Genomic DNA, 141,440 nt, shown 5'->3' on the forward strand with positions numbered 1-141,440 from the left:
GCCCTGTACAGTCCATTCTGAAAGTATTCAGACCCCTTAACCTTTTCCATATTTTGTTACGTTACAGTCTTATTCTAAAATTGATTTAATAGATTTTTTAAAGATTTTTTCCTCATCAACCTACACACAATACCCCATAATGACATAGCAAGAACATGTTTAGAGATTTTTACAAATGTATTACAAATAAAAAACAGAAATACCTTATTTAAGTATTAAGGCCCGTTGCTATGGGACTTAAACTTGAGCTCAGATATTTGTATTTGTTAAATTAGCTGCTGCCAAAACATTTAGACAGGTGCATCCTGTTTCCATTGATCATCCTTCAGATGTTTCTACAACTTGATTGGAGTCCACCTGTGGTAAATTCAATTGGACATGATTTGGAAAGGCACACACCTGTCTATATAAGGTCCCACAGTTGACAGTGCATGTCAGAGTAAAAACCAAGCCATGAGGTCGAAGGAATTGTCCGTAGAGCTCCGAACCAGGATTGTGTTGAGGCACAGATCTGGGGAAGGGTACCAAAACATGTCTGCAGCATTGAAGGTCCCCAAGAACACAGTGGCCTCCATCATTCTTAACAGAACCATTTCAAGATCTCCTCACGTTTGTGTCTGTAGGTATACAGAGGAGGCATACAAAGGTATGTCAAGTGTTGTTATGCTATACCTTGGTTTTTGTGGGGAATGAGAACACTTTTTGATAATGGTTTAAAAGGAAACCTGTTCAATCACCATGCACTGCAAAATCATTGGCTGGCTATGGAGACAGAGAACCTCAACACCAAGGCATACCTATACCTAATCAGTTGTTCTTTGTGGAATCCCTCAGGCTGTTATATGTTGCATCTTACTGTTTAATATTTGTTTTAAATTACTATGGGACTGCCATGATCGACATCCACGTCTTCGGTACTGGCCCTCTAACCACTAGGCTACCTGCTAGTTACTGGCCCAACGCTCTAACCACTAGGCTACCTGCTAGTTACTGGCCCAACGCTCTAACCACTAGGCTACCTGCTAGTTACTGGCCCAACGCTCTAACCACTAGGCTACCTGCTAGTTACTGGCCCAACGCTCTAACCACTAGGCTACCTGCTAGTTACTGGCCCAACGCTCTAACCACTAGGCTACCTGCTAGTTACTGGCCCAACGCTCTAACCACTAGGCTACCTGCTAGTTACTGGCCCAACGCTCTAACCACTAGGCTACCTGCTAGTTACTGGCCCAACGCTCTAACCACTAGGCTACCTGCTAGTTACTGGCCCAACGCTCTAACCACTAGGCTACCTGCTAGTTACTGGCCCAACGCTCTAACCACTAGGCTACCTGCTAGTTACTGGCCCTCTAACCACTAGGCTACCTGCTAGTTACTGGCCCTCTAACCACTAGGCTACCTGCTAGTTACTGGCCCAACGCTCTAACCACTAGGCTACCTGCTAGTTACTGGCCCAACGCTCTAACCACTAGGCTACCTGCTAGTTACTGGCCCAACGCTCTAACCACTAGGCTACCTGCTAGTTACTGGCCCAACGCTCTAACCACTAGGCTACCTGCTAGTTACTGGCCCAACGCTCTAACCACTAGGCTACCTGCTAGTTACTGGCCCAACGCTCTAACCACTAGGCTACCTGCTAGTTACTGGCCCAACGCTCTAACCACTAGGCTACCTGCTAGTTACTGGCCCTCTAACCACTAGGCTACCTGCTAGTTACTGGCCCAACGCTCTAACCACTAGGCTACCTGCTAGTTACTGGCCCAACGCTCTAACCACTAGGCTACCTGCTAGTTACTGGCCCTCTAACCACTAGGCTACCTGCTAGTTACTGGCCCTCTAACCACTAGGCTACCTGCTAGTTACTGGCCCTCTAACCACTAGGCTACCTGCTAGTTACTGGCCCAACGCTCTAACCACTAGGCTACCTGCTAGTTACTGGCCCTCTAACCACTAGGCTACCTGCCGCACCATTACACTTTGGGCTCTGCTGGGAGTTAACCTCATATTTTGATCTTCTAATTCTGCTTTGCCACTAAAATCATTATAAACACACACAACTAAAATATTGTGTAATTGTTATGCGTATATTATTCAAAAATTAAACCCAAAAGTTTATTCAAAAGGTTGGAAGATCCATTAAAAGTGGTTCTTCGAAGAATTTATAGCGGTTCCCCCACAGTTTCAATTTGAAGAACCCCCTAAAGGATACTCCAGGAACCGTTTTAATTTAATTTAATTTTTTATTTTACAATAATTAAAGGCGCTGCATTGTCAATCTGATGTCTGCATTGGCCGTGCAGCATTTACGGCAATACAGCCTATGCAGAGGTCAGGGCATTCATACTTCTTGTACTTCTGCTCAACAGCTCTGTGCTGTTCCGCGATCTGTTGTGAAGGGTAGGTTGGAAGATAGCGGCGACTGCAGACGAGATTTCAGCTTGCTCCGAGTAACCTTAACTTTTATCCCTCTCAAACTTACTTAAATGTAACGGAACTTGGCTTATAGTAAACAAAATAGAGAACGCTTAGTTGACCGCTAATTTGATTTGAAACTTTGGGAAATGGAAGAAAGAAATGTGCGAAAGAGCAAAGGGAGAAGTAGGCAGTTTCTAGCTGAGCACTCATTCATTGGAGAAAAACCGCCACCTGACTCATCGGGAGAAGAAATGGAGGATTCTGGACATTCGGTTGATTCTGAAAATGCAGTCAATAGTCATGCACCCAAAAAGACACAGATATAATTGTCTTTGCGCGAACTACAGGTCAACATAATCGATGCTGTCTCTGCAAAGATAAACGAAAGAGCCGATGGTCTGGAGAAAATCATACGCGTAAACACATCAAATAGTTGACCTCGAGATCTCTGAATCATGCATACAAGAGTATCGAAGCGCTTAAACTTGCAAACACTGCTACTTCTGATAAATGCACTGCACAGGAGAAGAACATCGCAGACATGCAAGAGCGCTTATCCGAAGCAGAGCGACACCGGAGAAGGTGGGAGCTTGGCTTTACGGTGTCCTGGAGGACCAGGATGAGAATGTGAAGCAAGAGACATCTGTAACCGTGTGGCACCGGACTTCCCCGATGGATATGTCTGTGGATGTCGCTCATCGTATTGGGATGAAACAAGATACCATCGTCAGCCGCTCGATCATCCAGTTTGCTTTTCGCACAGCAAGAGATGCAGTTTGGAAGAAAGCAAAGGAAAGCGCATTTCTAAAAGAGAATTTAGATTCGGTGAGGACCTAACTGCAGCGGACAAGGCAGCAACGGCAAAATTGTGGCCTCTTGTACAACGGGTCCGAAATCAAGGAAAGGGTGGATACTACTACAGGTGGATCAGAGCCATTTTCACCACGGAAATGACATACGACCTGGGTGATTTGTTCTGTCGGTAGGCTCCTTCCCCACTGCAAACTGAGCGTTCTAGTTTTGAAATATGGGTTTACTGTTTTACAAGTTAAGACTTCTGTTAATACATATATGAAGCAACGTTTTATAGAGACGGTAGAGTTGAGATTGCATAGGATTTTTCTTTCTATTCTATAGATATGAACTTGAAGTTTGTCAATCAATGCCAGAGGGATACGAAACCTGTCGAAGAGAAGCTTTTTCTTTTCTTTTTGTAAGGACTGCAACGCATATTGTATTTATTCAAGAAACACATTCATGCAAAGAGTACTATAATTATTGGAAAAATCAGTGGGGCAATGTCATTCTTTTTGGCCCATGGGACTAATCATTCAGCTGGGGTTGCAATTTTATCACACAATTTCAAAGGGACATTTTTGTTTACTCAAATGGACACCAATGGACATTGGGCTAGTAGCGGTCATCAACCACATGGACAGATTATTTGTGTTGTGTAATGTATGTGGATACTGTTCTAGTCCTCCAAATAACTTACTTCTAGAGGAAATTTTAAAAAGTCTTCTGAGAAAATATCCATCCAGTCAGATTGTAGTTGGAGATTTTAATATGGTTTATTCTAATGAGACTGATAGATTGCCCCATAGGCCTAACATTGGTGTAAACAAGTTGGTGAAGTTCTGCCAAAGCCTGGACTTAATTGACATATGGAGAGTTAAAAACCCTGGAGGGAAACAATACACATGGAGTAATAGATTGTTTGCTACAATCAATAATTGATTTGTGGGTGATAACCTCTAGTCTTGAGCCCAACACTGTAGAGGTAAAAATACTGCCTGCAGTCCTGACAGATCATAGTCATATGGTTGACTGTAAGAATGTGCAGTAAGGATGGTAAGAAATACTCTGGTGGTTATTGGAAATTAAACAACTCATTATTGCATGATTATTTTTTTATTAAGAATCTAATTTCTGTTTACTGGAGTTTAACTACATCTAATGCAGAATATGGGAAATATTGGGAACTGCTGAAATTTAAAATCTGCTCGGCCTGTATTACTTATGGAAAACGGCTTGCTTTAAGAAGGAGATGTGAGGTAGCTGAAGTCTCTAAGACAATTGCCGATATCACAGAGATTGAGCATCTTGATCTTAATGAGGAAGCTAAATTGAATGATTTACAGAATCGACTAGATACGTTGTATGAGGAAAAGGCTAGAGGAGCCTTCATAAGATCCAGAAAACAATGGCTTGAAAAAGGCGAAAAGGGCAGTAGCTACTTTTTTAATTTGGAAAAGAGTAGAGGGGAACTCGACACACTTCGGAAATGTAAGATTAATGGGGTTACCACTGAGGATAGAGAGTTGTTATCAGACTTTACCACTAAATTTTATGAGAATCTTTACTCCTTAGATAACAATTTGAGTGACTAAGGATTTTGTTGTGTTTTTGTTGATGCTATTAGAACTCTGTATAATGGTGACAATAGCTGTATCAATCTCTGTCATGGAACATCCTCAAGGTTTAACATTTACAAAGGAATACTACAAGGTTGTAGTAATTTGACCTTTTTTGTTTTGTTAGTATCTCAAATGTTATGCTCATTAGTTCATAAAAGTCCATTTGAAGGCATTACATTCCAGGCCAGAGATCAAGATGTCCTAACTGGCGAATGACACTTCACTTTTTTTGTCAAATGTGTCTCAAGCTAGATTAGCATTGTATATCGTGAAGCAGTTCTCCAGAATCTCAGGTTTGGCATTAAATCTTTCCAAATGTGAGATGTTTGTTTTGAAAGGAGCTGTCAATCCAGCAATCCACCTACCTCGGTGTAAAGATCATTCACGAGAGTGAAATCTAAGACATTTAGACCGCCATCAAACCCTGTTGGTGATAACATTTTTTTATCTATTGACATTCCCAAATCCACGTGCTGTACCTTAGATAGGCTTTTGTACAACTTTATATGCAAAAACAAGCCACATACGATAAAAATATGTTATCACCAACAGGGTTTGATGGCGGTCTAAATGTCTTAGATTTCACTCTCTTCAATCAAAGATCAACTGGATTAAAAAGGTATGTAAAACATCCTCATAGTTTCTGGAATATTATACCTCATTTTGTTTTTCAGAAGTTCTGAGGGCTTTATGTTTTACTACAATGTCCATATATTGTAGGTAAACTTCCTGTGAAACTGGTGGCTTTTCACAAGCAGGCTTTAATGTGCTGGGCTTTGTTGTATAAACACAACTTTTCACCTCAAATGTTTTATATGTAATATCGACCCATTGTTCCATAGAAACAAGATGTTATTTAACCATAAATGGTTCTTGAAAAACATTGTCCTTGTCAGTTAATATTAGTGGGAATCTATTTACACGGAGAGAATTTATGGAAAGATTGAGGTTTCACGCAAGGAATATGACACTTATTAAAGCTATACCTAGTGGGACAAAAACTTTACTTCAGAATAATGCATATTTTGAAATATCTCCGATTGCAAGCGATATTCAGGTGAATGGCATTGGTCTACTAGATACGAGATTCAACTCTTATTAAGGGATATTTTCTACAGGAAGTCTATTCCCTCTGCGATATTTTGTTGGGGCTTCATCGTTTGATGTAAACTGGCGCAGTGCTTGGCTCACTCCACACATTTATGGTGACCAATAAAGTAAAGATCTCATTTAAGATTATCTATAGATTCTATCTGTGTAATAGCTTGATTTCTAAGTATATACCTGATGTTACCAGTGAATGCAGTTTTTGTGAACTAGAGACTGAATCTATTGAACACGTATTCTGAAATTGTTTATATAGTGAAGTGTTCTGGACTGATGTAAAACTATATCTTGGCCTCAAATTGCATACAACCATTGAAATGTCTAAGTTTGACATTATTTTACAACACTGATTCCACAATTGAATGTGAGTATGTCATAAATATCTATATTTTATTAGAAACATTTTATACACAAATCAAAATTTATGAAGAAAAAGACCCTTCATTTTTTTTTTTATCTGATTTGGAAAACTTTTAGTCTTTAAATCCTATACAAAACAAAATGTCAAAAAAATGTATTTGCTATATGTCTGTATTTGATCTGATATGTGGATTAGTTGTATTTTGTGGAATTTCTTTGTGGAATCCCTCAGGCTGTTATGTTTGTTTTGTATGTTACTGTTTATTAAATTATTTTTAAAGATCTGTTGTGAAGGAAGTTGTCAAGGAAGTGAGTTTGTTTTATACAGGACCTCCCGCCCCCACTTACAGTGAGCCAATCATGTCAATGCAGCGCTATATGGAGCCCTCCGCGTTGTTACAACACTTCGGATGCACACAGCAATGCAGTACGGAGCTCAATTTTCACATCAGGCATAAATTGGCTCTTGTACTCTGATAAATTCTGCAGATATTGGGAGAACAGTGATACGTTGCATGCAGAGGGAACTGATTTAATTCTGATCTGAGTAGCCGAGTTCTTCTTGTCCAAGCGGACAAGTGTTAATAATGTCGAGCCCTGGTTATCATGTCCACCAGGAGGAGTTTGTGTGATGACTTCACATCTGAAAATGTTCAGGACTCCAAACTGTACAAGTGTAGACTTACCAAGTTTTCTGCTTTTATGAAACCGTGAATAATTCACCAAAAATTTGTCACAGATCAGCAGGACTATTTGTTGGGTAGCTAGGATGCAGTGTGGGAACACCTGCAGTGCTTACTATTTTCAGTAGATGGTGCTGTTCAACCAGTTAAAACACACCCGGTCAAATTGTGTAGTAGTGTACCACTGTAAGTGATGATGACAAAAAGACAAGTGCAAATTTGCACAGATTATATGACCTGTATAATATTGATGCGGTTCTTGAAATATTAAAGAGACTGTGCAGAGACTTTAACCATAGATTCACCTCCCTGAATAAAGTTTGCTTGTTTGCAGCACTCCTAAACGGTTGGTTTTGAGGGATGTCTGAATAGAAGACCGTTACAATACAACTGGATTGACCCTTCATGTATAAATGGACATTACGTCATCGCAGTTTAGTAAAGTACAACTCATGGCAAAGTATGGGAACTTTAACAAACAATATAATTACTGACTAGCAGTGAAAAGGGGTGACGCATATTCAGTAGACTCTTTTAGTCATCACTGTAACAATGTCACACGACTACCATCATTTTACACTAAGCATTTCTAAGCATGTTCTTAGCTTGCCCTTATGGATCATGCATTATACTGCAAAACAAATTATTGATACAAGTTCAGGATTTAATCGTCTTGGTGCTGTGTCACTGACTTCAGGAGTAAATGTAATAAACAATGCAGCGACAATTTTTTTGGTTATTTTAAACTTCAGTTATGATATATCGGTATGCTTTTCAGCACGTTATACTGTTAAAGTTGCACTATGATTGCTAAAATACGAATAGTTCACCTAATTTCAGTTTCTGTGACAAAACAAGCATAGTGTTGATAATCATTGTACCATCTAAACCGCTGTGAAATATATTTTCCATAAACAAAAATATTGTATTTTCAGCTGTTTGAAGCTGCTGTACAAAACTGAAAGTAAAAGACCCAAAAACTAAATTTAAGAATGGGATGCATAGAAATGGCACACACAAAACAGATGTAATGCTTCTTAGACTTGCTTTTAATGAGAATGACAGATCTATAACTCACATTTCTATGTGAATTTTGTTGGGTAGCCCTAAAAGTACATATTGCAGCTTTAAGCTAAATTATTGGTCCAAATTAGCTGAGACTGATGCAACTGTTTAGGGTCTTTACAAAAAGTGACTTACCTCTGGTCTATTCGGCGTCTTGGTGTTAGTTTTGAAGGAGAGTTCCTGTTCTGACATGGCAAGGTCAAGATTAGCACTGAAATTTAAACCAACAAAATGGGAAAAGTCCATATCAAGTTGATAAACAAAAGCAATATGTAAATTATCTGTAAACGACAAAAAAGGTAAAAATATTTAATCTCGTATATCCATTTACTCACCCAGGATCATAACCACCAGAATAACATTCAGAACACTGTAAATGAACAGAAGACAGTTCTCCCATGATGACCTGTAGCTGGATGTCTGGTTTGGATAGCTGGATGTCTGGTTTGTCTGATTGGGATAGTCAGCATAAACATCTGTGCAATAATGCATGTGGGAAAATCACTATATTAAATGTGCATGTAGTGATATCCACACAATGCCACTTTACAATTCAAGTACATTAAGTTGGTGTACAGTGCATCACACATGCAGCATTGGGACAACATACGCTTGAGTCTACATACTCAACATTGGATGTATTTCAATAAAGATGTATGTTATATTGAAAGGAATTCATCATTGACTAAAATGTGCACTTACCAGCGGTCATGAGTCTGGTACCATTGCTGAATATCAATCTACCCTCTTATTTTTTTGCACAGTAGAACACGCCACAATCATCTACTGTTACATTCTGTATGAACAATGGAGGCTGTGGTTGGTGCTGAATGTACCAGTATGCACAGTTTATGATTGTATTCTGTCCAAGTTCCACCAGTGTCTCTGTCAAGCAATCAGCTCCCCGACAGCATATAAAGAGACCTAGAAACAGATCAGGTCATACATTACATTACACATTTGATTTGTTTCTTAAGTTATTAAATACATGTAGTAACAAAATAATTGTCTTCCACAACAGATGTCCCACAACTCTCAGCATTGTCTCAAATGTGTGTTGTTGATTAGGTTGGTTTCCTGCTTGTGTAGCAGTGGTCTGTTAGAGCACTCTTTGCTGCTGTACAGACAAAGCACTTTCTTGTATATTTTTATGGGTGCTAAAGGTCTAAGTCAGATCAATCATCAGGGCCAGCCCTATGTTTTTTGGGGACCTAAATGAGATTTGGTTGCGGGCCAGTTTGTTTCTTGGACACAGATTAAGTGTAATCCTGGACTAAACACTTTCAATGGAGATTCTCCATTGAGCATCCTTTTGTGTCCAGGACAAGGCTCAATCTGTGACTGGGAAAGTTCAGATAAAGGCATTAGTTTTCATCATATCACATTCAATCATCAACTCCTTTCAGTGTTCATGAAGGAAAGGGGATGAGGAAAAGAGCTGGGATGAGGAAAAGAGCTGAGCTGAGGAAAGGAGAGAAGCAAAGGATACTTGGAAAGGAGTGAGGTGAGGAGGATAGTGGAAATCCAAGCCAATTGGCACACAGCCCTTGCATTTATTGTAATAGATGTTTTCTGAGTTTCAGAATAAGAGTGAGTGAGCAAGCAGACACAGAGAGCATGGGCTCCTGAGTTCTTCTGCAAAAAGATGGATTTACAGTTGGATAAACGTGGATAAACTTTTTTCACAGGGACTTCCAAGTCACAATTCCAAACCTAGAACCTTGATTTTGGACAAAATTACCTGAATGGACTATTGCTACCAAGGATTATCAATAAGGGAACTTCTAACAGACCAAGACCTGCAGAGGAAACACGGCAGAACATGGAAATACCATCCAGCACAAAACTGAGTCAGCAGTGTTCAGTCTGGACCTATTTGTGAAACCAAAAATGTAAGAACAATAATCTCTAGGTCATTTTGTTATATGAAGCTTAATAGAATGGGACTGTCAAGCTGCTAGGAAAGAAGCTGACTGAAATTAGCACTGAAGTGTGAAAACTCTTGAGCCTAAAAATGGCAGGAGAGTTTCACTCCACCCACCCAAATGCAGAGGCCTGGGATAGTCAGGCTATCCAGATGGCCAAAGTGATTTACTTTAAGTAGCAGTTCTCTCTCTGTCACTCTAACCCCAATAAGTTCTGGAAAATGGTTAAAGACCTGGAGGATAAACCCTCCTCCTCACATCTGCCCATGTCCCTTAATGTTGATGATGTGGTTGTTACTGACAAGGAGCACATGGCTGAGCTCTTTAATCACCTCTTCATTAAGTCAGGATTCCTATTTGACTCTGCCATGCCTCCTTGCCCGTCCAACATTTCCTCATCTCCCAGCCCTTCTAATGCGACTATCCCCGATGCTCTTTTCCCTTGCCCCGCTACAAACTTTCTCCCTGCAAAGTTGTCACTTAGTCTGAGGTGCTAAAGGAGCTCCTTAATTCAACTTGACTCCCAAAAAACAGCTGGGTCAGATGGTTTAGACCCTTTCTTCTTTTAAGGTTGCTGCACCTATCACCGCCAAGCCTATCTCTGACCTTTTTAACCTGTCTCTCCTCTCTGGGGAGGTTCCCATGGCTCTGATCTTTTTAACCTTTGTCTCCTCTCTGGGGAGGTTCCCATTGCTCTGACATTTTTAACCTGTGTCTCCTTTCTGGGGAGGTTCCCATTGCTCTGACCTTTTTAACCTGTGTCTCCTCTCTGGGGAGGTTCCCATTGCTCTGACCTTTTTAACCTGTGTCTCCTCTCTGGGGAGGTTCCCATTGCTCTGACCTTTTTAACCTGTGTCTCCTCTCTGGGGAGGTTCCCATTGCTCTGACCTTTTTAACCTGTGTCTCCTCTCTGGGGAGGTTCCCATTGCTCTGACTTTTTAACCTGTGTCTCCTCTCTGGGGAGGTTCCCATTGCTCTGACCTTTTTAACCTGTGTCTCCTCTCTGGGGAGGTTCCCATTGCTCTGACCTTTTTAACCTGTGTCTCCTCTCTGGGGAGGTTCCCATTGCTCTGACCTTTTAAACCTGTCTCTCCTCTCTGGGGAGGTTCCCATAGCTTGGAAGGCAGCCACGGTGCGTCCTTTATTTAAAGGGGAGATCAAGCTGATCCTGTTATAGGCCAATATTTTTTTCTTCTATTTTGCCCTGTTTATCAAAAGTGTTAAACTTGTCAATAATCAACTGATTGGCTTTCTTGATGTCTATAATATTCTCTCAGGTATGCAATCTGGTATTCGCTCAGGTTATGGATGTGTCACTGCAACCTTAAAACTTGTCAAACTAAGTATAGAATCAATCTTTACGATGTTTTTATGATACATCTTCAATAACGTTCCAACCGGAGAATTCCATTGTCTGTAGAAAAGCCATGGAACGCAGGTCGCTATATCATGTGAAATGCGCGTGACCAGGACCTGGCTCTCTGCCAAACCACTGCCTCAAACAGCTCCCATCCGGCCCCATATCACAGTAGAAGCCTCATTCAAGTTTCTAAAGACGGTTGACATCTTAGTGGAAGCCTTAGGAAGTGCAACAACCAATATCCCACTGTGTTTTCAATGGGGGCTGGGTTGAAAATCGACCAACCTCAGATTTCCCACTTCCTGTTTGGATTTCTTCTCAGGTTTTTGCCTGCCATATGAGTTCTGTTATACTCACAGACATCATTCAAACAGTTTTAGAAAGTACAGAGTGTTCTCTATCCAATACTAAAAATAATATGCATATATTAGCAACTGGGACTGAGGAGCAGGCCGTTTACTCTGGGCTCCTCTGGGCACCTTTCATCCAAGCTACTCAATACTGCCCCTGCAGCCATAAGAAGTTAAATAAAATGTAACAAAACATTTCTTTAAAAAATTTTAAAAACTGGGGAGTAAAAACATTGCAACACCAAACTTTGACTAAACATGATCTTGCCCAACCTCATCCCACCAGTCAAGGCCCTTTAGTGTTTACTTCAGAGTTAAACTGTAAGCTTTTGTCAAATACTATCTGTTGACTACATTGATGTCTCTCTCTGTCCAAAATCCTTATTCCCTAGATGGTGCACTACTTCTGACCAGAGCCAATAGGGGCGCACTACAACAAAAGTGCACTATACAGGGAATAAAGAGCCATTTCATTTAATATACAAATAAACCCTGTGTTCTTTACCCCACCATCTTCTTTATTCTGTCTTTTCTTTATATCTGAAATGGGTAAGGGGTATGAAACATGTAATACCACCTGAAGACCTAGTCATGCTTGCTTACGGCTCAGTGAAAACATGTCCCGGGTTTTGGACGATGCCCACTTGGGTAGCTACTACACTCTGTTTGCTTGATGCTCACCGGTCTCTTCTCTGCCCATGTTTTGCTCCAATAGTCCAACCATTTAGAGGAGAGCTGTTAATTGCACTCACCTAGTGTCCCAGGTCTGAATTAGTAGTGGTTCTTCACTCCAGGAAAGACATTGAACATTCCTGATTTAGATACAGATGTAGGATCTTAATTTGATTCAGTTTGCTACAGCAGGAAAAAAATCTTGAAGCAACAGGAAATGTGAATTATTATGTGGATTATAGCTAATGGACATTTTTGTAGGGCTTGATACATTTTTCTTCAGGGCAAATCAAGTCTGACATTTTAAAGTGGAAATTACAAACTTTAGCAACAAAAGCGTGATCAAATTAAGAACCTACATCTGTACTGTCTGCTGCTACTACAGTATTATAAATCAGCTGCCATGGATGTTTGATAGCAGGCTATCAATGTGCATAATACTTAACAATCGGAGAGGGTAGGAAAAAATAATTTGTCCCTCTGCATATTGAAAACACACACACTGATCCTGATCTGCTGCTTCCTTGGTTTATATTAAGGTGCAGGGAGATTATTAACCTAGGTATTGCCAACCTCTATTTAAGCATTTTAAAACATACATTTTTCCAATTACGAGTGCGCTATCATGCGATCCGTCTATCATCTGTCAATTACAGAAATGATTACATATACAGTAGGCTATGGCCAGATCAACATTTCAGACACATCCCCTGGGTTAGTCACTGTTTTTTTACAGTGCTGTTGCTCAGTTTAGCAACCTACTGGTTTTTAGGTCCCTGGTCAAAAGCAGTGCACTATTTAGTGAATAGGGTGGCATTTTGGATGTATTTTCTGCATCTCTGTGTTTCAGACAATAACTTCTGGCTGCGTCCAAAATGATGTGCATAGGTGGCCCTCGTCAAAACTAGTGGACTATGTAGGGAATAGCCTCTGTTTACTCTGTGTCTCTGTACCCTAGGTCGACATTGACATCAAACTGAGGTCCTGTCAAGGATCATGCAACAGGACCTTTGCTTTCCTTATCAACCACGACAGCTACCGGTCACAACAGGACCTGATGACCAAATTCAAACACTACCAAGCATCAGAAGAAGAACTCCCCTGTTAAAGACATCCTGAAGATCAAACTAAAACCAGTGAATGTCGATCCTCCACCGTTGTTCAGCTACAAAACCATCCCCATCGTCCACAAGGAACTCCTGGCTCAGTTTGAGGACCTAGAACAGAACCAGGTGGTTCTAGAACCATATTTTATTATGTTTGCAATTGCAACAAATAATCTGCTCAGACCCCAACCAAGGAACATCAAAAGTCGTGCTATAAATTCACAGACAACACAAAGATTCCTTGATGCCCTTCCAGACTCCCTCTGCCTACCCAAGGACGCCAGAGGACAAAAATCCGTTAACCACCTAACTGAGGATCTCAATTTAACCTTGCGCAATACCCTAGATGCAGTTGCACCCCTAAAAACTAAAAAAAATTCTCATAAGAAACTAGCTCCCTGGTACACAGAAAATACCCGAGCTCTGAAGCAAGCTTCCAGAAAATTGGAACGGAAATGGCGCCACACCAAACTGGAAGTCTTCCGACTAGCTTGGAAGGACGGTACCGTGCAGTACCGAAGAGCCCTTACTGCTGCTCGATCATCCTATTTTTCTAACTTAATTGAGGAAAATAAGAACAATCCGAAATTCCTTTTTGATACTGTCGCAAAGCTAACTAAAAAGCAGCATTCCCCAAGAGAGGATGACTTTCACTTTAGCAGTGATAAATTCATGAACTTCTTTGAGGAAAAGATTATGATTATTGGAAAGCAAATTACGGACTCTTCTTTAAACCTGCGTATTCCTCCAAACCTCAGTTGTCCTGAGTCTGCACAACTCTGCCAGGACCTAGGATCAAGAGAGACGCTCAAGTCTTTTAGTACTATATCTCTTGACACAATGATGAAAATAATCATGGCCTCTAAACCTTCAAGCTGCATACTGGACCCTATTCCAACTAAACTACTGAAAGAGCTGCTTCCTGTGCTTGGCCCTCCTATGTTGAACATAATAAACGGCTCTCTATCCACTGGATGTGTACCAAACTCACTAAAAGTGGCAGTAATAAAGCCTCTCTTGAAAAAGCCAAACCTTGACCCAGAAAATATAAAAAACTATCGGCCTATATCGAATCTTCCATTCCTCTCAAACATTTTAGAGAAGGCTGTTGCTCAGCAACTCACTGCCTTCCTGAAGACAAACAATGTATACGAAATGCTTCAGTCTGGTTTTAGACCCCATCATAGCACTGAGACGGCACTTGTGAAGGTGGTAAATGACATTTTAATGGCATCGGACCGAGGCTCTGCATCTGTCCTCGTGCTCCTAGACCTTAGTGCTGCTTTTGATACCATCGATCACCACATTCTTTTGGAGAGATTGGAAACCCAAATTGGTCTACACGGACATGTTCTGGCCTGGTTTAGATCTTATCTGTCGGAAAGATATCAGTTTGTCTCTGTGAATGGTTTGTCCTCTGACAAATCAACTGTAAATTTCGGTGTTCCTCAAGGTTCTGTTTTAGGACCACTATTGTTTTCACTATATATTTTACCTCTTGGGGATGTTATTCGAAAACATAATGTAAACTTTCACTGCTATGCGGATGACACACAGCTGTACATTTCAATGAAACATGGTGAAGCCCCAAAATTGCCCTCGCTAGAAGCATGTGTTTCAGACATAAGGAAGTGGATGGCTGCAAACTTTCTACTATTAAACTCGGACAAAACAGAGATGCTTGTTCTAGGTCCCAAGAAACAAAGAGATCTTCTGTTGAATCTGACAATTAATCTTAATGGTTGTACAGTCGTCTCAAATAAAACTGTGAAGGACCTCGGCGTTACTCTGGACCCTGATCTCTCTTTTGAAGAACATATCAAGACCATTTCGAGGACAGCTTTTTCCATCTACGTAACATTGCAAAAATCAGAAACTTTCTGTCCAAAAATGATGCAGAAAAATTAATCCATGCTTTTGTCACTTCTAGGTTAGACTACTGCAATGCTCTATTTTCCGGCTACCCCGGATAAAGCACTAAATAAACTTCAGTTAGTGCTAAATACGGCTGCTAGAATCCTGACTAGAACCAAAAAATTTGATCATATTACTCCAGTGCTAGCCTCTCTACACTGGCTTCCTGTCAAAGCAAGGGCTGATTTCAAGGTTTTACTGCTAACCTACAAAGCATTACATGGGCTTGCTCCTACCTATCTCTCTGATTTGGTCCTGCCGTACATACCTACACGTACGCTACGGTCACAAGACGCAGGCCTCCTAATTGTCCCTAGAATTTCTCAGCAAACAGCTGGAGGCAGGGCTTTCTCCTATAGAGCTCCATTTTTATGGAATGGTCTGCCTACCCATGTCAGAGACGCAAACTCGGTCTCAACCTTTAAGTCTTTACTGAAGACTCATCTCTTCAGTGGGTCATATGATTGAGTGTAGTCTGGCCCAGGAGTGGGAAGGTGAACGGAAAGGCTCTGGAGCAACGAATCGCCCTTGCTGTCTCTGCCTGGCCGGTTCCCCTCTTTCCACTGGGATTCTCTGCCTCTACCCTGTTACGGGGGCTGAGTCACTGGCTTACTGGGGCTCTCTCATGCCGTCCCTGGGGGGGGTGCGTCACCTGGGTGGGTTGATTCACTGTTGTGATCAGCCTGTCTGGGTTGGCCCCCCCCCCCCTTGGGTTGTGCCGTGGCGGAGATCTTTGTGGGCTATACTCGGCCTTGTCTCAGGATGGTAAGTTGGTGGTTGAAGATATCCCTCTAGTGGTGTGGGGGCTGTGCTTTGGCAAAGTGGGTGGGGTTATATCCTTCCTGTTTGGCCCTGTCCGGGGGTGTCCTCGGATGGGGCCACAGTGTCTCCTGACCCCTCCTGTCTCAGCCTCCAGTATTTATGCTGCAGTAGTTTATGTGTCGGGGGCTAGGGTCAGTTTGTTATATCTGGAGTACTTCTCCTGTCCTATTCGGTGTCCTGTGTGAATCTAAGTGTGCGTTCTCTAATTCTCTCCTTCTCTCTTTCTTTCTCTCTCTCGGAGGACCTGAGCCCTAGGACCATGCCCCAGGACTACCTGACATGATGACTCCTTGCTGTCCCCAGTCCACCTGGCCATGCTGCTGCTCCAGTTTCAACTGGTCTGGGCCCTAGGACCATGTCCCAGGACTACCTGACATGATGACTCCTTGCTGTCCCCAGTCCACCTGGCCATGCTGCTGCTCCAATTTCAACTGTTCTGCCTTACTATTATTCAACCATGCTGGTCATTTATGAACATTTGAACATCTTGGCCACGTTCTGTTATAATCTCCACCCGGCACAGCCAGAAGAGGACTGGCCACCCCACATATGCTCTCTCTAATTCTCTCTTTCTTTCTCTCTCTCGGAGGACCTGAGCCCTAGGACCGTGCCCCAGGACTACCTGACATGATGACTCCTTGCTGTCCCCAGTCCACCTGACTGTGCTGCTGCTCCAGTTTCAACTGTTCTGCCTTATTATTATTTGACCATGCTGGTCATTTATGAACATTTGAACATCTTGGTCATGTTCTGTTATAATCTCTACCCGGCACAGCCAGAAGAGGACTGGCCACCCCACATAGCCTGGTTCCTCTCTAGGTTTCTTCCTGGGTTTTGGTCTTTCTAGGGAGTTTTTCCTAGCCACCGTGCTTTTACACCTGCGTTGTTTGCTGTTTGGGGTTTTAGGCTGGGTTTCTGTACAGCACTTTGAGATATCAGCTGATGTACGAAGGGCTTTATAAATACATTTGATTTGATTTGATTAGAAGACGTTCTAGAAGAAACAGAATGTCTGGGTTCTGTAGGGGTGACAGCCTTTCAAGAATGTTAATAAACCAAGAGAGAACTCTCTTGCTGGATAACCAAAATATTATTTTGAATAGTATATTGTGTCATATTGTACCCTTATCACTTATATTAAAGGAATATTGTTTAACTACAATTACCTGTATGTATGATATAGAAAAAAATGTCTTCTCACTCTCAACTGCTTTTATTTTCAGCAAACTTAACATGTGTAAATATTTGTATGAACATAAGATTCAACAAGTGAGACATAAACTGAAGAAGTTCTATAGACATGTGACTAACAGAAATTGAATAATGTGTCCCTGAACAAAGGGGGGGTCAAAATCAAAAGTAACAGTCAGTATCTGGTGTGGCCACCAACTGCATTAAGTACTGCAGTGCATCTCCTCCTCATGGACTGCACCAGATTTGCCCATTCTTGCTGTGAGATGTTACCCCAATCTTCCACCAAGGCACCTGCAAGTTCCCGGACATTTCTGCGGGGAATGGCCCTAGCCCTCACCCTCCGATCCAACAGGTCCTTGAACAAGCATGGGAAACAGTGTTTAACCCCTTTACAGTGAAGTTATTTGGATTTTTACGAATTATCTTTGAAAGACAGGGTCCTGAAATAGGGACGTTTCTTTTTCTCTGAGTTTACATTGCATGATTATATTCACTAAACAGCAAAGCACTCCATTTTTAAAGCATTGTTTTTAAGCACTTTGAACTGCATTTTTGTAAGAAATGTTCTCTATAAATAAAATGTTGTTACATAGTAATGTAAGCCTATTAATGTATTTGTTGTGGAGTAACAGTCAGTCTCTGGACTGGTACAAGGGCCCTAGCTGGGCCCATATTCATAAAGTTCTCAGTAGGGGTGCTGATCTAGGATTAGTTGTAAGCTTTAGATCATAATGGACAGGATCACATGGACAGGGGGGACCTGATCCTAGGTCAGCACTCCTACTCTAAGACCGTGTATGAGGGCCTGAGAGGAGGATGTCACATGGGGTATTTAGAAGCCCTGTAGAGTCCCTGTAGATGGAGCCATTTCCCTGATATGTAGACCCAAGTCAATTCAAATTGTATTTGTCACATGCACCAAATATAGTTCCTCTATGCCAAAAGAGTCCATCATTGAAACCAGACCTTAGTCACTGTGTTGCCTAGGGTCAGTTTTCAAGACTATGTAGACTCATAACACCAGGCAGTGTCACACCTTACCCTGCCATAACACTGGGTAACTGAAGTGTCATCAAGGACAGACCATTTGAGGAGTTTAGTTAATATCAAATCAAATCAAATTGTATTGGTCACATACACATGGTTAGCAGATGTTAATGCGAGTGTAGCAAAATGCTTGTGCTTCTAGTTCCGACAGTGCAGTAATATTTAACAAGTAATCTGACAAATTCACAACAACTACCTTATACACACAAATGTAAAGGGATGAATAAGAATATGTACATGTAAATATGTTGATGAGTGATGGCCGTGCTGTAGTAAATGGTATAGAGTACAGTATATACAGTTGAAGTCAGAGGTTTACATACACTTAGGTTGGAGTCATTAAAACAACATTTTCAACCACTCCACAAATGTATTTTTAACAAACTATCGTTTTGGCAAGTCGGTAAGAACATCTACTTTGTCCATGACACAAGTCGTTTTTCCAACAATTGTTTACAGACAGATTGTTTAACTTATAATTCACTGAATCACAAATCCAGTGGGTCAGACGTTTACATACACTAAGTTGACTGTGGCTTGGAAAATTCCAGAAAATGATGTCAAGGCTTTAGAAGCTTCTGATAGGCTAATTGACATCATTTGAGTCAATTGGAGGTGTACCTGTGGATATATTTCAAGGCCTACCTTCAAACTCAGTGCCTCAATGCTTGACACCATGGGAAAATCAAAAAGAATCTGCCAAGACCTCAGAAAAAAAATTGTAGACCACAAGTTTGGCTTGAAGGTACCACGTTCATCTGTACAAACAATAGTACGGTAGTATGAACACCATGGGACCACACAGCCGTCATACCGCTCAGGAAGGAGATGCGTTCTGTCTCCAAGAGATTAACATACTTTGGTGCGAAAAGTGCTAATAAATCCCAGAACAACAGCAAAGGACCCTGTGAAGATGCTGGAGGAAACCGGTACAAAATGATCTATATCCATAGTAAAATGAGTCCTATATCAACATAACCTGAAAGGCCGCTCAGCAAGGAAGAAGCCAGTGCTCCTTAAACCGCCATAAAAAAAGCCAGACTACAGTTTGCAACTGCACATTGGGACAAAGATAGTACGTTTTGGAGAAATGTCCTCTGGTCTGATGAAACAAAAATAGAACTGTTTGGTCATAATGACCATCGTTATGTTTGGAGGAAAAAGGGGGAGCTTGCAAGCTGAAGAACACCATCCCAACCGCACGGGGGTGGCAGTATCCTGTTGTGGGGGTGCTTTGCTGCAGGAGGGACTGGTGCAATTCACAAAATAGGTGGTATCATGAGGTAGGAAAATGATGTGGATATATTGAAGCAACATCTCAAGACATCAGTCAGGAGGTTAAAGCTTGGTCTCAAATATTTCTTCCAAATGGACAATGACCCCAAGCATACTTCCAAAGTTGTGGCAAAATGGCTTAAGGACAACAGCGTCAAGGTATTGGAGTAGCCATCACAAAGTCTTAACCTCAAATCCTATAGAAAATTTGTGGGCAGAACTGAAAAAGCGTGTGAGCAAGGAGGCCTACAAACCGGACTCAGTTACACCAGCTCTGTCAGGAGGAATGGGCCAAAATTCACCCAACTTATTGTGGGAATCTTGTGGAAGCCTACCCGAAATGTTTGACCCAAGTTAAACAATTTAAAGGCAATGCTACCAAATACTAATTGAGCGTATATGTAAACTTCTGACCCACTGGGAATGTGATGAAAGAAATAAAAGCTGAAATAAATCATTCTCTCTGCTATTATTCTGACATTTCACATTTGTCAAATAAAGTGGTGATCCTAACTGACGTAAGACAGGGAATTCTTACTAGGATTACATGTCAGGAATTGTGAAAAACTGAGTTTAAATGTATTTGGCTACGGTGTATGTAAACGTCTGACTTCAACTATACATATGAGATGAGTAATGTAGGATATGTAGACATTATTAAAGTGGCGTTATTTAAAGTAACTAGTGAAGATTTGAGTCTGTATGTTGGCAGCAGCCTCTCTATGTTAGTGATGTCTGTTTAACATTCTGATGGCCTTGAGATAGAAGGTGTTTTTCAGTCTCTCGGTCCCAGTGTTGATGAACCTTTACTGACCTCAACTTCTGGATGATAACGGGTGAACAGGCAGTGGCTCGGATGGTTGTTGTCCTTGTTGGTAATCAAGCCTACCACACTAGTGTCCTCTGCAAACTTGATAATTGAGTTGGAGGCGTGCACGGCCACGCAGTCATGGGTGAACAGGGAGTACAGGAGAGGGCTGAGAACGCAACCTTGTGGGGCCACAGTGTTGAGGATCAGCGGAGTGGAGATGTTGTTTCCTACCCTCACCACCTGGGGGAGGCCCATCAGAAAGTCCAGGACCCATTTTCACAGGGCCGGGTCGAGACCCAGGTTCTCAAGCTCAATGATGAGTTTGGAGGGTATTATGGTGTTAAATGCTGAGCTGTAGTCAATGAACAGCATTCTTACATAGGTATTCCTCTTGTCCAGATGGGATAGGGCAGTGTGCAGTGTGATGACGATTGCGTCGTCTGTGGATCTATTGGGGCGGTAAGCAAATTGGAGTGGGTCTAGGGTATCAGGTAGGTTGGAGGTGATATGATTCTTCACTAGTCTCTCAAAGCACTTCATGATGACAGAAGTGAGTGGTAGTCATTTAGTTCAGTTACCTTAGCTTTCTTGGGAACAGGAACAATGGTGGCCATCTTGAAGCATGTAGGCACAGCAGACTGGGATAGGGATTGATTGAATATGTCCGTAAACACACCAGCCAGCTGGTCTGCACATGCTCTGAGGACGCGTCTAGGGATGCCATCTGGGCCGGCAGCCTTGCGAGGGTTAACACGTTTAAATGTTTTACTCACATTGGCCACGGTGAAGAAGAACCCGCAGGTTTTGGTAGCGGGCCGTGTCAGTGGCACTGTATTTTCCTCAAAGTGAGCAAAGAAGTTGTTTAATTTGTCTGGGAGCAAGACGTCGATGTCCGAGATAGGGATGGTTTTCTTTTTGTAATCCGTGATTGACTGTAGACCCTGCCACATGCGTCTCTTGTTTGAGCTGTTGAATTGCGACTCTACTTTGTCTCTATACTGATGCTTTACTTGCCTTGCGTAGGGAATAGCTACACTGTTTGTATTCGGTCATGTTTCCAGTCGTCTTGCCATGATTAAAAGCAGTGGTTCGCGCTTTCAGTTTTGCTCGAATGCTGCCATCAATTCACGGTTTCTGGTTGGGGAAGGTTTTAATAGTCACAGCGGGTACAACATCACCGATGCAGTTGCTAATTAACTCGCTCACAGAGTCAGCGTATACGTCAATGTTATTGCCTGAGGTTACCCGGAACATATCCCAGTTCACATGATTGAAGCACTCTTGAAGCTTGTAATCCAATTGGTCAGACCAGCTTTGGATAGACCTGAGCATGGGCGTTTCCGGTTTTATTTTCTGTCTATATGCTGGGAGCAATAAAATTAAGTCATGGTCAGATTTCCGAAGGGAGGGCAGGGGAGTGCTTTGTATGCATTGCGGAAGTTAGAGTAGCAATGGTCCAGAATGCTACCAGCCCATGTCGCGCTTTCGATATGCTGATAGAATTTACGAAGCCTTGTTCTCTGATTAGCTTTGTTAAAATCCCCAGCTTGTAACGGCGTTCTTCGTTTGTCGAAAGAGAGGACCGAAATGCAGCGTGGTCGTTACTCATGATCTTTAATGAAGGATCGCGATACATGAAATAACTGATACAAAATAACAAACGGAACGTGAAACCTAATTACAGCCTATCTGGTGAACACTACACAGAGACAGGAACAATCACCCACGAAATAAACAGTGAACCCAGGCTACCTAAATACGGTTCCCAATCGGAGACAACGAGAATCATCTGACTCTGATTGAGAACCGCCTCAGGCAGCCAAGCCTAACTAGACACACCCCTAATCATTCACAACCCCAATGCCTACAAAAACCCCAATACGACAATACAATAAACCCCTGTCACACCCTGGCCTGAACAAATAATTAAAGACAACACAAAATACTAAGACCAAGGCGTGACAGAACCCCCTCCCTAAGGTGCGGACTCCCGGACGCACCTCAAAACCATAGGGAGGGTCCGGGTGGGCGTCTGTCCATGGTGGCGGCTCCGGCTCGGGACGTGGACCCCACTTCCTTAATGTCCTAGTTCCTCCCCTTCGCGTCCTGGGATAATCCACCCTCGCCGCCGACCATGGCCTAATAGTCCTCACCCAGAACCCCACAGAACTGAGGAGCAGCTCGTGACTGAGGGGCATCTCGGGACTGAGGGGCAGCTCGGGACTGAGGGGCAGCTCGGGACTGAGGGGCAGCCCGGAACTGAGGGGCAGCCCGGAACTGAGGGGCAGCCCGGAACTGAGGGGAAGCCCAGTACTGAGAGGAAGCCCAGTACTGAGAGGAAGCCCAGTAATGAGAGGAAGCCCAGTAATGAGATGAAGCTCAGGCAGGTAGTAGGCTCCGGTAGATCCTGGCTGGCTGGCGGATCTGGAAGATTCTGGTTGACTAGCAGATCTGGAAGAGACTGGTTGACTGGCAGATCTGGAAGAGACTGGTTGACTGGCAGATCTGGAAGAGACTGGTTGACTGGCAGATCTGGAAGAGACTGGTTGACTGGCAGATCTGGAAGAATCTGGTTGACTGGCAGATCTAGAAGATCATGGCTGACTGGCGGATCTAGCTGCTCTATGCAGACTGACAGCTCTGACTGCTCCATGCAGGCTGACAGCACCCTGCAGACTGGCAGCTCCTTGCAGACTGACAGCTCCTTGCAGACTGGCAGCTCTTTACAGACTGGCAGCTCCTTGCAGACTGACAGCTCTGGCTGCTCTATGCAGACTGACAGCTCTGGCTGCTTCATGCAGACTGACAGCTCTGACTGCTCCATGCAGGCTGACAGCACCCTGCAGACTGGCAGCTCCTTGCAGACTGACAGCTCCTTGCAGACTGGCAGCTCCTTGCAGACTGGCAGCTCTTTGCAGACTGACAGCTCTGGCTGCTTCATGCAGACTGACAGCACCTTGCAGACTGACAGCTCTCTGCAGACTGGCAGCTCAGGCTGCTCCGAACAGGCAGGAGGCTCCGGCAGCGCTGTAGAGGAGGGAGGCTCTAGAAGCGCTGAACAGGCGGGAACCTCCGACAGCGCAGGAGAGGAGGAAAGCGCTGGCTGCGCTGAACAGGCGGGAGGCTCCGGCAGCACAGGAGAGGAGACAGGCTCTGGCTGCGCTGAACAGGCGGGAGGCTCCGACAGCGCTGTAGAGGAGGAAGGCTCTGGCTGCGCTAAACAGGCGGGAGACTCCAACAGCGCAGGAGAGGAGACAGGCTCTGGCTGCGCTGAACAGGCGGGAGACTCCGACAGCGTAGGAGGGAAGGAAGGCTCTGGCTGTGTTGAACAGGCGAGGCGCACAGAAGGCCTGGTGCGTGGTGCTGGAACTGGTGCTACAGGATCGAGGACACGCACAGGAAGCCTGGTGCGGGGAGCTGCTACCGGAGGACTGGTGTGTGGAGGTGGCTCTGGATAGACCGGACCGTGCAGGCGCACTGGAGCTCTTGAGCACCGAGCCTGCCCAAGCTTACCTGCCTCGATGCCCACTCTAGCCCGGCCAATACGAAGGGCTGGTATGAACCGCACCGGGCTATGCACCCGCACTGGAAACACCTTGCGCTCCATAGCATAACACGGTGTCTGCCCGGTCTCTCTAGCCCACCGGTAAGCACAGGGAGTTTGCGCAGGTCTCCTACCTGACATAGCCATACTCCCATTAAGCCCCCCCCCCAATAATTTTTTGGGGTTGCTTTTCGGGCTTCCTTGCCAACCATGTTCCCTCGTATTGTCGGCTCCTATCTCCTGCTGCCTCTGCTCTCCTAAGTGCCTCCACCTGTTCCCATGGGAGGCGATCTCTTCCGGCCAGTATCTCCTCCCAAGTGTAACAACCTTTGCCTTACAACACGTCTTCCCATGTCCATTTTCCGAACAATTCATCCTCCTTTTGCTGCTCCTGCTGTCGCTGCCTGTTACCACGCCACTCGGTCCGTGTGTGGTGGGTGATTCTGTAACGGCGTTCTTCATTTGTCGAAAGAGAGGACCGAAATGCAGCATGGTGGTTACTCATGATCTTTAATGAAGGATCGCGATACATGAAATAACTGATACAAGATAACAAACAGCCTATCTGGTGAACACTACACAGAGACAGGAACAATCACCCACGAAATAAACAGTGAACCCAGGCTACCTAAATACGGTTCCCAATCCGAGACAACGAGAATCACCTGACTCTGATTGAGAACCGCCTCAGGCAGCCAAGCCTAACTAGACCCACCCCTAATCATTCACACTCCCAATGCCTACAAAAACCCCAATACGACAATACAATAAACCCCTGTCACACCCTGGCCTGAACAAATAATTAAAGACAACACAAAATACTAAGACCAAGGCGTGACACAGCTACAATAAATGCATCCTCAGGATATATGGTTTCCAGTTTACATAGAGTCCAGTGAAGTTCTTTCAGGGTCGTCGAGGTATTTGCTTGGGAGGGGGGGTAATATTCTAGGAATTCTAGGTCAGGTGAACAAAAGGACTTAAGTTCTCGTATGTTGTTATGATCACACCATGAGTGGTTAATCATAAGGCATATACCCCTGCCCTTCTTCTTGCCAGGTAGTTGTTTGTTTCTGTCGGCGTGATGCATGAAGAACTCGGGTGGCTGTACCGACTCTGACAATATATCCCGAGTGAGCCAAGTTTCAGTGAAAAAGAGAATGTTACAATCTCTGATGTCTCTCTGGAAGGCAACTCGTGCCCCAATTTTGTCCACCTTGTTATCTAGAGATTGGGCATTAGCAAGTAATATGCTCAGAAGCGGTGTATGGTGTGCTCGCCTTCTAAGTCTGACAAGTCTGCTTCGGGAAAGTTGTATTCCTGGTCGTGATGTTGGTAAGTTGACGTCGCTTTTATATCCAATAGTTCTTCCCGGCTGTATGTAATAAGACTTGAGATTTTCAGAGCTAACAATGTAAGAAATAATACATAAAATAATACATGACTGCATAGTTTCCTAAGGACCTGAAGCGAGGCGACCATCTCTGTCGGCGTCATGTTTTTTTTTCCATTTTTTTTTCATTAATTGTCCAAAAACTATGGCTAAATCATTGTGCATGACTTACTCTACGCAGGAAACACATCTTATTGTGTTCTGGTTAAAGACAACTTTGTTAGGACAGGGTAATAGTTCCCGTGAAACCATTCATTATGATGTGTATTGCAACAGACCACCTTCTGCCAGACAAACTATTTCACAAGCATCACATAAACAACTACTGTTAGAATACTGGAAACAATCACCATTTACATGGTGCTATTTTTGCGTGTTGTGGTGTGTGGTATTTTCCACTGTGCAAGAGCTTTCTCATAACTAAAAGGCTCTACTTCAACTGATTGGGTCATGAGTCATACAAGTATTTTGTTCCTGTGATCCTTACTGCAATTTCATTGGCCATTTGCACAGAAGTCACAGATTTAGAACAAAAAGGAAGTTAAGCAGCTGATTACTGTAATCATGACATTTTACTAGAAGATAGTTACACTAATGGATTGACCATTCATGTATCCAATAACTCACTAGGACTACATCATACATGCATTTTAGTAAAGTACAAATAAATGTCAAAGTAGGGGGAAATGAAGAAACACATGTATTTATTAATTACTGACTAGCGGTAGGTAGAAAGGGGTGATAGGATACAGGCATATTCACAACAGTATTTTAGTAATATGTTCACTGTATCATTGTCACGACTTTGAAAAAACAAACAATGCAATTCATATTTTACAAAGACCATATCTACAGTCAAAAGTTATTAGTTAAGTTAATATTTTGTATGAGTTTCAGTATTTGATACTGTTTAAGTTTAATCAATTGGTGTGTGAGAATGCTGCAACTGTTCAGACACCAAACAAAAAGTATCTTACCTCTGGTCTGCATCTTGAGGTGGTCTTAGTTTTTAAAAGCAGCTTCTGTTCTGACATGCCAAAGTCATGATATGTACTGAAATATCAATATTACACAAGCAACATTCTCAGCATACAACATTAAAATGTTAACATTTTGATATCTAGTATTTCCATTCACTCACCCAGGATCATAAGCATCAGAATAACATTCAGAACACTGTAAATGAAGACAGTTCTCCCATGATGACCTGCAGTTGCAGGTCTGATTTAGTCAGTATAAACCTCTGGGGTAAACAAAACAGATTTACTGCACAGCCCATTTTGTACAGTGCATTCGGAAAGTATTCAGACCCCTTGACATTTTTCCACATTTTATTACGTTACAGCCTTATTCTAAAATGTATTAAATTGGGGGGGGGTTGTCTGTTTTTTTTCCATTGACCTTGTTTGGCTTGTTTTTTGCGGACATGCATTGTCAGCTGTGGGACCTTATATAGACAGTTGTGTGCCTTTCCAAATCATGTCCAATCAATGGAATTTACCACAGGTGGACTCCAATCAAGTTGTAGAAATGTCTCAAGGATGATCAATGGAAACAGGATGGACCTGAGTTCAATTTTGAGTCTCATAGCAAAGCTTTCAGCTTACATTACTAGTGGAAAACCTAACTGAAGTAATGAAGTTAAAACTTCAAAAAGTGATGAAAAAACCCCAACATAATGATGTGTAAGGTCATTGTTAACTTGCTTAAAGTTTCCACATGAAGCGCAGTCTGTGCAAAGAGGAAGTGGTGAGTGTCAATTGATCTCTTGCTTAGTGGCCATTTCTCATTATGCAGAAGGTCAAACGTTAAAAAATATATATACAGGGCAGGAAATTCTATTGAAAAAGTGCTTTTCAAAATATCCCTGGTATTAAAGCTAGAATCCTTAGTTGCTACATACATTTTTAAAACTTTTATATACTGAACAAAAATATAAATGTAACAAGTTACAGTTCATTGAAGGAAATCAGTCAATTTAAATACATTAACTAGGCCCTAACCTATGGATTTCACAGCCATGGGTAGGCCTGGGAGGTCTTAGGTCCACCCACAGGGGAGCCAGGCCCAGTCAATCAGAATGAGTTCTTCACACAAAAGGGCTTTATTACAGACAGAAATACTCCTCAGAAATACTGGAAACTGAACTCTGGAGTAAATAGTTGAGGCAATGTGGTCGGGCCTTGGTCCTCTTGGTGTGAGTACCAGCTGTATCACGTCATACTGAAAAACAATGTGGATGAGTGAAAACATCCCTCATAAAGATAAATATGATGTAATATTCATATACTGTAAATATATATCCATATTCCCACTACAGATACTGACCTGTAGACTGTCTGTCCTTTCAGGTGGTTCAGGGGTTGGAGGAGAGTCATGGTTCTTCTGGCAAGCAGCTCTCTTCCACAGCACTGAAATGGCTAAGATGACCCATACAGATGGAATTAGTATAGACTATTGTGATCACACTTCACTGAGTAACATCTTACAGTGTGTATTGGGTCTCCATGCAGTCAAAAGTACAGTAACAGATAGTCCTAACATTGCTTGTAAAGGCAGGAAAGGTTAGCCTGGTATCCAGTCTAAAGAAAAGTTTTAGTAAGATAAAAAATATAATAATATGCCATTTATCAGAACTGAACAGTTCAGTGTTGCATTGTGTCCAAGTTCTACTAGTGTCTCTGTCAAAGCATCAGTTCCAACACAGTCTTAAGACACCTAAGAACAGAAGAATCCATGAGACACTTCATTTATTGTAAAATGAATGTAAAATAAATAACATAAGAATAATAAATAGTCTTACAGAGCAGACAGGCAACAATCCTCAACATCCTCAGAGCTGTGATAAATATTTGAGACTGAACTGGCTTCCTCCTTCTAACAGACATCTGTCTGAACACACAATGCAACAACATGATCAAACCATAGTTTACAAAAAGCTAAAAGAAACACTCTTTAATATAGAGCATTGAGGAAGTGAATATGTTTCCTTTAAAAACACTGTGGTGTCAAAGTAAAATACTTTCTAATTGAAAGGTTGACTGAACTAATAAGCTTTTTACTGTGGAGCACATGTTCGATATCAACAAAACGTATGTCATTTGGTAGTACAATATTAATAACTGATCTGGAAATACTTCAATATCTTAGTAAGTAAAGCTGCATCTTGTTGACAGAAGGGACACATTGACTCAATTCTATTTCCAATTTGATTTAACAGATGGCCCTGGTTTTTAAAAACATTATGCCTTTAAATCAGAACAAATATTATATTAAAAGTGCATTACATTTAGTTCACAAAAGCAAAGCTAAAATGTGTTATAAGGTGAATGCACCAATTTGTAAGTCGCTCTGGATAAGAGCGTCTGCTAAATGACTTAAATGTAAATGTTTGGTATTTTACTAGGATCCCCATTAGGTGTTGCAGTGGTCCTATCAATAAACACTTTGGCTTCATTCAATTTGGAATAACTATTTTACTCACCTCTATGAAGGTGGTTCAAGCAAGATATATATTTGCAGTCACTTATTACATACATTAAAGAAAAAAAATAAGTATTTCAGCAGTTTAACCACTCAGAACTTGTCAACAGTCTCATAAGCAGTACAATGACCAATTTATGTGATGTACATCAAAGGAAATGGAGATCTGGACTGAGGAGGAGAAACAGGAAGAGGATGAGGTTCTGCCCTTTGATGCTCATGCTGCTGCTCTTTGGACCAACTTCAGGAGTTGGTTTCTCTGTAAAATACAGAGGGACATTTTTATAGTGTTATCATACTGTATCATCAACTTCTTAAAACTGTTAATGGAAATTACAATACTGTATAGATAAGAGGCTGTTACACTTGGTTGTAATGCAAACCTTGAACAGAAAGTTCCACTTGATGCAGAATGTTCACTCTTTGTATGAAACATGAATAACTCCCACTATCAGAGTCCTTGAGATCCGTCAGTAGGAGAGAGAAGTTGCCGTTTGCCCATTCCTCTGGGAAAATCCTGGTTCTGTCTCTGAACTGACGGTCTTGGTCTGTCAAGTCTGATTTTCCACTGACAATATTGTAGACATTACGGTCATCCTTGTATCGCCAAAATATGGTGACCTCTTCAGTAGGCATTCCATTGTACCTACATGGTAAAATAACCTTCCCTCTTGTAAAACCTTCAACTCTCTCCTGCGAAGAGTCTACAAAACAGACAAAATTAGCCTCCAATGAATCCATCTGAAACCAATATGGAATTTTGCATATGTAGAATAAGAACAAACAATATAAAGCATGACTGATATTAACACCTTGGAGTGCCAGCAACAGGATCACACAAACCGGCAACCAGCACCTGTGGAGTAGTGATAGAGCATGTTATGGTTGGGAACGAGACTAGCAGGGTTATAAACACAGTGGCCTGGCTGAATATGAAAGAAAAGCTGAGCAACCAATCATAATACTGATGTGAAAGGCCCATATTGGCACTGACATGTGGGTGCATTCAAAAGGGGTAGTCAACCTAAAGGACATGTTGCAACAGATGTGATGTTCCTCCCCATTGAGTATTTTCCTTAGGCCTAGTTCTTAATCTGCCTAAGGAACTGTTACTTTACTGTACTTGAAATGCCTTCAGACTAGACTGTATCCATATGTAAAGGTATGTGTAAATCAACAATGTAGTCTATGTACTAACTAGCCAAAACAAAAGACGCAGTGAAGTGTGTTTTATAGACTAACTTGTGAGTACAGGTAAAGAAACAGTAAGAGGTCTCTGTAGTACAGGTCTATCCACCTTATTTGAGATAACAGGGACTTTCCTCACTACCTAGATAGGTCTACTTGCTACATGTTGAACATTAGGCTACATTTGTTGAGTGGACTAACGTCGTGGGAGGGACAACAACGCATGTGCCTTTGTTGGGTTGGCAAGCGAGCTAATGATTAATCTTTGGTTAGCTATGATCCATCTCTGCCTTAACAGGCCAAGGTCAGGCTTCTCACAGCCATATGAACTAGTAGCTAGCTAGATAATTGGCCACGTTTAGGCTACTTCAGCTAGCTAGCTCCTGGCAATATAATTCGACATAGTTATGTTCTTATAGATAAGATCAGCTGGACAGTTAACATAGTTAGCCAATGCTAACTTACTGTTATTTGCTCAAGTAGCTAATTTACATATCATATTTCAAATAAAAGCAGGACTAATGATTTTGATAAGTTGTTAGCTAGCCTAGATCGAACACATCTGCAAAGCTATTTGTCTTGTAGCCAACGCGTTATAACGTTATCTAGCAACAGCATCTGTTTAACTGGTAGGTGACGTTAGCTAGCTACCTACGTTGTTAGTTCACAACACCAATCGTACAAATACATCTACCTTCTATCCATGTCTTCTTAACCTTATGTATACAACACGATATAGGTGCTAAACTAGCTAGCTAGCAGTTACTAATTGTGATAGCTATTTAATTAGGCTAGTCAGAAACGGAAGTCTTGCACAGCGCAATCGCATAACGTACGTCATTCTATTGAACGTATTCTCTTTGGTTGTCCAGTGTACACGTTTGCAATTCATTATCCACTTATATATATCACCAAACACCAGAGCTGTTTTATGGTTAATTGGCTTTGCCTACACTACACGCCACTTGTAGGCCTATAAATATACCAGACCTTTTTTTTCGCACCAAGAGCGCAAACAGATTGGGCGTGAACACGCGTTCACCAATTTCCCGTTACCACTGGAGTAGGTCATGTTTTTTTCTTCTTCTTCTTCTTCTTCTTTGGAATTTCGTTGGCGGATCGCATCCAACTTTTAGGTGCATACACCGTCACCTACTGTACTGGTGTGTGAGGCCTTTCACGGCCTACCTACATTATATTCTTTGATACAATAATACAACATTGGGGAAAAGTAAATTGCCCTATCACCCATTAGTCCTAAAAATCCACCACCCATTGCACTATTTAACCCTATCTAGCCCTACTCCAGACCAACGGCCTTAGAGGACATTTAACTACCACTCAACACCCCCTGCAGCTGCCACCACAAACTCAATGTTCTTTGACTTTCAATCCATTTCTACAGTACAATTAGTAACCATGGTTATAAATGTTAAAGATCCCACTTTACTGAAGCACATATTCTTCCAATCACTCTGATGATGTCTCTACCTACTCACATGAATCCTCTCAGGATTCTTCCTCTACCACTCTTAAACTTTAACGTCAAATATCTAAAAACATGTTCCAAAATATATACATATTTGCAGATGTTGTACCTTATTCCCTATTCCACATCATCTGAGTTTGTGTTGTGCCTGCCATCGGTTCAGACACAACATGCTCTTGAATACAGGGTGGGTGCTATTTCATTTGGTTGTTAGGTAGCCTAGCGGATAAAGCATTTGGCCTGCAACGGAAAGGGCGCTGGGTTGAATACCTGAACCAACAACTTGAAAAATCTGTAGATGTTTTCTTGAGCAAGGTACTTAACCCTAACTTGCTCCAAGGAGCACTGTTCTACTATGGCTGGACCTGTAAATCAACACATTTCACTTCACCTATCCAGTGTATTGAAATGTACTATCACAAAGATGACCGCCGGTCCATCCACTATTCAATATCAACTTAAATGCTAATGTATATTCTATCTATATTTCTATGATTTCAATAGGTGTCCTATGGAGGCTTGACAGTATCATTTAAAACAACAGATATTCCCATTCAAGTCACCGTTCTTTGATGTGTGGACCTCCAACCATCTTTGTGGTTCCATTTGATTTATATTTTAGTAGATTTATCATCCAAAACATGACACCCACCCTGTATTTAAGAGCCGATGGAAGGCACAACACCAAAACTTTAGATGATGTCAAATGCGGTGTAAGCTACAACATATGTGAATGTGAACATGAAAAGAATCAGAGTTCATTTACATTAAAGGATAAAATATTACATTTTTATTTCAAAAAAGTTTTATTATAGAAGAGTTTGACAACCCTGTTTCTCAGCTTTTAAATGATTTCTATCTCAACCGTTTATCTTTTCCAGTGATGAAGACCAGGTTTCATTCAAATCAAAAGTGGTAATGTCAAAAAAGATTGAATTGAAATGGTTTACCCATAGGCATAGCTGGCAAGTGTCCACTGTAACTAAAATACTTTCCAAGTCCCACCATCATGCGAATGAAACCTTTTGAGTTGGACATTATCGGTCACACACTCTCCACAAGTGTGTCCCAAATGGAACACTATTACCTATAATCAGTGTACCCATAGGGCTCTGCTCAAAAGCAGGACACTAAGGGGAATTGGGTGCCATTTGGGACTCATCCAAACTCTTCTCTAATTTAAACCTATCACTCTCAAGACACTTTAAAAGCTGTATCCTATGGGTTAATAGTTATGCTGAAACAACACTGTGTGTAATTTCAGACAAGCTGGTGCAATGGCTCCTCAAATGGAAAAAGGCCTGAACAGGTTGGCTCTCTGAATGGACACATCCCCAGAGCAGGGAAACAGAGGTATGTATAGACATGATCTGTACATGGCTCTGGTCCATAGCATTCATGCTGCTGAATTTAACAAACAGAATCAGCAAGTGACGCAATGTACTAGACCAGAGCTTATTTGGCCAGTGTTCAAAGACAATGTGCTGCTGGATTAAGAATGTCAATTATCTCTCCTAGATGATTTACCTCTTGACTCCCCTGTGAGTATAATGTGTCCACCTCTTTTCTGCGCTAGGGCTTTTGCCTCTTGCCAGGTTTCTGTTGGTTATTTTATTGGGTTGCCAGGATCAAATGTCGGAACACCTGCAGTGCTTACCACTTTCAGCAGATAGTGCTGTTCAACCAGTTAAAATGTAGCTGCTCACAATGTGTAGGACTGTGTGTGTCATTGAAAACTATGATGACACATAAGGACTAGAAAGTGCAGGTTATATTATACAGATCATATTACCATTATATTATATTGATGTGAACCTTGAGATGTCATAGAGACTTTGCTGAGATGTTTGTGTACACTGCCTCACCTCAAATCCCTGACTACAGTTTGTTTGTTTGCAGCACACCTAACTAGCCTGAGAGGATGTTGTCACAGGGGGTATTAGAAAGCACCGTAGTCCCTGTAGGCAGAGTCATTTCCCTGATATGTAGAACCCATAGCACTAGGCCCTGCAACCTGCCTCAACTAACACTGTCATAACACACACACCTTGCCCTGCCACAACTGGGAAAATGAAGTGTCATCAAGGACAGACACTCTGAAGAGTTTTGTGATTATTGCATCATTGGTCCAGAAGCTATGGCAAAATCATTATACATGATTTACTGGACATGTGTAGGCTATACCTTATCTAAAATATATCTCTATTTTTTTTAAAGACAACTTTATTAAGGCAGGGTAACAAGTCCTGTGAAGGAATTCATTATAAAAGTGTATGGCAACAGACAACCTCTTGCCAGACAAATTCTTTCACAAACATCACTGGAACAAATACTGTTATAAAACCACATCCTGTGACCATTTACATGAGCTGTTTGTGTGGTGGTGTGGTGTGTTACTTTCCACTGTGTAATATCTTTCTGACAACTGCTGCTCTACTTTACCTTCAACTGAGTGGGTCATGAGTCATACCTTTATTTTGTTCCTGTGATCCTTACTGCAATTTCCTTGAACATTTCCACAGAAGTCACAGCTTTATACCAAAAAGGAAGTTAAGCATTTGAACTGTAATCATGACATTTTACTAGAAGATCGTTATACTAATGGACCCAGGCAAGGAGTAGAATGATAGCTAAAGAGACTGGGAGCCAGGCAAGGAGTAGAATGATAGCTAAAGAGACTGGGACCCAGGCAAGGAGTAGAATGATAGCTAAAGAGACTGGGAGCCAGGCAAGGAGTAGAATGATAGCTAAAGAGACTGGTACCCAGGCAAGGAGTAGAATGATAACTAAAGAGACTGGTACCCAGGCAAGGAGTAGAATGATAGCTAAAGAGACTGGGACCCAGGCAAGGAGTAGAATGATAGCTAAAGAGACTGGGACCCAGGCAAGGAGTAGAATGATAGCTAAAGAGACTGGGACCCAGGCAAGGAGTAGAATGATAGCTAAAGAGACTGGTACACAGGCAAGGAGTAAAAGCCTCAGCTCCAACAGTTTTAAGACACCTAAGAACAGAAGAATCCATGAAACACTTAATTTAATATGTTAAATGAACAAGTCAATTTCACATAAAAAGTAATGATCTTACAGAACACACTGGCAACAATATGTAATTTCCTCAGAGCTGTGATCTTTGAGACAGAACTGACTTCCTCCTAAGGCAGACGTCTGAATGAACACACTGTGCAAGTGCTAACCACATGATCTAACCATTGATTATGGATGTGTAATGTGTGTGTCTGATTGACACTGGTGTGACCTGGGGGTGCATGGAGAATGAAGGAATGCAATGCCAGAGCTCTAGTGCTAAATACTTTAAAATACTTATATGAAACAATAAAGAACGACGGTGGGAGTTCAAAAAGTGTGGCACCAACAAATGCTTTAACAGTGGAACAATGCCATTTTCACATGCATGTACTGTAGCTTACATGATTCCTATGATACAGTGTATGTGTCACAGGAGGGATCTGAACCCTGGTCTCCAACGTCTTGACCATTAGACCAAGAGGAGGGCTCTCACATCACCAGAACTTGAGCCAGACTCATGTCTGATACAGATGTATTGCTCAAGGAATGATATTGCACTTCTTCTAAACATCTATGCAGACACAGAGTGCTCCTTTTGCTTTATTTTTCAGGGACATGTCACAGGTTAGAGTGTCAAATCCAATCAAATCAAAGATTATTTGTCATATGCACAGGATACAGCAGGCTGTAAACCATGATTAAAAAACTATCTATAAAGAAAATGTTGAAAAACGTTTTTACCATAGGTATTATTTACATAAGTAGGAAGAGGGATAAAGTGGGATAAGGGGAAGCTCGCATTCTGTCCAGACCTGGGCAGGAAATAGTTGTATTTGTAATTCATTTGAAAATACAAACTTTTCACTTGAGGTTAGAGTTTTTTTAAATGATTTTCTTTGATATTCAAATACAGGTCTCAGAAAACCAAACAATATTTTAATTTATTTTGAATACCTCTCAGAAGAATATTTGAAGTTATTTGAAAGCAAAAAAAATATTCATTTGATGAAGTTAGCTAGTTTCAAGTCCATATCAGATTAAAACAAAATCAGGCCTAATGTTTTTGATAATTAGCTAGCTAGCCTAGATCTAACACAAAGCTAGCTAGCTGCTAGCAACAACGTCTGTTTAACTGGTAGCTAATGGTACGTGGTTAGTTTAACACCAACGGTCGATTGCACAAATAAATCCAAATGTTATCAATTTCTTCTCAGCCTTTCGTATACAACACATTCTAGGTGCTAAATTGTCTAGTAGTTACTAAATGTGATAGAAAGCTATTTGTTGTAACGTTATTTACAGTAGATAGCTAGATACGGAAGTCTTGCACTGCGCAACCGTAGCATTACGCCGTCCCACTACTACTGTATTTGACTGCATTGTACACATTTGCAATTCATAAACTTATGTATCACCAGAGCGGATCCATAAATAATGATTTTGTGGCTTAATTGCCTTTGCCTACACATGACACACCAATGTCAGGTCTAGTAATAAACCGACCAGGCCTGTTCTGCGCTTTAAGAGTGCAAACAGGTTGCGCGTAAACATGCTTTCAACAATTTCCTGTTAACGCTAGAGGCGCCTCTGTTGTTGATAGCTTCTTGCTGCTAGATTGATGTAGCATTTTACTAGAAGCAGTCATCCATTGCTTGCTAGCCAATATGATAACATTTAATTGGTTGCAAATGACAACGTAATGGCGTCTTTACAATGCTTCTTGTTTTCGTTCGTTAGCCATCTTTCCGTCTGATTCAGAACCCTTGACAGTTAAGTAAGTTGGCTTGTTAGTTAACTTAGCTAGCTATGTTGGCTAACCAAAGGCTTTTCATATTACTGGATAACTGGCTAACTGTGTCACATCTTTCTGAACATAACCTGTGCATTGTTGTTAACTTGATTAGGAGGTGTTGGAAAATAGCTAGCTCTGGTCTAGTAACGTTAGTGGACGGATGCACACTAACGGCCTGGACCAGAGCTACAACATAGTTAGCTACAAGCAGGGCAGCGTAAATGGCACCTCCATAATACAGTAATTCTTCATTTCAGATGGCAGTCCCCTTCAAAATCCCCAAGAGAAAACAGCCATCAGAAGCTGACAACATGCACATGCAGTCCCCTCTCTCACGTCTCCGGGATACCTCCAGCCCATTCGAGGTATCCCATATAATTATCATTTGAAGTGGACATAGCCCCAATGAACTGCATTTTCACACGGTGACTCGTTATTTGTGAATAAATGTTGTGCTTATATTTTCTCATGGTGATAAGTGAGATCGGCATAGCTATAAGGTATACACTGGGTGTACAAAACATTAGGAACACTTGCTCTTTCCATGACAGACTGACCGTGTGAATCCAGTTGAAAGCTATAATCCCTTATTGATGTCACTTGTTAAATCCACTTCAGTGTAGATGAAAGCGATGAGACGGGTTAAAGAAGGATTTTTAAGCCTTGAGACAATTATGACATGGCTTGTGTGTGTGCCATTCGGAGGGTGAATGGGCAAGACAGAAGATTTAAGTGCCTTTGAATGGGGTATTGTGGTAGATGCCAGGCGCACTGGTTTGAGTGTCGAACTGCACCGCTGCTGGGTTTTTCAGTCTCAACAGTTTCCCGTGTGTATCAAGAATGGTGCAACAGTTTCCCGTGTGTATCAAGAATGGTGCAACAGTTTCCCGTGTGTATCAAGAATGGTGCAACAGTTTCCCGTGTGTATCAAGAATGGTGCAACAGTTTCCCGTGTGTATCAAGAATGGTGCAACAGTTTCCCGTGTGTATCAAGAATGGTGCAACCGTTTCCCGTGTGTATCAAGAATGGTGCAACAGTTTCCCGTGTGTATCAAGAATGGTGCAACAGTTTCCCGTGTGTATCAAGAATGGTGCAACAGTTTCCCGTGTGTATCAAGAATGGTGCAACCGTTTCCCGTGTGTATCAAGAATGGTGCAACAGTTTCCCGTGTGTATCAAGAATGGTGCAACAGTTTCCCGTGTGTATCAAGAATGGTGCAACAGTTTCCCGTGTGTATCAAGAATGGTGCAACAGTTTCCCGTGTCTATCAAGAATGGTGCAACCGTTTCCCGTGTGTATCAAGAATGGTGCAACAGTTTCCCGTGTGTATCAAGAATGGTGCAACAGTTTCCCGTGTGTATCAAGAATGGTGCAACAGTTTCCCGTGTGTATCAAGAATGGTGCAACAGTTTCCCGTGTGTATCAAGAATGGTGCAACAGTTTCCGTGTGTATCAAGAATGGTGCAACAGTTTCCCGTGTGTATCAAGAATGGTGCAACAGTTTCCCGTGTGTATCAAGAATGGTGCAACCGTTTCCCGTGTGTATCAAGAATGGTGCAACAGTTTCCCGTGTGTATCAAGAATGGTGCAACAGTTTCCCGTGTGTATCAAGAATGGTGCAACAGTTTCCCGTGTGTATCAAGAATGGTGCAACAGTTTCCCGTGTGTATCAAGAATGGTGCAACCGTTTCCCGTGTGTATCAAGAATGGTGCAACAGTTTCCCGTGTGTATCAAGAATGGTGCAACAGTTTCCGTGTGTATCAAGAATGGTGCAACAGTTTCCCGTGTGTATCAAGAATGGTGCAACAGTTTCCCGTGTGTATCAAGAATGGTGCAACAGTTTCCCGTGTGTATCAAGAATGGTGCAACAGTTTCCCATGTGTATCAAGAATGGTGCAACAGTTTCCCGTGTGTATCAAGAATGGTGCAACAGTTTCCCGTGTGTATCAAGAATGGTCCACCACCCAAAGGACATCCAGCCAACTTGACCCAGCTGTGGAAAGTATTGGAGTCAACATGGGCCAGCATTAGAGGTCGACCGATTTATGATTTTTCAATGCCGATACAGATTATTGGAGGACCAAAAAAGCAGATACCGATGAATCGGTCGATTGTTATTTGATTTTTTATTTGTAATAATGACTATTACAACAATACTGAATGAAGACTTATTTTAACTTAATATAATACATCAATTTAATCAATTTAGCCTCAAATAAATAAAGAAACATGTTCAATTTGGTTTAAATAATGCAAAAATGGCCTCCCGGGTGGCACAGTGGTTAAGGGCGCTGTACTGGGTTCGCACCCAGGCTATGTCGTAACCGGCCACGACCGGGAGGTCCGTGGGGCAACGCACAATTGGCCTAGCGTCATCCGGGTTAGGGAGGGTTTGGCCGGTAGGGATATCCTTGTCTCATCGCGCTCATCGTGGTGGGCCGGGCGCAGTGCACGCTAACCAAGGTTGCCAGGTGCGCGGTGTTTCCTCCAACACATTGGTGCGGCTGGTTTCTGGGTTGGATGCGCGCTGTGTTAAGAAGCAGTGCGGCTTGGTTGGGTTGTGTATCGGAGGACTCATGATTTTCAACCTACGACTCTCCCGAGCCCGTACGGGAGTTGTAGCGATGAGACAAGATAGTAGCTACTAACAATTGGATACCATGAAATTGGGGAGAAAAAAAGGGGTAACATTTTTTAAAAATAATAATGCAAAAACAAAGTGTTGGAGAAGAAAGTAAAAGTGCAATATGTGCAATGTAAGAAAACTAAAGTTTAAGTTCCTTGCTCAGAACATGAGAACATATGAAAACTGGTGGTTCCTTTTAACATGAGTCTTCAATATTCCCAGGTAAGAAGTTTTAGGTTGTAGTTATTATAGGACTATTTCCCTCTATACCATGTGTATTTCATTAACCTTTGACTATTGGAGGTTCTTATATGCACTTTAGTATTGCCAGTGTAAGAGTATAGCTTCCGTCCCTCTCCTCGCTCCTCCCTGGGCTCGAACCAGGAACACAACGACAACAGCCACTCTTGAAGCAGCGTTACCCATGCAGAGCAAGGGAAAAAAACACCCCAAGGCTCAGAGCGAGTGACGTTTGAAACACTATTAGCGCCCGCTAACTTGCCAGCCTTTTCACTTCGGTTACACCAGCCTCATCTCGGGAGTTGATAGGCTTGAAGTCATAAACAGCGCAATGCTTGACGCACAACGAAGAGCTGCTGGCAAAACGCATGAAAGTGCTTCGAATAAATGTTTACGCGCCTGCTTCTGCCTACCAGCGCTCAGTCAGATACTTGTATGCTCAGTCAGATTCTACGCAACGCAGGACACGCTAGATAATATTTAGTAATATCATCAACCATGTGTAGTTAACTAGTGAATATGATTGATTGATTGTTTTTTATAAGATAAGTTTAATGCTAGCTAGCAATTTACTTTGGCTTAACTGCATTGGCGTAACAGGCAGTCAGTCTCCTTGTGGATTGCAACGGTAGTTATTGCTTTGGACTAGTTAACTGTAAGGTTGCAAGATTGGGTCCTCCGAGCTGACAAGGTGAAAATCTGTCGTTCTGCCCCTGAACGAGGCAGTTAACCCACCGTTCCTAGGCCGGGATTGAAAATAAGAATGTTTTCTTAACTGACTTAAATAAATAAAGGTGTAAAAAATATTTAAAAAATTGGCAAAATTGGTGTCCAAAAATACAGATTTCCGATAGTTATGAAAACTTGAAATTGGCCCTAATTAATCAGCCATTCCGATTAATCGGTTGACCTCTAGCCAGCATCCCCGTGGAACACTTTTGACACCTTGTAGAGTCCATGCCTCAACAAATTGAGGCTGTTATGAGGGCAAAAGAGGGTGCAACTCAATATTAGGTGTTCCTAATAAAATATTATATAAGTCATGCTAATGAAACCTCCCAAAGTGCTGCCCAAATAATTCTACCTATATGTACATATTACCTTGACTAACCGGTGCCCCCGAACATTGACTCTGTACCGGTACCCCATGTATATAGTCTCACTATTGTTATTTTATTGCTGCTCTTTAATTACTTGTTCCTTTTTATTTCTTATTCATATTTTTTAAACTACATTGTTGGTTAGGTGCTTGTAAGTAAGCATTTCACTGTAAGGTCTACTACACCTATTGTATTCGGCGCATGTGACGAATAAAATTTGATTTGATTTTGAAATGGCACCCTATTTCCTATATAATCAATGCACTACTTTTGACCAAAACCCACAGGGTGGCTAGTGCACAACTGGGACAATGGCAGAGGAGGCTGGTGGGAGGAGCTATAGGAGGATGGGCTCATTTTAATGGCTGGAATGGAATTAATGGAATGGTATCAAACATGAGAACCACATTTGACACCGTTCTATTAATTCCATTCCAGCCATTGCAAGGAGCCCATCCTCCCATAGTGCCCCTTACCAGCCTCCTCTGGAATAGGGTGCCATTTGGGACGCAACCCAAGACTCTTCTCTAATTTAAACCTATCACTCTCAAGACACTTTAAAAGCTGTATCCTATGGGTTAATAGTTATGCTGAAACAACACTGTGTGTAATTTCAGACAAGCTGGTGCAATGGCTCCTCAAATGGAAAAAGGCCTGAACAGGTTGGCTCTCTGAATGGACACATCCCCAGAGCAGGGAAACAGAGGTATGTATAGACATGATCTGTACATGGCTCTGGTCCATAGCGTTCATGCTGCTGAGATTAATGAACAGCATCAACAAGTGACGTGACACACTGGACCAGAGCTTATTTGGACAGTGCTGCTGGATTAAGAATGTCAATTATCTCTCTTAGATGACTTACTTGACTCACCTCTTGACCCCGTTGGGAGCGTAACGTGTCAACCATGACACTCTCCACCACTTTTCTGCGCTTTCGCCTCGTACCTGGTTTCTGTTGGTTATTTTGTTGCCAGGATGCAGTGGTCATGGATATCTGCAGTGCTTACTGTTTTCAGTAGATGGTGCTCTTCAACCAGTTAAATGTACCTGGTCAAAATGTCTAGTACAGTGGAAATCATGATGACAAAAAAAGTGCAGGTTATATTACACAGATGATATTACCGTTACAGTTGAAGTCGGAAGTTTGCATACACCTTAGCCTAATACATTTAAACTCAGTTTTTCACAATTCCTGACATTTAATCCTAGTAAAAATGCCCTGTCTTAGGTCAGTTAGGGTCAAAACTTTATTTTAAGAATGTGTGATATCAGAATAATAGCAGAGATAATGATTTACTTCAGCTTTTATTTCTTTCATCACATTCCCAGTGGGTCAGAAGTTTACATATACTCAATTAGTATTTGGTAGCATTGCTTTAAATTGTTTAACTTGGGTCAAGCATTTCGGGTACATTTACATTTACATTTAAGTCATTTAGCAGACGCTCTTATCCAGAGCGACTTACAAATTGGGTAGCCTTCCACAAGCTTCCCACAATAAGTTGGGTGAATTATGTCCCATTCCTCCTGACAGACCTGGTGTAACTGAGTCCTGTTTGTAGGCCTCCATGCTCGCACATGCTTTTTCAGTTCTTCTCACAAGTTTTCTATTGGATTGAGGTCAGGGCTTTGTGATGACCACTCCAATACCTTGACTTTGTTGTCCTTAAGCCATTTTGTCACAACTTTGAAAGTATGCTTGGGGTCATTGTCCATTTGGAAGACCCATTTGCGACCAAGCTTCCTGACTGATGACTTGAGATGTTGCTTCAATATAGCCACATAATTTTCCTGCCTCGTGATGCCACCTATTTTGTGAAGTGCACCAGTCCCTCGTGCAGCAAAGCACCCCAAACATGATGCTGCCACCCACGTGCTTCACGTTTGGGATGGTGTTCTTCGGCTTGCAAGCCTCCCCCTTTTTCCTCCTAACATAACAATGGTCATTATGGCCAAACAGTTCTATTCTTGTTTCATCAGACCAGAGGACATTTCTCCAAAAAGTACAATCTTTGTCGCCATGTGCAGTTGAAAACCGTAGTCTGGCTTTTTTTATGGCGGTTTTGGAGCAGTGGTTTCTTCCTTGCTAAGCGGCCTTTCAGGTTATGTCGATATAGGACTCTTTTTTACTGTGGATATAGATACTTTTGTACCGGTTTCCTCCAGCATCTTCACAAGGTCTTTTGCTGCTGTTCTGGGATTGATTTGCACAGTTCATACAAAATTACGTTAATCTCTTGGAGACAGAACGCGCCTCCTTCCTGAGCGGTGTCACAGCTGCGTGGTCCCGTGGTGTTTATACTTGCGTACTATTGTTTGTACAGATGAACGTGGTACCTTCAGGTGTTTGGTAACTGCTCCCAAGGATCAACCAGACTTGTGGAGGTCTACACTTTTTTTTTCTTTTTTCTGAGGTCTTGGCTGATTTCTATTGATTTTCCCACAATGTCAAGCAAAGAGGCACTGAGTTTGAAGGTAGGCCTTGAAATACATCCACAGGTACACCCCCAATTGACTCAAATTATGTCAATTAGCCTATTAAAAGCTTCTAATGCCATGACATCATTTTCTGGAATTTTCCAAGCTGTTTAAAGGCACAGTCAACTAAATGTATGTAAACTTCTGACCCACTGGATTTGTGATTCAGTGAATTATAAGTTAAACAATCTGTCTGTAAACAATTGTTGGAAAAACTACTTGTGTCATGGACAAAGTAGATGTTCTTACCGGCTTGCCAAAACTAGAGATATTTGTGGAGTGGTTGAAAAATGAGTTTTAATGACTCCAACCTAAGTGTATGTAAACTTCCGACTTCAACTGTATATGGTATTGATGTAGTTCCTGAGATGTTAGATAGACTTTGCTGAGACTTTGATCATTGTTTGCAGCACTCCTAACCGGCTAGTTCTGAGGGATGTCTGTGAAGCGCGTCTTGGACCTGGACAATCAGACAAATGGACCTCCAGCCAGTCAACAGGCTTCCAGAGACCAGCTCAGACCCCAGAACACCATCCAGTTGCCAGCCAGAGAGGGAATTCTCCAGAGCACAGCAAATGGAGAGAGACCCACATGCCCAGCACACTGCGGAGATCACCCGCTCGCTGTCAGCTAGCAGTCAACGGAACACCTAGGAAGCAGACGGAGTCTCTGACTCATAAGAAGCCACCTCACATCCAATCAAGCCCTGTGACATCATCAACACACAAAGCTGAACAAAGACTCCCAGCAGCCTCTCCTCCCTGCTTCAAAAATGGGTATGTCATCAGGGCGGCATGTAGCCTAGTGGTTAAGAGCGTTGGACCAGTAATTGAAAGGTTGCGGTTTCGAATCCCAAAGCTGACTACGTGAAAAATCTGCCAATGTGCCCTTGAGCAAGGCACTTAACCCTAATTGCTCCTGTAAGTCGATATGGATACATGTCAAATAAAATTACAATATAATAGATTGATAACTAAAAAACGGATAACTTTAAGTCTAGGAATTAGAACGTAGTTGATTTTTAAAATGTGAATTGACGTCTGATTCTGCTTGTTCGGTTCACACTTGTTCTGGTATCTGTCAGTCTGTCAGAACTAGAAGTGACACCAACCATAGAAATCTATGCTTGGAATCATTTGAACTGATTGTACCGTTGTCCTCCACTAGATGGCGGCCTAAGAGGGCATCAGACACACTGTGCCGGGACAAGAATCAAGAGACTGGGTGTGTGTCGCCACTGCTCAAGACACGCCGTGCAGAGTTCAGTGGTCAGTGTCTTACACACACACACACACAGAGAGTTCATTGAGGTGAAATCCTAGCTTACCGTTCATTCTTTCACACACAGTCCAAAACAATTCCTAGACAATGTGCTCAGTTTAGGGAGGCCTGATGAAGAAAATCTACACTTGTGGATGCTACGCTATTTTTGTAAAAAATGTATTATTTGTCTAAAAACATTTGTCTTAAATCTCGGTGCTCAGTCTAGGCTGTAGATCCACAGCAGTTGGAGGTCGCTTATATCTACATTGTCTTAACCAATTAAGGGTCAAACATACTTGTGTAATCAAGGTTTTTCCTCGTTAAGTGTTTTGTTGGAGTTTCAAAGAAAATTTTATTGGTCACATACACATGGTTAGCAGATGTTAATGCGAGTGTAGCGAAATGATTGTGCTTCTAGTTCCAACAATGCAGTAATAACTAACAAGTAATCTAACAATTTCACAACAACTACCTTATACACACAAATGTAAAGGGATGAATAAGAATATGTACATATAAATATATGGATGAGCGATGGCCGAACGGCATATGCAAGTAGATGGCAGTAGATGGCATAGAGTACAGTATATACAATGAGTATATGAAATGAGTAATGTATATATGAAATGAGTAATGTAGGGCATGTAAACATTATATAAAGTGGCATTGTTTAAAGTGAATAGTGATACATTTATTACATCCAATTTTTAATTATTAAAGTGGCTAGAGATTTGAGTCAGTATGTTGGCAGCAGCCACTCAAATGTCACTCAATGTCTGATGGCCTTGAGATAGAAGCTGTTTTTCAGTCTCTCGGTCCCAGCTTTGATGCACCTGTACTGACCTCACCTTCTGGATGATAGCGGGGTGAACAGGCAGTGGCTCGGGTGGTTGTTGTCCTGGAGGGCAGGTAGTTTGCCCCCGGTGATGCGTTGTGCAGACCTCACTACCCTCTGGAGAGCCTTACGGTTGTGGGCAGAGCAGTTGCCGTACCAGGCGGTGATACAGGATGCTCTCGATTATGCATCTGTAAAAGTTTGAGTGTTTTTGGTGACAAGCCAAATTTCTTCAGCCTCCTGCGGTTGAAGAGGCACACTGTCTGAGTGGGTGGACCATTTCAGTTTGTCCGTGATGTGTACGCCGAGGAACTTCAAACTTTCCACCTTCTCCACTACTGTCCTGTTGATGTGGATGGGGGGTGCTCCCTCTGCTGTTTCCTAAAGTCCTCGATCATCTCCTTTGTTTTGTTGAGTGAGAAGTTATTTTCCTGACACCACACTCCGAGGGCCCTCACCTCCTCCCTATAGGCTGTCTCGTCGTTGTTGGTAATCAAGCCTGCCACTGTAGTGTCGTCTGCAAACTTGATGATTGAGTTGGATGCGTGCATGACCATGCAGTCATGGGTGAACAGGGAGTACAGGAGAGGGCTGAGAACGCACCCTTGTGGGGCCCCAGTGTTGAGGATCAGCGGAGTGGAGATGTTGTTTCCTACCCTCACCACCTGGGGGGCGGCCCATCAGAAAGTCCAGGACCCATTGGCACAGGGCCGGGTCGAGACCCAGGGTCTCAAGCTCAATGACGAGTTTGGAGGGTACTATGGTGTTAAATGCTGAGCTGTAGTCAATGAACAGCATTCTTACATAGGTATTCCTCTTGTCCAGATGGGTTAGGGCAGTGCGCAGTGTGATTGCGTCGTCTGTGGACCTGTTGGGGCGGTAAGCAAATTGGAGTGGGTCTAGGGTGTCAGGTACGGTGGAGTTGATCTGATCCTTCACTAGTCTCTCAAAGCACTTCATGATGACGGAAGTGAGTGCTACAGGGCGATAGCCGTTGAGCTCAGTTACCTTAGCTTTCTTGGGAACAGGAACAATGGTGGCCCTCTTGAAGCATGAGCAGTGGGGTTAACATTTAGCAGGTGTTGCTGTGTCTAACCAAACCTCCCCCTGCGTTTCCCTCTTCTTCTATATTGTGTTGGCAAGCCTGACCATTTTCCTGGTTGGATAAACAAATGCTTAACTTTATGGCCTTGTTAAAAATGCCTGCAGTAAACAATCTCTTGCCTTCAGACTGCTTTTCTTTTAACTCTTTCTCGTTCAGGAGACACAACATTTAGCTGTGTGCTTTAGCCAACTCCTGTGGCTATCGCTGTCATGTCATATATGTAGGCAACCAGGCTACTGTCTCTTCAACAAGGGTCAAAATGGAACTGTTTCGTTGTTTAGGTTCCCGCTGGGGCCACCCATACGAAAACGTTTATCAAAGTCACTTTGGATAAAAGTGTCTGCTAAAGAGCATATATTTTATTATTCCTTATCTGTTTTACATCTTCCTCAGGAGATTCCCAAATGTCTGTGAGATGCAGCCCAGTGGAGTCGGAGCAGGATTCTGCATCAGAACCATCTCCAGAAAGAGAGGTGGACAGTTCCTCAAAGACGGACGACAGGCTCTCTGTCTCCCCGGGAGACTCAACATGGAGGAGACGTGACTCTGGGATGAATGGATCTCCTCCACAAAACACAGAGGTAGGACTATAGCTGTGTCTCAAGTGGGACCCTCTTCCCTAGATCGTGCACTATAGTTAATAGGATGCTGTTTGGGACACATACAGTTGACTGGCCTCAGGATTCACATAAATATATGTCTAGTGGAAAACAATTGCTTATACTTACTAGTCTGGTACATAGTTATTGGTCGTAACCATACTTGTTAGCTAGCTAGGTTGAGCATTGGCTAGCTTTTTCAGGCATTGTTAGTGTTGGCTAACTCAGTGTTGCTAGGTCTATTCTTCCACCCTATACAGATAGTCCTGATTCAGCTGAGCTGGTAGCTCCATATCTTGCAACAGGATAACACCCCAGGGTAGCTTGGTCGATAGAATAGTATAGAGTCTTGTAAAGTGTGGCTGTTGAAAACAAACTGTAGCGAACTATATGAGAACAAACTGGTTCGTGTAGGTGCATTTGCAGGCTCATACGTTTTCGTTTATTGTACGTTTTCTAGTTGATTGTAATCATTTCTATGGGATTTTGTGTGAGGTTAACCCCTGTGACTAATAGTCCTACCTGGTGTGCTTTCAGAAGGAGGGGAAGGGAAGCTCAGGATCACTGCAGAACCAGATCAAGAGGACTAGTGGTTCACCAGGGACGGGCCCCAGGGGAAGTGTCCCTGTCCCAGCAGGCCACCGAAGCCAGAGCCCAGATAGTGACGACCCTCCCGACCGCCCCTTGATGTCATGGGCCAGAGGTGCATCCACAGGGTCCCCGAGACACCTCCTCTCCGCTGTGGCTTCAGTGACCCAGGCCACACAGGAGAAGCAGTTTTCCTTTAGCAGGCCTCCCCTCCGGGCTAACCTCACAGACAGAGAGAGGAGGCCTCCAACCAAGTGTCTCTCCCTCCATCTCAGGCTGAGGCGGCCCAAGCCCACTTCCACAGAACCTAGTAAGTTGACCCATTGTTTAACCCTTCATAGCATATGGATCAGAACATACCATATCACGCATAGACTGGCGGTATGATGTCACATACTACTCTGTAATATGAGTGTTGTTACGCTGAACCAACATTATAAACGAAGCAAAATGCCCTCCTCACCCAGTGGCGTCAGTAGAGAATATCATCCGGCCCCAATGGATGAACAGGCGAGGAAGCGGTTTCAGCTGTATGTCTTAGTGGGGTTCAGGGCCATTACATAACAGACTGGCTAGTATCACGATACTCGATACTAAAACAATACCACAACAACAACAGAAAGAAGGCGTATTAGACAAATTCCCAGAATGGCACTTGATCCAGACAGATAAACTCAGCTACAGTTTTGCAATCCGTTTGACTTTGTTTTTACTACTCTAAGTGCAAAACAACATAATGGTCATTTATTTGAATGGTAAATCTGCATTGATAAACCGGGTGAATCAAGATGTAGCCTAGGTCTATTCACAATACAGGTGAATGCATCATATTCAACAGGATTGTGTGCATTGAGCTTGTTGTAGCTGATATTATGGGGCTACAGATGATAAGCAATCCTTTCCATTTAGGACTTATTTTATTGCCAACTGTTAGAACATATTATTTTATTGTACTGATCAACATTTGCATAGAAGAAGCAATATCTTTTATCAAAATGTGTGGTGTCTCTTTAAGAAAGTAATGAGGTCATTTGCAAGGCAGAATGTGGCTGTGGAATCTGACTTTGTGGCTATGCAAACCAGACTGGAGGCGAGGGAGACTAGGGGTGCGTTGGTAAACTCACTCTGGCTAGAGCAGATGAAAAACGGATGAATTTACAAATGCACAACACCTGTTGAATATTACCGGTGTCAGTAAACCTCGGCAAAAAAACACAAGTAAATTGTTGCCAGAATCACAGTTAGTCACCAACGCTCTAGATAACATGAAAACAGCCTAACCAGCTCTGCTGGAGCGAGTAAAATGGTCAGAGTGAGGTGTTCTCTCATTTATCTCTGGAAGTAGCTAGCCAGCTACAGAACGCTCGGATCAACCTTTCTCCTCAGCCAGAGCGTCCAGTGTACACTCTGAACGCTCCCGAGAGCGAAACACTCTGAATTTACGAAAGACCCAGAGCACATTCTGACACACTGTAAGCAATTTACAGGGAAGCTCCCTCTGTTGGCATGGTGCACCACCACCGTGGCGTTAGAATGGATCCTCTGGAATGACCTAAGCTCCACCCCTATAACCGACACTAACCTTAACTTCTATGCAACTAAGCCACGCCCATAGCCACTGATTGGATCTGTGGTGAGCTGCATCCTTAGCGAGGACCTGTTCTAGCAGAGACCCATGGGCTTCCTCTCTCTAGCGGAGTCTTGGCCCTTCAAATCCACAGTGATTAGGTAGTAACGAGTACAGGAGCCTTCATAATGATGACGACATGGGGAGCTGGGGAGCCAAGAAGCGGTTGGAAAAGAGAGGAAACTCAAGCTTGGGTTTGTAATTTTTGGTACAGGCAATATTTGCCATTAAGATATATTTTTGTCAACATGGGGCTGGGGCATCACCAGGGGAATGACGAGGACACAACATCCGATGAGGATCCTCATCTGGTCTGCATTTGTTCTCTCTTCTCCTAATGGGTCCTAGTTAAAGCTTTACAAGCTCTTTGTGGTCAGAGATGTGTAGCCAGAGGCGGGCCTGGGAAACCATCAGCTGTCAGCGGTGCTGAGAGATTAATGCCTGGCTCCACCGCAGAGGGGTGGCTCACTTTTTTTGAGGTGTGTGTGTGTGTTTGTGTGTGTGTCTTCACATGCACTCAAAGTGCTGACAAGGAAAATACCATAGTTATAACGAGAGAAGACTTGGTTATTCTCAGTCCCCTTTGTCCCTCCATGTTAATGTACCTTGCATGGTGGAGGAGAGAGAGGAGGCAGGCAGGGAGAGAGCGAGCGAGAGAGAGAGAGGAGGCAGGCAGGGAGAGAGCGAGCGAGAGAGAGAGAGGAGGCAGGCAGGGAGAGAGCGAGAGAGAGAGAGGAGGCAGGCAGGGAGAGAGCGAGAGAGAGGAGGCAGGCAGGCAGGGAGAGAGCGAGAGAGAGAGAGGAGGCAGGCAGGCAGGGAGAGAGCGAGAGAGAGAGAGGAGGCAGGCAGGGAGAGAGAGAGAGAGAGGAGGCAGGCAGGGAGAGGAGAGAGAGAGAGAGAGAGAGAGAGAGAGAGAGAGAGAGAGAGGAGGCAGGCAGGGAGAGAGCGAGAGAGAGAGGAGACAGGCAGGGAGAGAGCGAGAGAGAGAGAGAGGAGGCAGGCAGGGAGAGAGCGAGAGAGAGAGGAGGCAGGCAGTGAGAGAGCGAGAGAGAGGAGGCAGGCAGGGAGAGAGCGAGAGAGAGAGGAGGCAGGGAGAGAGCGAGAGAGAGAGGAGGCAGGCAGGGAGAGAGCGAGAGAGAGAGAGAGGAGGCAGGCAGGGAGAGAGCGAGAGAGAGAGAGAGGAGGCAGGCAGGGAGAGAGCGAGAGAGAGAGAGAGGAGGCAGGCAGGGAGAGAGCGAGAGAGAGAGAGGAGGCAGGCAGGGAGAGAGAGAGCGAGCGAGAGAGAGAGAGAGGAGGCAGGCAGGGAGAGAGCGAGAGAGAGAGAGAGGAGGCAGGCAGGGAGAGAGCGAGCGAGAGAGAGAGAGAGAGGAGGCAGGCAGGGAGAGAGCGAGAGAGGAGGGAGGCAGGCAGGCAGGGAGGGAGGGAGGGAGGGAGAAGAAAAAAAATGGCGCTGCAACACCAGGGTTATGGGGAGGAGGGGGGGGAGAGACAAGTAGTTACCCAGATTACTGTGGCTAGCCAAAGCTTCCTATAAAGCCCATTAGTCCTGTGTCTGTCTACTGGCACTTGACCCACACTGACCCAATCTACTTCCCCCTCCGACTCTGGGTCCTTCCGCTGCTACCAGGAGCTTCTAGTCCCCCTTTAAATGAACCCATTGACTTTGTGTGAGCAGCTAACAACCATCTCCAGCTAGGTCTGTGATCCTATGTCAGGATTTATTAATCTGTATTTATGCCAAAGCTATTGGTGAACAACAGGATATAGGCTAATATTGCGTACTTCATCATAATCAATGTGATATATTAAAAGGGGAGGTGCATTTAAAAATGTGATTATTCTTAAAAAAAGGTGATGCTATTTTCACACTGTCTTAATATCACTGAAATTATGATAATGCCCTTTTTGTGTAAGAGATGTTAGAAAACAATGCCTTGAATTTCAGCTTGTTCTGATGGGATGGAACTTTTGGCCCACAGCATGACATCACAATGTGATCTGATTATAATAGACCAATGAATGTTCATCTGGGTAAGGGGATGGGCTCTAGACCATCCTATCAGCCAATCAGGGCTGTCTATGTAAATATCTCCACATTTGTTTCCTAACTCCCACACAATCAGACGGAGTGTTTGAAGGGCGAAAGGAGGCTCAGGGAAATGCACTCAGTTCCTGATGTTTGGTATACTCTGTGTAAATTATTAAAACATATATATGTTGGAGTTATTTTCATTAAATAAACAGACAGTGATTTATAAGACATACAGTGATTTACAAATAAAATTACCAAGACTGCTTGGGAGCTTTAAAAATCGCTCATCCTCCCTACAGTGTATTAGCTAATCATTCATCAAAGTAGTCATTTTGAATACAAATATATACCACTCCAATCCTCTTAAGTCCTTCAATGACTGTTAGTGTGCCAGCAACTGACACACTCATTAACACACTGACTTGAAAGTGACAGTCTCAGTCGTGGTAGAGCACGGAAAGGAGCTTCTGCTCTCAACTTCAGTGACAGTCAGTGTGCCAGCAGCTCCTTTGTGAAGCCACCCCATTGACACACTAACTAACGGTGTCAGTGTCACTTCAAGGTGCCAGTCCCAGTAGGTGGCACCATAGATATACAACAGTTATGGGTGGTACAGCAGGACAAGTTGCTCCAGTTCTGGCTAGCTGAGCGTCACAGTCCAGATTACTCCCCGGCAAGCCTATTACCCTGGGCCCACCAACCCCAGCTTTGGCATGGACCGGCCTCAGTGTGTGTAGGCACCTTACTATATACAGTACAATCCCCTCACCTACAGACTGGTGTCTCTCTCTGTCTCTCTCTCTCTCCCTTCCCTCATTTTGAGAGGAAGGCTAGTATATTCTGTAACTATCTTCCGCTTATCATTTAAGCCCAATGTTTTTACACCCAGCTGCTGCAACAGACCACTGGCCTGTAATATTATCACTTCCCCGTGTTTGTTTAACGACAGAGTATAATCACCATACTAAGTCGAGTGTCTCTGTGTGTCAGTTGTGCTTTCCAGTGAGGATGAGGAGGACATGGATGATGAAGAAGAGTGCCCCAGGCTGAAGACCCCACAACAGAGCCCCAGGCAAGGCCAACCCACCCCAGAGGAACATGTACCCAAACAGGTAGGAGGGATGGGGGGGGGGCATGGGTCTCTAATGATCATGTACATCATCACATGTCGGAGGCCTATTCACTTTAAGTGAGCAGAATTCTAATGATATGGTTCTAATTCCATGGTTGCCTGGACAAATAACATATTGTCTGGTTTTGAATAATATTAGAGCATTTGACAGTCAGAGAGCAACAAATCAAGCAAACAAATCAAGATGGACATGTTTATATGCAGTACTCAGAGAGGACAGTGCTCAGAGAAGCCAGCTATTTCAGACTTGGATTGAGAGGTCAGACTTGGAGAAGACAACATTGTAGCCTGTATCACGACTGAGGTGAGGTTTGCCAGCTCTTGTCAGCTAACTGCCTGTCTGTAACACATGTAGAGGTTTAGCTAGCTAGCAGACAGTGGGGATTGGGAATGTGTAAGTAATAAAAGAAACCAGTCTGGTGCTGTGAGATAATTAGTAGTAGAAAGCCTCCCCAGTGGATGTTTTAGAAGAAGCAGGTAACTCTGGTTAAGATCCAACATGTTTGTTATTGTGTTTCGGGACACTGTAGAGGAACAGATGTAACCCCTGTTGTTGAGCATCTTGAATAGAGCTTCCCATCTCTGTTCTAGGATTTCTATGTTGCTCAGTGCAGTGTCTCTTCTTTTACTGTAGCTGGAGGGACCTAGCTGAAGGGCCTCCACCTTAAACTCCATCCACTGTAACTTGTTGCACCTAAAAGACAAGACATCACCAATTGAAAACATTCTAGGAAATCGTGGTCGATTTAAAGCATTTGTTTCCAAGAGGGCCTTTGTTTCATGCCTGGGAAGAAATCTATTGAAGCAGTTGAGGTGGATATGAGGTGTTTTATGCAATGCTGTGAATTATTTCAATGTGTGCCGGTGCCTCTGTGTTGTGATTGACAGGCTGGAGAGAAGGTCACGGGGTCACAGAGCGTATCGGAGCACCAACCTGGCAGCACACAGCCACTGCCTCCTATCATGGAACTGTCCTTCTCTACACTGCACGCTGGGGTGGTCCGAGCGCAGGCCAATGGAAACCTGGTGGTAAGACACTTTGGCTAGTGGTGTGTGTGTGTAGGTCACTCTATCTTTGTGTACACATAGGCGCGTGCTTGTGCTCCACATTCAAAATTAGTTGAGCATAATACCTGTGAGTTCCAAATTTGTGTCTCAGTTGAAGCCTTTATGAATGTAAGACAGAAACAACCAGGTTCTTTCCTCACTGTCCTGATTTCACATCAATATTTGCCCAGCTTCTTTCTTTCTTTCCATGCTCTCTTCCAGATAGCTTCCCCCTTAATGTGATTGGCCCATCACTAGTTTTTGTTCCTGGTTTATATTTTAATAAAGGACATGTGTTGTCCAACGTCTTAATGGGCCAGTCCTCACAAAATAGGGCTTTACATATTACACTGATGGGACGGATGGAGAGAGCTGGAATAAAATAGAAGATCAAATATGTGTCGCTACTTTGAACACTTGGAACACAACCTTCACTGGCAGTCTCAAACACCCACATGCCAGTCTCTTACTGGAACAATAACATGATAAGCAACTCAAGACCCTAACTGGCAAAACATCGGCAGTTTATCACCAGGTGTTCTCCAAACTCCCATCAAATCCATTCAAGGGCCATAAAATCCTTTAACAAGCAATTAAGAAATAGTGTGGTGCTAATCCCGCGGTGAATTAAACCGTGGTCAGTGAGTCCGGAGCAGTTGCCTTGTGGTCAATAGATTACTGTGTCAAACTGTTGTTGTTTTCCACTGTGAGGTCAGCAAAACAACAGGGAAGTAAGTCCCCATTGCCTATTTTTTTATTTTATTTATTTATTTAGCTGCTTTTGTCATGTCTGGAAACTTTCCTTCCATTGTTGAACGAGGTCTTTTTTATTGACAACCATTTTAAACAGAATATGTATTATTCTGTTATGATTGGTATTGTTTCCATAGCAACCATGCTAAATATGTCCAATGTGATTACCTATTCAATCCTTTCAGATCTACACAAGTGCATCTGGTCTGGGCTAGGGGAATAAGGTTCTAAAGGTTGGTCAAGACTGAACATCAGGGTCAGGGGTCAGTCTACCCTCCTTAGTATATAAACCCAACAGGATGCTTTATAATATCCCACCACCTTCTCCTCCTTTACCTCTAATCAGCTATTTTATTCATCCTCCCTCTTATTACATACCGTAATGACAACATGTCAGCATTTTCCTCCTGCTAATATATTTCATCTCCCTCCTCTTTTTGTAGGTAACAGATGATGGCATCACTCTACCGCTGAAAGGTAATCACTGACAGCTTGACATTGCAGCTGTGTGTATGTGTGGTGGAGTATGACCTCGTCTAATGATCAGATGGGGGAAGGTAAAGTCACTGTGTGTTTTAGTCTTTACTGCAACACATGCAGGGTCCTTCCCTTCCCCAGGGGGATCAGATGGGCTCCATAGCCTCCCTGAGCCACCCTCTTCCTGCTGCCGTCATAGACTGCGACCTCAGTGTCTTTGTGATGAGACTTAGGTCAAGGTATTCAGATGAGGAGGGTAGCGGGCAGATGAGTGGCAGTCTGTTTGTGCCATCGTGCCAACTCCTTGGCCCTCATTTTCATGCTAAACATGTTTGGCTTGACAATAAGCAAATGAGTTGGCAAGAGCACAATCAGATCTGGAACCAGGCTAGTGAAGTCAGACTGGAAAACACACTTCTGTTCTGAAAGTGTAGTGCTGAAATCCATTGTCCAGGACTGAAAGGTAGTTGGCCAGTACGATGCAAAAAAACTGTAGTTAACGATTTACAGGTATTATATACATGTAGAAGGATCAGATCTGCCTATTCTATATTTAAGCAATAAGGCCCGGGGGGGTGTGGTATATGGCCAAAACAACTGTATACCCTGGCTAAGTGCTGTTCTTAAACATGACGCAAAGCGGAGTGCCTGTATACAGCCCTTAGCCGTGGTATATTGGCCATATACCACAACCCCCTGAGGTGCCTTATTGCTATTATATACTGGTTAACAATGTAATTAGAGCAGTAAAAATACATGTTTTGTTATACCCGTGGTATATGGTGAAATATACCACGGCTGTCAGCCAATCAGCATTCAGGTCTCGACTCACCCAGTTTGTAATATTAATTATGTGTAATGATTTAATTCCAGCCTGACTTTCTTTTAGATAACCCGTCTTTAATCCTTTATATAAATCTCATTACGGTTACTCTTGTTATTGTCCCATGGCTTACCCTGTTGTTTACTGTAGGTGAGCATGTAACGACCCTGGTCAACTGTCTGTGACCCTGTGAGGGTCACACACACGTGCCCCCATACACACACACACCTCTACACACGTACCTGTTTTTCTCTGGACTGGGTTAGGGTTAAGAAACTCAGCTTAGGGTTCTATTTACGTTTGGCGACGGTAGGCCATACTGGTCTGCACAACTTTTTCACCCCACTTGACTCCGGGTGCATCTGTGGATCTTACTAGTGTCCTAAGACGCTTATGTTGAGCAGGAGGTGGTCAGTTAGTGAGAGCATGGTGCTAGTAACTCCAGGGTCTTGGATTCTTAACCTCCGATAGTCAGTGTATTAGACAGTCTTTCTGCCTTCTCCAAAATACTGTAGAAGAACTTTAAATAAATGATAGAAATAATCTAACAAAAAAGACGTCCCTGTCATCAGATATCCACTATGATCAAAACAGAATTATTACACCCCCCCCTTCTCCAACAGATTCCAGGGTGTCATCCGAGGAGGAGGGGGGGGTGTCAGTGAGCCTGGTGGCGTCCCAGCTCAGAGGGTACGCGGTGTGGGACGGGGGTCTAGCCCAAGACGGGAGTCTCTTCCAGGGTTGTCCCGGCCGAGCGGCCCCCTCCCTGCTCTTCCTCTGGGTGTCTGAGGCCCAGGCCAACCTGGTACAGACAGAGCTCTCAGCCCTCCACCCCGTTACACTGCCTGGTAAGACTACTCTATCAACTGGGAGAATTAAGACAGAGAAATTCATTACAATGTTAGTTGAGCCCACGTAGCCCACATAGCCGGGTTCCTCTCTAGGTTTCTTCCTAGGTTTTGGCCTTTCTAGGGAGTTTTTCCTAGCCACCGTGCTTCTACACCTGCATTGCTTGCTGTTTGGGGTTTTAGGCTGGGTTTCTGTACAGCACTTTGAGATATCAGCTGATGTACGAAGGGCTATATAAATAAATTTGATTTGATTTGAGACTTGAGAGTCCATGTTAAAAAAGCAGCCTTGAAAAAGAGATGTCAATCTCAATGTGACTTCCCTGGTTAAATGGAGGATAAATACATCTATAGTGGGTCAACATATTTTCACCAGATGCAGAGAATTTGATGCATGAGGCGGGATAAATTGGGACTGGTGGTCCGATCCAGAGGTGGATTAATTGGGACTGGTGTTCCATCCGATCCAGAGGTGGATTAATTGGGACTGGTGTTCCATCCGATCCAGAGGTGGATTAATTGGGACTGGTGTTCCATCTGATCCAGAGGTGGATTAATTGGGACTGATGTTCCATCCGATCCAGAGGTGGATTAATTGGGACTGGTGTTCCATCCGATCCAGAGGTGGATTAATTGAGTTAAAGGTTCAATCAAGCTGTGAAGGTCAACAGGAAAACAAACTTCTCAAGATTCTTCCTCCAAAACCTGAAGAAAGACAAGGAAGTGTAGAAGTGGTATGTTGTCCTTAATGTGGGCCAGTTACTGAGTATTACAACGCAGCACACCGCCATGACTCAACCACACTTTCTAGAGGAAAAAGTCATCACCTGCCAACGTGTGGAACAGTGTGTGTCTCTGTGTGTGCATCTGTCCGTGTGTTAATGTGTGTGTTCTCTCCTATTGTGGATATATAGGTCAGGCATGTCCATTCCTCCTCCTGGTCCTAAGAGAACAGCTGGGTGATCTGCAGGCTGCTCTGCTAGCCTCCATGCTGGATGTAGAGGCCTTCCGTCAGGGCCGCTCCTACGACCTGAAGAGTCCCCTGTCCTGGGCAGACGGCCTAGCACTGATACACAGCTGTCCCCAGGACACCCACCTCCTCACCCTGCTGGGGCAGAGCCTGGTGGCAGACCCCGGCCTGGGGACAGCAAAGGTCAGTATAGTCACTCAGGAGCTCAGAACTGTGTCTGTGTGTCTGTCTGTGTGTCTATATGCTTGACAGTGTGTATATACCTCTGTGCTCTTTCGTCCCCTGTCCCCCCCAACTCTCCATCCCTCTGCCTTAAGATGCAGGCTCAGCCTCAGAGGTATAAATTGATAAACCTGTTATAATAATGTCTGTTTTATTCAATCCACTGTGAGGTCTGGGTGCACAATATAACAGCAGGTTCTATGAAGGCCAGTTAGCAGCGCCAGCTAGAAGAAGTGGCCCTGTCAGCACGCACATTCACACACACACACACGCACGCACACACACAGTGTGTGTGGCCCCTGACTCAGTTTTGATGAAGTGGCAGTGTCCAGCGAGGGGAGAGATGGGGAAATTGGAGGGATTGGGAGACTGAGGGGTGGAGATGTAGAGATTGGGAGACTGAGGGGTGGAGATGTAGAGATTGGGAGACTGAGGGGTGGAGATGTAGAGATTGGGAGACTGAGGGGTGGAGATGTAGAGATTGGGAGACTGAGGGGTGGAGATGTAGAGATTGGTAGACTGAGGGGTGGAGATGTAGAGATTGGGAGACTGAGGGGTGGAGATGTAGAAATTGGGAGACTGAGGGATGGAGATGTAGAGATTGGGAGACTGAGGGATGGAGATGTAGAGATTGGGAGACTGAGGGATGGAGATGTTGAGATTGGGAGACTGAGGGGTGGAGATGTAGAGATTGGGAGACTGAGGGATGGAGATGTAGAGATTGGGAGACTGAGGGGTGGAGATGTAGAGATTGGGAGATTGAGGGATGGAGATGTTGAGATTGGGAGACTGAGGGGTGGAGATGTAGAGATTGGGAGATTGAGGGGTGGAGATGTTGAGATTGGGAGACTGAGGGGTGGAGATGTAGAGATTGGGAGACTGAGGGGTGGAGATGTTGAGATTGGGAGACTGAGGGGTGGAGATGTAGAGATTGGGAGACTGAGGGGTGGAGATGTAGAGATTGGGAGATTGAGGGATGGAGATGTTGAGATTGGGAGACTGAGGGGTGGAGATGTAGAGATTGGGAGATTGAGGGATGGAGATGTTGAGATTGGGAGACTGAGGGGTGGAGATGGCTTGTTGGATAGAGTTAGGTGGGGTTGGGATCACACCCAACCAGCAGCAGAAGTGAGCTTGGTCTCTACTCCCTCACAGGTCCTAGAAGGATGGAGGAATTACACAGGCAGTAAGAAGGGATCTGGGTGGGCGAAGGTGTGTGCGTGGTGGGGATGATGAGTACGGCATGGGTGGTGTGTGTGTCCAGGGAGGGCCCAGGAACGTCAGAGTTTTTGGGGCCAGCTGGCATAGACCAAAGTAGGCCACCTCTTTGGGGTCTTTATGAGCTGGTTCCCTTGAACTCATCTGTGGAAGGAGCAACATGCACGCATTTTGCCACCAACTAGTAATTCTCTGTCCGTGTATGCAGGTACAAGATCTGAGTTAAAAGTACGAATAAATGAATAGGGCCTGATTTAAAAAAAAAAAAATGTTAATAAAAAAACAAACATTTTTATAAAAATAAGTCCAATGACTAAATCTAACATCCCGATTCTCGAACTGCAACACACAGACATGTACGGAGTTTGTGTCAACGGACATGGAGATTATTCGACGCAGCTGCCCAGTGTCTGCCCCTCCTGTTTGTTGTGATGCTGAGTTTGCCGACTGCCAGCTGTAGGTAAACACATGGACAAATCCCTTTTCAACTCCGTGTGTCGTGGAAAGGTAAAGACGAATTGTTTCAAGCTAATGTTAGCGAACATAAGATGGACATTAAGTGGGCTCTGAAGTGCCATCATTTCACTCACATTTGCTAGTGAAATAAATTAAATGCAAATACGAAAAATAACTGGTCGCATTTGTGCGATTGTGATATACATTTCATTCTGCGTCCCATTAGTTGTATTTTCCACGTACCATTGCGAGGATCACGCAACCTGATAGAATGTAAATGTAATTATGATCCACGTCACAAAAAGCAAAAGTATTATAAAAAAATCAAGACTGCGCGATGACGAATGCATGAGTGTCCGTTATTAGCTATAGAGGCAATGCTTCTAAAATGCATTTGCACTAGATTTGAGATGTTATACATTTCGAAAATCTGAAATGTGGTATGCGCTGCAAATAAATACAATAGGCACGCGGACTCTAGAGAACAGCGTTCAGATTCTCTTGGCGGTAGCCTACTTAAGCTTTGTGTAGCCTAGTCAAGTAGCCAGTTTGCGGTCTGTGTCGATGCGATCATTTGTTTTTGTTTTTATGTTTTCAAAATGATTTTGCTTTTAGTGTTGATTAGGAACCGTGTCTAAAATGCCACTACTTGTGAGCTGGCCCTAGTGATTGGCACTGTTTAAGAGATGACAAGCGTTCCTATACTATAGCGACTAAAATTGGGCGCATGTGTTAAGAAAAACGTTATAGATACAAATGTTTTATCGTTGATAGGACATTTGTAAATTTTGTACCTAAACAAATAACTTGTTATTACTTGTTTAATAAAATAAAAACACATAAAGGCCATTTTCTTTCTAATTAGATCTTGTTAGTGACTTTTACAATATGTGTAAATGGAATGCTGCGAAGAAAGTATACCAACCTTTTTATAGACTTGATTTGGTACAATTCTATAATTGCGATCAGACTCACACACAGCGCGCATGGGGGTGAAAGAAAACCCCAATTCTGCGCGTGCTATACGCACGAGTTGAATCTCCAATTTGCCGTGCGCGTCTGGTACTCTAACAAGTTGGACAGGGTTGGCAAGTCTGCAGCATGTCTGGCCAACACACACACAGTGAGTGGCGTCATCCTCTTCCTCTCTGCTATTCATCATCAGAGCAGACCTTGACTTTATCATCTCGATCCCCCTCATTCTCATCACTCACCAAAACGTTGAATTTGATCACCTGTTCCCCTTGTCCAAAATACATTGGAGGACAATCCCCCATGCAGTCAGATGAATCTGTAGAGTCTGAGGTGTTTGACTGGGGTGATGACTTCTGGCTAGTGATTCTGTCATGTTTTTCTGTTCTGTTCTTGTTCCGATCAGGGGAGCCCCAGTCGGACCAGAGGGAACCACAGAAGCAGAGAGCCTTACTCCAGACTCAAGGGCCTGCTGCCCACCAGGTGAGGGCAGTATATCTTGCTGCCCAACAGGTGAGGGCAGTAAATCTTGCTGCCCACCAGGTGAGGGCAGTATATCTTGCTGCCCACCAGATGAGGGCAGTATATCTTGCTGCCCACCAGGTGAGGGCAGTATATCTTGCTGCCCACCAGGTGAGGGCAGTATATCTTGCTGCCCACCAGGTGAGGGCAGTATATCTTGCTGCCCATCAGGTGAGGGCAGTATATCTTGCTGCCCACCAGGTGAGGGCAGTATATCTTGCTGCCCACCAGGCGAGGGCAGTATATCTTGCTGCCCACCAGGTGAGGGCAGTATATCTTGCTGCCCACCAGGTGAGGGCAGTATATCTTGCTGCCCACCAGGTGAGGGCAGTATATCTTGCTGCCCACCAGATGAGGGCAGTGTGAGGGCAGTATATCTTGCTGCCCACCAGGTGAGGGCAGTATATCTTGCTGCCCACCAGGTGAGGGCAGTATATCTGGCTGCTTACCAGTTTATTGTTATGGATGATTTTCAATGTATAATATACTACCTGTTATTATTAGTTGTTGTTGTTTACACATTAACTATTGGATCTCTTCATCATCAGGTTGATCCAGTACCCACCACTCCCTTCTAAAGGAGGAATCACCGTGACAACAGAGGACCTAGACTGTCTGGACAGTGGCCAGTTCCTCAATGATGTCATCATTGACTTCTACCTTAAGTGAGTTCTAGTGATCTGCCTGTGGACCAATGTTCTTCTCCTGTCATGTGAACATCTTAGCCACCTGGCAGACGTGTAACCTGTGATTATACAACGGGTGGATCTAATCCTGAATGCTGATTGGTTAAAACCACAACTAAGTACAATAAAGCAGGACTAAGGGGACTTTTCTGACCAGCAGCCCTTTGACAGGCTGACCAGCCAAAACCTAAAACTGACCATTATCATAACCAAACCCTAACATTAGCTTCATTTAACATATATGGAAATCAGCCATGTCCCCATAGTGTAGCTCAGCCACACAGCATGTGACAGTACAGCAAAACCTCAGCATCTTCCTGTCCCCTCAGGTATCTTCTCCTGGAGCGGGCCCCGGGGCCCCTGGCAGAGAGATGTCATGTCTTCAGCAGCTTCTTCTACAAGCAGCTGACCCGCCGGGACACGTCCCTGGAGGAGGAGGCTGCCATCCCGTAAGGAGATCAGCACTCAGCGTCTTTTAACGGCTTAGTGGGCGGCTCGGCCGCGCGTCACATGGCGCCCTGCGGGGGGCTCATGTTTGGCCTTAGGCTCCTGGCGGCGTGCTCTACGTAGGCTGGTGGCTTAGACGCATGCTAACGATGTTAATGATGGTATTGACAGAAGTTAAGGAGCATTTTACTCTTGTTAAGAGTATTGTTAAGAGATGTAGTATGCGTTGCTGTGAAGTGTGTCCCCTCTCCTTCCTCTCAGGGCCAGGGACAGGAGACACCAGAGGGTGAGGACGTGGACCCGCCATGTTGACATCTTCAACAAGGACTACCTGTTTGTGCCAGTCAATCACAAGTGAGTGAGAATCATAGACACGCATGCACTCACACACACTCTCTCTCACACACACACACACACACACACACACACACACACACACACACACACACACACACACACACACACACACACAGAGAGGGTAGAGCCAAGACTTGGACTAAGAACGACACCATTTCTGTCGACTTCGCAAAGCAGAACAGAATACTTCTACTCTACAGAATACTCTACCCTACACTATACTACACTGCCCTGCACTACACTGCCTTACCCTGCCCTACACAGCACTGCCCTACACTGCTTTACCCTACACTATACTACACTGCCCTGCACTACACTGCCTTACCCTGCCCTACACAGCACTGCCCTACACTGCTTTACCCTACACTATACTACACTGCCCTGCACTACACTGCCTTACCCTGCCCTACACAGCACTGCCCTACACTGCTTTACCCTACACTATACTACACTGCCCTATACTATGCTACTTTACACTACTCAACACTACTCTGCTGTACACTACATTACTCTACACTACTCTACACTGCTCTACTCTACTGTACACTACTTTATACTACACTACACTACTCTGTTGTACACTACATGTCACGACCTGACACCACACTCCATTGATTGGGGAAAACAGTGGTCTTTTCTTCATCCTTCCCTCTAGCTGTCATGGCTCTGACAAGGAGACATGAAAACAGGGACATTAAACTGGAGCGGAGGCAGTGTCCAGGCAGGGCAGGGCTCCAGCATAGTGGAGATGAATGGATGTGGCCTGAGCTGTAGTCTCTGTCTGTCTGTGGGTGTGTGTGTACTAGTCTCAAGGCTGCGCTGGTGTTGAAACAGCCTCTGTCACGCCTGACAGAGACGGGGCCGGATGTGCGTACCTTCATTCATATGTCTGTGGAATGATGACGGTCTGGATGGAGTGCTGCACAGCGTTCCCTGTTCCCTCCACTCCACACTTCACTTTAGGACCACAGGGGTTTTAGTCTACATACTGTACCTTTGTCAACACGGTCTTCTGTCCCCGGCACAATGATTTAGAACCCTGGCTCAGTCCGTGGAGCGTGGCTCTTGCAATGCCAAGTGCTGTAGGTTCAATTCCACCCATAGGGAAAATGTCTGCAGGCATGACACTAAGTCACTTTGGATATCAGCGTCTGCTAAATGGCATATATTATTATATACAACTGCAGACCTATTTTACATATCTTAATGGGTTTTCAATAAAAAAGCATCAGTGACAATACCTCCCGACTGACGTGTAGCTGGAAAATGGGCTACGCTCCAGATACAGATTTATATTCTGACACGGTATGTTCCAGTATGTTCCTATACAAGAGAAGGCTAGGACAGGGGACACAGCCAGGCTAGGACAGGGGACACAGCCAGGCTAGGACAGGGGACACAGCCAGGCTAGGACAGGGGACACAGCCAGGCTAGGACAGGGGCCACAGCCAGGCTAGGACAGGGGCCACAGCCAGGCTAGGACAGGGGACACAGCCAGGCTAGGACAGGGGACACAGCCAGGCTAGGACAGGGGACACAGCCAGGCTAGGACAGGGGACACAGCCAGGCTAGGACAGGGGCCTTAGCCAGGCTAGGACAGGGGCCACAGCCAGGCTAGGACAGGGGACACAGCAAGGCTAGGACAGGGGCCACAGCCAGGCTAGGACAGGGGCCACAGCCAGGCTAGGACAGGGGCCTTAGCCAGGCTAGGACAGGGGCCTTAGCCAGGCTAGGACAGGGGACACAGCCAGGCTAGGACAGGGGCCACAGCCAGGCTAGGACAGGGGCCACAGCCAGGCTAGGACAGGGGCCACAGCCAGGCTAGGACAGGGGACACAGCAGTTCCCTATAGTGTCTTGTGAATGCCAGTTACTCCACTAGACGGACTGGTTTCTCTCTTTACACATTGAAACAACACATGCTGCCCGTTGCTCTGTATTTCCATGATCAGATCCATCTATATGTGTAGATGAGAATGTAGATCTCTGTATCCCCAGTCCATTACGCTTTCTCTCCTAGGATAGGATACGATGAACTGTAATGTCCCAGATTGTCTTAGACACACAGTACTGCTGTATACAACATAGACACTGTACGTTACACACTGTACATAATGTATACATTACCCTCATCATACACATTGAACACTTCTCATATAGCCACATACATGATACATTGCACATTCCCTTGTGTCTGATTCCCCAGAGCCCACTGGTACCTTGTGGTGATCTGTTTCCCTGGCCTGGAGCAGGCCCAGCATGAGGAGTGGTCCGGCCCAGCTGGAGTGGAGGCCAACGGGGGGAAGAGGAAATGCCAGCCCCAGGCTTCAACTGGGCCTTCTCCAGAGGCCAGCAACCACAAACTGCAGAACGGAGCAGGTGCGTTGGACAGCGCCGATGCATTGTGTGTTTGTGATATTTACCTTGGCAGAATCTCACTTCTCTCACCAGGGCTGTAATGTAATAGTGTTTCTAATCAACCCGGGTTGCGTTCACACGCTTTGTTTAACTTTAATGATCAAATTAACGTTGGGTTAGATCCTTTTTATTTTTCCTCAATAATGTTGGAAGGCAGCTAGTGGGCTTTTTAGGCTGCGATGTCAGTCCCTAACTACCCTTTAAAACCCTATGTTAGGGCTTATGTTGAAAACAACTGAAGACCGCTGAAAATGAGGTCTCTCTAAAAAAAAATGACGGTTAGGGGGTGTTCTAGTTATACCTGGATGTGATGTGTGTTATGTGTGCATGTTCATGCATGTGTGTAATTGAATCCCAACTGCAGATGGAATTATTTGGTTGGCCTGGTGGCTGTAGTTCAGGTCTAGCGTGTCCTCCATACCCAGCCAAGAAACACTGAGAAACAGAACATGCACATTTGGCCATAACACCACAGAACAAAATCAAAGTAACTAAACATTTGCTGCTGATTTAAAAAGGGTGTGTGTGTGTGTGTACGTACTTCAGGGGGAGCCAGTGGGAAACCTACATTGAAGCCCCACAACCCACCAGTAAATATCACCCTCTTTTGTAAATCAATAAAAAAATACAAAAAATATCAGATGTTTTGAGCATGTGTGCAACATTCTAAATGACATTATCCCGATTTTGAAGGCGTGTACCCAAGATGGTTGTCAGAGGGAGACCATCATTAAGAAGTGAGTGCATTAACTGTGAATGAATTGGCTGTACTTCCTCCATCTATAACAGTGTGTGTAATATCACGGGGTTGTCTTCTCTCTGTAGACCCTGCATTCTCATCATGGACTCCCTGAAGATCTCTTACCATGAGAGCATCTATAAGCTCTTGCGGGAGTGAGTACTCTCTGTGTGTGTGTGTCTGTCGCGTTGCATTGTTTTGTGTGTGTGGTTCATATATGTGTGTGTACACTAGTTTCAATCTCTCCCGTCTGTCCTCTCCAGTTACCTACATGTAGAGTGGGAGGTGCGTAGAGGAACACGCAGAGACTTCACTGTAGACAGTATGAAGGCTTCCCACTGTACAGTCCCTCTACAGGACAACAGCAGCGACTGTGGCCTCTACCTCCTGCAGTACGTGGAGAGCTTTCTGCAGGTACGGCCCTCCCCCTGTAACCTCCCACGCTTAACAACAAGCTGACATCAATCATCTATTTCATGGGAACTTTTCTGTCTCCACTACACTGTCTAAAACACTTGATCTGAAATGATAACTGCCTGTTCAATGCATGACATCACACCTTATTCCAAACCTCTGGTTGGCTCACTGACTTTCTCCAGAACCCAGTGGTGCACTTTGACCTCCCCCTGCGTTTGGAGCGCTGGTTTCCACGGCAACAGGTGTGGAGGAAGAGGGAGGAGATCCGGAGCCTGGTGATGGAGCTGCACTGTTGCCGGGGCAACGGCGGGAGCAGCTGCAGGTAGCCACGGTACCTGATCAGCAATGCACTACTACTACAACACCCCTAAACTGTGAAGGACTTTGACTTTTTAAATTTACAATACATTGAATATTTATACTATTTTTGTATTACTATTTTTTAAATAAAATGTCACAGGATGTTTGTTTCTCACTTGTATGTAATGTGACTGTACAAAATAATAGGATCGTAAAATGGAATAAAATTGTTCATGTAATGTTTAGTTTTTATGTTATGTTATAGAAGAGAGCATTTGGAATGGACATATGAGTGAGTGCTCAAATCTAGTTTGCTGAGCAAAAGTGTAACTCATGTATCCAGAACAGGTTTCTTTTTCAAATGTCCTCATGGCTCACACATAAAATAAATATTAAAGTCAATATTACTCAGTTATTCCTGTTCAGTGTGTCAGGCTGTTGTTTCTGACCATCAGTCATAAAGGACTCAATATGCACATGATTGTTTGCAGCTGCTAAACAATAGTGTTATCACTACAGACAAGTCAACACGTTGACGGTGTTTTAGTTTTGGCTCCTCATGTTGTAGTTGCTTCGTTTGTAAGGAAAACCCTGTGTTCCAGTGAGGAACACTGAGTAAGCTTTACACAATGACCACTTGTAATATGAGGATTAGAACAGCACCTCTCCCCTGTTCTGTTTACAGGCAGAACTCAGTTCCCCTTTGTGTTTGTGCTGTATGAAAGTCTATGGACCTGACTCACTCTGTCATCAGAAACAGAAATAACATTCTCCCCACACAGTAAAGGGTTTCCATTTGACTTTCTGTTTGTGTTCACGGTGTAAACATTGTTAATGGCATGTTTATAATGATGCATTTATAATGTGGTATATTCCTGGATTAAAGATGCCCCCAAAGTCCACCTAGCAACGGCTGGACAGAACTCTCTTCTGTCACCATCACAATATTGTAGAGCGAGAATGCCAGATATGACCTTTTAAGTTATTGTGTGTTTTTCACACGGGCACAGTTAATAGGTTTTTCAGTTTGGGTTGTTAACACTAAGTCTGATAGGATATGTGCTTAACCATATGTACTTAATTGGATTAAGTTGGTAGTTTTTGGATAATTGGAGTCTTTGGTGCAGCCTCTCACAGCATGTGGGCCCCAGACAGAGCCCTCTTAGATAGGACAGAGCCCTCCTCCACCCCTACTGCTGTTGGAAGGGTAACGGTCACCCCCCCACACCCTTTTCCTATTCGCCCCGTCCAAATCTCTACCCCATTGATTTAGCCACTGTCAGAAAATGGCCCCACTACTACAGTATAAAAACTAGTGTTTATCAATTCTTCCATATTGTTATTCTAATACTATAATTATGTTGGCTTTAATTCTGTCTTATAGTTCAGTGAAAGCCGTATAGTCAAATGCAGTAGCCGGTTTGAAGGTCTAAGTTGTGCTGTTAAGGTAAGGCCATAGGTCGACTGGTTCACTATGGATGGGCTTTACGGGGTTCAAGGGTTCCATAGAATGAACCAAGGACATCCATACTGCTTAACTTGTCTTACACCTTCCAGCCTACAACTACTAATGCATTGGTTTAGGGTCTGGAGATCAGGACTGAGATCAATGTCCTTCCAATAGGCCGGTCCAGATAGTCAACAGGTAGTCTGGAGACGTGTTTTATAGAGAAACGTGTTAAAGCAGTTTAAAGTTTTGTTTTAATTTACAGATAGTTTAACCCATTTAAATGGGCTAACATCAAATCTACTTTGTAATGACAATAAAGAAACTCCATCAAGTGACTGAGTGAAAGTCTTCATTGTGAGCGATAATTGTTAACTGGCATGTTTAGATGAAAACACAATGACGTGTTGGACAAAAGAACCATGTTTATTTATTTATTTATTTCACCTTTATTTAACCAGGTAGGCTAGTTGAGAACAAGTTCTCATTTACAATTGCGACCTGGCCAAGATAAAGCAAAGCAGTTCTACACATACATCAACACAGAGTTCCACATGGAGTAAAACAAACATACAGTCAATAATACAGTAGAAAAATAAGTCTATATACAATGTGAACAAATGAGGTGAGATAAGGGAGGTAAAGTATAAAAAAATGCCATGGTGGCGAAGTAAATACAATATAGCAAGTAAAACACTGGAATGGTTGATTTGCAGTGGAAGAATGTGCAAAGTAGAAATAGAAATAATGGGGTGCAAAGGAGCAAAATAAATAAATACAGTAGGGAAAGAGGTAGTTGTTTGGGCTAAATTATAGATGGGCTATGTACAGGTGCAATAATCTGTGAGCTGCTCTGACAGCTGGTGCTTAAAGCTAGTGAGGGAGATAAGTGTTTCCAGTTTCAGAGATTTTTGTAGTTCGTTCCAGTCATTGGCAGCAGAGAACTGGAAGGAGAGGCGGCCAAAGGAAGAATTGGTTTTGGGGGTGACCAGAGAGATATACAGTGGGGCAAAAAAGTATTTAGTCAGCTACCAATTGTGCAAGTTCTCCCACTTAAAAAGATGAGAGAGGCCTGTAATTTTCATCAAAGGTGCACTTCAACTATGGCTCACAAAACGGGGGAAAAAATCCAGAAAATCACATTGTAGGATTTTTTATGAATTTATATGCAAATGATGGTGGAAAATAAGTATTTGGTCAATAACAAAAGTTTATCTCAATACTTTGTTATATACCCTTTGTTGGCAATGACAGAGGTCAAACGTTTTCTTTAAGTCTTCACAAGGTTTTCACACACTGTTGCTGGTATTTTGGCCCATTCCTCCATGCAGATCTCCTCTAGAGCAGTGATGTTTTGGGGCTGTTGCTGGGCAACACGGACTTTCAACTCCCTCCAAAGATTTTCTATGGGGTTGGGATTTGGAGACTGGCTAGGCCACTCCAGGACCTTGAAATGCTTCTTACGAAGCCAATCCTTCGTTGCCCGGGCGGTGTGTTTGGGATCATTGTCATGTTGAAAGACCCAGTCACGTTTCATCTTCAATGCCCTTGCTGATGGAAGGAGGTTTTCACTCAAAATCTCACGATACATGGCCCCATTCATTCTTTCCTTTACATGGATCAGTTGTCCTGGTCCCTTTGCAGAAAAACATCCCCAAAGCATGATGTTTCCACCCCCACGCTTCACAGTAGGTATGGTGTTCGTTGGATGCAACTCAGCATTCTTTGTCCTCCAAACACTACGAGTTGAGTTTTTACCAAAAAGTTACATTTTGGTTTAATCTGACTATATGACATTCTCCCAATCTTCTTCTGGATCATCCAAATGCTCTCTAGCAAACTTCAGACGGGCCTGGACATGTACTGGCTTAAGCAGGGGGACATGTCTGGCACTGCAGGATTTGAGTCCCTGGCGGCGTAGTGTGTTACTGATGGTAGGCTTTGTTACTTTGGTCCCAGCTCTCTGCAGGTCATTCACTAGGCCCCCCCGTGTGGTTCTGGGATTTTTGCTCACCGTTCGTGTGATCATTTTGACCCCACAGGGTGAGATCTTGCGTGGAGCCCCAGATCGAGGGAGATTATCAGTGGTCTTGTATGTCTTCCATTTCCTAATAATTGCTCCCACAGTTGATTTCTTCAAACCAAGCTGCTTACCTATTGCAGATTTAGTCTTTCCAGCCTGGTGCAGGTCTACAATTTTGTTTCTGGTGTCCTTTGACAGCTCTTTGGTCTTGGCCATAGTGGAGTTTGGAGTGTGACTGTTTGAGGTTGTGGACAGGTGTCTTTTATACTGATAACAAGTTCAAACAGGTGCCATTAATACAGGTAATGATTGGAGGACAGAGGAGCCTCTTAAAGAAGAAGTTACAGGTCTGTGAGAGCCAGAAATCTTGCTTGTTTGTAGGTGACCAAATACTTATTTTCCACCATAATTTGCAAATTAATTAATTAAAAATCCTACAATGTGATTTTCTGGATTTGTTTTTCTCATTTTGTCTGTCATAGTTGAAGTGTACCTATGATGAAAATTACAGGCCTCTCTCATCTTTTTAAGTGGGAGGACTTGCACAATTGGTGGCTGACTAAATACTTTTTTGCCCCACTGTACCTGCTGGATCTTGTCATCTTGGCCACCTCAGCAGATGGCCAAGGTGAAAGGTTATTAGGTTACTGTAGAAGATGTTTAACCCCAGATATCTCTGAAAGGGGGTTGGTCATCTGCTGCTGTTATTTTCCCCGAGGTCATGACGTCAGGGGGTGCGACCATGTGGGGCGTACAGCCGGGAACCTACCAACCATGTCAACAAAGACGGGAAACACAGAGCATATGGGACCTCTGATGGCAAGAGGATTTGGGGACTGAGGAGCTCTGCTGTTGGCTCTGGGCTTCATTAATTTGGGATGCGTCCTAAATGGCACCCTATTCCCTGGTCAAAAGTAGTGCACTATCAAGGGAATAGGGTGCCATTTAGGATACACCCCTGGAGGGCGTCTGCTGAAATCTGTTGGCTGAGGGAGAGGTTCATCCCCAGGTAATTAGCAGGGTCCCTGCTGGGGCCAAGCAGGATTACAGGTCATTGCCTGTATAAGAATGCTACTCATTTCATTAGATGGTGCGTCAGTGGGGGTCGCTTGCTGAAAGGAAGTGTTCATTAAGAGGATTTTGTACAGTAAAGTGTAGCCTATGTTTAAAAGAATAGAAGCACAATTTAACTGTTTAATTTTCAAATGACTAGTGGCGCCTTGTCGGCATCAATGATGTTGATTTGATTGATAAGTATTCATTTGACTTGAGCTGCTGTTATTTAGTATTAATGACAGCATTGTTATGATGAGCATGCCTCACTCTCAACTGTGTCCTTGCTTACTGTGGGTCACCATAGTTACAGACTGAATGGAATGAATTTTGGGTCTGGGGCCAAAAGCCACAGGTAGGATTGGGCGCATTTCCGTTAATCACTGTTGACGTGTAGTAGTCCAGTTCTCTGGGCTTGGCCTTGTCTGTCTGTTTGCATTCCAAATGGCACCCTATTCCCTATATAGTACACTACTTTTGACCAGAGCACTATATAGGGAATAGGGTGCCATTTGGGATGCATACTCTGTCTTGTAGGCTAGGCCATGATGAGGTAACTGTGCACCACTAGGGGCCACAGGACAGCTAATCTGAGCCGGACTGCTGGATTAGACAGATTTAGCTAGTTCTTTGGACACGATGGCTCTCTAGAGCCCCCCTCCTGTTCTTCTGTAGTCTCTTCATAGAAAACCAGCTTCCAATCCCAGCATTTCTGCAGGGGTCCAGACTCGTTGACCTTAGGCAACTTTATCATTCCCTAGGCTACGTTACAGTATTTGTCAAAGGCTGCTGGTAATACAGTATTCACATGGTGATAGACTTTATGATTAGGTCCACCCTGTCCATTCATTATAATCTACAAGGCAAAACTGATCTTAGATCAGCACTCCAATAATATGTGCCATGGTGTGTTGTAATCCTGTATGTTTATGTTTGACTCTGTCCTTATTGGTTTCCATTAACTCATTGACCGGTGTGAATATCTCATTGTGAGGTTAGTATCACAGGTCTAATCAGAGGGTGTTGTTTTTCTTTGCCTTGCAGGACAGTGGTATCATCTTGATACCTGGACAGGAGCCCAGACCTAACGAAGACACTGGCCCATCTGCTGATCACATTATCCAATAAACCATGTTACCATTGTTGATTCACCGTTGCCGTAACGTCACCATCATCAGCTGAGTGAGTGTCCAACTGTAGTCTGGCAAGAGACTAATGGCAAGACAACGAAAAGCAACAGATTATTTAATTATAGCATATATTCTGTGTATACTGTTCAAGTATAATTAGTTTGTTGGCTACCTACCTACCTCTGTTTTTAATTGTATTTCCTATTCCCGGATCTGTTGATAATATGTCACCTGACTATAATGTGAAAACAACAAAGTTAGCCATTTGACACAGAGAGATCTCAACTGTATAAAGGTACTTGGAGAAAGCTAAGTCAATTCAAAAACAGTGATTAATTTCAATATCTGAAATCTATTGAGTTGAGATTGAATTGACCCCAAGCCCTTATTATAGACAACTGAATCAGTAAAAATGACTAAAGCTGGCAACATAAGCAGTCCAGAGAGAGTTTTGGGGTGAGAGTGAGTAGATGGTGAGGTCATAAAGGCAGCCCTCTGAACCTACCCTTCTAGCGCTAACTTCCAAACAAGCCTCAGTCTGTCAATCAGGCCTCACCAGAGAGAGAGACCATCTGGCTGCCTTGCCCTAGTCTCAGCCATCTCACCTCAGAAACCACCTACTCTGCTCTCTGAGAAGGCATGCAAGGCAGTTATCCACTAATGACCGGACGTGTGGCAGGTCTCGACCCGATCCTAAGCCCAGCGACATGCACATCCTTACTGACCTGTTCTCCAGATGTGCTACCTGTCCCAGACCTGCTGTTTTCAACTCTCTAGAGACAGCAGGAGAGGTAGAGATACTCTGAATTGGCTATGAAAAGCTAACTGACATTTCCTCCTGAGGTGCTGACCTGTTGCCCCCTCGACAACCACTGTGATTATTATTATTTTACACTGCTGGTCATGTTCTGTTATAATCTCCACCCGGCACAGCCAGAAGAGGACTGGCCATCCCTCATAGCCTGGTTCCTCTCTAGGTTTATAATCTCCACCCGGCACAGCCAGAAGAGGACTGGCCACCCCTCATAGCCTGGTTCCTCTCTAGGTTTATAATCTCCACCCGGCACAGCCAGAAGAGGACTGGCCACCCCTCATAGCCTGGTTCCTCTCTAGGTTTATAATCTCCATCCGGCACAGCCAGAAGAGGACTGGCCATCCCTCATAGCCTGGTTCCTCTCTAGGTTTATAATCTCCACCCGGCACAGCCAGAAGAGGACTGGCCATCCCTCATAGCCTGGTTCCTCTCTAGATTTATAATCTCCACCCGGCACAGCCAGAAGAGGACTGGCCATCCCTCATAGCCTGGTTCCTCTCTAGGTTTATAATCTCCATCCGGCACAGCCAGAAGAGGACTGGCCATCCCTCATAGCCTGGTTCCTCTCTAGGTTTATAATCTCCATCCGGCACAGCCAGAAGAGGACTGGCCATCCCTCATAGCCTGGTTCCTCTCTAGGTTTATAATCTCCACCCGGCACAGCCAGAAGAGGACTGGCCATCCCTCATAGCCTGGTTCCTCTCTAGGTTTCTTCCTAGGTTCTAGCCACCGTGCTTCTACACCTGCATTGCTTGCTGTTTGGGGTTTTAGGTTGGTATCTGTACAGCACTTTGTGACATCAGCTGATGTGTCACGATCGTCATAAGGAGTGGACCAAAATCACACCCCGACCTAACCAACATAGAGAATAAAAGCTCTCTCTGGTCAGGGTGTGACATGATGTAAGAAGGGCTTTAAAAATACATTTGATTGATACTGTAACTAATCTAATCCTCTATTACAAACACTTGCCCTTATTTGAAGTCTTAATTACAGATGTCAATTGTCTGCCACAACAATGTTACACATTGTGAATACAATAGACAGACGGACAATTCTGTTTGCTGTTCTGTTCTGATTTCCTCTATCCTGAAGGGAATAAGCACCTTTCCTGTCAGAAAGGATAAGTGGCATCTAGTCACCTGGGTCTACCCCCTTGAGCTGCACTGTCCTGCTACAGGTCAGGCGAGCTTATTGGCAGCAATGTTCATTACTCACCACCAAATCAGCCTCCCGGAAAGATTGTATGTCTGTGTTGTGGTACAGCAGGTTCCACAAACACTGACCTCTACTGACTCACCTACACATACAGATGTAACATCTTAATTTGAGCCAGTTTACCACAGCAGGAAAATAATCCTGGAGAAACAGGACATTTTAATTATGTGGATTATAATGAATGGACATTTCTTGTCGGGTTCGATACATTTTAAAGTGGAAATTACGAACTTCAGAAGCCTTTTTAAAACTTGAATACACTACAAGTTTGCATTCCCTGCTGTGCGGGAAAATTCTCAGCAACAAAAGAGTGATCAAATTAAGATCCTACATCTGTACTCACCTGAATTTATACTGACCTACCTATACTTACTGCTGTGTGTAATGGCATTGGGCAGAGAGGTTTGAAGATTTCCCTGAAAGACAGAGACAAAGGACACATTCACAGACTCTCTCTAGCTTAAATGAAGGCCACAATCAATTTGTGGTGATTTTGAATGCATTTCACATCTGTTGATAATGTCACCGTGAGAATCACATTTCACATTGTGAATCTCTGCAATACTATAAATATAAAAGGAATGAGTAAGTCATTAATTAATGTAAGCAGACCAAGCCAATAGAATAAGTAGGATAAGTTGTCATTGCATGTTTTGCAGTTGTGAAAATATGCAATTATGTTAAAAATTAAATGACCATCACTATCCCTATTCCCTACATTGGCCGACACAGATTATTCACAAGTTAAACAACCATGCACGGTTAGACTAAAGTCTTGCAGAGGCACCACTAAAGCTTATCAAATAGGATTAGGAAGCAGAAAGAAATCTCCTGCCAAAGTCCCATCTGCTTACCTGAGGAAGGCTGGGGAGCTGTCTTCAGCACTGTAACCACATCCCGTTACACTGGGGGGATAGCCTAGCTCACGAGGAATAACCAGAGGAATAGCCCTATTTTTACACAATGCTATCAAGTGGATGGACAGTAAACAAAACCCTATTGTTGATGAACTGAGAAGGATTGAGAAGATTTACTCTAGACTGGGGCTGCATCTTGGATCCTTTAAGAAATGCCGGGGCTAACAAGGAACTGTGTTTTTTGGGTTGTGTCTGCCATCCTTCTGACAGGATACTTTGACACGGGTAGGTACAGTAGAGGATTTAATGATGACTGTTTGACTTCTGGTCACATGTATAACTGTCTCATGTACTTTTACAGATGCTTTGCATGGGGTTGCTATGGATAGAGGTTTGGTAGTGAAACACTTGAAATCTCAAGACCCCTCTGGGATTTCAAGACAACTGGAGTCAGATGAAGGTCTGGAGGCCTTGACCCACAAGACATACAAAGGAAAGGGTGCTATTTCTAGAAGAAAGCGGAATATTCTTTTCCCCAGTGGAGTGAAGCTTTGTTCTCAAGAGACTGTAGACCAGGCGATAGAAAACCATCTGAAGTACTTTCACCAGCGAGGTAAGCTTTTTCACTACTGTATCTCATGGGCCCTGGGGATTCATTATGACCTGGAGTCTATTCATCTACAATCTTTGTTGTTCAGCCAGATTAATTGAATTCCTGTGGTGCATGCACTCTTATGCAAAAGGTTTTCAAAAGGGTTCTTCGGCTGTCCCCATAGAATAACCCTTTTGGTTCCAGGTAAAACCCTTTTGGGTTCCATGTAGAACCCTCTGTGGAAAGGGTTCTACCCGGAAACAAAAGGGGTCTACCTGGGGTCTACCTGGAACCAAGAAGGGTTCCTCAAAAGGTTCTCCTATGGGGAGAGCCGAAGAACCCTTTTAGCTTCTAGATAGCGTCTTTTTTTCTAAGAGTGTATGTGACAGAAGGCTAATCTCACTCCTTTTATCATATGGCCATCTATGACTTATTACGGATTTAATATGCTTTTATTGTAATAACACAACCATTATATACCATCAAAATGAGTACAACTTTCTGTTTTTAATATAATATATTAATATATTTAATTGGGAATGGACAGGTGGGGAAGATAAATAGATGTTTGTCATGTAAATGTGTGCTCTTTAATCACCTCCAACATGAACCATGCAGTAAGCAGTACTTTTCCAGCCTCTTTATTAAAGCCCTATGGTCATCCACGTGCATGGCTTCAGCTGTTGAAATACAGCCCAGTGTTACCATTCTCTATCAGTCGTTTGTTTGGAACAATGGTTCAGAGCCTTGTTGGAACTCAAGGGAAATTACTAGAAGTCAATCAATGACAGTAACTAATCTATCATGATTCAAGGGCTATAGTTATAGTATTCAGTCATGGAGGTTGAGAAACGCTCCACGTTTAAGATCAAACGTCCAACCTCATTTTGGTATAGACTGATTGATACGGGTAAGGGCCAGATTTCAGGTGAGGCCAGGCAGAGAGCCTGGCACCAGACAGCCTTGCACCAGGGTGCCCTTCTGTCAGTTCAACCCGAACACGTGGTGCTCCACCTGGGGAAGCTTAGAGAGAAAGCCCCAGTCCTCGTTCTGAACCCTGCCTCGCTACCGAAATAGTAGTCCTCTAGACATTGATCAGATGAGCCATGCTGCCAGGAAAATATGAGAGCCCTCAGGCCTGCTCCCGCTAGCTCCTCTACCAAGGGCTTTCTGGTTGTCCTCAGCCTCCAAACCTGAAATGTAGCCTACAGATGTGGCTGCAGATTGAGAGAAAAAGAAAGGGGGTTAATGTTTTTTGCCAGCTTTTTTTGTTCCAAAGCAGAGGTACTGGTACATTGTGAAAACCACATGTCTTGAGCTGAGAAGTCATTTCAATGTCAGCAGGGGTGGTGAAATGGTGATGCTGTCTGGAACCTGGGAGTATATGTGTGTATGGATCAAAAAATGACCTCACATTTCCCTGATTGCCTTCATTTTTCATAGCTGTCCATTGGAGAGATTTTTCCTGTCAGGATCGCTGGCTAAATGTCAGCTAAATGGCAATGTTTGTTTTGGTTACCATGTCCTTGTACTACACAGTGTTATTTAAATCTAGATTGAATATTCATATACGTTAAGCGGGTCTTCTTCTACATCCATCTGTGTCACAGAGTGTGACCTCTGTGTCACGTCTCTGTGTCAGTCAGGGTTGGGGTCAATTCCATTTAAATTCTGTCCAATCAGGAAGTACACCAAAAATTCTGGGTGTGAAAGCTAGTCTCTGACCCAGTCCTGTGTCTGTGTGCTGCCCAGTGTGTCAGGAGACGGTGTGGGAGGCGTTCAAGATCTTCTGGGACCGTCTACCTGAGAGAGATGAGTACCAGGCCTGGGTTAACTTATGTCAGGATGGAACTGTCAGCGTGATGGAGATTGGCAGCAACTTCAGCCGATCAGAGGAGCACGTCTCTCTTGTTAGGGCTGTGAGTGAGAATTTTGTACAATTTGATACGTAAAACATTATGGATATTGATGTGTGTGTGTGTCCAAGTGTGTGTAGTTTATTGGTATGTGATTGAGAAGCTTTATTTATCAATGGATTATGTTTTTATTTCAGAGAGTGGTGATGACTGCTGCTTCGAATAGGTGAGTTCCAAAGTCTCTGTGAGATACCAGCACAAGGAAAAATACAGTGGGGAGAACAAGTATTTGACTGTTGATTTTGCAGGTTTTCCTACTTTTATTTATTTTTACCTTTATTTAACCAGGCAAGTCAGTTAAGAACATATTCTTATTTTCAATGACGGCCTGGGAACAGTGGGTTAACTGCCTGTTCAGGGGCAGAACGACAGATTTGTACCTTGTCAGCTCGGGGGTTTGAACTCGCAACCTTCCGGTTACTAGTCCAACGCTCTAACCACTAGGCTACGCTGCCGCCCCCAGCAGCCAACCACCTCCTTCTGGGTGTGAAAAATTAACAGGTGAGAGCCGGAATTTTTACTGGTTGGTAGGTGATCAAATACTTATGTCATGCAATAAAATGCAAATTAATTACTTAAAAATCATACAATGTGATTTTCTGGATTTTTGTGTTAGATTCCGTCTCTCACAGTTGAACTGTGCCTATGATAAAAATGACAGACCTCTACATGCTTTCTAAGTAGGAAAACCTGCAAAATTGGCAGTGTATCAAATAGTTGTTCTCCCCACTGTAAGTACCTGCCTGTGTGACGTTCAGCAGGTTGCAACGTTACAGAAGGTTCGGGTCACTTAGAGCAGACGTACCCTGCTGTACGTCACACACGTTACTCAACCTCAACCCCTCATCAACCACATTGTATTTACACCACTTCCATGTTCTCCTCATCCCCGTCCCATCCACGTCAGCGAGCCCACAAGCTCAGGGTCCAAAGTGTGCAGGTAGGCCTGTTCCCAACACTAAAGCCTGCTGTCTTGGTGCCCACACAGCTCTATAGAAACACTGCTGTGTTGTATGCTATCCATAACAGTGATGTAGTCCCATGTAGCTCAGTTGGTAGAGCATGGCGCTTGCAACACCAGGGTTGTGGGTTCGATTCCCACGGCGACTAGTATGAAAAATTATGAACATGTATATAAGTCGCTCTGGATAAGAGTCTGCTAAACGATGAAGATGTAACATGTAAATGTGACATCACGGCAGCCTCCGTGCACCACACAGCTCTGCAGCCTGCTCAACCTTTCCCCCCTCGCTTCAACCAGATTCATACAACTACTACATTGTTGTATGATCATAGCCACTGCTGTAGACAGCTTGCTGTGCCTGTAAGCTACACGCATGTAGACAGTAACAGCAAAGTATTATAGCAGGTCTACTTTTGTAATACCTGGTAGTTACATACAGGGGTACAGTGTAATACCTGGTAGTTACATACAGGGGTACAATGTAATACCTGGTAGTTCCATACAGGGTTACAGTGTAACAACATGTAATACCTGGTAGTTACATACAGGGGTACAGTGTAATACCTGGTAGTTACATACAGGGCTACAGTGTAATACCTGGTAGTTACATACAGGGCTACAGTGTAATACCTGGTAGTTACATACAGGGCTACAGTGTAATACCTGGTAGTTACATACAGGGCTACAGTGTAATACCTGGTAGTTACATACAGGGTTACAGTGTAACAACATGTAATACCTGGTAGTTACATACAGGGGTACAGTGTAATACCTGGTAGTTCCATACAGGGGTCCAGTGTAACAACATGTAATACCTGGTAGTTCCATACAGGGGCACAGTGTAACAACATGTAATACCTGGTAGTTACATACAGGGCTACAGTGTAATACCTGGTAGTCCCATACAGGGGTACAGTGTAATACCTGGTAGTTACATACAGGGTTACAGTGTAACAACATGTGATACCTGGTAGTTCCATACAGGGGTACAGTGTAATACCTGGTAGTTACATACAGGGCTACAGTGTAATACCTGGTAGTTACATACAGGGTTACAGTGTAACAACATGTAATACCTGGTAGTTACATACAGGGGTACAGTGTAATACCTGGTAGTTCCATACAGGGGTCCAGTGTAACAACATGTAATACCTGGTAGTTACATACAGGGGTACAGTGTAACAACATGTAATACCTGGTAGTTACATACAGGGCTACAGTGTAATACCTGGTAGTCCCATACAGGGGTACAGTGTAATACCTGGTAGTTCCATACAGGGGTACAGTGTAATACCTGGTAGTTCCATACTGGGGTACAGTGAAATACCTGGTAGTTCCATACAGGGGTACAGTGTAATACCTGGTAGTTACATACAGGGGTACAGTGTAATACCTGGTAGTTCCATACAGGGGTACAGTGTAATACCTGGTAGTTCCATACAGGGGTACAGTGTAACAACATGTAATACCTGGTAGTTACATACAGGGCTACAGTGTAATACCTGGTAGTTACGTACAGGGGTACAGTGTAATACCTGGTAGTTCCATACAGGGGTACAGTGTAATACCTGGTAGTTCCATACAGGGGTACAGTGTAATACCTGGTAGTTCCATACAGGGGTACAGTGTAACAACATGTAATACCTGGTAGTTACATACAGGGCTACAGTGTAACAACATGTAATACCTGGTAGTTCCATACAGGGGTACAGTGTAATACCTGGTAGTTCCATAAAGGGCTACAGTGTACCTTCATGTAATACCTGGTAGTTACATACAGGGGCACAGTGTAATACCTGGTAGTTACATACAGGGGTACAGTGTAATACCTGGTAGTTCCATACAGGGGTACAGTGTAATACCTGGTAGTTCCATACAGGGGTACAGTGTAACAACATGTAATACCTGGTAGTTACGTACAGGGGTACAGTGTAACAACATGTAATACCTGGTAGTTACATACAGGGCTACAGTGTAATACCTGGTAGCTACACACAGGGGTACAGTGTAATACCTGGTAGTTCCATACAGGGGTACAGTGTAATACCTGGTAGTTCCATACAGGGGTACAGTGTAACAACATGTAATACCTGGTAGTTCCATACAGGGCTACAGTGTAATACCTGGTAGCTACATACAGGGGTACAATGTAATACCTGGTAGTTCCATACAGGGGTACAGTGTAATACCTGGTAGTTATATACAGGGCTACAGTGTAATACCTGGTAGTTACGTACAGGGCTACAGTGTAACAACATGTAATACCTGGTAGTTACATACAGGGCTACAGTGTAATACCTGGTAGTTACATACAGGGCTACAGTGTAATAACATGTAATACCTGGTTTTGATTTACAAAATGTTAAAGATTTGCAAATGACATCACAATAGCTTGAAAGCCATTTGAACAGGTATTCCAGTTTGAAGTACTATGTAATTATTGTAATGACGATGTACATTCCTGCGTAACTGCCATTTTATTACACAGGTATGAGGGGTGCTTATTGTAAAGTGGGGCTTTACAACCTATAATCTTTTGTATCACATGTGGAAGTTACTGATTGATTGTCTCTCTTTCACACAGTCCAACATGTTGAAGTTACTAATTGATTGTCTCTCTTTCACACAGTCCAACTGCGGCAACTCCACCAGAATTGGCCACCACCCAAAAAGGTTGACCTCTTAACCTCAATTCAGTGTCTGGGCAAAATGCATCTGTCTTTTATGCCATCTGTTGATCAGTGACAGTATAGCTAGACTATTAGCCCCTGTCTGTAGTGTAGTACTGTCTTGAGGTTATTGTGGGTGCTGCATAGGACTACTGTAGCCTGATCAAGACACGCGTTGCTCCCAGAATAGGCCTTTAATCCTTCTTAATGACACACCACGTTGTCAATGGACAGTGGATAGAGGCACCGCTAGACTTTCCTAAGAGATTGTCTGAACCGCTTGTCTGAACACACTGCTTTTCAATTTCAGTGCCAGACATGTTCAGTAGCAATTCATTGATGTCATGTAGAATGTTTTCTTATATAATTGTATTCTGTGTCATGTATAATACACCCTCTTTTATTCATACTTATATATTCTTTGTTTCTGGGTCACTACTTGTTTTTTTCTGTAGATAATGAAGTCATTGTCATACAGCCAGACACCTTCCCAACCTTGCGAGGAGATGTTGACGTCATTCCTGTCATTACTGCAGAGCCAGTTGAGGAGGTCACAGAGATGGTCCCGCCAGAAACGACTGACTCTGTGACTGAAGATGCTGACATCGACGTCACCTCAGAGACCGACGAGACAATACAGGAGATAGGAGAGGACGCCACTACCGAAGCTGCCTTTGACGTCAACTCCGAAACAGCAGTTGAAGTCATTGCTGAGACTAGCGATGAGGCTGTCCAGGAGGTTAATATGGCTGCTGTTGAGGAAACATCCGATGCTACCTCAGATGACACTGTGCAGATCACATCTGAACCTATTGTCACTGTCATCCATCAGCCCATTAATGAGGTAATTGGGAAAATGTATGAGGAAGTAATCTCAGAAACCACACACAATACAGTGGAGGAGGCAGAAGAGGCCGCTGCAGAGGTCCCATCAGAAGCTGCCATTATGATCCCTATAGAGGTCCCATCAGAGGCTGCCGTTGAGATCCCTGCAGAGGTCCCATCAGAGGCTGCCATTGAGATCCCTGCAGAGGTCCTTTCAGAAGCTGCCATCGATATGCCTGTTGGGTCCACAGACAAGGATATCCCAGAACCTGAAATAACATTTATTCCAGAAACTTCTTTGGAGGCCATTTCTGAAACCCCTTCTGAAGCGCCTTCGGAGGCTGCCACAGAAATCACTTCAGATACCATAGACAAGGAGATCACAGAGGGTGCCACAGAAATCACTTCAGATACCATAGACAAGGAGATCACAGGGGGTGCCACAGAAATCACTTCAGATACCATAGACAAGGAGATCACAGAGGGTGCCACAGAAATCACTTCAGATACCATAGACAAGGAGATCACAGAGGGTGCCACAGAAATCACTTCAGACACCATAGACAAGGATATCACAGAGGGTACTACAGAAATCACTTCAGATACCATAGACAAGGAGATCACAGAGGGTACTACCGAAATCACTTCAGATACCATAGACAAGGAGATCACAGGGGGTACTACAGAAATCACTTCAGATACCATAGACAAGGAGATCACAGAGGGTGCTATAGAAATCACATCAGATACCATAGACAAAGAGATCACAGAGGGCGCCACAGAAATCACATCAGAAACCATAGACAAGGAGATCACAGAGGGTGCCACAGAAATCACTTCAGACACCATAGATGAGGAGATTAAAGAGGCTGCCATAGAGGTCACTTCAGATACCACAGATGAGGAGATCACAGAAGCTGTGGTAGAAGAAAACGTCACTTTGGAGACCACTTCAGACATTGCTACCAAGGCAACGTCAGAAGATACTACAGATGAGGATATTCCAGAGGATGCAGCAGAATTAACTCCAGAAGTTTCTCCAGGGGACACTTCAGAGCCTGAAGCTGCCATGGAGATCCCTTCAGAGGGTTCAGATGGAGATGTTCAGGAGCTCCCTGTGGAGACCACCTCAGAGGCTACAGTAAATGTTGCCCCAGAAGACACTGAAGAGGAGACCCCTGAGATTTTAGAGGAAGTTATCTCAGTTGCCACAACTCATTTGATACTCGAGGCTACGGAGGAGATCACTCCAGAGGCTGTACTAGAGGATACTGTAGCCACTACTACTAATGAAGTGGTAATAGAAATTGGTCCTGAGGAAGAAGTCACTCCAGAAACTTTAGTAAAGGCCATTCCAGAGGATGTAACAGGGATCACTGAAGAAGCAACAATAAAGGCTGAAGTAGAGATGAAGGAAGTTACGATGGAGGTCACCTCAGAAGCCACTTTGGAGGTCACTCCTGAGGTTGAGGAGATTACAGAAGAAACTGCAGTAGAGGACAATCCCGAGGTGGAGATAGAGGTAACTCCAGAGTCTACTGAAGAAGTTCCCGAGGAAGCAGAAGAGGTCCCTTTGGAGACTGCAGTGGAAGAAATCCCCCCAGAGACTGTAGAGATAACTCTGGAAGCTGCTGAAGAAGACTCAACAGAAACTGTAGAAGAAATAGTTTCAGTGACTCCAGAAGAGATAACACCAGAACATTCAGAGGAGGAAATTCCAGAAACTTCAGAGGAGGAAATTCCAGAACCTTCAGAGGAGGAAACTCCAGAGGCTTCAGAAGAGGTCCCATCTGAGGCAGTAGAAGATATCATTCCAGAAGCTACAGAAGAGGCTTCCAAAAAGACAATTACTGAAACTACAGAAGAGGCTTCCGAAGAGATCATTCTAGAGCGTTCAGAAGCTGGAGCAGAGATAACCACAGAGGCTGCAGGTGAGTCCACTCCAGAGGCGACACAGGAGGCTGCTGTGGAGATTACTCATGAGGTTACCACTGAAACTGGAATTTTGACAGACACAGAGGAGAACAATAATGGCGATCGTTATAGGGATGCAGAGGAGAACAATAACGGTGATCGTTATAGGGTCACAGAAGAAACAAATGATGACTTCCTAGGGATCCAAGATATCATAACAGAGGTGGAAAACACGGTAAGGAAATGACGAGGTTATTATTATTGCAATCAATGAAACACAGAATCAATAATCAAATTGTTACTTCATAAAGGATAGAAGCCTTCTTAAACACACAATAAGAGAGGTGCATCAGCTATAGATTAAAGACACTGTCTACTGAAATGAATGAGAGTGAGGTGATATTGTAATGATGTGATCTGTTTTTGTGTCCTGTGTTTAGCTGGGCAATGAGATCGAGGACATCATGACGAGGCCGTCCACACCCATGAAGGAGCAGGTGGTAGAACTCAGAATCCAGCTAAAGGGAGAGAACTACAACGACGCCCTGAGAGACCCCTCTAGCTTCTACTACCAACGCGTGGCCAAACATTTCACCCATAAAGTACAGTAGAGTTGGTATACTGCTGTCCCCACGCAGGCTCTTGGTCCCATCCTTTTTGACACCCGCTTTTGTTTTTGTTTCCTTCTTTTCACATACAGGATGTACACTGAATGTACAAAACATTAGGAACACCTTCCTAATATTGAGTTGCACCTCCGTTTGCCCTCAGAACAGCCTCAATTCGTCAGGGCATGGACTTTACAAGGTGTTGAAAGCGTTCCACAGGGATGCTTGGCCCATGTTGACTCCAAGGCTTTCCGGTTGTGTAAAGTTGGCTGGATGTCCTTTGGGTGGTGAACAATTCTAGATACACACTGGAAACTGTTACGTTGCACTTTTTGAAACACTCAAACCGGCGTGCCTGGCACCTGCTATCATACCCCGTTCAAAGACACTCAAATAATTTGTCTTGCCCATTCACCTTCTGAATGGCACAAATACCCACTCCATGTCTCAATTGTCTCCGGGCTTAAAAATCCTTCTTTAACCCGTCTTCTCACCTTCATATACACTGTCTGAAGTGGATTTAACAGGTGACATCAATAAGGGATCCATCTGTCATGGATAGCAGGTGTTCCTAATGTTTTGGACAGTGTATTTTACACGATTAACTCTTGCGTGTACAGAGTAGAAACAGAAAGTTCTGAAGAGGTAAAGATATCTATATATATTCTACTGTATCTATTTACTGTAAACAACTTTCGAATGTTGTACTGGTTGTCTGGGCTTGCCAGCTACATACTGTATTCACTGAAGAACAGGAAGAAAGCTGCCTGGAAAAATCAGAGGTGCACCAGTCAGTGTGACAGCTCTGGAGACATGTCCTCTGCTGGGAACCCACAGTGATGGATGGTGTATTCCCATCGCTGGATGTTGCCACCTCACATTTTGGCCTTTTCTCCGGCAGAGCCAGAGTTTATGTCAGAGCAGAGGCCATTAGTTATACACGTGTCCCAAATGGCCGCCTATTTCCCAATATAGTGCAGTGCTTTTGACCAGGGCCTGATCAGAGCCCCATGGGGCTCGGGTCAAAAGTAGTGCACTAAATAGGGAATAGGGTGTCATTTGAGATGCAGACATACAGAGAGGATGAATAAGTAAACAACAGGACAGAGCCTTACTGCTGCTGGCCAAGAGGGGAAAGAAGGGAGGTGGCACAGATCCTAGAGGACAGCTTTAGCACACAGACAGCCACTACACAGACTTGGAAAGGGGACTGACTTGATTTTTGTCTATACTGCAGTAACTGATCATACTATGTGGTCCTGGACTGAGAATGATATCGCTAACTGGTGGCGTAAGGGATTCACAGTACTGGTGTAGACGCAGGCATGTCTGGCGAACAGGGTGGATCTTTTTCATTCTCCTGAGAAGAACTCCAACTTGACGTGGTAATTAACTAAGTGTGTTTTCTTTTCATCGTTCTCATCTAGATTGAAGATGCATTTGAAAGGTTACCAGGATTCAAGAAGGTCTTTGTAGTTGAATTCAGGTAAGCGTCATTAGCAGCTATAAATCCATTGATCTACTACCTATAAAGCATCATATTTAATTGAACAGGCAATATGCTATTTCAGTATCAAGTTCTAATATTTCTTTGTCTTTTCCAAATGTGTCCAGGCCTCAGAAGGACCTCCAAAGGTAAGCATGTTTTCTTTCTTCTGACCCAAATAACTGTCTCACAAGGTTTACATCCAGTTGGCTACAGATGTTCATGCGAATATTCTAAAATCTGCATAAAACCACATGCTTGTTGCGGATAAAATGCAAATCAAATGTATTTATATAGCACTTTGTACATCAGCTGATATCTCAAAGTGCTGAACAGAAACCCAGCCTAAAACCCCAAACAGCAAGCAATGCAGGTGTTGAAGCATGTTGGCTAGGAAAACTCCCTAGAAAGGCCAAAACCTAGGAAGAAACCTAGAGAGGAACCAGGCTATGAGGGGTAGCCAGTCCTCTTCTGGCTGTGCCGGGTGGAGATTATAACAGAACATGGCCAAGATGTTCAAATGTTCATAAATGACCAGCATGGTCAAATAATAGGTCTGGGACAGGTAGCACGTCTGGTGAACAGGTCAGGATTCCATAGCCGCAGGTAGAACAGTTGAAACTGGAGCAGTAGCACAGCCAGGTGGACTGGAGACAGCAAGGAGTCATCATGCCAGGTAGTCCTGTGACACTGTGGCCCCATCCGATGATACCCCCGGACAGGGCCAAACAGGAAGGACATAACCCCACCCACTTTGCCAAAGCACAGCCCCCACACCACTAGAGGGATATCTTCAACCACCAACTTACCATCCTGAGACAAGGCCGAGTATAGCCCACAAAGATCTCCGCCATGGCACAACCCAAGGGGGGGCGCCAACCGAGACAGGAAGATCACATCAGTGATTGTTATGGATAATTATTTTTATTTGTCAAATGGCAGCCAGCCAAGCATCGATCATCATGTCACCAGAATAAGACCCTCAATATTTATCGATGTATACACATGAATGCGTTTCCACCGCCATATCTCTCATAATTAATTCCCACCTTGTCTAGCGGATTTGTTTTGTCGACAGATTTACCGACAGATTTGCTGTTCCCATCAGGCCTGTCGTGACATTTTTTATCCAACATGTACTTTACTTTACATAAAAAGGATGGCTGGAAACCTGGTTACTGTTAATGCATTCACATGTCAGGAATTATGGCTCCTAAATCCATGACAACGACCACTGACACACACATTACAGTTGATGACGTCCTGGAGAGTACTGTAATAACGGGCTAGATACCTGTGTGAAAGTGCACTGGAGCGTGATAAATCCATCTCATTGCAATGCTATCACTCCCAGTTCAACCATTATGACTGCACAGTTGAGCTAACCCAAATCCCTCTGAGTCTATCTCACATGTATATCTACTAATGGGATATGCATGTGCATCTGTGTCTGGCTGAGCCAAAGAACCAAGCCTTTACCGTACCTACTGCATGGTTAGATGTTTTCTGCTTATGATGAGATTAAAGGCAGAGCTTTATGACAAGATCACTTTCCTCCTGACTGTCAACCAGTACGGAGGCTCCAGGCCAGATTCCCCCGCAGGTTTAGCCCCTCACTGGTTTCCCCTACAAACTGGCATCGTGGAAATCTAAACGTTGCGAGCACAGTGAGGCCTTTAAACCACCTTCGGCTCTTCACAGTTTGTTCTGCAGGTCATATAAATCCCTGTTAGCATGCAACCTTTAAACGGAGCTGCCAGGGAATTAGAGCTGAAGGAGAATTGGGCTGTCTGGGGGGAGAAAGGGAAGATGGTCATAAACTGACCAGGAACACAGTATCTAGATTAGGATATAGCTTCACCAAACTAGGACCACTTTAAAGGTCCAATGCAGCCATTTTTATCTCAATATCAAATAATTTCTGGGTAACAATTAAGTATCTTACTGTCATTGTTTTCAGTTAAAATAGTCAAAAAGAAACGGAAATATTTTCTTAGCAATGAACACTTTCTCAAGCGAGAATTTCCCTCGGACTGTCTGGGAGTGGTCTGAGTTAGGAGGGGAAAACTGAAAACTAGCTGGTATTGGCAGAGAGGTTTGAAACTCTCTTTCTAATTGTTGTATTAAATAACTGACCGCATGGTGATGAAAAGGCATAAGCTCCATACCACCAAAACAGGCAGAAATTTCAGGCTGTCTTTTTAAACAGCTCTTTTACTTAAAAGGGGATTATCATAGTTTTCACAATTTCACAGTAAAGTTCCAACCTCATTGTGTGGAAATATCTATAAAACACGGGAAAATCACGTTTTTGACTGCACTGTGCCTAAACTAGGACCTCTGTAATAATTAAGCTAGGACCTCTTTAAGCTAGGACCTCTTTAAGCTAGGACCTCTGTAATAATTAAGATAGGACCTATTTAAGCTAGGACCTCTTTAAGCTAGGATCTCTGTAATAATTAAGCTAGGACCTCTGTCTCTCTCTGTTCCTCAATGTATCTCTCTGTTCCTCAATGTGTCTCTCTGTTCCTCAATATGTCTCTCTGTTCCTCAATGTCTCTGTTCCTCAATATGTCTCTCTGTTCCTCAATGTGTCTCTGTTCCTCAATGTGTCTCTCTGTTCCTCAATGTGTCTCTCTGTTCCTCAATGTGTCTCTCTGTTACTCAATGTGTCTCTCTCTGTTCCTCAATGTGTCTCTCTGTTCCTCAATGTGTCTCTCTGTTACTTGATGTGTCTCTCTGTCCCTCAATGTGTCTCTCTGTTCCTCAATATGTCTCTCTGTTCCTCAATATGTCTCTCTCTCTCTCTATCAAATGAATATTGCTCCTCTAGGGGTATCTTGTCTGTGGTAGTCCACTACGCAGTGACTCTGGAAGTGGACGGGGCAGGCATCAGTAACGAGACCATGGACTACATCAACCTCCAGTCCAACGTGGTGGAGAAGTCTTACCGTGACGCCGTTGAACGCCCCACTGTGGTCTACACCATAACAGACTTCCGAAACTACATCACTGAAGCCCTGCACAAGGAGAACTTCATGAGCAACACCACTCTGGATGTAGACCCTGACTCACTGCAGCTAGAGCGAGGTAGGTCTACAGACCGGCTAAACTGTACAACAGGTGGTCATGAACTCTGGTCCTAGAGAGCTACATTATGAGAAGGCTTTTATTCCAGCCCAGAACTAACACACCTAACCAGACTAATAATAGTATTGAGGATTAGTTGATCTAGTACAATTAAGTGTGTTAGTGCTGAAACAAAAGCTTGCTCAGAGAGCAGTCCTCCAGGAACAGGGTTGGCGACCACTGCTAAATAAGGGTTTAGTCCTGGGATTTGTGTGAAAAGGTAAAAGGGTTCTCCAGTTGATTTGTGTACGACTGTTTTATTTTCCAGTTGATAACTTGTTTCTGGGAGGGAGACCCACCACTAAACCAGAAGAGTCCAATGACATGATGGTGAGTGAGTGTCAGTTCACTGCTCCACATTGTCCTGAGGAACATTGTGTATTGCATCTGTTTAACAATATAGTCAACTGAATATGTCGTTGATGACATTGCTAGTTCAATGTGTGTTGGTGTGTAGGCTACACTAAAATGAATGCAATGAAAGTCATTTGTTGCTAAAGTTGCTTTGGAAAATGGAATTCATACCCAGCTGTCTCAGTTCAGTAAAAGTCTGTAAAAATAGTCAAGTCCATTTTACACAAAACTATTCTCAAGACGCAAGTCAGCATGCCATATTAAGCAAACAGTTGTGTTCAATCACTAAGAAATATAGAAAGAAATCTGGTTTGAGTGGAAATATGACATGAATTTATTACGCCGAATGATTCGCTTTTCTCATAGACGGCACTGTAATTACAAAGACACATTTGACTGGGAACAAACTTAATAATCTCAGAATTTACTCCCTCAATTTTTTCCTATTTTTTCTCATCCTTTATTAAACTGATTTACAATCTTGTTTAGGCTGAATGGCCTTGTCCAATTTGTCTTGACTACCATGTGTTCTCTCTCATTCTCTCAGGTAATGGCAAGCTTCCTAGGGTCTAACACAGGCACAAGGCAGTTACTGGTAGTTAAAGATAAGCACATCTGAAGTCCATTCGTTATTAAATGAGTCCACTTTGACCAAACAGAACTTTATTGTTGTCCTTAGGGCATAACACAACTTTTTGTTTATCCTGTGGTGAAAGACAATGACGCTCTGCTCATTTGTGTGAACACAACCCGGTTTGACGGTCTCTCTGAGTCACATGGCTGTTTGCAGGAAGCCCATTTTCATTGTGGAAGATGAAGTGTGTGTGTGTGTGTGTGTGTGTGTGTGTGTGTGTGTGTGTGTGTGTGTGTGTGTGTGTGTTTCTCTGTCCCTTGAGCAGGACATACTAATACAGAACATATGTTGAGGTTAAAAGGCCTGTGTTGTTGCATTCATTCATATAGGGCATCTGTTGCTGGGATGTATATGTGAATTTCACTCAGATTTAGTTTATCGTGAGGTATTTTGTGTTTCTGAATATTTACTTTGTGAAGCACACATATCAAGGGCTACATCTGTATCTGTTACAACTCAACCTTGTGAGAGAGAAACACTCTGCTACAACTCAACCTTGTGAGAGAGAAACACTCTGCTACAACTCAACCTTGTGAGAGAGAAACACTCTGCTACAACTCAACCTTGTGAGAGAGAAACACTCTGCTACAACTCAACCTTGTGAGAGAGAAAAACACAACTAATCTGCAGCTGCAGCTAGGGAGGCACAGAGGGCCGGCTTTTGTGTCCAAATGTATCTTCTGCGTGCCAGTGCAATTTCTTTCCACTGAAGTTAGTCTGGATATAAGGATGAATTTCCACTGTAATTCATAGAAGATGTTGAGGATCATTTTTTCCCCCCACTTTGACTTCTATAAGGGCTGTTGAATGTATACGTGATCATATCTGTCATCCTATGCATGTGCTTTTTGATCTGTGCATGGGAAAATGTAGGTATTTATGTATGCATGGGTGGTGTAGGTCTATATAAGTCTATGTAGTTCTATGTACTGTAGTTGCGTGTGTCCATCCTTGGGCCATGGCCAGCCCAGGTGTATCGTCCGGGAAATTCCCGTATAGATAGAGGATTTAGGATTATCTTTCCTCTAGCCAGCCTAATCTAGGTATATTCTTGGCATTTTCTATGTTTGCCGTGTCTGCCAGCCTCCCGTTTGGGCTACAGGCAGACAACAATACACACGGACGTTCATTTAAGTGTGAGTTACTAGACGTACATTTCTCTAACGTTAGTAGAATGTCAGAATAATGTCAGTGCACTTTTATCGACCTTTGTCTTTTCTTCCTGGTGTGTCAGGACAATGTTCTGGCTGCTGAGAAACCACCAGATGCTCCTGGCCAAGACTTGGATGTCAGCGACATCTTCCTGAAGAAGGATGATTTCCTGTTTCCTGTGGACCCTTTGAAAGGCTCCGGGAGCGTTGTGGCCAGTGAAAATGATGTGTTCGTTCTGGATGAAACCACCTTGCCACCCAGCACCACTGCTGTCCCTGCAGAGAGTGAGCCGTCCTGTTTCTACTTCCTAAATCACGAGATCACATTCACATCACCTTGTATACTGTCAACCACACAGTAACACCCAACACAAAAAAACACATTCAAATCTGATTTAATAGAGTTTTGAAACCATTTATCCATTGTTAATATCATGGATTCTCCTCTATTCTGTTTTCACTCTGTTTCCCTTCACTGAAGAGAAGGGAGATTCCGTGTTCCAGTAACAAAGCATGTGTTTTCCTGTTTTTCTAGATAATGGAAATATTGAAGAAGAGGGATTTCTTCTCAGCAACACTCAGCAAGACTCTGATACTCCCGATGGGGATGGTGTGGTCGGTGCTGGAGGCTCCTCTACCTCCTCCCCTTCACAACCACAGACCACAGAGGCCCCGGTCCCGGCACCTCCCAGAGTAGACCCAGATTTGGATGCTGGCTCTGGCTCCGGCTTCTCTGGGGATGACCAAGGGGCTGACGTCTTCCCATGGTTTCCCGTGACAACTGAGGAGACAGACTACATAGAGGAGGATGAGGAGGATTCTATGGTGGGGGAGGTGCATTTTCCAGATCCAGAAGTGGAACCAAAGGAGGAAGAGAAGAAGGATGAGGAGAAGGGGGAAGAGATCACCAAATCTGTCCTGACTGAAACTCCAGAGGAAATGGGTCCTTTTGAGTCCCATCCAGAATCTGCCCCAGTTGAGGAAGAGCCACAACAGCCTTTCTTGGACAGGCTGCCTGTGACCCAAGACATTAGTACCCGACCTGACTACACGACCACCGCTGAAGTACCTGTGTTCTGGACCGCAGAGACCCTGACCGTGGAGCTCTCCATACAAACGCTGGAGTCCTCTGGGATTTATGACGATTATTACCCAAGCGAACCATTCACCATCATAGCACCAGTCACTGATTATCCCTATCCTCAGTTTTACACCACTGAGGCCCTGGTGTTGGAAGGGCCAGCAGCTGAGACCCATGGTTCTGTTGAGGAGCTGTCGGAGCCAACTAGTCCAATAGAGGTTGAACTCCCCACAGTTACTGAGTCACCTACCTTCATAGACATGGAGCTGTTCACAGTCAAGGAGTCCATCTTCGATATGATCACCTCCGAACCACCAGAGATCGAAGCCTTCACCGACAGACCTTTACTCTTGGTGCCCGATCCTGAGGATGAAGATGGAGAGGTGGAGATCTTGGAGGAACAGGGGGCGGAGGCCGCAGGGCCCTTGGCCACACTACTCCCAGCCCTTGACATCTCAGAGGAGGACCTAGCTGAAGATCAAATCTTTGTTGTGGCTGCAGGTACAGCAGCCCCGGAAGTCATAGAGTCTCATAACATCTTATCCCCCGAGAAGGAATCTCCCTTCTCTCGTATATCTGACTCTGTACCAGAAGAGGAGGAAGCCACACACCATCCAGCCACCACAGAAATAGCACCACATGGTGACATTGAAATCTCTAAGACACCTGAAATTGCCCCAACAATCCTACCTCCATTCTTCCAGCCCACATTCAGACACACAGAAAACCTGCTTGAGGCAGCAGAAGAGTCAGATGTTAGCATTGAAGAAGGAGATGTTAGCATGGCGCTAGCAACCCCTTCCCCAGCTCACGACACATACGAACTAGAAGTCGGCACTTCAATCCAAGCGGTTGGAGACTACGCACCAGACTCCCCCATGTCGGAAATTGACCTCACCTTCAACGTGTATGACGGAACGAGTCACATGGACGGGGACAGCAGCGGGTACTCCAGCATCGCCCACGGATCAGACGTGGGCAGCATCGTCATGGCGAAGAGCCCTGGCAAGGATCTGATGGTGTTCTTCAGTTTGAGGGTGACGAACATGATGTTCTCTGAGGATCTCTTCAACAAGAGTTCCACAGAGTACAAAGCCCTGGAGCAGAGGTTCCTCGAACTGGTAAAGGATATATGGGATTATCTGCAATAACATTGGGGTATGGGGGCCATAAATGAATGTTCAGTATGCGTAGAGACGGCCTACTCAAGTCCATTTGACCATTTTCATTGCTTTGAATGTTGTAATATGTTGCATATAATGGATTCTGTAGTAGAACTTTCTAATTAACTGTTTCCATGGTTATTGGATTTGTCACAAGTCATACAGTACCTGTGGAATACAGTATATCTTGGTGTTTTGGGAAGCATAAAGTAACAATGTCTCTTTCTCGTCTGTAGCTCATCCCTTACCTGCAGTCCAACCTCAGCAACTTCCAGAACCTGGAGATCCTGAATTTCCGTAACGGCAGCATTGTGGTGAACAGCAGGATGAAGTTTGGGAAGCCCGTCTCTCGGGGGGTCACCAATACTGTGTACCTTATCCTAGAGGACTTTGCTAACTCAGCCTTCCAAACCATGAACCTCGCCATAGACAAATACTCACTGGATGTGGAATCAGGTAAACCTCAGCTGCAAACAAGTGATTCTTGAGTGATGTTATTCTGCAGTGAGAGTAGGAAATGTATGAAATCATGTCAACAAGGACTCATTGTTGTGAAGCATTTCCTGACAGTAATGTCCGTTTTGTGGCTGATCTTCTGTAGCTGAGGTTCATTATTGGATGTTGAAATATGTGAAAGTCGACAACAGAAGCAATGGCATGCTGACCTAACCCAAACTTCTCACATTAACACATCAGCAGGAGATTGCTGTATTGAGTCATTGAAGTGAGATGACTCTCTAGTTATGAATCAAGTTGTTTTCTCAACACTTTGTAACTCAAAGAGCCCACGAAAATAACATAATGATCTCAATGTGTCAATGGCTTTGATACTGTGGTCCCGGGGATGGTGATCTCATGTGGTTGACACTTCTGTTTGGGCTAGGGTTGCAAAATTCCGGGAACTTTCAATAAATTCCCTGGATTTACCAAAATCCCGGTTGGAGGATTCCAGGAATCAGGAGGGATTAAGCAGGAAATCCAGAATCCTCCAACCAGGTCTTCTGGAAAACCTGGGAATTTTGCAACCCTCGTCTGGGCAGATGTACAATGTGACCAGCAACAGTACTGTACAGTATGTGTCATAATGAGGATGAGTCACCATGGTGTTATTCTATAAGGCCGGCTGGGTTGTTATAGTATAATCTGTGTTGTAATCTGTCTGAGCCAATCATAATCATCTACTGTAACACTGATGCTTAATCATGTCACATCATGTAAGGTCTCCACAGGGCATCAGATTAGGAAAAGACAAGGTATTTGTTAAGGGTTAAGGTTAGAGGTAGAGAGTTAAGGTTGGAGTCAGAGTTAGGGTTAGAATACTTTGCTATTTTCTAGAATGTTCCGATAGTGACAACTAAAGTACTCTGGGCACGTCATCATCAGCCAATTTACGACTAAAGTCTGAAACATTCTAACATATATTTTCTGTGGTGTATTTATGTGTTATTTTAGAATTAGTGGGCTTTAACCACCATCACCAGCACAGTCAAACCACCATCCCTGAGTCACCAGGTTCTCAGATGGTAGAACTGAGGTCACACAAAACACATTTCTTTATGTTTTCTTTGTCGTTGCCAGGCAACCAGGCAAACCCCTGCAAGTTCCAAGCGTGTAATGAGTATTCGATGTGCACGGTGAACCGCTGGTCCGGGGAGGCGGAGTGTGTGTGTGACGCGGGTTACTTCAGCGTGGACGGACTGCCGTGCCAGAGTATCTGTGACCTGCAGGAGGACTTCTGTCTCAACGATGGGAAGTGTGATGTCATCCCTGGCAAGGGAGCCATCTGCAGGTGGGTGGGAGTTTAGTTAAGGACACTGACGTGATGAATTCACTATAGGGTTGTGTATGTGTATGTGTGTGTTTGAGATGCATATGGTTCTAATGCTGTTCTGTGTGGTTCTAGATGTCGTGTTGGAGAGAATTGGTGGTACCGCGGTGAACACTGTGAGGAGTATGTGTCAGAACCTCTGGTGGTGGGCATCGCCATAGCGTCGGTGGCTGGATTCCTATTGGTGGCCTCTGGGGCAATCTTCTTCCTGGCCAGGACTCTGAGGGACGGTTATGACAAGGAGGATTCAGAGGATCCTCTACGGTAAGCAGCAGACTCATAAACCCAGAGGGAGAAGGAGTAAATCTGATTATTTACCTGACCTCTTGTATTTACAGATGGATTACGATGTGTAATGGTTATTTAAGATATCACTGCAGTGTTGCTTGTAGAGTAATGTCATCTGATAATATTTTGCCTTATCTTGCCTAATAACTGCAGTACCAGTCAAAAGTTTGGACACACCTACTTAGTGTTTTTCTTTATTTTTACTATTTTCTACATTGAAGAATAATAGTGAAGATATCAACACTATGAAATAACACATATGGAATCATGTAGTAACCAAAAAAGTGTTAAACAAATCAAAATATATTTTATATTTGAGATTCTTCAAATAGCCACCCTTTGCCTCGATGACAGCTTTGCACACTCTTGGCATTCTCTCAACCAGCTTCACCTAGAATACTTTTCCAACAGTCTTGAAGGAGTTCTCCACATGTGCTGTGCACTTGTTGGCTGCTTTTCCTTCACTCTGCGGTCCAACTCATCCCAAACCATCTCAATTGGGTTGAGGTTGGGTGATTGTGGAGGCCAGGTCATCTGATGCTGCACTCCATCACTCTCCTTCTGGTCAAATAGCCCTTACACAGCCTGTCGATGTGTTGGGTCATTGTCCTGTTGAAAAACAAATGATAGTCCCACTAAGCGCAAACCAGATGGGATGGTGTATCGCTGCAGAATGCTGTGGTAGCCGGTTAAGTCTGCCTTGAATTCTAAATAAATCACTGACAGTGTCACCAGCACACTGACAGTGTCACCATCACACCTCCTCCTCCATGCTTCACGGTGGGAACCACACATTCGGAGATCATCCGTTCACCTACTCTGCGTCTCACGAAGACACGGCGGTTGGAACCAAAAATCTCAAATTTGGACTCATCAGACCTAAGGACAGGTTTCCACCGGTCTAATGTTCATTGCTCGTGTCTCTTCTTATTATTGGTGTCTTTAGTAGTGGTTTCTTTGCAGAAATTCGACCATGAAGGCCTTATTCAGATAGTCTCATCTGAACAGTTGACGTTGAGATGTATCTGTTACTTGAAATCTGTGAAGCATTTATTTGGGCTGCAATTTCTGAGGCTGGTAACTCTAATGAACTTATCCTCTGCAGCAGAGGTAACTCTGGGTCTTCCTTTCCTGTGGCGGTCATCATGAGAACCAGTTTCATCATAGCGCTTGATGGTTTTTGCGACTGCATTTGAAGAAACTTTCAAAGTTCTTGAAATGTTGCATTTTGACTGACCTTCATGTCTTATAGTAATGATGGACTGTTGTTTATTGTTGCTTATTTGAGCTGTTCTTGCCATAATATGGACTTGGTCTTTTACCAAATAGGGCTGTCCTCTGTATACCAACCCTACCTTGTCACAACACAACTGATTGTCTCAAACGCATGATGAAGGAAAGAAATTCCACAAATGAACTTTTAACAAGGCACACCTGTTAATTGAAATGCATTCCAGGTGACTATGTCATGAAGCTGGTTGAGAGAATCCTAAGCGTGTGAAAATCTATCATCAATTCAAAGGGTGGCTACTTTGAAGAACCTCAAATATAAAATATATTTTGATTTATTTAAAAACGTTTTTTGGTTACTACATGATCCCATAGGTGTTATTTCATAGTTTTGATTTCTTCACTATTTTTCTACAATGTTGAAAATAGTACAAATAAAGAAAAACCTTTGAATGAGTAGGTGTGTCCAAGCTTTTGACTAGTACTGTATGTAGTAGTACAGTTAAGAAGGTTAAGAAATACTATACTGGTGTGTAGACAGACAATAAATGTAGATGGTTGTCCTAAAATGTTTTGGTTAAGTGAAGCTTTGTGCATTGTTAACGGGGTATTTAGTCAGCCACCAATTGTGCAAGTTCTCCCACTTAAAGAGATGAGAGAGGCCTGTAATTTTCATCATAGGTACACTTCAACTATGACAGACAAAATGAGGGAAAAAAATCCAAAAAATCACATTGTAGGATTTTTAATGAACTTATTTGCAAATTATGGTGGAAAATAAGTATTTGGTCAATAACAAAAGTTTATCTCAATACTTTGTTATATACCCTTTGTTGGCAATGACAGAGGTTAAATGTTTTCTGTAAGTCTTCACAAGGTTTTCACACACTTTTGCTGGTATTTTGGCCCATTCCTCCATGCAGATCTCCTTTAGAGCAGTGATGTTTTGGGGCTGCTGCTGGGCAACACGGACTTTCAATCCCCTCCAAAGATTTTCTATGGGGTTGAGATCTGGAGACTGGCTAGGCCACTCCAGCACTCCAGGTCTACAATTTTGTTTCTGGTGTCCTTTGACAGCTCTTTGGTCTTGGCCATAGTGGAGTTTGGAGTGTGACTGTTTGAGGTTGTGGACAGGTGTCTTTTATACTGATAGCAAGTTCAAACAGGTGCCATTAATACAGGTAACGAGTGGAGGACAGAGGAGCCTCTTAAAGAAGAATTTACAGGTCTGTGAGAGCCTGAAATCTTGCTTGTTTGTAGGTGACCAAATACTTATTTTCCACCATAATTTGAAAATAAATTCATAAAAAATCCTACAATGTGATTTTCTGGATTTTTCCCCTCATTTTTTCTGTCATAGTTGAAGTGTACCTATGATGAAAATTACAGGCCTCTCTCATCTTTTTAAGTGGGAGAACTTGCACAATTGGTGGCTGACTAAATACTTTTTTGCCCCACTGTATGGGTGTGTGTGTGTGTGTGTGAATGTGTGTGCCTCGACAGCTGCCCTGAGATTAGCCTGCCTGCTTCTAGTGACACAAGGCCTGGCCTCGACAGATAGACCTTGGGCCAATGCCCATGTTAGCACCATGGGCCCTTCTAACAGCCCCGCCCTGCAGTCTCCCACTGTTACCAATAAACTGTCCACAGACTGCTAGATTGGACTCCTGACCAGTTCAGTGTGTTTCTCATATGAGTGTTTAGCTCATGGAACATGGCGTACTGTATAATGTAAAGACTGTATCTGATGGAGCTGCAGTCCACAACACTTCCTGTTCAAAGGTTGGAATGTATAGTTAACAAAACATTTCCAAAGGGGAAATTACATTAGTTTGTGCCGAAGGTTTTTTATTTAGTACAGCGTAGCTTGTCAGATGTTGTTTATTACAGATATGGAGCAGCGGCTGGAGCTACAGGCAGCGGGGAACTCACAATGAAACTTCATCTGTGGTAGGAATGGGAGAGAGGGAGAGAGAAATACAGAGAGAGAGAGAAATAAAGACAGAAAGGGAGAGAAATAGAGAGATAAATAAATAGAGAGGGAGAGAGAGAGGGAGAGAGATAAATAAAGAGAGAGGGAGAGAGATAAATAAAGAGAGAGGGAGAGAGATAAATAAAGAGAGAGGGAGAGAGATAAATAAAGAGAGAGGGAGAGAGAGAAATAAAGAGAGAGGGAGAGAGATAAATAAAGAGAGAGGGAGAGAGATAAATAAAGAGAGAGGGAGAGAGATAAATAAAGAGAGAGGGAGAGAGATAAATAAAGAGAGAGGGAGAGAGATAAATAAAGAGAGAGGGAGAGAGATAAATAAAGAGAGAGGGAGAGAGATAAATAAAGAGAGAGAGAGAAATAAAGAGAGAGGGAGAGAGAAAGAGAGCGAGAAATAATGAGAGAGGGAGACAGAAAGAAAGAAAGAGCACGAGGGAGAGAAAGAGAGAGTCCGAGACAGAGGGTGAATGAGTGAGTGAGAGAGCGAGAGAGAGAGAGAGCGATGTCATTAGGTACAGGCCAGTACAACAGAATAACATCATGTGTCTGTGTGTTGCATGCCAACGTAGGTTGATATCAGGTTGACATCCTGTTTAGATTGGACAGGACACAATGTCACTTTCCACTCACCGGCATAGGTCATCACGTATCATGCCAACCCCATACGGCTGTGGGTGTGTTTGTGTTTGTATGTGTGCCTCACTTGGCCGCACCGCACGTACAGGCTGAAATGTTATTGCTCATCATTATTACCGGTAAGTAGACAGAACACATCATTCTCAGTGGTGTGACATCAGCCACCTTTCTATTGCACCAGAAAAAATGTTCCTGCTTCCATCGTTTTCAACAAACATTTTTTTAAATGTATTTTATTTCACCTTTATTTAACCAGGTAGGCCAGTTGAGAACAAGTTCTCATTTACAACTACGACCTGGCCAAGATCTGGCCAAGACCTGGCCAAGATAAAGCAGTGTGACAAAAACAACAACGCAGAGTTAAACATGGGATAAACAATTGTACAGTCAATAACACAATAGAATAATCTGTATACAGTGTGTGCAAATGTAGTAAGGTTATAAGACAATAAATAGGCCAATAGTGGCAAAGTAATTACAATTTAGCAATTTACACTGGAATGATAAATGTGCAGATGAGGATGTGCAAGTAGAAATACTAGTGTGCAAAAGAGCAGATAAACACAAATCTGGGGATGAGGTAGGTAGTTGGGCTATGTACAGCTGCAGCGATCGTTAGGCTGCTCTGACAGCCGATACTTGAAGTTAGTGAGGGAGATATAAGTCTCCAACTTCAGTGATTTTTGCAATTCATTCCAGTCATTGGCAGCAGAGAACTGGAAGGAAAAGCGGCCAAAGGAGATGTTGGCTTTGGGGATGACCAGTGAAATATACCTGCTGGAGCGCATGCTACTATGGTGACCAGTGAGCTGAGATAAGGCGGAGCTTTACCTAGCAAAGACTTATAGATGATCTGGAGCCAGTGGGTTTGGCGACGAATATGTAGCGAGGACCAGCCAACGAGAGCATACAGGTCACAATGATGGGTAGATATGGGGCTTTGGTGACAAAACGGATGGCACTGTGATAGACTGCTTCCAATTTGCTTAGTAGAGTGTTGGAGGCCGAATAGTCAGTTTTACGAGGGTATGTTTGGCAGCATGAGAGAAGGAGGCTTTGTTGCAAAATAGGGAGTCGATTCTAGATTTAATTTTGGATTGGAGATGCTTAATATTAGTCTGGAAGGAGAATTTACAGTCTTGCCAGACACTTAGGTATTTATAGTTGTCCACATATTCTAAGTCAGAACCGTCCAGAATAGTGATGCTAGGCAGGCGGGCGGGTGCGGGCAGCGATCGGTTGAAGAGTATGCATTTAGTTTTACTAGAGTTTAAGAGCAGTTGGGGGCCACGGAAGGAGTGCTGAATGGCATTGAAGCTCATTTGGAGGTTTGTTAACACAGTGTCAAAAGAAGGGCCAGATGTATACAGAATGGTGTCGTCTGCGTAGAGGTGGATCTAAGAATCACTCGCAGCAAGAGCAACATCACTGATATATACAGAGAAAATAGTCAGCCTGAGAATTGAACCCTGTGGCACCACCATAGAGACTGCCAGAGGTCCAGACAACAGGACCTCCGATTTGATACACTGAACTCTATCTGAGAAGTAGTTAGTGAACCAGGCGAGGCAATCATTAGAGAAAACAAGGCTGTTGAGTCTGCATATCGCGGGGACTATTCGAAGCTAGTGCAGTGCGCCACAGGATGTTTTTGTGCTGATCAAGGGCAGTCAAGTCTGGAGTGAACCAAGGGCTATATCTGTTCTTAGTTCTACATTTTTTGAAAGGGGCCTTCTTAATAACGATGCCCATCTCCTACCTGTTTCACAGAGATCAGGACAGTGTGCCATCCTTAGAGAGAGCCACCAAGTTCAACCCCATGTATGAGAGTGATGTGGCCACGGCAGAGTACTACAGACGGTACGAAGACGACGTGCCGCACCACAGTACGGGCAGCGCAGACCCCTCTGTGGAGTTCTGCAGTGACGAGATACTCCAAATCTACGACAACTCCGAGCTCACCAGAGAGGTACGTAGAGGCACACGTGTGTATGAGATTCTATTTTCACCCTGAGTCTTTAGCTTCAGTGCTTATGGTGGAAGAGTAGCGCTCGTCCAGACACCAGCATTGGGCAGGCAGTACGGAAACCAACACAAATCCATCAGCCTTACATCAACCCCTAATGTTACATAACCGTCTCTCTCTCTCTCTCTCTCTCTCTCTCTCTCTCTCTCTCTCTCTCTTCTTACCCCTCTCTCTCTCTCGCTCTCTCTCTCTCTCTCTCTCTCTCTCTCTCTCTCTCTCTCTCTCTCTCTTACCTCTCTCTCTCTCTCTCTTTCTCTCTCTCTCTCTTACCTCTCTCTCTTCTACTCTCTCACACCTCTCTCCCCTCTCTTACCTCTCTCTCTCTCTCTCTCTCTCTTACCTCTCTCTCTTACCTCTCTCTCTTCTACTCTCTCACACCTCTCTCCTCTCTCTCTCTCTCTCTCTCTCTTACCTCTCTCTCTCTCTCTCTCCCTCTCTCTCTCTCACACACCTCTCTCCCTCTCTCTCTTTCACTCTCTCTCTTACCCTCTCCTCTCTCTCCCCTCTCTCTCTTTCACTCTCTCTCTTACCTCTCTCCTCTCTCTCTCCTCTCTCTCTTTCACTCTCTCTTTCCCCCCACATTATTCTCTCTCTCTCTTTCTCTCTTTCTTTCTTTCTTTCTTTCTTTCTTTCTTTCTTTCTTTCTTTCTTTCTTTCTTTCTTTCTTTCTTTCTTTCTTTCTTTCTTTCTTTCTTTCTTTCTTTCTTTCTTTCTTTTGCTCTCATTGTCTCTCTCTCTCTCACAGCAAATTCAGGACCGCCTAAGGATAATTGAGTTGTGTGCCAAAGACCGTCAGTTTGCAGACTTTGTACGGCAGCATCAAGTGTGAGTTAATGATGCTGTATTCTTACTGTCTGTCTGTGTGCATTCATACTGTCTGTCTGTATAGCCAGACTACAGTAGGCTGGCCCACCTGATACACTAAACCTCCTGCTAGCTGGAGATTATCTACTTTCAGTGTAGTGCTGAGCGGTGAGCCAGGGTTCAGACTGTCAAATCTCTCCTTACCTTGGGGCTGGGAGGACAAGACAGGACACACGTCCTCTGTATGGTCATGGTCACCCCAGACCTTGGAAAGGGAACAGAGCAGACTAGAATGCAGCAGACTACAGGAGGCCTTTCTGTCTGGCCTGGCCTGTCTGTTTGCCAGTGGTGTGACTGGAGCCGGATACACACTTCACACAGTATGAGAACCTCTATACAGGAAACGTCTCCAGTCCAGAATACCTGTTCCAAAACCATTAGTGGAGCTATTTAGACATTCAGTTGTAGAGTTTCTGTTTCACTGGCCTTGTGTCAGCTCACGTATGGTCTGCATCCCATATGGCACACTATCCCTACAAAGTGCACTATTTTTGACCAGAGCCCTATGGACCCCAGTCTATAGTGGTGCACTTTATAAGGAATGGGGTGCTATTTGAGATGCAGACCATAGTCTGTCTCTTTCTATGGAATGTTCTAGAGTATGGAAGGTTCTAGAGTATGGAAGGTTCTAGAGTATGGAAGGTTCTAGAGTATGGATGGTTCTAGAGTATGGACGGTTCTAGAGTATGGACGGTTCTAGAGCGCTCAGTAAGTCAGACAGAGACACAAGCAGCTGGGGCCGTAGGGGCGTCAGTCATTCACCTGTTCCAGGTATTAAGTTCCAGACAAAAACACCACTGCAGGATGGCCAAATACTCAAGTCAAATCACATTTTATTTGTCACATACACATGTTTAGCAGATGTTATTGCGGGTGTAGCAAAATGCTTGTGTTTCTAGATTCCAACAGTGCAGTAATATCTAACAATTAACAACAATACACACAAATCTAAAAGTAAAAGAATGGAATTATATAAATATTAGGATGAGCAATGTCGGAGTGGCATAGATTAAAATACAGTAGAATAGAATACAGCATATGAGATGAGTAAAGCAAAAATATGTAAACATTATTAAGTGACTAGTGTTCCATTATTAAAGTGGCCAGTAATTTCTATGTCTAAGTCTATGTATATGGAGCAGCAGCCTCTAAGGTGCATGTATGTTATGTTATGTAATCAGGTGGAAGCCGCCTAGTGATGGCGATTTAACAGTCTGATGGGCTTGAGATAGAAACTGTTTTTCAGTCTCCCGGTCCCAGCTTTGATACTGGTTAAGTTCATTCCCAACTGTAAACAGTGGAAAAGGAGAAGAGTTGGGCCAGTCAGAACCGGGATAGCTAGGACGGTCAGTTCAGGTACACTTCTGATCTACAGATACTACGGCCAGTCTGCTGTACAAAGAGAATAGACAGAGTCTTTGTGAAAGGCAGATGGAAGGAAACCCAGTAAGCATAATAGTCTTTGGGCCTGTGTAGAGCCAGTCAGAGGAGGCAAACAGACCAAGAGAAGGGAGGGGGTTGGAGACGGTTCATAGGCCACATCCAACATCCCTCTTCGAGGCAGAAAAATAACATTTTAAAGTTGACAGGCATCCCCAGGGTTTAAAGGTTGGGTACTAAAGTGTGGTTTGTGTGCAATTTTGAGCCACTTCGGTCACTGTCAAAAGCCTCAATCTAATCTACTCCTGTTGTGTGTGTGCTGACAGAGCGCTGGACAGAAGAGCGAGCTCTGAAACATAGGAATGCTGGAGAGCCAGCTGATCACTGTGAACCTCAAGGTACTTTATTGTTGATTCCTGACATGTCTAGAATGGTCATAGAATAGGCCTAAACTTAGCTTGTCTTAAATATACTTTGTACTATATTGTCATTGATTCCGATAGGCAATGTGTAGTTGTTGCGATATTGTCTGTAGATGGTAGTAAGCCACAGTGTGCTGTCGTAGCTGGGTTTAATAGCTACAAACTATCTACATTTAAACTGTAAACCTCACTTCTGATAGATTACAAACGATCTACATTTAAACTGTAAAACTCCCTTCTCTCTTTCCTTTCAGAAATATGCCTTTGTCTTTGACTTCAGAAAGAGGAAAGTGTCTTCTGTTGCCATGGTGCTTCTGATGGACTCTGCAGGATGACCAGATGAAGAGGATGTATATTTAAAGAACATCTTCTCTATGAGGCGTGATGTCTTGTGCTGTTGCAACGTGTCACTGACTCTGTTTCTATGACCTTGTGCTGTTGCAACGTGTCACTGACTCTTTTTCTAAAGGGGGAGTGCACTGTAAATACTTTTATTTTTGTTGTTTCAGTTTTTTCTTCGGTTATCACAGCCATCACCTTATCCTATGAGCTAGCCTCCTGCTCAGCTAGCCATCTAACATCTAGATACAGTTACTGTCAAAAAGGTTTGCTGCATTGCACCTCTTACTTGCACAAATCTGTGAACAAACAACAAACAGACTTCAATTGTTGTGTCCTTAGTTAGTTTGGACGTGTGGGTCCCTTCCTGCTCTGTTCTCCCTAATCATGGTCTTCTTCAGTGCCTTCACTTGGTTTCAGTTAGCATTGTGGGGTGTTGTGTTCTGAAACGTAAAGCGGCTGCTGGCAGGACCCTTGAAGTTCACTGGATATCACTGGAAGGCTACTGTCCTGCATGGAAACTAACTACATGTTTAATCTATCCACATAACCCACATAATTTCAACCCCCAAATTCAATGTGATGAAGTTGAACTGTTTGGAGTAGAAAAGAGAAATCAATGTAAGATAATTTAGATTTTTTTTCACCTAACTTTTAACCTAAATCCAATGACTTGGTGACATTTTTTGTTGATTCCACATTGAATTCACGTTAGTTGACAACTCAACCAAATGTAAATCAAAACTATACGTAGAACTGACATCTGTGCCCAGTGGGTACTGACTGGATGGCACAGGCTAACGCTATATAGCCTCCACTGAAATTATCAAATATCCTGGTTGCTGTACTTACTTGAACATGATTTTGGCAAAAAGTTGTAGATAATCAATTGTGTAGACATAAATTCATTGGGTATTTAACTGTTGGAATGAATATAGATTGATACTCTGGAATTGTGATTGTTAGTAACCCCTTTTGGCCATAGCCAATAGCCCATGAAAACATGTTTTCTCATTTCTCAAATCTGACATCTGCTGCTTTGGGTTAGTCCACGTATCCATGACGATCCCAAGCAACCATGACGATCCCAAGCCTTTGTATATATCAGGAGTCGACTGTATTCATCCACATGTTTTGATGAACCAAATGTCCTCGACCCATTGAAAAAGGGGTTAAATGTGTACGTTGTCTCTGTTGATGTGTTTTCTATGTTTTCTCATAGTTCAGAGACTAACAAGACAATGGTGTTATGATCTGTGTTCTGTATGTTAGACTTACTGGATGAAAGCCAACAGGCACTTTTTGTAATAAAATGTCAATATTTTTTACAATATTATAATGCATATGTCATTTTATCAAGTAAATCTATATTTATCAAGCCTTGATATCATTGTACACTGAGTATACCAAACATTAGGAACACCTTCCTAATATTGACTTGCTGTACAGCATTGGTTTGTTCTGGGATGAAAGTAAAGTGGCCAACGTCAATAACATTCCTTTGCTTTTGCTCTGTATATTTGAGATGCAAACATTCTTGGCACACAGATCGCTCCATGCTGAATGAAGTTGACATTTAGGTCATCTTTGAGATTGGCAGTCTGCCTGCGTTGGACACAGCCAGTAGCTCACTTAAATACAGAGTGACAAGTAACCTTACCACACAGTTAAGGTCACACTTAAGAAAGGCATTTACTCAGTGTAGAGGCTTACAATGATTTAAAGTAACAATGACTGACAGTGATTAAAGTCCAACGTTGTTGGTGTTCTTGGACAAAAGATGTCCACACCCTTGCATGGAACACCAATATCCCCTCTGAGATGTTTCAGTGGTTTTACTCCACCCTCTGGAAACAAGGATAACCCTCTGATTTCTTCTTCCCTGTACAACTCCACTATTGGGTGTCAACTTCTTGTCTAGATCATTTATGGAACCATCAAACAAGTGAACCCATGTGTGGACAGGAAAATTATGGCATATTCAATGGACTCCCCAATGACATAGAAAATGACTTCCACTGGATGATATTGTCGTGTCTTTGGCTATGACGGATTAAGTGATATGACATGCTATTCAATAAAATAATTTCTTTGTAATTAATATTACCTGATTGAGCTAATCATGTAAATGTAATTAACTAGAGAGTCGGGGCACCACAAAATAATATTTACAGAGCTGTTATCTTCCGAATAAACTCTTAAAGACCTAGTAATATTTTACATCAATAGCAGTCAATATTAATCGTCACCTTAATTCAGTCTCATCTGAAAGTTGTAAATTCTTGGTTATCTTCACGAACCCTGGCTAACAAGTTGAATCAGCAATACAAAATTGGGTTTAATTATTTATTTACTAAATACCTAACTAATCACAGAGAATTACACATAATTAATCATAACTTGATTACAAATTACGTCATAAAGGAAAATGTCCCTAGCGGGCGGAACAGATATGACAGCTTGTTACACAAAAGAAAAGGGGCTGGGTTTGAATGAACGAGCGGCAAGACTGAGTAACAAAGGAAGAAGCTGTGCTATCGTAAATACAGTATCTTATGCATTCTAAATTACCGCCCATTTGGAAAAGGAAAATGCAATAAATATTTACTCTGAACTGTGCTTCAGTAGGTTGGTGGTAGATGGAAGGCCGTGTTGCCAAACCGAGTCCTTTATCCTTTGAAGAATGTCTCTGGTGGTCAATTGGATACGTTGTGCTACCTACTTCCGGCGCCGATAGAGATGGCCGCCTCGCTTCGCGTTCCTAGGAAACGATGCAGTATTTATTTTTTTAACGTGTTATTTCTTACATTGGTACCCCAGGTAATCTTAGGTTTTATTACATACAGTCGGGAAGAACTACTGAACATAAGAGCAACGTCAACTCACCATCAGTACGACCAGGAATATGACTTTCCCGAAGCGGACCCTGTGTTCTGCCTTCCACCCAGGACGACGGAATGGATCCCATCCTGCGACCCAAAACAACGACGTCGTAAAAGAGGCAAACGAAGCGGTCTTCTGGTCAGACTCTGGAGACGGGCACATCGCGCACCACTCCCTAGCATACTACTCGCCAATGTCCAGTCTCTTGACAACAAGGTTGATGAAATCCGAGCAAGGGTAGCATTCCAGAGGGACATCAGAGACTGTAACGTTCTTTGCTTCACGGAAACATGGCTCACTCGAGAGACGCTAACGGAATCGGTTCAGCCAGCTGGTTTCTTCACGCAGAAACAAACATCTCTCTGGTAAGAAGAAGGGCGGGGGGGGGGTGTATGCCTTATGATTAATGAGACATGGTGTGATCACAACAACATACAGGAACACAAGTCCTTCTGTTCACCTGACATAGAATTCCTCACAATCAAATGTCGACCGCATTATCTACCAAGGGAATTCTCTTCGATTATAATCACAGCCGTATATATTCCCCCCCAAGCAGGCACATCGATGGCCCTGAACTAACTTTATTTGACTCTTTGCAAACTGGAAACCACATAGACTCCCTAAATTGTATCAGCATATCGATTGTGCAACCAGGGCTGGTAAAACCTTGGATCATTGCTATTCTAACTTCCGTGACGCATATAAGGCCCTCCCCCGCCCTCCTTTCGGAAAAGCTGACCACGACTCCATTTTGTTGCTCCCTGCCTACAGACAGAAACTAAAACAAGAAACTCCCGCGCTCAGGTCTGTTCAATGCTGGTCCGACCAATATGATTCCACGCTTCAAGACTGCTTTGGTCACGTGGACTGGGATATGTTCCGCATTGCTTCCAACAACAACATTGACAAATACGCTGATTCGGTGAGCGAGTTCATTAGAAAGTGCATTGACTACGTCGTTCCCATAGCAACGATTAAAACATTCCCAAACCAGAAACCGTGGATTGATGGCAGCATTCGTGTGAAACTGAAAGCGCGAACCACTGCTTTAAACCAGGGAAAGGTGACCAGAAACATGACCGAATACAAACAGTGTAGCTATTCCCTCCGCAAGACAATCAAACAAGCTAAGTGTCAGTATAGAGACAAAGTAGAGTCACAATTCAACGGCCCAGACACAAGAGGTATGTGGCAGGGTCTACAGTCAATCACGGAATACGAAAAGAAACCAGCCCCGTCACGGACCAGGATGTCTTGCTCGCAGGCAGACTAAATAACTTTTTTGCCCGCTTTGAGGACAATACAGTGCCACTGACACGGCCCGCAACCAAAACATGCGGACTCTCCTTCACTGCAGCCGACCAGAGTAAAACATTTAAACATGTTAACCCTCGCAAGGCTGCATACCCAGACGGCATCCCCAGCCGCATCCTCAGAGCATGAGCAGACCAGCTGGCTGGTGTGTTTACGGACATATTCAATCAATCCTTATCCCAGTCTGCTGTTCCCACATGCTTCAAGAGGGCCACCATTGTCCCTGTTCCCAAGAAAGCTAAGGTAACTGAGCTAAACGACTAGCACTCACTTCCGTCATCATGAAGTGCATTGAGAGACTAGTCAAGGACCATATCACCTCCCCCTACCTGACACCCTAGACCCACTCCAATTTGCTTACCGCCCAAATAGGTCCACAGACGATGCAATCTCAACCCCACTGCACACTGCCCTAACCCATTTGGACAAGAGGAATACCTATGTGAGAATGCTGTTCATCGACTACAGCTCAGCATTTAACATCATAGTACCCTCCAAACTCATTATCAAGCTCGAGACCCTGGGTCTCGACTCCGCCCTGTGCAACTGGGTACTGGACTTCCTTACGGGCTGCCCCCAGGTGGTGAGGGTAGGTAACAACATCTCCACCCCGCTGATTCTCAACACTGGGGCCCCACAAGGGTGCGTTCTGAGCCCTCTCCTGTACTCCCTGTTCACCCACGACTGCGTGGCCATGCACGCCTCCAACTCAATCATGAAGTTTGCGGACGACACTACAGTGTAGGCTTGATTACCAACAACGACGAGACGGCCTACAGGGAGGAGGTGAGGGCCCTCGGAGTGTGGTGTCAGGAAAATAACCTCCCACTCAACGTCAACAAAACAAAGGAGATGATTGTGGACTTCAGGAAACAGCAGAGGGAGCACCCCCCTATCCACATCGATGGGACAGTAGTGGAGAGGGTAGTAAGTTTTAAGTTCCTCGGCGTACACATGACGTACAAACTGAATTGGTCCACCCACACAGACAGTGTCGTGAAGAAGGCGCAGCAGCGCCTCTTCAACCTCAGGAGGCTGAATCAAATCAAATCAAATCAAATCTATTTATATAGCCCTTCGTACATCAGCTGATATCTCAAAGTGCTGTACAGAAACCCGGCCTAAAACCCCAAACAGCAAGCAATGCAGGTGTAGAAGCACGGTGGCTACGAAAAACTCCCTAGAAAGGCCAAAACCTAGGAAGAAACCTAGAGAGGAACCAGGCTATGTGGGGTGGCCAGTCCTCTTCTGGCTGTGCCGGGTGGAGATTATAACAGAACATGGCCAAGATGTTCAAATGTTCATAAATGACCAGCATGGTCCAATAATAATAAGGCAGAAATTCGGCTTGTCACCAAAAGCACTCACAAACTTCTACAGATGCACAATTGAGAGCATCCTGTCGGGCTGTATCACCGCCTGGCACGGCAACTGCTCCGCCCAAAACCGCAAAGCTCTCCAGAGGGTAGTGAGGTCTGCACCGGAGGAAAACTACCTGCCCTCCAGGACACCTACACCACCCGATGTCACAGGAAGGCCATAAAGATCATCAAGGACAACAACCACCCGAGCCACTGCCTGTTCACCCCGCTATCATCCAGAAGGCGAGGTCAGTACAGGTGCATCAAAGCAGGGACCGAGAGACTGAAAAACAGCTTCTATCTCAAGGCCATCAGACTGTTAAACAGCCACCACTAACATTGAGTGGCTGCTGCCAACAAACTGACTCAACTCCAGCCACTTTAATAATGGGAATTGATGGAAATTGATGGAAAATATATCACTAGCCACTTTAAACATTGCTACTTAATATAATGTTTACATACCCTACATTACTCATCTCATATGTATATGTATATACTGTACTCTATATCATCTACTGCATCTTTATGTATCACTAGCCACTTTAAACTATGCCACTTTGTTTACATACCCTACATTACTCATCTCATATGTATATGTATATACTGTACTCGATACCATCTACTGCATCTTGCCTATGCCGTTCTGTACCATCACTCATTCATATATCTTTATGTACATATTCTTTATCCCTTTACACTGTGTGTATAAGGTAGTAGTTTTGGAAATGTTAGGTTAGATTACACGTTGGTTATTACTGCATTGTCGGAACTAGAAGCACAAGCATTTCGCTACACTCGCATTAACATCTGCTAACCATGTGTATGTGACAAATAAATTTGATTTGATTTGTAGTAACGTCGTTGTGTGGTAGACGGGATACTCTGTCTGTTCCTTCCTAACCCTCGTTTGCAGCTGCTGTTGCTAACTCAACGGCTAGGAGGTATCACTTCTGTAGTGAATAAGAGTTCAAAGTTCATACCATTCGCAACCAAAGCTCACGCTGATGTTGGCTTCGTTCTGTAGTTATTATCTGAACCATTCTGACATCTTACCGTCATCCTCACATCCTCGGACGGGAGGTTACATTTTCGTCAAGGCTTTATATAGGAAGGGAGAGGAGGGTGTGTCTGAAAAGTTTTACATAACCCATGACTCTTCACAGGGGCGGGCCACTGATTGAGCAGAGCCTTAACCTTATGAAAACCCAATTCTCACATTTTAGAAGCTAAAATCACATTTCATCCCATCACGAATAATTTCATATTCAAACATTTAAATTGAACAACAATTCCATGTGAATCCGATAACTCTGATGTGTAGACTTTTCACTGTAGAGTTTATGTCATCTTATCATTGATGAGAATGTCTCAGATGACAACCGAACTGACATCATATTCATTAAGTACCATATGTTGAATTGGTCGGATTACCGGAATATAGTTCATTTCCCCCCACCTTCTGATGTTCCCAGAATCTCTATGTTAACCAAGGGGTTTTCAAATGTAACATCAGTAGGGTAGAGAGAGGAAAAAGGGGGGAGAGGTATTTATGACTCTCATAAACCTAACCCCCAGGCCAACATCATGACAATATGCTAGCTATGCCATTCTACTTCCAAAACCACAATGGCTTTAATAACAGCTCTCCCCCACACATAGTCTCTAAGTATCCATAGCACCGATAGAAAACAGTCCTATCAAGTCTTACTAAGGGGTCCCAGTTGGGACACAGTCGAGTCACTGAACTACATGCACGTCAGTTGTGTTACCAAGCAAAGAGGAGATTTATCAACCAGCTGTGCGTTTGCTTGGGATTCAGGACTAATGGAAAGGTCATCGGGTGTAGCTCAAATCTGATCATGTAGTACTTCTCCAATGATGTGAACGCCATGACCGCAATAGATAAGTGAATCATCCCTTTGATGGGCCAGATCACTTCCTGTTTTCTTCTCATTGTGTTTTGAAACACAAGACGACATAGTGGAGTGACTAGAGTTCTTTATAATAAGGAAGTGTTAGCTTAAAGTTGCACTATGCAGAAATCATTCCACCATTTCCTGGTTGCTAAAGTTCTAATAGTTTGCCTAATTTCAGTTTGTGACAAAACAAGCAAGTATAGTGTAGAGAATCATTGTACCATCTAAACCGCTGTTGAAATATATTTTCCATAAACAAAAATATTGTTTTTTCACCTGTTTGAAGGTGGTGTGCAAAACCGAAAGTAAAAGATGCAAAACCAAAACTTAAGAATAGGAAGCATAGAAATAGCACACACAGAACAGATCTACCACTTCTCAGACTTTCTTCCAATGAGAATGACGGATCTATAACTCATTTATATGTGAATTTGGATGTGTCGCCCACAAACCTACATATTGCAGCTTTAACTGTCTCACTCCCTTGAAAAATCGCCATACCTTTAATTTAAAGCAATATCCTGATGACCTTGGCCACCATTAATTTTGACCCAATTCCCTTTTTGCTTGTCCTACCCAAAGTGATATTGAGTGGTGTAACATCCTTGCTTGCTTTGACAGTGCTGAGGTTTAAGAGTGGATCGGTGTTAGAAGCACCGCTCAGAGCCTCTACCCATGGCTAATCACATCCTGGCTCTAGGCCTGCCCAACACCATCATCAAAGTACACCATGTCCATAAAAGTTGTACACACGCACAGACACACAATGTAAAGACAAGTCCTTGCAGTGAATTTCAAAAAAGCACACTCAGAGAGGAACGTTTATTATTTATTTATTCAGGAAAACATAAAGCACACTTAGAGAGGGATGTTTATTATTCATTTATTAAGGATAACATAACGCACACTTAGGGAGGAATGTTTATTATTCATGTATTCATGATAACATAAAACACACTTAGAGAGGAATGTTTATTATTCATGTATTCAGGATAACATAACGCACACTTAGGGAGGAATGTTTATTATTCATGTATTCAGGATAACATAAAACACACTTAGAGAGGGACGTTTATTATTCATTTATTCGGGGTAAGATAAAGCACACTTAGAGAGGGACGTTTATTATTTATGTATTCAGGATAACATAAAACACACTTAGAGAGGAACGTTTATTATTCATTTATTCGGGGTAAGATAAAGCACACTTAGAGAGGGACGTTTATTATTTATGTATTCCAGATAATGTTTGAAGTAAAGATACAAATGTGCTCTGTGAGCATTCCCGTTTCAAGGATTTGGCCACGAGTGAAGAGGTGCTGAAGGAGATGGTTCACTCTTACAGCACTGCACAGTGTCCTCTGAAGGACATCCTTCTCTTCCTCCTCCTCCTGAATCTCCCGTGGGCAGATTCTCCCCTAAAATGGTCAAATAAACTACATATCTCACAATGGATGTTACTGACCTTTGACAACTGACCCATGTCATGGAATATTCTAATCAAGTGAGAGAGACTTTGTCATTTCTTCAAACAATCATCTTTATTCAATATCCATTAATTATTGCAATAATGACTGAAAATGAAACTGAAAATTATAAAACAGATCTTACATAGGACCTAAAAATGGATGTTAGTCAGACTGGTTCCAACCTTCCTATAAGCCACCTTGGTCCATCTCCTGGGGTGGCAGGGTAGCCTAGTGGTTAGAGCGTTGGACTAGTAACTGAAAGTTGCAAGTTCGAATCCCTGAGCTGACAAGGTACAAATCTGTTGTTCTGCCCCTGAACAGGCAGTTAACCCACTGTTCCTAGACTGTCATTGAAAATAAGAATTTGTTCTTAACTGACTTGCCTAGTAAAATTAAATCTGCACGGTGTGTTCTTTTACTTCCAACCCGGCTTAGTTTCCCAGATGCCAGGATGATGAGACAATGAGATGTTGTTCTAAACTCTTCCAGGCTATCTCTATCTCGGGTCACACACACACCACATCTTGTCTATGGAATGCCAACTTTAGGTTTTTATCACCAAGTCATTGTCAGCTCAAGCAATCTCTAGCAAAACCCATTTTTTCTTGACCATACGCCCAGACTAACTGCAGGAAGCTAGAGTGGAAACCATCTCTTTACAGAAACACAGAGTTAAACAGAACAGAAATGTCTTCCTATTTGTTAAGTATTAATTGTTAACTATTAATATCAAACAAACCAGGTAAATAGGCAATGTTTCTATCACACCCATGCTACTTCTTAATCACAAAGATTTGAAAACAAATCTGACCCTGGACGTAGGGTCATACACTACATGACCAAAAGTATGTGGACACGTGCTCATCAAACATCTCATTCCAAAATCATGGGCATTAATATGGAGTTGGACCCCTTTTGCTGTAATAACAGCCTCCACTCTTCTGGGAAGGCTTTCCATTTGAAGTTGGAACATTGCTGCAGGGACTTCAGCCACAAGAGCATTAGTGAGTTCGAGCACTGATATTTGGCGATTAGGCCTGGCTCGCAGTTGGCATTCCAATTCATCCCAAAGGTGTTCGAGGGAGTTGAGGTCAGGGCTCTGTGCAATTTCGAGTCAAGTTCTTCTGTGTATGCACAGATCTCGACAAACCATTTCGATATGGACCTCGCATTGTGCACGGGGACATTGTCATGCTGAAACAGGAAAAGGCCTTCCCAAAACTGTTGCCACAAAGTTGGAAGCACAGAATCATCTAGAATCTCACTGTATGCTGTAGCCTTAAAATGTCCATTCACTGGAACTAAGGGGCCTAGCCAGAACCATGAAAAACAACCCCAGACCAAACTCCTCCGCCAAACTTTACAGTTGGCACTATGTATTGGGGCAGGTAGAGTTCTCCTGGCATCCGCCAAACACAGATTCGTCTGTCGAACTGCCAGATGGTGAAGCGTGATTCATCACTCGAGAGAACGCGTTTCCACTGCTCCAACGTCGGTGAGCTTTACACTACTCCAGCCGACACTTGGCATTGCGCATGGTGACCTTAGGCTTGTGTGCGGTTGCTCGGCCTTGGAAACCCATTTCATGAAGCTCCCGATGAACAGTTCTTCCACTGCCGTTGCTTCCAGAGTCAGTTTGGAAATCGAGGACAGACCATTTTCAGCACTCGGTGGTCCCGTTCTGTGAGCTTGTGTGGCCTACCACTCTGTGGTTGAGCCGTTGTTGCTCCTAGACATTTCCACTTCACAATAACAGCACTTACAGTTGAACGGGCAGCTCTAGCAGGGTAGAAATTTGACAAACTTACTTGTTGGAAAGGTGGCATCCTATGAAAGTCACTGAGCTCTTCAGTAACGCCCTTCTATTGAAAATCAGTGGCGTGAAGTACTTAAATAGAAATACTTTGAAGTACTACTAAAGTTATTTTTTGGGGTATTTGTACTTTACTATTTATATTTTTGATAACTTTTACTTCACTACATTCCTGTACTTTTTACTCCATACATTTTCCTTGACACCCAAAAGTACTCATTACATTTTAAATGCTTAGCAGGACAGGAAAATGGCCCAATTCACACACTTACAAGAGAATACGTGGTCATCCCTACTGCCTCTGATCTGGCGGACTCACTGAACAACAAATGCATCTTTTGTCAATTCTGTCTGAGTGTTGGAGTGTGCCCCTGGCTTTCCATAAATGTTCAAACCAGGAAAATACTGCTTTGTTTAATATAAGGAATATGAAATGATTTATACTTTTACTCTTGATACTTAAGAATATTTGATCAATTACATTTACTTTTGATACTTATGTATATTTAGAACCAAATACTTTACTGGGTAACTTTCACTTTTACTTGAGTAACTTTCTATTAAGGTATCTATACTTTTACTCAAGTATGACAATTGCGTACTTTTTCCACCATTGCTGACAATGTTCGTCTATGGAGATTGCATAGCTGTTGCTCGATTTTATACACCTGTCAGCACTGGGTGTGGTTGAAATAACCGAATCCACTAATTTGAAGGGGTGTCCACATACTTTTGTATATATATAGTGTACCTGTACTAACTCTGGTAGTGTTGATCTCCTCTCTTACCCTCTCTACCACTAGAGGGCTCTTTACCAGTTATACTGAAGAACTGAAGCATGGTGTACAGTAGGCCAGGTATGATTGGACAATACAGTAGACTGGGTGTTAAGAAGTCTCCTCCACAGGAGTACCTGTAGTAGTGTGTCATGATCAGAGAGCACAAACACAGAGACATCTAAATCAGGTTCAGGTTCCAGTCTGCATGGGGATTGGAAACAGTACAGAATCAACTCTATGACAGGTGATGATTGGCCTACAGGCCCATTGCTATCAGAGCCCTCTTAATCCACCAATCAGAAGCCAGTAAATTCAACAATCCCCTTGTTTTATACCGATCACTTCCTGCCTACATGGTCTGGGTCTGAACTGTTCAGTGCTCGCTGTCTCCTGCATGGTGTTTCCATGGTAAGGAATGAATGAAGTGCATCTTAAAGTGCTTAGGGGGTTGGCAGTCCCTCTCTGCAGACAGGCAGGTCCCAGCACCCCCTCTTTCATAACATGCATTCCTTCATTGGCTTTTTCCTTGTCTGATATTTAGCAGTGAAAAGAAGTATGCTCTGAGAATCAGGCTGCATGTGTCTGGGCTACTGCTATCCTTTTCACTGCACGTGTACTGTGAGCAATCAGGGTATGATCACGATTACTGGCTAAACTGACTGTGTATTGGGCAGCGAATGACATTGAGAATGTACAGGTAACTGCCAAAATAATGGAAACACTTGAGTAAATGAGGGATACAATGTCTATTGAAAGCAGGTGCTTCCACCCAGGTGTGGTTCCTGAGTTAATTAAGCAATCCCATAATGCTTAGGGTCATGTATAAAAATACTATGCAGGCCATTGTTTTGGCTACCATGGCTATGCTCCCATAGGATGACAATGCTACCATCCACAGGGTACGAGTGGTCACTGAATGGTTTGATGTAAACCATATGCCATGGCCGTCTCAGCCCCCAGATCTTAACCCAATTGAACACTTATGAAAGATTCTTGAGTAGCGCCTGAGACAAAGTTTTCCACCACCATCAACAGAACACCAAATGATGGAATTTCTCATGGAAGAATGATATCACATCCCTCCAATAGAATTCCAGACACTTGTAGAATCTATGCCACGGTGCTTTGAAGCTGTTCTGGCTTGTTGTGACCCAACACCCTATTAAGACACTTTATGTTGGAGTTTCCTTTATTTTGGCAGTTACTTGTGTGTCTGTGTGTATGAATGAATTAAGTACATGTGTGTTCTATTGCATGCATATGCACATGTGTGTGTGTTTTATGTGTGTGTATACTGTACATTGTGTGTGTATGTACACACAGAGAGCATGGTTTCCGTTGGCACGGTGCCTGGCCTGTCACTCATCTTGGGGTATCTCTCAACACGTTGGCTGTGCCGGCAACGAGGACAGAAGAAAGGCTGAAACAACAGCTTCCTTCCTTCTGCCATAATCCCAGTGCTGAGAGAGCAACTGTTGTCACCACCACACACTCCAATGAACGTCAAACAAAACCATGTTCTGAACAATTTCACCCTGTCCCATCTTGAGAGAATACACTGCATAGAGGAAGAATACTGGGGGTGTCATTTGGTTGGTCGGTAATGACAAGAACTGATTGTCTTTGCGTAACATTAGGGGAACTGTACTGTACAGATCATTTTGTAACTGTTGGATCCTGATCAGAAGCCTTAAGATGTTTCTGATGTGGTGTGGTCTTCGTAGTGACGTGGAGCTTCCCTATTTTCTGCCAGTTTGGCTCTAGAACAGAGATAATTCAAGGGACTACAGGGACTTTCATAGCCTGTTTTTATCAAACCGAAGAGAGCCAACTGAATGAGGTCCACCAGGGAATCATAAAACTCAACGACATACAAACTCATGTCAACATTAGGATCCAATGTCATCATTACATTATCATTGTATTGTTTTATGAGGGTATGTACACAGCATAAAAAAACAGACTTTGTTTAGGATGGAAAATGTTACTTCAGTATCTACTATATTTTTTACAAACTCTGAGATAATGTGAAACGAATGTCTCTTGATGAGGCACCCCACTGGCTACAGTAAAGTGACTGCAGATATGGTGCAACCTTTTGAAGTTAGTTTCATTGGGAAACCACATGGAGACTGTGCAGTGATCTGGGTTTCAGAAAGAGTGGTATTGTTGGTGGCGGACGTCCAGGCAGGGAGCTCCAGCAGAGAGAGAGAGAGAGAGAGAGAGAGAGAGAGAGACTTCTAACACTGTTGCTCATTAGCTGCTAGGAAGGGGGTGGCACTGGAGACAAGTGTGTTGATGAAAGCTTTGCCATGTTTAAGCGCTGCAACCTTGCGCCTACTTTGAAACCCTGAGTTTACACAGTCAAACTGTTCATTCAGTCCTGACAATGTTTTTACAGACTTTTGAATTAGTGGAATGTCAACTCAAAATATTAAGATTTTATTGATTGGATATGCAGAGTGGCTGTAAAGGTACTGATAGAGAATTTGTCTGCGCGTTCCATTGAGTAATATCCACCTTGCTACAGATGGCCTTGGAACTATCTCGCAATTAGAGAGAGAGAGAGAGAAGGTATAGCTTATTTTTGATACAAATCGAGGGTGATGGCTGGAATTTCCCTCCGAAGGGCACATCTGAAAGGCAGCAGGGGAGCATGGGAAAACTGCAAAACAATACAGAACGGAGAGAGAGAGCGAGTGAGAGAGAGAGAACGAGAGAGAGAGCGAGTGAGAGAGAGAGAACGAGAGAGAACGAGAGAGAGACAGACGTTGAATTATTGTCAAATTGAAGAGAATAAGTGATGATTCTGAGATCAGCAACTACAGTAAGCGAGGGAGATAAGAGACTGCCAAGGAAAAAGCTGTTGCTTTTTAGGGAACCGTAGATGTATGCTGAAGTAGCTTATCGAAACAAAACACAGACCTTTCAATGGAACGACGCACACTATCAGTATAACATCTTATCAAGCTGCATGTGAGGTGGCCTTAAATGGCCACGTACTCTTGTAATCTCCACTCCGCACAGCCAGAAGAGGACTGGCCACCCCTCAGAACCTGGTTCCTCTCTAGGTTTCTTCCTAGGTTCCTCCCTTTCTAGGGAGTTTTTCCTAGCCACCGTGCTACATCTGCATTGCTTGCTGTTTGGGGTTTTAGGCTGTGTTTCTGTACAGCACTTTGTGACATCTGCTGATGTAAAAAAGGCTTTATAAATACATGTGATTGATTGATTGAGGTGAGGACAGCGATTCTTAAAACAGTGAACATTTGCAACAATAAATCACTCATGATGACGTCTTTTTTCCTTCTATCTTTTCCAAGGCCCCGTTGTTATTGGAGACAAGGGTGGTGGACCAATCAGGGCTATGGGAGGATTTACCACCTTTTATTTTAAGGAACATCTCAACTCTTCTGCCAATAGGGAGGCTGGTGCTCCCGTCTTTATCTGGTCACATGGCGTGAGTTCTGATTTGGTAACGTTTTGGTTTGAGTTAGCTTGGTGTGAGTTTTTTTTGCCTTTGCTAGTGAATATTCCACTGGCCTCACTCTAGGGACAGTGTGTCAGAGTTTGCCATTTCAAACCCCATCCTAAGGCAACAGGTTTTTTCTCCTTCTCCTTCTCCCTCTCCTGAATTGGATCAAAGAAAAGCCTCAGTCTTCAGATCAGATTCAGAACAGGCCGGGCTGAGATAAGACTTCTAATAGAAACCACATTGAGTTCAGGAGGAGAACACATGACACTGGGCTCTATCTCTCTCTTTCTCTCTTTCTCTCTCTCTCTTAAAGAGTGATAGGTGACGCTCTGCCCATTGGCAGAGTCACACTTGACAGCCACTATTACTGCCTCTCAGTGTAAATGTTTATTTCCATAATGATTACATTTCCATACACGGATGGAAAGTTTGTTTCAACCTTTTTAACGAACCCTCGCTGGGTTGTGTCAAATGTGTGAAAAAATGATCCCGGCAGTCCAAGGAATGCAGAGCGGGCTATTTTGGTTTTCCAGCACCAGTCTCTGATTGTTTTGGGGGAAAAGTCAGAGTCTGAAACTGCATGATTTTGATCAAGTTAGTAGTTTTTTTCCTAACCAACATTATGGACACATAGAAAAGTGTTGTTTGACAGAGCTAATAGTTTATTGATACAGTGTAGTGGATGTAAAGGATCCCCTTTCGATTCCTTGACACACTCACCACTTCCTTGTTTGGCCATGTCCTCTCAGCCTTTCTGTACATTTTTGCACTCGTCTAAGGTCAATGAATATGAATGAATTCTCTAAAGCACTTGGAAGTGTAATGATGCGCCTGCAGAAATATTGTTCAGCGCCTGATTAAACAAACGGACTGCAGCTGAACTAAAAACACAATGAATTGGTGGATACAAAGACATTTTGTCTGGCCAAGTTTGAAGTTGGTGACACACATTCTCACAAAAACATTAGAAAAGTAGGTTTCTTACCAGCAACGCATCAAGTTTGCGGACGACACAACAGTGATAGGCTTGATTACCAACAACGACGAGACGGCCTACAGGGAGGAGGTGAGGGCCCTCGGAGTGTGGTGTCAGGAAAATAACCTCACACTCAACGTCAACAAAACTAAGGAGATGATTGTGGACTTCAGGAAACAGCAGAGGGAACACCCCCCTATCCACATCGATGGATCAGTAGTGGAGAGGGTAGCAAGTTTTAAGTTCCTCGGCATACACATCACAGACAAACTGAATTGGTCCACTCACACTGACAGCGTCGTGAAGAAGGCGCAGCAGCGCCTCTTCAACCTCAGGAGGCTGAAGAAATTCGGCTTGTCACCAAAAGCACTCACAAACTTCTACAGATGCACAATCGAGAGCATCCTGGCGGGCTGTATCACCGCCTAGTACGGCAACTGCTCCGCCCTCAACCGTAAGGCTCTCCAGAGGGTAGTGAGGTCTGCACAACGCATCACCGGGGCAAACTACCTGCCCTCCAGGACACCTACACCACCCGATGTTACAGGAAGGCCATAAAGATCATCAAGGACATCAACCACCGAACCACTGCCTGTTCACCCCGCTATCATCCAGAAGGCGAGGTCAGTACAGGTGCATCAAAGCTGGGACCGAGAGACTGAAAAACAGCTTCTATCTCAAGGCCATCAGACTGTTAAACAGCAATCACTAACATTGAGTGGCTGCTGCCAACACACTGTCATTGACACTGACCCAACTCCAGCCACTTTAATAATGGGAATTGATGGGAAATGATGTAAATATATCACTAGCCACTTTAAACAATGCTACCTTATATAATGTTACTTACCCTACATTATTCATCTCATATGCATATGTATATACTGTACTCTAGATCATCGACTGCATTCTTATGTCACTAGCCACTTTAACTATGCCACTTTGTTTACTTTGTCTACATACTCATCTCATATGTATATACTGTACTCGATACCATCTACTGTATGCTGCTCTGTACCATCACTCATTCATATATCCTTATGTACATATTCCTTATCCCCTTACACTGTGTATAAGACAGTAGTTTTGGAATTGTTAGTTAGATTACTTGTTGGTTATCACTGCATTGTCGGAACTAGAAGCACAAGCATTTCGCTACACTCGCATTAACATCTGCTAACCATGTGTATGTGACAAATAAAATTTGATTTGATTTGATTTGATTTGGACCATAATGCATTGGGCCTGTCTGAATGTGTCCCCTAATGCATTTCCAAATGGTTTTAGCCACTGAGGATTACCCGGAGAAAAGACAAAAGCTCAAAGATCTCATCGTTATGCTAGTGTCAACATTACCCATGCCGTTGTGACTCCTACGTTGTAATATGCACAGAATTAAAAACACCTACTGTATCTCTATGGTAACAGAAACTGTGGAACCGTATTCTCTTGAATCCCTGATGATGTTCATCCTGTCTTTGGGGAGGTCTAGAAGAGAATGGATAGGCCACGTTATGCAATTCAACATTTAGCCTTTAGGTTATTTCATGCACCATTAACTACTTTATTATGACCTATTAGTATGACATAATCCTTCTCTGATATATGACCTTGGAGACCTGGAAGAGTTTAATTTCATGTCCATGCTTGGAAAATGTCTGCTAAATGCTTATAATATCAGCTTTAGGGTCATTCATTCAATGGATTGTTTAGGCAGAAGGAAATCTACACCATCCACTCACATGTCTTAACCACAGAGCTTTAAGGATCTTCAGCTTAAAGACCAAAATCATGGAGGGAAATGTCTTATGTAGAACAGTTGTTGCCAACTGTGACTTAGATATTTACTGGGGCAGAAAGCCTATACTTTCTGCTTGGTGTAGATTACTGTAAGTCTATGGGGCTACGGTTTTCAGCAACGATGTCATTATGTTGTGTGTTCTCAGAGAGACTGCTTCTCGTACTCTGTTTTTGTTATGTTGTTATGTTGTTGTGTTGGTCCTTGTGTCTCTCAGGTGTCAGTCAACCCTCTCTGATGAGTCCGTTAGGAAAAAAGTACTTGTCCGAAGCCTCTTTTTCTTTTCCCTTAGTGAACTCAACCCCGGGTCGGTCGGTCAGTCGGTCCGTCCGTCCGTCCGTCTGTCTGTCCTTGATGGTGAGTGGTCCCATTGCTCTCCACGTGAGGACAGAGTGGATGGTTTAGGGCCTGTTGTGACAGCCATAGCCCCTAGAGTGCTGCTCACAATACTCAGTGGAAAACAGAAACACCCTGGGATAGGGTTGCGGGCAGCTGCTGCAGAACAAACAGCTCAGGAAGAAGAGTAACACTCCACTGTGTCTTGGCTACGCAGGATGACAGGACACAGAGAGAGAGAGAGAGAGAGAGAGAGAGAGAGAGAGAGAGAGAGAGAGACAGAGAGAGAGAGAGAGAGAGCCCCCGAACTCTAACTCCTGGGTTTGATATTGAATCAGTCAGAAGCTTCTGTGCGTTCTCTCTGTGTGCTTCGTTCCTCTCTTTATGGATGGCTATTAGGATTGATTGATGTTGAACCTGACCTGTGGGATTTCTATGCACCTGTTTCTATGACTTCTTACAGAGGAAGTTAGTGAAGCTTTCACTTAGGCGGGCTTTGGGTGCCAGTTTTTGACTAATGTCGTCAGTTATTGATGGCATTGTTCTACGATCTCCTTTGACTTTGTAAAATGGTGTTTTCTGCGACTTTGGTGACCTTGAGACACAGTATGACAACTCTAGAAACTCTCTAGCTAACATTTCATAAAATAAACTTTCCTGTGCCGACATAGTTTATGGAATTCATTTGTGGACCTGAAACATATTTTCTGTAAATATTACACAAATCTTGCCTGTTATGGCTGTTTTTCTTGGCAGCGACTCCATCTGATCCTGAGGCAGAGAGAGAGAGAGAGAGAGAGAGAGAGAGAAGCATTTGGGAAACACATGATTGGATAAGACATGTCTTCAACTTCAGGATTTGGTAGTCCAACTTCACGACTCCAATCAATCATCATGTATTGTAATTTTCTACAGCCTCCCGCTTATCAACGTTTGATAAATACTAACAATAACACAAATGACAAACCTGATACACGCGGTTTCATCTCACTTGCCAGCGCGGTGCGTAGTCTGCCGCAAATATCATTATCTAGTCTCTTGATTACGTAACCCAAATTAATCGTGGCGATGATATTTCATCTTAATGTTCTCCAAGACTTTGTTTTTGGAACCGCAGAATGAAAACATCGTCTTCATCATTTTTATGCTGCATGATCGGAGACAAGATTGTCAGGTGTTTCCTAGGTTTCCATAACTCGGAATGCTCAGCTCTTATTTTGGGAAGCTTCACCATGGAAACGAAGGACACGTTATCCACAGCCCTATGAAGAGAAACTGTTGGTTACATAATGTTGGATTAAGACAAGACTTTAATTCAGTATAAACCGTATGGGATGCTATAGAATCAGTACTTTTCCAGGACTTTCTCTCTGTGCCCAACTGACATTCTTGCTGCTTGGGCTCCACACAATCCTCCCTTGGAAAGGAAGAGGTGAATTGGTGTGCAACCTAATCTCTCTGGATGGTTAATGTTAACAGTGGTGGGCCCACATGCTTTTCATCTGACTCCACTACACTACGGGCCATATTCAATCAAATAAGACTGGGGCGTTTCCGTCTTTTCAGGGTAACTCGTAAAATATGGTTCTTCATGCACAGAATGGAAAGTTGTTTTGTCAAGCATAGATACATAAAAGCAAACATACATTATTGCGTCACAAGAACAATCATGTATTTGAGATACATATTCTAGAATCAAGGTTTTATGAACTAGAAAATGTGCACACTGCATACAGAGTCCTACACAATCTGATCCCAGATCTGCCCCAGGCAGATTTCCTATCTAGGGCTCTTTAAAGAGCCCAAACTGAGCACCTCAATGCCTCTCAAAGCCCCATGGCACTGATCTGAGGACAGATCAGCTCCAAAATATTTTATACAAATTTACTCCACACCATAAAACCCCCTGTATTTTGTGAGGTATTGGGTTGAGGATTGAGGTACACCATTGCATAACCGCCTTTGAACCCCAGAGTTCTGGCGCTGGGCCCGGGGAAGCCAAGGCAGACCTGCTGACTGTAATGGCTCCTACAGGCCTGACTCACTCTCCACTGGAAGGAGGAGCGGCCTGGCCCCTGGAGTTTCTGACGGCCATAAAACCTGCCTGCGCTGGCTTCACATCGGCCCTGTCAGGAAACGAAGAAGAGGAGGAAAGAAAGAGAGGAAGAAAAAGGCAAATGAATGAGGATGCTGAGGAGGATAGGAGGCACTAGTTCTGCTCAGTACATCAATGGCAGCCATCTGTTTGTGTGCCAGTATCAAACACATGTCTGTTTGTGAGTTTGACTGAACACCCTCCTGAGACATTCAGCCTGGGCCGGAGTTCGCAGATCTCTTACAAACATGAGACGAACAAATGTTGTCTGTATAACTACATGAGTTCTCTGAATACGGTTTGTCTGAACATGGGTCCTCGTTGATGAACCGTGACGAAACCCAGCAAAATATGGATGAAGCCACTGGCGAGAATATGGGGGAATACACTGAAGTTGTGTTCAGAACACAGTTGTGCTCTTGATAAGCTGTTAGCTATAAATGAGCACCTGCAGCCATTTGGTTTCCTCCCGATGCACCTCTTCAGAGTAGCACTCATTCGCCTCATAACCAGACCGCTATGAACACTTTAACTATCCAAGGAGAGAAAATAAAATAAAATGTCAAGTCAACAGTGGGTAATACCACAGGAAAACCAAAAGTATATGACAAGAGTGGATTCAGCAGCGGTTGAAATATGACTTATGAGAAGAGAGGAAGGGTCTATGAAATCTAACTCTGTGAAATGCCACTTTTCTGTTCAACATCACTCCCTGGTTAGCTTTTTATTGCGACCTGTTTTCGTTGGCCTTTGCTCCAGTAATATAGTCTTCTGTGGCTAAATGTATTATTGAGGGGAATAGTAATGCTTTCCCAGTTTACTTTAAAAGTCAGTCAATATGAAACAGTGGTATCAGAGGCCTCTGTGGACTTTCTATGAGGTAGTGCTGGATGTCTATATCATAGGCCCTTGAAAGGCCCTTGAATGGTTCCAGACATCTACATGTACTGTCAGCGCATTCAGTCATTCATTGGTGACTCGTCTAAATGGGAAATCAACCAATCCGATGGGCAGGAAAGCAGATTGACTGACTATGTTCCATAATCAAAGCGGGGTCACTGTTCATGGAAGCAAGGGGTTCTTCATTTTCTGTAGAGACTCATTCTCAGGACTTGAGAGAATTTGCACCATCACCATCCAAGCATTTCAGCGATTCTCATAGACGGCTTGTGTAAGGCTCCGAAACAGCTTGTATTCTTTTTCATGATGGTTTGGTAGAGAACCTTTTTGTGGGACTTTTAGCTGTCTATTCATTCCAGCTGAAGGTCAGTCATAATGAAATGTGTGTGAGTAAATCTCCCTCTGAGACACCAGCACCTACTGTTCTATCTGGCTGCTGGTGGCACGTTTCTTCTACCTCAACCACCACTATTCCTTGTCACTCATTCAATACTACTTCAGTAAAGTAAAGCACTTCATATTTGCCTAAGCAACTCCCAATTAGTTTATGTTTGATTATAGAGTATGGGACTGTGCTATCATCAAACTGTGTCTTGGAGTTCTTTCACTTCATACGTTTGTCCAAGGCTAAGAGTTTGAGACTATAAAGTTATGTCGTGCATAGTACTGTGAGCCTGATGATGAGGTGGAGAGTGTTTCAGTGTCCTCATAGGATGTTAGTGAGATGTTTTACAGGTGGTTTGCATGGTCAGATAAGTATTATATGACACATTAAACAATGAGAAGGAGAGAACCTCCATTTGAATTCTAAGGGCCGGTTTCCCAGACACAGAATAAGCTTAGTCCTGGACTAAGAATGATTTGAATGGAGAATCTCCATTGAGAATGTTTTTTAGTTCTGGACAAAGTTTGATCTGGGCTGGGATACCGGCCATAAATGTACTTCTCCCAGTTTGTGAATTAGTTCCGGAATAAACAAAGTTAGACATACAGTAGAAGACCTACTTTATGTTGATGTTCCAGATGTTCATCTGAAGGTTTTAGTAGGACATTGGTTGGTTAGAATCACAGCAGGTTGGTGGCACCTGAACTGGGAGGACGAGCTCATGGTAATGACTGGAGCGGAATTAGTGGAATGGTATCAAATTCATCAAACACAGTTTCCATGTGTTCGTTTCTGGCCATTCGTATGAGCTGTCCTCCCCTCAGCAGCCTCCTGTGGTTAGGATAGTAGCAATAGCCAATCCTGTGTTACAAGGATATGTGCATGTGTAAACCAATTTTGGGGATTTGATGAGATGCATGATGTCATCATGAATCTGGTATGAGTTGCTTCTGTATTTAACACATCCAGCCATGGCACTTACAACACATGGATAACAATCCCTCAGCCCACACAAAGACACCTTTTTTGTTGTTGAATTTTACCCCCTTTTTTCTCCCCAATTTCGTGGTATCCAATTGTTAGTAGCTACTATCTCATCGCTACAACCCTCATACGGGCTCGGGAGAGACGAAGGTTGAAAGTCATGCGTCCTCCGATACACAACCCAACCAAGCCACCCTGCTTCTTAACACAGCGCGCATCCAACCCGGAAGCCAGCCGCACCAGTCCGTCCACCTGGCAACCTTGGTTAGCTTGCACTGCGCCCGGCCCGCCACAGGAGTCGCTGGTGCGCGATGAGACAAGGATATCCCTACCGGCCAATCCCTCCCTAACCCCGATGACGCTACGTGGCCGGTTACGACAGAGCCTGGGCGCGAACCCAGAGTCTCTGGTGGCACAGACCTTAACCACTGCGCCACCCGGGAGGCCTACACAAAGACACTTTGAGGAAAGGAACAAATGATTGATGTTGACAATTAAATGCTTGTCTATGTCCAACAACATGTTTCTGTGTGAGTTGACACAGATGAACCTTAAACCCCAATCAAAGGTCCGAGAAAGCTCCATTTCTGATTTAGTTTTGCTGTGTGATTCGGCCTGGATGCGTAATAAGACTCAGTACAATGGCCACTCTCCACACATAGGGCAAACAAATACCTCTACTGAGCTTGTGTGAGAAATCAGAAATATCTTTTACCGAAACAGGTGTTACCCTGAAAGTCCTCTTACAGTGACTGGAAAATATCTTGACTTGGCAAAAATCATTTAATGTGGAACACAGCCGTCCTAAGTAAGAACAAGTGCCCCTTAGATCGTTGCTCCCCTCCTCCAGCCCCAATTAAACGACCGTACTTTGTCAGGATCCTGTCAACAGTGGTTAAGAGAGCCATGGCTTTGGTTGCATAACCATATCCTCTCAGTCCTGGCTCGCAGGTGGAAATGAAAGACCCAAGGAATCATTCCTGCACTAGGCTACACAATGTCCTGACTCCATCTATAATAATGTATTACTTTGATGTATCAGTAATTATGGAGATGTTGAGAATATAGTCTGCATAGAAAGCAAATGGGCCTACTTCAAAATAGTGTTTTAAAAAGGTATACTTTCAACAGGCGGAAACTTAATAAAAGAAGAGAGCATATTGTGCTGTACATATAGCACGCTTATTTCTCATATTCATACTTTCAGATTGTTAAAAATAGATTTTACAAGTTGTAATATAAAGGGTAATTTTACTGTCAGATCCAATTAATTAAAAACTGCTCCAGGAAGAGCACTTGTGAAATATGGCCTTGCATTCTTTAGTGCAAAGGCTTCTGGGAAATGAGCTAACAAGTCAAGCTCCCATTTGGATTACACAAAAATGCACAGAAGGACTTGTGAAACAACACAAACTTGGTTGCTAATCTCCCATAATTATTTCCAGTTCTCTTTGTCTGATGATCCTGATTACCTACTGGAAACAATCATTGATGACTGACAGGCAAATATCTGTTGTGATCTTTGGTGTCTCCACGGTGACGGGTAATGCATTCTGAATGCGAAATATGCACTTTCGCAACAATATTACTGAGTTGTAGTATGGATACTTGGCATTTTGTCCCAAGTCCACGTGGTTTGCCACTATAATCCTTCACTGTAAGCCATGCATTATATATACACCCAGGTACTGACTTTAACAAACGTTAATTATGAAGTGGAAACCGACGTCTTTACATACAGATGAAGGCTTGTTTTGAGACGGACTACATGTTCTTTGGTTTTAAAAACAAACACAATCCTGTGAAAAATGAAATGTTATTGGTAATCATGTTTTCTTTCCCTTGTTTCATATAAACGCTTTAATTCTCCTGATTGATTGATTTGCTGTGAGCTTTGATCGTTCTGATTGGCACATTGCCCCCTGCTCTGCCCTCCGCAGCTCAAAGTGTTGTCTGATTATTTTTCCTGTTCAGGTTTATTTGCGTTAAATCACCTACAACTGAAGCCCGGAGGATGGTCCTAACACCAGAGAACAACCTCAGATAAATCAGACTTCTGGGAAAACAAACGGATCAATCTGGAAGTCCTCCAGAAACCACTTGGAGATGACCATCTGTCTTGTAGTTGCTTTTTTTCTGTGTCTCAGCTGAGGTTGTACATTGAGCCTAACAGGTGTAGAAGTCATTTCATATCAGTTGTTTGGATTATTCTAACAGGCATATTTTTTTCACAATATCTTAACGTATATTTTTGTTGTTGATTTCCTTATTGGGCTCTTCTGATATCGTTCTTCGTGTCATCAGAATGCGTCTGGTAAGAGTATCTATCTGGATAACAAGGCGGTCCATGCCAGTTTCAACAGCTGTGTCCACCCATTACGCCAGGAACATCAGGGATAAACCAGACTTACAAAAGCTCATTTATTTTCAATTGCGTGTTTCCATGTTTATTTAATAGTGAAAAACCCATCACGTTAGACCAGGTTGTGGCTTACCTCACTGAGTTATACCCACTAGCAGTCTTTGTCCTAGCTCTGGAAACATGGCACCTATTTGTCTAAATTGGGTATGCTTTTGACAAATGTGTCTCTCTCTGGTATCACTGGCATGCCTACATGACACGTATAATCGGAAGGAATTTTTATGTACTGACAAGAATCGACAGCCAATAATCCATTGTTCCTATTGAAACAAACGACACACAGACATATTACAACAGCCAACTTCAATGCTGTGTTCCATTGATGCTTTACCATCCAAGAACCAATCCTGATATGTACATTTGATTCATTTAGCAGACACTCTTAACCAGAGCGACATACAGTAGTGAGTTTAAACATTTTCATATTTTGTTTGTACTGGTCCCCCATGGGAATCAAACCCACAAACCTGGCGTTGCAAGTGCCATGCTCTACCATCTAAACCACACGGGACCATAGCCTGTTAATCATCTGAAGTATTCCGAAACATTACACATGAGGACATTTGCCACAGGGTCTTTGTTATGAGGCTTATCTGAATTAACATGCTCACAGCTCAACAGACTTTTATTTTGTGCCAAAAGTATAAAATAATAACTTTTTGTCTGATGCTAACATGTTTGAAGCAGAGTGACGCATTGAGTTTGTATTTGATGAACTGTGACTTAATACTTAACAGTATTAGACAGGAGTGGTCACTAAAGTACAAATATCTTCCAGTTAATCTAGCATTTACTGTCCATGTCTTTTAGATTCTGCTGAGCCGGAGATTCTCAGAGTGTGTTATTATTCAAATGTTGGAATATCAGTTCTTAGAAAGAAATCTTGAGTATGAATAAAATCATTACATAAAACCTGTCATGGAGGCTTGGAATGATTTACAGGAAAGTCTGACTTTGACAAATCCTCACGTCATAAACAGACTTGAGCCGCATGCTCTGTCTAAATACACAACTCAGCACAATTGTTCAAACAGAGTCTTTGTTACACACTGCTGTTATACCGTTCAATGTAACTGTTGTGAATTAACACAAGACCTTACTGGCACAACTCTATTGGGTTCGCCTCATTTAGCTTTTTATCAGCATTCATCATTTTGGGTTACTGGTAACTGTGGAGATTTCATAACCATTCATCCAAGAGATTATGTAACGATGGACGTCAGAAAGTGGGACATTGTTCGTCAGAAACTTGTTAAACGGTTCAGCACAATGAACGGCTGCCCAGTGTCTGTTTTACAACTTTAGGCTATGATGTTCTCAGTAACTGTCCTACTGTGTTCTTAGACATATGAGAAAACATTCCAATCACAACCCCCATCTCTCGATTCCCCATCCCACACAATGGTAGGCAGGCCAGGTGTCTTATCCTCAGCCGACCGTGCATGGCGATAGATAAGCGTGGAGGTTTAAAACCTTAATAGGAGTGAAACATGAAACTCTCTCACGTTTCTAATAAACGTCACTATCATGACATGAACTGGAGGACAAAAAAAGTCAGTTAAGAACAAATTCTTATTTTCAATGACGGCCTAGGAACAGTGGGTTAACTGCCTGTTCAGGGGTAGAACGACAGATTTGAACTTTGTCAGCTCGGAGAATCGAACTTGCAACCTTTCGGTTACTAGTCCAACGCTCTAACCACTAGGCTACCCTGCCACCCCTGACTGACTGTACTGAGGGGAGGAGTGTCAATATCTCAGGCAACATTCCATGCATCACTGTCTCAGTGGCGCTGTCATGAAGCTACCTCCTAATGTGGCTTTCTTGTGCTGTTTGTTTTAAAACTCACTGCCAACACGAGTCAATAAAATAAAAAGAGGTCTGGATTCCTGCCTCATCCACAGGAAACAGCTTGTTAGATGAGTGATGAAAGGATGACAAGGTTTACATGTTTACGATGTGACAGTGTCCAGTACTATACGCAGAATGGACAGCTGCTCTGATATTTCCTTCATGTGTTGTCTAATAATGTTGCCAGTGAGGCCAAAGTTCATGGGTGAATACTTCAATGACTGAATCTCTGCAACCTGTTGAAAAACAACAAAATTTGATTCTCTAAGTGTTGACTAGAGTGATGCTTTTCTTGCCATAAACTATTGTGATAACACAATAATTCAGGGTTGGATTCAATCCGTGTCGCCGAAGTATTGCGTAAGATCTGCGTTATAGCTCGATTAAACTGTAAAGGCAATGTTCCAGCGTTTGTGGAGACTGCATTAATGGTAAACGCGGCACATGTCCTCTCAATTGGAAATGACCTTTACATTAGAACGCAAATCTTCCGTGATACAGATTGAACCCAGCCCTTAGTCCTGCTGCAGGCGTCCACGAATGAACTGAGACGATTGTATTGAGGGATGGAAAATATCAAATGTTTTTCTTCTCCAACTCGCCAATCATGAGACGATCCAACTGGGGGAATTGACATGGTGTACCGTTATAAGGGCTGGCCCATGTGGGCCACATCTGCAACCAGTTTCCAAATCACTAAACCTGCTGACCGAAAAAAAAGGCTAAAACTTTCAAATGTTATATTTTTTAGGTCCATTTTGCTGGTTCACGAGCCATATTTCCATCAGAATCAAGGTAATCCATCTTGAGAATCACTATGTAAAAGTTCGTAAATCTCTGTGTTGATGACTGTCACCTTGATCTGCCAATGTCAGGGGCAGGAGGCCAAGGTAGAACCCAGACCTCCATATGGCCAGAGAAAGTAGGATGCTGACGGAAGACGAGTGCAGTGCACATCTGCTTCCATTGGGCTATGATGGTGTTAGATATACTGAGGTGTGGAGCAGGGGAGCTTCTCCATTGACCCTGGTGAAAGGAGGACAGGCTAAACCTTTAGGGGCTTTACAGGATATACTACTCCTCAATGGTTTTCTCTTCAGCTTCCCAGCAAAAATCAAATCAAATGTTATTGGTCACATACACATGGTTAGCAGATGTTAATGCGAGTGTAGCGAAATGCTTGTGCTTCTAGTTCCGACTATGCAGTAATATCTAACAAGTAATCTAACAAATTCACAACAACTACCTTATTCACACAAATACACACAAATGTAAAGGGATGAATAGAATATGGCGTGCGGCATAGGCAAGATGCAGTAGACGGTATAGAATACAGTATATACATATGAGATGAGTAATGTAGGATATGTAAACATTATTAAAGTGGCGTTATTTAAAGTGACTAGTGATACCTTTATTAAGTCAATTTATTTAAGTGGCCAGAGATTTGAGTCAGTGTGTTGGCAGCAGCCTCTCTATGTTAGTGATGGCTGTTTAACAGTTTGATGGCCTTGAGATAGGTGTTTTTCAGTCTCTCTGTCCCAGCTTTGATTCACCTGTACTGACCTCGCCTTCTAGATGATAGCGGGGTGAACAGGCAGTGGTTCGGGTTCCTGTGACATCGGGTGCCGCTGTAGGTGTCCTGGAGGACAGGTAGTTTGCCCCCAGTGATACGTTGTGACACGTTTTCTGAAGTCCACGATCATCTCCTTTGTTTTGTTGACATTGAGTGTGAGGTTATTTTCCTGACACCACACTCCGATGGCCCTCACCTCCTCCCTGGAGGCCGTCTAGTCGTTGTTGGTAATAAGGCCTAAGCGTGGATGGCCACGAGGTCATGGGTGAACAGGGAGTACAGGAGAGGGCTGAGAACGCACCCTTGTGGGGCCCCAGTGCTGAGGATCAGCTGGGTGGAGATGTTGTTTCTTACCTTCACCACCTGGGGGAGGCCTGTCAGAAAGTCCAGGTGCTCAGTTGCACAGGGCAAGGTCGAGACCCAGGGTCTCGAGCTTAATGACGAGTTTGGAGGGTACTATGGTGTTAAATGCTGAGCTGTAGTCAATGAACAGCATTCTTAAATAGGTAGGCCTCTTGTCCAGATGGGATAGGGCACCGTGCAGAGTGATGGTGATTGCATCGTCAGTGGACCTATTGGGGCGGTAAGCAAATTGGAGTGGTTCTAGGGTATCAGGTAGGGTGGAGGTGATATGATCCTTGACTAGTCTCTCAAAGCACTTCAGGATGACAGAAGTGAGTGCAATGGGACGATAGTCATTTAGTTCAGCTCCCTTAGCTTTCTTGGGAACAGGAACAATGGTGCCCATCTTCAAGCATGTGGGGACTACAGACTAGGATATCGATTGGTTGAATATGTCCGTAAACACACCAGCCAGCTGGTCTGAGGATGCGGCTAGGGGTGCTGTCTGGGCCGGCAGCCTTGCAAGGGTTAACACGTTTAAATGTTTTACTCACGTTGGCCATGGAGAAGGAGAGCCCACAGGCTTTGGTAGTGGGCCGCGTCAGTGGCACAATATTGTCCTCAAACCAAGCAAAGGAGTTGTTTAATTTGTCTGGGAGCAAGACGTCGATGTCCGCGATGGGGCTGGTTCTCTTTCTGTAATCTGTGATTGACTGTAGACCCTGTCACATACGTCTCGTTTTTGAGCTGTTGCATTGTGACTCTACTTTGTCTCTATACTGACGCTTTGCTTGTTTGATTGCCTTGCATAGGGAATAGCTGCACTGTTTGTATTCGGGCATGTTTCCAGTCGCCTTGCCATGATGATTAAAAGCAGTGGTTCTCGCTTTCAGTTTTGTGCGAATGCTGCCATTAATCCACGGTTTCTGGTTAGGGAAGGTTTTAATAGTCACAGCGAATATGACATCTCTGATGCACTTGTTAATAAACTCGCTCACAGAGTCAACGTATACATCAATGTTGTTGTCTGAGGCTATCCGGAATATATCCCAGTCCATGTGATCGAAGCAATCTTGAAGCGTGGAATCCAATTGCTCAGACGAGCATTGTATTGACCTGAGCACGGGCGTTTCCTGTTTTGGGCTGGGAGCAACAAAATGGATTCACAGTCAGATTTGTCAAAGGCAGGGTGCGGGAGAGCTTTGCATGCATCGCGGAAGTTCGAGTAGCAATGATCCAGAATTCTGCCAGCTCTTGTCGCGCATTCGATATGCAGATAGAATTTAGGGAGTATTGATCTAAGGTTAGCTTTGTTAAAATCCCCAGATACAATAAATGCAGCCTCAGGATGTATTGTTTCCAGTTTACATAGAGTCCAGTGAAGTTCTTTCAGAGTTGATGAGGTATCTGCTTGGGGGGGATATACACAGCTGTGACTCTAATCGAAGAGAATTCTCTTGGAAGATAATGCGGAGGATGCGGAGGACATGGAACATGTGGGCCTTGTACTTGGCCATTTGACTTTCATTGCTGAGTTGGATGTCCAGGGCATTAAGATGTGATAACACATTGGAAGAGGAACAACTTATCTTGATTACTGAAGCAGAACAAGGAAGAACTTCTGACCCACTTCTGACCCATATAACCCAATGCTCTACTTTCCCCACAAGAGTAGTAGAAACAGAGGCTCGCCATCCCATGCTGATGGATGAAGGAGGGCTGATCTACGGGTCCTGCAGGATCTGGTTGTAGTTGGTCTCCCTGTGGCCCATTGACCACTGTGGGTTTAACAAGAGACTCGAGATGGAAGACACAGAGCAGAGACATGGAGAGAGCAGCCAACGCATGGCAATCCATTTACTCCCCATATTCGTCAAGTTGAGATATAGAACCTCTCCTGTAGTGTTTTGGAAGTTATTGAGGCCATGGGTGAACACTAAACAGCTGTGGATTGGAGGCCCAGTTTCAGTATACAGTAACAGTGAGTGAACTCCAGAAATGACTAATTCAACACAGAGTGTGGTCATGGCTAGATGGGATACAGTTTATATCAATGTTTAGCATTTCTTTAGCATTTTAGCTAACCCTAAAGGGGTGCTTCAGTTCGGCTTCAGTTCGGCTTGAGGCTAGCTAGTCTTACCTGTGAGGGCAGCAGAGGTGTTGGAGCCGGAAGCAAGCATTTTGATTGGTCCATGTGAACTGAAGAAGTCCACCAATTGGAAGGCTGTCCTCTCCTCACAGTCTCCCAGACCTAGCTGACCTTCGTTGTTTCCACCGGTAGAGTCCACGTTTCCCCGAGCTGTGGACAGGACACATACATTAGGCTAAAGGCTTCAGTTAGGCTTAAAGCTCTCAGACTCCCTTAAAAGACATTCCCTTCCAAAACAAGAAAAAGCGGTATTAGTACTGTTTGTTCATTTTGAGACTCTGTAGACAGCAAACACTTCCTCAAAAAAGTCAGAATTAATCTAAGATAACTCAAGAAATCTGTCATAAATTTTTACGTTTTTCTGCCGAGGAGATTCTAGTCGGGCAATTTTACATCTATGTTTTGTGCAGTATTTCTCAATAAAAAATGTGTATAGAAAGGAGTCGTCCCTCATTGAATGACAACAAAGACTTTATTGAAGAATCCCTACATTTGACCAATCACTGTCGAAGGGGCGTATCTAGAAAATAAATTGTGTTCCCGAACAGCCGAAGTCCAAAATGAAACAAAAATGTCATAATATCTGCACAAACTCTTCCAAACGGATTTGGCTGGGAACCTTGTGGACCCCTTATGAAAAAAGATTGCAGTTAGTGTGCAGTATAACTGCAGAATTGAACCTGGGTCTGTGGTGACGCCTCAAGCACTGAGACCACTGCGCCACTCCGGAGGCCCCTAAAGCTTTTTCTAACCTTAATGTAATTCTCCTAATCTGCTATGTTAATTATCCTAACCTGCTGCATAAATTCCCCTGATCTGCTACACAAAGTTAATTCTGGTCAATTCTGACATAAAATGTATACCATCTAGTCAAAACCACAAATCGTGGATGATGGAACTTCTCAGGCCAAAGTACAGATAGGTGTAATGATGATGAATTGAACCTTGAATGGAGGTTAATCACCAGTAGCAGATTCATACACTCTATACTCCACAGGCTGGCGTGTGGTGCTGAGGGATTTTTACTGGGGTGCATTCAACACTGGAGTGTTTTAGCTGGGGGTCGTGGCTTGACGAAGCCATTCATTTCGTTGCAGAGGATTGAGATGGGAAAGGAACAGGGAAGGAAGCACAGCAAGAAAACATCAACAGCGCCAGTGACAAACTTTGGAAACAGCAGGAAGCCATCATGAGCAGCAAAGTACTTTCCTCATTGGGGTTGTGAAAGATTACTGAGTCAACTGAGCAAATCTGAAAAGATTTAGCATTTTTTAGGTTTATCCCCTTCTGTGTACTTTAGTATTGTTTATTTCTGTAAAGTAATTCTTCCTCTTGAATACAGACAGGAGTAACAGAAGTCGTTGTATTCTTTATTTCTGTCTTCCCTAACTTTCATCCAGTGACAAAGATACGAGAATGTACATGCCTAGCCTGCAGAGTTGTACAGCCTGACTACACGTGTACCTGGGAACCCATTCAGGGCATATGGAAAAGAATGGTCACCTACTCTTCCCAGACATAGGAGAGGGAAACAAAGGGGCCATTGAGGAGAGATGGTTTTCCTTGTAAATAGAGTAGAGAATAGAACAGAGGTTTATTTTTTAAGTTGAGCAAACTTGTCAGTGGATTGGAGAGCAATCCAGTCTCTCCAGTGGTTTCGTCATCATGGTGTTGTGGTGCAGGTGCTGCTCCCACTCTGTACCACTAAACACTGGGATGCTTTGGCTGAAGAAACGCTTCAATTGTTTTAAGAGACTCCCATTCACAACAACAGCGGCCCCTATCAATTTGAGCCTGTGGGAACTTGTCCTCAGATTCAAAGAAGGATAATGTTTTTTTTTCTTCTGTGGTCGAATTCAGTTTGATACTGTATGGGCATGTACAGTGGGGAGAACAAGTATTTGATACACTGCAGATTTTTCAGGTTTTCCAACTTACAAAGCATGTAGAGGTCTGTAACAAAAATCCAGAAAATCACATTGTATGATTTTTAAGTAATTAATTTGCATTTTATTGCATGACGTAAGTATTTGATCACCTACCAACCAGTAAGAATTCCGGCTCTCACAGACCTGTTAGTTTTTCTTTAAGAAGCCCTCCTGTTCTCCACTCATTACCTGTATTAACTGCACCTCTTTGAATTCACAACCTCATTACACTCAATCAAACAGACTCCAACCTCTCCACATTGGCCAAGACCAGAGAGCTGTGTAAGGACATCAGGGTTAAAATTGTAGACCTGCACAAGGCTGGGATGGGCTAAGGGACAATAGGCAAGCAGCTTGGTAAGAAGGCAACAACTGTTGGCGCAATTATTAGAAAATGGAAGAAGTTCAAGATGACGGTCAATCACCCTCGGTCTGGGGCTCCATGCAAGATCTCACCTCGTGGGGCATCAATGATCATGAGGAAGGTGAGGGATCAGCCCAGAACTACACGGCAGGACCTGATCAATGACCTGAAGAGAGCTGGGACCACAGTCTCAAAGAAAACCATTAGTAACACACTACGCCGTCATGGACTAAAATCCTGCAGTGCACGCAAGATCCCCCTGCTCAAGCCAGCGCATGTTCAGGCCCATCTGAAGTTTGCCAACGACCATCTGGATGATCCAGAGGAGGAATGGGAGAAGGTCATGTGATCTGATGAGACAAAAATATAGCTTTTTGGTCTAAACTCCACTCGCCGTGTTTGGAGGAAGAAGAAGGATGAGTACAACCCCAAGAACACCATCCTAACCGTGAAGCATGGAAGTGGAAACATCATTCTTTGGGGATGCTTTTCTGCAAAGGGGACAGGACGACTGCACCTATTGAGGGGAGGATGGATGGGGCCATGTATCGCGAGATCTTGGCCAACAACCTCCTTCCCTCAGTAAGAGCATTGAAGATGGATCGTGGCTGGGTCTTCCAGCATGACAACAACCCGAAACACACAGCCAGTCCAACTAAGGAGTGGCTCCGTAAGAAGCATCTCAAGGTCCTGGAGTGGCCTAGCCAGTCTCCAGTCCTGAACCCAATAGAAAATCTTTGGAGGGAGCTGAAAGTCCGTATTGCCCAGCGACAGCCCCGAAAACTGAAGGATCTGGAGAAGGTCTGTATGGAGGAGTGAGCCAAAATCTCTGCTGAAGTGTGTGCAAACCTGGTCAAGAACTACAGGAAATGTATGATCTCTGTAATTGCAAACAAAGGTTTCTGTACCAAATATTAAGTTCTGCTTTTCTGATGTATCAAATACTTGTCATGCAATAAAATGCTAAATAATTACTTAAAAATCACACAATGTGATTTTCTGGATTTTTGTTTTAGATTCCGTCTCGCACAGTTGAAGTGTACCTATGATAAAAATTACAGACCTCTACATGCTTTGTAAGTAGGAAAACCAGCTAAATCAGCAGTGTATCAAATACTTGTTCTCCCCACTGTACGTACACAGACATACTGTTTTAATGATGATTTACAAACAATCAAGCTCTGGGCTTAAACACTTTGTTCAATAGTCCAAATGAGATCAATTAAGCAAAACAACAACAACAAAACAATCAGTTGTTTATTATCTGAAGCCAATAAACACCTATGTTTTTCTCACAAATTTCAAGTGATGCTTGATATTCAGAACTCAATGTACAAAACAATAAGTCACATCAATTAATGACCATCGTTAGCAGTGAAATGTTCATAGAGACTGTGATCTACTCCTATAGGAAGTGCACAATCCCAAGAACGATCTGTACCTTACTGTCAGAGTTAAACATTAATGGGTCACTCAACCACTGAGACATTATCCAAATTGGCAGAACAATGTGAGAGACGTGCTCTGAGGTAAAACTTTTTATTGGGGACAAACTCCGGTCAGGCAATAACAACATTATTGTTCGCAGTCAAGAGGAGAAAAAGGAGCCTGAAGTTTCACAACTGTACAGGACTTGGGCAGCGGCGGACTGGACATCTGGCATCTCGGCCAAATGGCAGATGGGCCTGTCCATTTAGCCTAGTGGGCCTGCCAAACCTTTTTTTACACAAAATGATCACTATCTGGCTAATAATGGTGGCCTCAAGGAAGAAATGGTCTGGTGTGGGGGCCACAAGGAAGAAAGTGAGCCGGTGTATTAGAAATGCCAGGGCTGCTTTTAGGTCCCTGTCTGCCCCTCAGCTTGGGTGTTGACTTTGGTTACCTGCGTGTCGATGCTTGTTGGTCACTGTGTCTCTGGCAGGAATGGTCCAATGAGTACGAGGGGTTTCAACATTGTGTTTTTCCCCTAACAACCTTTCTTTATTTTTAAGTCAGAATATGTGTGCTTTGGTTTCTGTTATTCATACTTCTGGCGGTCAGTCAGTCACCCATTAATTTGTCCATTATGTAAAATCTGGATTTGGTGATTTAGTGGAGGGCAGCATGAATCATGAATACGCCTCTATTCAGTTCCTGTGGGATGGAGCAGAGGCAGGCGCTCTGTCTGGAACAACTGTCTCCACCAGTCTGTATCCTGTCGCATGTGATGGCACGTGTTGGTTGGATGGGGCTCCTAACATAATCAGCTTGAAGGAAGTGTGTGGATACCCCTCTTATTCCCTCCATCCCCTCCTCCTTCTCTCCTCTGTACTACCGCCCCTCATACCTCCTCTATGTCAGGGGCTGGACTCCTTCTCTCCTCTGTACTACCGCCCCTCATACCTCCTCTATGTCAGGGGCTGGACTCCTTCTCTCCTCTGTACTACCGCCCCTCATACCTCCTCTATGTCAGGGGCTGGACTCCTTCTCTCCTCTGTACTACCGCCCCTCATACCTCCTCTATGTCAGGGGCTGGACTCCTTCTCTCCTCTGTACTACCGCCCCTCATACCTCCTCTATGTCAGGGGCTGGACTCCTTCTCTCCTCTGTACTACCGCCCCTCATACCTCCTCTCTGTCAGGGGCTGGACTTCTTGGCGGGAGAGCATGGTCACTGCCTCCCAAAGAGCTCCAGTGGAGGTTGGATTTGGATACCCTTTGGCGCTGCTCCACCCGTGTCATTTGTGCTCAGAGAGAATGTACTGTGATGTTGTGTAGTGTGTTCCAAAAGAAAATGGCTTAAAAACATGGTACTGGTTCGTCTGCACAGTGTGCACATGTTGGGCAGAGGTGGGGATGGGAGTGTGCCATACAAACTACACTGCATGAGTTTAACTTTACCCCCAAGGCCATAGGTTAGGATGGAGCGAGGGTGCCACTCCTGTGCTCCTCCTGTGCCACCACCCTGTTTTGCCCACCACACTGGCACCTCCTGGAATCTACATTGCAATAGCACTTGAGTTGAACAAAGGATAAATAAATAATAAATATAAATACAAAAATAACGCATAAGAGGAGGAGGGCTGGAGGAGGAGGAAGGGGAGGGGAAAACCGGGTGGGTGATACAAAAACAGAGGGAGGGAAAAAAATAGAGGGAAACATTTCAGCGAGATTCCACACATTTAGCCGCCCACCTAGGAATAGGGTGTGTGGGGTTGGGTTGTGACATCACCAGTCCCCTCCCACCCCCACCCCTCTCCTATGCTGCTAGTATAGATGCTTCGTTGTCCGGTGGTCCTCTCCACTCCACAGTGTTTCCACGGAGCGCTGCACAAGCCCTAAATTGAGCTGCTACCTTAGTGAAGTTGTCCAGCATCCCTGTCCAGAGAGCTCTATTGCAGGCACCATGCTCCTCAGAGTCTCTCTCCTGCTCTTCTCTGGATCCATTCTCCTCAACTGCATCCCTGCACAGAGGATTAGAGGCAAGTGCACAGATTGGCCGTTCTGTAAAGTCAGGTGTATTGTGTTTCTGGATAGTATGGTTTTGTGTTACATGTTTTATGTATAGTTTTGAGCATGCATATTATGTTTTTGCCAATGCATGTGTGATGGAAAGTGTTTTGGTGTTGTTGATGCTTATCATTGTGCATTGTGCACAATGCAAATGTTTTGCTGACTTTGCATGTGTTCTCCTAATGCCATTCACGTTGTATAGAAAGAAATAGCTTGCCAAAACCAAATTGCAATGTGTACATGAGTAGGGTTTTCATGGTCCAGTTGGTCCAGTTTGTAATGTCCCATGAAATTATCGCAAAAGTATTGACCAAAATGTTTAGGACATTGCATAACGTGTAGAGTTGTGCAGACTTGACTGCAGCGAAACCACAGTGTGAATGGCAGACGCTTTCATCCAAGCGATTTACTGACCATAAATGCAATGCATTTAGATTCAGGTGCAAAACCATTGTATATCTGTCTTGCAACTTGTAGCTGTGACTGTGCAAGATTTTCTTTTAAACGTAATGAAAAGCAGAAGTTTCGTTGTTATTGGTACGTAGATTATGTTTCCTTGAATTTTTTTCTGATGCTTTTTGGTCTCACTGTAGAATTTTAATGTCTGTTTGAAGGTTGGATTGCCTTTTGTTAGAGATCATGTTCAGATGATTTGAGCTACAGGATGTTCAGCAGCGTACTGATTGTCCCATTAAACATACAGTAGTTATGCAACATGATGAATTTACTCTCCTAGAAATGAAAAGGGAAATGTCAGGCTAAAAACAATGGATGATCGATACACTGTATTAGCTCACATGCAAACACTCGCCAATTTCAAACATATTTTTTAGCGGCAGTGTGTATGTGAATAGTAAAACAACAAAAAGTCTGTTTGGGTTTGGTTTAGGGTTAGGTAAAATAGGATTTTTAGTGGGAATGAATTGTTGATGCCAAAAAAGTCCTCACAAGTATAGTAGGACATCGCTGTGTGTGTGTGTGTGTGTGTGTGTGTGTGTGTGTGTGTGTGTGTGTGTGTGTGTGTGTGTGTATCTCTGCCTGTTGGTTGTCTTGGGGTGTTTC

General features: G+C 43.6%; 2 protein-coding genes and 2 long non-coding RNA genes across 5 annotated transcripts; 2 read left to right on the top strand and 2 right to left on the bottom strand.

The window, feature by feature from the left end:
• Positions 1 to 26,147: 26,147 nt before the first annotated feature.
• Positions 26,148 to 29,080, bottom strand: LOC115132033 (uncharacterized). Its single transcript, XR_003864031.2, has 2 exons — positions 27,789 to 29,080; positions 26,148 to 27,683 (listed from the first exon to the last, which is right to left on the bottom strand). It is a non-coding gene; the product is annotated as an uncharacterized LOC115132033 (long non-coding RNA).
• Positions 29,081 to 29,602: 522 nt separating this feature from the next.
• On the bottom strand, positions 29,603 to 31,115 carry LOC115132030 (uncharacterized). The gene is made up of 3 exons (XR_003864030.2): positions 30,968 to 31,115; positions 29,756 to 29,799; positions 29,603 to 29,647 (listed from the first exon to the last, which is right to left on the bottom strand). It is a non-coding gene; the product is annotated as an uncharacterized LOC115132030 (long non-coding RNA).
• Positions 31,116 to 36,214: 5,099 nt separating this feature from the next.
• On the top strand, positions 36,215 to 67,525 carry LOC115132015 (sentrin-specific protease 7-like). 2 transcript variants are annotated; one of them, XM_029664186.2, is made up of 22 exons: positions 36,215 to 36,421; positions 36,697 to 36,804; positions 41,025 to 41,113; positions 43,299 to 43,664; positions 44,056 to 44,156; positions 46,485 to 46,672; positions 47,228 to 47,588; positions 51,928 to 52,049; positions 52,958 to 53,098; positions 54,313 to 54,346; positions 55,793 to 56,017; positions 56,932 to 57,170; positions 60,262 to 60,338; positions 60,926 to 61,042; positions 61,393 to 61,512; positions 61,772 to 61,864; positions 64,073 to 64,245; positions 64,831 to 64,874; positions 64,978 to 65,021; positions 65,110 to 65,178; positions 65,287 to 65,437; positions 65,623 to 67,525. In XM_029664186.2, the coding sequence occupies exons 2-22, from the start codon at positions 36,697 to 36,699 to the stop codon at positions 65,764 to 65,766; spliced, it is 3,006 nt and encodes a 1,001-aa protein (XP_029520046.1). In that variant the 5' UTR covers positions 36,215 to 36,421; the 3' UTR covers positions 65,767 to 67,525. The 2 variants fall into 2 exon arrangements, with proteins under 2 accessions (XP_029520046.1, XP_029520056.1); XM_029664196.2 differs by having other exon boundaries at positions 47,231 to 47,588.
• Positions 67,526 to 74,312: 6,787 nt separating this feature from the next.
• Positions 74,313 to 105,146, top strand: LOC115144423 (interphotoreceptor matrix proteoglycan 2-like). The gene is made up of 21 exons (XM_065023682.1): positions 74,313 to 74,567; positions 74,644 to 74,895; positions 76,627 to 76,793; positions 76,928 to 76,956; positions 77,698 to 77,730; positions 80,384 to 80,427; positions 80,879 to 83,397; positions 83,603 to 83,764; positions 85,198 to 85,256; positions 85,385 to 85,405; positions 88,090 to 88,346; positions 88,654 to 88,715; positions 90,608 to 90,809; positions 91,060 to 92,726; positions 93,005 to 93,224; positions 94,347 to 94,557; positions 94,672 to 94,860; positions 100,508 to 100,706; positions 101,509 to 101,588; positions 103,334 to 103,405; positions 103,684 to 105,146. Exons 1-20 carry the CDS (start codon positions 74,495 to 74,497, stop codon positions 103,365 to 103,367), a joined length of 6,480 nt encoding a protein of 2,159 aa, XP_064879754.1. The 5' UTR covers positions 74,313 to 74,494; the 3' UTR covers positions 103,368 to 103,405; positions 103,684 to 105,146.
• Positions 105,147 to 141,440: the final 36,294 nt, after the last annotated feature.

This window comes from Oncorhynchus nerka, linkage group LG2, assembly GCF_034236695.1.
Source record: "Oncorhynchus nerka isolate Pitt River linkage group LG2, Oner_Uvic_2.0, whole genome shotgun sequence".
Classification (NCBI taxonomy): domain Eukaryota; kingdom Metazoa; phylum Chordata; class Actinopteri; order Salmoniformes; family Salmonidae; genus Oncorhynchus; species Oncorhynchus nerka.

What these genes read in the sequence shown, in the direction of transcription:
- LOC115132015 (XM_029664186.2), top strand. Translation starts at nt 36,697, where the DNA reads ATGGCAGTCCCCTTCAAAATCCCCAAGAGAAAACAGCCATCAGAAGCT. An exon ending in CCTCCCTGCTTCAAAAATGG is followed by an intron (nt 43,665 to 44,055) that starts GTATGTCATCAG and finishes GTCCTCCACTAG; the next exon opens with ATGGCGGCCTAAGAGGGCAT. An exon ending in CCACCCCGTTACACTGCCTG is followed by an intron (nt 56,018 to 56,931) that starts GTAAGACTACTC and finishes GTGGATATATAG; the next exon opens with GTCAGGCATGTCCATTCCTC.
- LOC115144423 (XM_065023682.1), top strand. Translation starts at nt 74,495, where the DNA reads ATGCCGGGGCTAACAAGGAACTGTGTTTTTTGGGTTGTGTCTGCCATC. An exon ending in ACGTCTCTCTTGTTAGGGCT is followed by an intron (nt 76,794 to 76,927) that starts GTGAGTGAGAAT and finishes TTTTTATTTCAG; the next exon opens with AGAGTGGTGATGACTGCTGC. An exon ending in GATTCAGAGGATCCTCTACG is followed by an intron (nt 94,861 to 100,507) that starts GTAAGCAGCAGA and finishes CCTGTTTCACAG; the next exon opens with AGATCAGGACAGTGTGCCAT.